This window comes from Aplidium turbinatum, chromosome 7 (assembly GCF_918807975.1).
Source record: "Aplidium turbinatum chromosome 7, kaAplTurb1.1, whole genome shotgun sequence".
NCBI classification, from domain to species: domain Eukaryota; kingdom Metazoa; phylum Chordata; class Ascidiacea; order Aplousobranchia; family Polyclinidae; genus Aplidium; species Aplidium turbinatum.
The window spans coordinates 16,856,349-16,963,904 of NC_137478.1; the positions used below are offsets into that span (position 1 = coordinate 16,856,349).

The window sequence follows — 107,556 nt, forward strand, 5'->3', positions numbered from 1 at the left end:
AAAAATTCAGTCTGCGTCAATTCGAGTAGTGATTTCTACCTTATATTTGGTTGTAGTGTCCGACCGAATTTCGTTTTAAAGCCGAAACTAGAACATTTTCTAGTTGCTTGTCTTTTCATTAACTATATTTCTGCGTTGTCGCTGAAGTCAAAGTTCGGTGGGACACTATTTGGTTGTGCACTTTTTATATGTGTATGTTTAATGAATACTAATTGGCTTTTTCTTGGCTTTTTCAGCTGTTTTTTGCTGGCTTTTTTTGTTGAAGACAGGTTGGCAACCCTGCAGGTCGCCAGCACGAAGCCAGCATCCCAGCAAGCAGCAGTTAGCGAAACTAACGTTTTTTTGTTGATATATTGTGATCAAATGCTGATTTAACGTTAGTTAACATTCAACGTTACTACAAAGTGTCTAACGCTGAGTGTTAGCTGGGTAGTTATCGCTATTGTTAATACGTCATCAGACAAGTGAAAAGTCAGTTAACTGGTCGGACTAGTGAAAAATCGTTTGGGCTAGTGAAAACGGGGAGCAACTAGTCCGGTGGGCTAGTTAAAAAAAAAGTTAAAATCGACCCCTGCTCTAGTATATTTTTCGCTTCTCGTTTTACATGTTTTGGTACAATTGTTTAATAATAAACGTTCACAGCAATTGCCGAGGCAATTTCAACTTTTGCCGTTTGGCCTCGGCAACGTTTCTGACATAGTAAAAATGTGCTAATGTTAAAGATTGTATGTTGATGCCTGTCGAAGTTCCCATGGCCACCATGTGCTTGTGATTGGCCGTCGAACAGCTTGCTTCAGTCGGACACGTTTGTTACAGACAATCGTTCCCCAAATGAAACGTCACATGACTTACGTCATGGAATATTATTAAAAAATGAGCAGAGATTGCAACATGCTCCGTAAGACCTGTAAAACATTGAACAATCTCTTTGAACACCTGGAAATTGCTTCACAGTGTTTATCACTGTTACGTCACAGAAGTTGGTTACGTGCATTTGAAATATCGGAATGGCTCGTTTCGGCGAGTCCGATTCGGAGAGTTCCCTATTTGGAGACAACCTTTTTTGAAAATTATCGGGTGCCGTAGCCTAATTATCATTGCCGTTTTTACATTGTTTTAACGTCGCTAAACGTTGAAATCGTGCAGAAAAAAATAGAAAATTATTGGGTATCGTAGCCTATTTATCGTTGCCGTTTTTACATCGCTTCAACGTCGCTAAACGTTGAAATCGTGCAGAGAAAATAGAAATAAAATGTTTAAACAATTAAATGAAAATTGGTCATGTCAGTTCAGTTGTTTTTATTTGTGATCATCATATCAAAAACAATACACGTCAACATGGCAAAGGTCGAGAAAAAGGTAGAAGCGACAAAACGCGAACGTTAAAACGTGCTTGTGACCAAAGTAAGTGATTGAGTTGAAAGAAATTTGGCACGGCCGCAACATCTTCAGAAAAATTTAAGATATGAAGGGAAAATAAAAAAAGAAGATTGAATTATAAAAAATAAAAATCATGTTTATGTCTATAAGTTAGTACTTTTAAATAGTTAAAATGATTACCGGTAGTTTGGATCAACAAATGTGTGGCCTACAGCTTGGATTGAAAGGAAATTATCGGGTACCGTAGCCCAGGGGTCCGCAAATACTGGGTCGCAACCCAAATTTGGGTCGCGAGACCATTCACAGTGGGTCGCAAAACGGTTTAAAATTACCATAAATATAACTTGTATGGCAAAAATAAATACAATTATTATAGTCTTTGATGTGCTGAGTTTCGTACAATTTGGTAGGCTACAAGAAAATTTATACTTTCGATTGTAGTACAGTAGTTAAGCCCACGGTTATATATATAGCTTGGAAGACAGCTTGAGCCAGGGCATGAAAACTCTCTCAGCTTAGGCTATCTCCAGAACTGGCGACTGAAACTTAGCGAAAACAAAACTTTGGCGGCAGCTTTCCACCTATAGCCTACAGTTGGGAAGTTGATCGTGAGCTACATGTTCAGAACAATGGAAAACCTTTGACCTTCAGCCCGAACCAGAATATCTTGGGGTGACACTAGACAGATCGTACACATACCGCCACCATTTGGTGTCACTGCGCAAGAAAATTACATCCCACGCTGCACTACTCAAGCGCCTGGCAGGCCACAGCTGGGGAGCGAGGGCTGACACTTTGCGTATAGCAGCCTTAGCCCTTGTCTACTCTTCAGCAGAGTACTGTGCACCTGTTTGGTGCTGCAGTGCACACTGCCATAACATCGGCACTGCCATAAACAGCACCCTGCGCACAGTTACCGGATGCATGCTCCCACATCATTGGATAATTTTGCCATTCTCGCTGGCATCCAACTTTCTGAGCTTCGTCACGAAGAAGCCACTCTGTTTCTTAGCCGACGGGCACTAAAGCCTAACCATGTTCTCCACCACAAGATCTCTGCTTCCCCAAACCAGCACCCCAGTCGACTGAAGTCAAGACAACCATTCGTGCCAGCCGCTCAACTTCTGATCAACGCAGCAGATGAACTTCATCTCTGCGGCTACTTGGGCGGACTATAAATGGAATTCTGAAAGGAAGTCAAGTACCACCGGACTTCATTCGTTCATCCCCAACGCCGACACATGCCCCATCCGCCTGACACTACAAAGACAAGCATGGGTGCGCCTCAACCGTCTTCGTACGTGCGTCGGGCTTTTCCGGTCAACCATGCGCCATTGGGGAATTAGCCTCTTCCTCCTCCTGTGAATGTGGTGCCGAGGAACAGACTGCAGACCACATCATCAATAACTGTACCATCTTCAAGCCATCTAACGGAGTGGAAGGTCTGCGTGTCATGGGTGATGAAACTAAATTCTGGCTGCTCTCTAATAGCCTTCCAGTGTAGTCCGGAAACATCTTGAGTCTAGGCTGGTAAAAGGATAGAGTAGACCCTCGACCCCAGAGGCTTGCACGACGGCGAAGCGCACGGTTAATAGGTCCACCCGCTTATTAAGCCCAATTTGGTCCATTCCGGAATTACTGAAGGTATAGGAGTGGTAGAAAATTGTCTCCCGCAGCCAAAATCGTCCGGTCCCGATGTGGCCTTAATAAGTGGGGACGACCGTATTGAAATTAATATTAATTTGCAAATTGTTTTGCGCAAAATTATATGCTTCCGAAACGTTTGGGTCGCAAAGACTTTGAACGATTGCTTTTTGGGTCGCACCAAAAAGTATTTGCGGACCCCTGCCGTAGCCTACCGTATTTATCCATGTATAAGTCGCACCTCAAAATTTGGCTCAAATTTTGGTACACATTTTTTTTAGCAAATTTTATTGAAAAACAAAATACCGTCCTTTCATGTCGCCACGTGTTTCATTGACGAGACATGCTTTTTTCTCATTGCAAGCAAGCGTGCCGCACACGCACAGATGCGAGATGTTCACGTTAAAATTCACATGCATGCTGTGAGCATGTTAATGCGATGCTCGCATTCCTCGCACGCAAAATACAAACGCTTAATAGCAGCGATCTGTAGCATTTGTTTGTCAGAAGTTCAAAACCTTGTGTATAAATCGCACTCCAACCTTTTCGGGCAAGATTTGGTGCAAAAGTTTGCGACTTATACACGCATAAATATGGTAGTAATCTCAACCAGTAAAAATTTGTTCCAAGAACCCAGTTAGCCTAACAGTTCATTTTTACATTGTAGTAACAGATAACCAAATGTGTGGCCTATCGTTTTAACGTCGCTAAACGTTGAAATACCGTAGTCTAGTTATCCCCACCAGCAGAAAATAGGTGCCCCAATGCGTTTTATAGACAAATTTCAAAGAAAAAAACTCTGAAATAGCACAAAATACTGTAATTTAGTGATCAAATTCAAACATGAAAACTTTTTACAATTTTTCATACAGTTTTTACAAGTTTTTTACAACGCATTGGGGCACCTATTTCAAATATTGGACATGATTCCTTGATTCCCAAAGGTCATTTTCCTATTTTTATTTTTTCGAAACATCATTCCCATTTCGGAGGGCACGCGCTTGAAATGGGTCACTTTTGAAAATAAAATTCCAGTTTTGACCCATTTGCAAGTCTTTTTTGCTTAATTTGACCTCATTTTTGAATTCTACACCTCCAAAAATGGTACATTACCAGTTTTCGCCACATTTCTTGCATTAGAACTGCAAATTTTATTAATATTTGTATTTTTACCTTATCGCGCACAGCACCTCTAGTGGTACAATCAAATCAGTGTAGCTCCGCCATTTCTTGATGGATTTCACTGAAATTTCTTAAATCAGATTTAGCTCATTCAAGTGCACCTTATATCAAAAATTCATGAGTTTTTGAGACACTGGGCTACACCCCTTGTTGAATTATAATGGTTTGACCCTGTCTCCGAATAGGGAACTTTCCGAATAGTAGCAGACCCTGAAATATCTCAAGTCAGTTTCGTCATTTTAGAATTGCTGTTGAAAAGTTGGTCGAATAAAACTGTTTTGCTTGTGCTTACCAACTAGATGAAATTTCTGTCTTTTATCCTAGTAATTTACATTGTGGTGACAAGTTTTAGTGGGTACGATGTTGCCCCCCATCCTTTTTCGACAGCCTGTTGGCTATTTTTTGCTGAAATACAATTCTTGAAAGATGCTTTTAGAAGAGTATTTTTTCGGTGTCATCGTATACAGACGAAAGGATCCGGGAATTTTATGTTACAACTTTCCCATGAAGACATTATGGTTTACTGTTGTGACCAACATTTGGCCGCCAGAAAAAAAAAACTTTACTAGGAATAGCACCTCAATGAACGGGCGCCACAGTGCTCCACACCTAAATATCCTGACGCCACAGTGTGCGCACCTATTTGACCGGCGCCTAACTGTCTGCGTCTAAAAGACGTGGACCCTCAAATACAGTATATACTCGAGTATAGGTCGAGATTTTCGTAACTGATTTTCACCTTTAAAAAAATAGGTTTGACTTATATTAACGCCATGCTTATATACGAGACAAGCTGATTGTCTCCAGCTCGGCAGCCTTCAAAATTAACGCATTTTTGCGAAGAAAAATCATTGCCGACGTAGATTGCGCATTGTGATATGGCGTCGGCCGAAGTAAAAGTTTTAAATACGTTTATTTGCAGTAATTCAAACTTAATTTTCAAATTTAATGATTTCTTGTCAATTCTAAACTTTATACACTTGTGAACCAATTATTTTTGTACTTTTGCGTGTAGGTCTGTAGGATATAATCGTCCTTATGACGTAACACTCCATGATCATTGAAGTCGATGTCAAACGTTAGCAGCCGCATAAAACAATGATGTCAGATTGGCTGGGTGATAATAACGTCGTTAATGCAGGCAATATCTGCGACCAAGACCATTAAACACCTTTTCTTTCATCAGTTTTCGATTTAATTCTCACACATAGCGAACTATCGTTGCTTCAAGAACATTGTGGGGAGTCATCATCATAGGCGCCTAACTATTTTTTTGGCTGTGGGGGCGAAACCGTGTTTCATAAGCAGCAACGTAAGTTCAGGGAAATGTCACGCAGATGGATGACGTAATTATGTCGTCACACTAGGATTGCTTTTATTGCCACACTCGGAGTTATCGCTACGTTCGACCTGCCGTTAATTGTAATAAACAAAACTCGACCAAAACACATGCTATGCGTCTGCGTTGGCTAGCAGTTGATGGGCTGTGACTCTTTAAGCTAAGCACAACATAAAGTTTAGCAACGAACTAGATTTATTAGCATGAAACAAGAGACGAAAAGATTTACTAAAAGGTATACTGTAAATGGAATGAAAATACTAACTTGATCATACGCTTGAAAATATACCTGTTGAAAGCAAAACCATTCATGTTTACATCAATTCAACATCACGTCAACTTGAATAAATTTAAAAGTTGCTGACACCTTAAACAGCCCTTGAAAAATAGTTACTGAGAGACGTTTGATTAAGTTTTCGACTTGACATTACTCCCTTTTCATCACAATATCACAACTTATCGCTGACCAGCTGACCTGCTTTCAAGTTTCAATTCACTGTGATACGCCCGTGTTGCAGATGAAACAAAAGACGCGCATATTCCCCCGCCTTTGATCCGGTTTCTATGGCAACGGTCGTGCGTGGCCATGCAGTTTGCGCGAGTCTGTTGTTGTGTTGATTATGCTGTCGTGTGTGCGCAATGCGGTTTGTACCAGCCCTTGTTACGTTGGTTAGTGGTTACCTCGGGCCGAGACTTCAAGTTCATTTTCACAGCAAGCGATTCACTGCCGCGACAATTTTCTGCAGAGGTTTCGACTTTCGAAAGCGACATCGAGTCTGTTTGCAAGCGCATTAAGCTAAACGCACGATGCGTCAACCTAGCAAATTATGTTGTTTTTGGGTGCATTCAACATCTGATGACATTGAATCGATGCAAAATAGTAGATTTTTGCTATGTCTCAAGCAGCAAAATCAGTCATTTTTACATTGATTCAACATCTGCAGACGTTAAATCAATGTAAAAATGACAGATTTTTTTGTCTGGGGTGGGATTGTAGCATCGCTACTCGTTCTAGTGATTATTTATCGCGAAGCTGTTGCGGTTTGCATTTAAAAATGTTTTCCTGCTGTCAATCGCTAGTTCATCTATTGTTTTATGTATCAATGCAGCATAAAAAGTTGCTCCCACGCAGAAATATGCGTGGGGGCCTGGCCCCCACGGGTTAGGCGCCTATGGTCATCATACTAGCACATTATGCTGGCCTAGTTTTGTTTAACCACTCAGGTCAGAAGTTAGTTTTTCCTTTGCACTACTGAATAAGCTTTTTTGCCTGAAATAAACAATTGCTGGCGCTGGCGGACATTAGCCCATTTTTTACATTGATTCAATGTCTGCCAGTGTTGAATGTTCATGTGTTAATGAGCGGATTTCGATTCTCGTGCATCTGATAACAAAACAATACATTCTGTTGAATCATGATTGATCTCACAGGGAAAAAATTATTGAAAATAGCGCGTTTAATTTAGCTGGTTTACTTATTATTGCCGTGAATACTGTTATGTGACTAGTACAGCAGCATAAGTTTTTCTACGCTCAACTTTGAAATTTCCTCACCGTATGTCAATACCGATAAGAGCAGGGGGTGTGCCGCACCCCTAGACCCCCTTACTCTACGCCTTGACTTGATATTCGCTGGGAATTTGCTGAAGCGTAGGCTATAAAAGCATAATTGCAAAAGTAGGCTATTACATTTTCAATATTTATTGTGGTGTTTGTTACGCTATTCTTTGTTTGGTACAACTTGTGAAATTGTTAGGATCTCGCCCTTCTGTTGGCCGCATTTGTCTGCCATGAAGTTCCAAGAAAAATTTTACACAAGCGGCCTTGTGAATAAAGTACTTAGCCATTTATAATCACAAAGGATTAGAAAGCAGTCAAAGCACCCGATAAATCACAATGCACACTGTCTATGCTTGAATTCGTTAACATTATTGATTGCCCCAACAGCTGATGTCTGACAATAAGCAGGATGCAGGTGACATCACAATACACTTATTGATGCAATAAATCATTAGGCTTATTGATGCGTGTCGAAGTTCCGATGGCCGCCATGTGCTTGTGATTGGCCGCCGAACAGCTTGCTTCAGTCAGACACGTTAGGTCGGCGGAAAAAAATTGTTCCGAGGCTTGCTACCACTTTTAAAAATCTCTGATTTCATTCGATTACATTTTAAAAATAAAAATTAATTTCTAGGCTAGTTCTTTTTTTTTCAGGTATTTGCTAAAAAAAGAAAAGGTGACAAAAATTTTGTTTCGACTTGAAAAAGTTTGTTTCGTTTTCGAACAACCCTAATTTTTACCTACATTTAAATAGACAAAAAAAAAATGAACATCTAGCAATACTTATTTTGAGGGACAACATCGGCATGGGACGACGTGTTCAGGGGACGACATCGGTGGCATCCCAATGGAATGACTCATAATACTGTTGCTGTCGCATATGTTTATGTAAATGGTGTAGTTGACTTTTAACCCAATGAACCATGACGCAAGTAACTACACGACCTTGTTCGGTAGAAGTTAATCAGTTATAATATGTGACGTATTGGGCAGCTACAGGGAGCTTTGACTACTGGTATTCAATGGTCTGATCTGATGAAAGTCTTTTAACCACTTCCCTTCGAATGCCGGCTATAGCCGACATTTTTTTCCGTGCCAATTCGACGGACGTCGGCTATAGTCGACAGATTTTTCTTGGTTTGACAGGGGAGTCGCCTTTTGCTGTCTATTGCTAGCAGTTGAGAGGGGAATCACCTAATGGTTCTGTTAACTTCAGGCAATGATTCAGCTGTAATAAATCAATGTTATAGCGGAATTTTGTTTGTGAGAAAGTTGCCTGTGACATAAGCTTTCTGAGCTACTGTTTTAGCGTGAGCGAATTGAAGGTATTCCAGTGGTTGCTTAGCTGTAAGAGGAGGCAACGCAAATTTTCTTTTGTTGTAAACCGAAGTGTTTTTCCACAGGAGTGGGTTCAGTCTGATAGAGGGCCCGGGGGAACTTTTAAATCTTGGCCCCCCTTGCAAAAAAATTACAGTAGCATTAATTCAGCACTACACAGCATTTTGCAGAAACTTCAAAAGCTGAAAGAAAAAAATAATAATAACACAAAATCACATTTTTTTCACGTCCAAATTAAATGTCAATCACTAACAATGTTTGCTTTTACTTTTTGTACAAGACAGTGCAAAATGCAGAAAAGCGAGAAAAAAATGCTGTTTACCACGTCACGATCGCGTCACGCGAATACCGATTGGAAGTGGTTAAAGTGACTTTGCTGAAATTTTAAAAAGCCTTCTAAACTGTAGGCTAGTTATAGTTCCCAAATGGCGAAGAATTATCACTGAGATAAAGTGATTAAGTATGACGATCAACGTTGTCGTTCAATCTGGTGTGTGAGACTTAATTCGTCCACCGAGATAGCTGCTCAGACTGGGTACGTTTGTCCGCCATCAACATAATCAAATTTCGACCTATTTCGTCTCTTGAAAATTTTGAGAGAAGTTTTGAAATATTTGCAGCAACTCTGATCAGCGACTTGCTTTTTCACAAAAGAAAATGCTGAGAAGAACTTAGCTGCCAACTGACGGTGTCACTGCTGTAGGCTAAACGCTTAATTGGTACCCTAGCCTACTAATACTATACTCTTAACCTCTTACTAGCTAATGCTACAGTACTACTCCTGCTCTAGCTGAAAGGATGCAGGACGGATGCAACCTAGTTCGTACCCTGAACAGTTCGGACCCTCAGTTCGTACCCTGAAAAGATCGAGAGAAAAAATTAAAAAAAGCGGAAGTCGCTGATCGCTGTTTCCGCAAATATTTTAAAAATTTTCTCCTGAAAAGATCGAGAGAAAGATAGCACAAAGGCGAAGTCGCTGAACGCAGTTTCCGCTAACTCTAACCATAGACTAATCTATGCTCTAACCCTAACCCTCGCTGATCGCAGTTTCTGCAAACATTTTTCCGTAGTTTCCGCTAACCTTTACCCTAACTCTAACCATAGAGTAATCTATGCCCTAACCGTAACCCTCGCTGATCGCAGTTTTCTCAAACATTTTTCCGCAGTTTCCGCTAACCTTTACCCTAACTATAGAACAATCTATGCTCTAACCCTCGCTGATCGCAGTTTCAGCAAACATTTTTCCGCAGTTTCCGCTAACCTTTTCCCTAGCTTAAGTTATTGAGCAATCTATGCTCTAACCCTAACCCTCGCTGATTGCAGTTTCCGCAAACATTTTTGTAATCTATGCTCTCTAACCCTAACCCTTGCTGATCGCAGTTTCCGCAAATATTTTTCCGCAGTTTCCGCTCACCGCGGTTTCCGCTAACCCTAACCCTCGAGTTCGGCTTTGTGCTATTAAACTGCAATCAGCGATTTCGACTTTTTAAATTTTTTTTCTCGATCTTTTCAGGGTACAAACTGAGGGTCCGAACTGTTCAGGGTACGAACTAAGTTGCACCCATGCAGGACTGCAGGCTGCACTCCGCTGCAGCCATCATGGCAGATAGAAAGTGTTGTCAAAGACTTTTGCATAGTATTGTACTGAAAGTGACATATTTTGGGAAATCGCAATACAAAATTAAGCCAAAACAGTTCTTACAAATAGCTAAAAAAATGAGCCAAATGGTCAAACCACAACTTCAAGAAGCTTCAAGACCAAGCGGTGCTGGTTCGACTCTTGGGGTGTGCGCTTGAGCAACGCGCGTTAAGGACTGCTCTCCATTCAGCAGCATCTAATGGATGGAATAGTTCCCCAGCAACCAGACTTCAACAATCGGAAACTGCACTCTGCCAATCTCGATAACCGGGCCTACGTCAGTGATTCATTGCGTCTACAAGTATGCGAAACTGGCAGGATTAAGCTCTGCAAGAAGCTTTCCCAGTCCTAGAAAAAATTCAATCAATCAATCAACTATGTAGCCAAACGCCTTTAAAAATCGCCAGATTTCTGGAATTTGGCGATAAAATTGCCAATATGGCAACCTTGTCGCTTGTCTACGTATACAAAATTATGAAACTAGTGTTGAGTAGTGTTTCCAACCCAGGTTTTTTTTACTGTATATGCTACCGAAACCCGGGTTTTGAAATCTGGAGACCCAAGTTTTCAGACAAAATGTAAAAAAGATTTTTGTCTAAAATATTCCAAGACGTTTTATATGTTACTTGAACGAAAAGGAGGGTCTACTTCAAAACTAAAGGTAATCTTAAACAACAGAAAACTTCAAAAAACAAACAACATCAAATATTTTGGCATAGGCTATTTCTTGATGAAAAACTAAGTTGGAATTATCACTTTTTGTTGACGCTGAGGCTAGCGCCGTCAATTTATTCTTGAGTTGACGGAAGTGATAGCGCCGTCAACTATTTTGCCGATTTTAAGCGTCATGCGCTATGCGTCATTTTTTGTTTTTATGGAAAATCGCGTTTCACAATGTATTCTGGCCAGCGCGACTCATCCGAATTACCGGCTTTCGCGTTGGTTGTAATGGCTAGCCTACCTGGAATACCAGCGGAAGAAGTTCGCCAAATGGTGACCAGTGATCACTCATATCGTGAGCAGTATCGAGAACGAGGGATCAGAGAGAGAAAGCGAAAAATCAATGAATGTCAGAGGTTGAAGATACTTTATTTCAAGAACTCTATGCCCTTGAAAAGAGCGATGTTGGTGCAGTGGACCTCAAAGATTTATATATGCTACACCATCACAGCACGCTTGGAACAGTGATACCTTTCCGAGTAAACGTTGTCAAGGCTTGTTTTTGAAATACAACACACCAGTAGCCTACCATCCAGCGCTGCTGTGGAACGCATGTTTTCACTTGGAAAGGACATTATGCGTCCCAAACGCAGCAGATTGTCAGACAAACATTTTGAAATTCTTGTGTTTCTACGAGGAAATAACTAATAAGCTAAACAGTCAATAACAATACAGTCTCAAAACATAATAGCCTACCTGCTCTTTATTTATAGCTATTGTTCGCCTAAACTTGGTTGAAATACTTCTGTTTTGTCGTCGTCGTCGTGTGAGCATCTGGGGCCGAGGGTCTATCCTTTTACCACTCCAGATTCACGATGTTCCCGGACTACACTGGAAAGCTACTAGAGAGCAGCCAGTCTTTGGTTTCATCATCCATGACACGCAGACCTTCCACTCCGTTAGGTGGCTTGAAGATGGAGCAGTCATTGATGATGTGGTCTGCGGTCTGTTCCTCGGCACCACATCCACAGGAGGAGGAAGAGGCCATTCCCCATTGGTGCATGGTTGAGCGGAAAAGCCCGACGCCCGTACGGAGACGGTTAAGGCGCATCCATGCCTGTCTTGGTAGTGTTAGACCGATGGAGCGTGTGTCGGCGTCGGAGATGAACGAATAAAGTCCGGTGGCGGTTGACTTCTATTCAGAACTCCATTTATGGTCCGCCCAAGTAGCCGCAGAGATGTCTTGTATATCAGCTTTCATCAACTTTCTGAGCGGCTGGCACGAATGGGTGTCTTGATTTCAGTCGACGGGGGTGCTCGTTTGGGAGAGCAGAGATCTTGTGGTGGAGAAGGTGGTTAGGCTCCAGTGCCCGTCGACCGAGGGACAGAGTGGCTTCTTCACGACGAAGCTCAGAATGTTGGATGCCAGCGAGAATGGGGAGATTGTCCAATGGTGCGGACGCAGGCGATCCGTTCACTGTGCGCAGGGCGCTGTTTATGGCAGTGTCGATGTTATGGCAGTGAGCACTGCGGCACCAAACAGGTGCACAGTAGGCTACTCTGCTGAAGAGTAGACAAGGGCTAAGGCTGCTATAGGCCTACGCAAAGTGTCAGCCCTCGCCCCCCAGCTGTGGCCTGCCAGGCGCTTCAGTAATGCAGCGCGGGATGTGAGTTTCTTGCGCAGTGACACCAAATGGTGGCGGTATGTGAGCGATCTGTCCAGTGTCACCCCAAGATATCTTGGTTCGGGGCAGAAGGACAGAGATTTTCCGTTGTTCTGGACGTGTAGCTCACGATCAGCTTCCCGATCATGGAGGTGGAAAGCTGCTGCTACAGTTTTGGTTTCGCTGAGCTTCAGTCGCCAGTTCTGGAGATAGGCTGAGAGAGTTTTCATGTCCTGGCTCAAGGTGTCTTCTAGATTTTCCCACGACTTTGTGGAGTGGAGAATTGCCAGGCCGTCCGCATAAGCATATTTTGCGGAGACCGTAGTTGGCAGGTCGTGGGTGTAGATGTTGAAAAGAAGTGGAGCCAGGACCGATCCTTGTGGGACGCCGTTTTTCAGGCGTCTCAGTCTGCTTCGCCGTGAGCTACCGGTGGTGAGGGTAAAGCTTCGATTCCTGGCAAGTTCCATAATCATATGAACCATATGTCGGTCAGGAAGCAGGCAAAGCAGCTTGCAAGTAAGGCCACGATGCCATACGGAGTCATAGGCAGCTGTAAGATTCCCTACTGTAAGATCTAGAAAAACAGCTCCGGCCTTCTTTTTTGCATCAAAGCAATCCTCGATGTCTTGGGTTAAGAGTGTGACCTGATCTACGATGGATTTTCCGCGCCGAAACCCAGCTTGCTCTTTTGGAAGGAGCGGGTTGATGATTGAGTTGACGCGTGCGTAGATCAGTCTTTCGAGGATCTTGAAAGGAACACAGAGGAGGGATATTGGACGATAACTCCTTGGATCCTTTGGTGGCTTGTAAGGCTTAGGGATCGCAACTACTAAAGCTCTTCTCCAGATTTTTGGGATTGTGAGGTGGTGCAGGCAGGAAGAGAGGAATCTACGTAACCAGGACTTCAGGGCATGGCCAGCATGGAGCACAAGCTCAGGGCAGATCTTATCGGGCCCTGGAGACTTGTGTGGTTTCACTAGGCGGAGGGCGGTGGCGAATTCCTCTGGGGTGAAGTCTCCAGAGATTGCTTCCTCTTGTGGTATTTCCACTCGCCAAAGGGCAGATACTTCCTTGGCAACAAGGCCTTGCGGTCCTTTGTCTTGTAGACCCCGTTCTGCACTAGCTGGGAAGCGATGGCATTAGCAGAAACGGGGCACAGACGAGGGGAGTTTGCTGAGGGCCCAGTGAGGTTGTTGACGATTCTCCATGCTTTGCAGCTTGAGTGTGAGAAGTCAATGGTTTGGACAGCTTCGTTCCATCGCTCAAGCTTCTTTGTGTCCAGCCGCTCAAGTAGTCTGGTGGCGGCGGTGTTAGAAGCAGCGTCACTTGTGGCGCTTAGGTAGGAGCGGTAGAGAGCTTCACACTCAGAGTCCCAGCATGGTGTATAGCTGGTTCGATGGCCTCGTGGTATTGTGGCCTTTGCAGCAGTTATTATGGCATTGCAGAAGTCCTGGTATGCCTCGTCTGCGTTGCATGTTTCAGGTGATGGTAACTTTGCAGCAGATTCATTGGTCAGGAGGCTGTATTGATTCCAATCGGCTTTTTTGAAGTTCCATCGCTTCACCGGTGAACTCGGTACAGGAGCCACAAGTTTTGGGCGACGATGAGGGACGGCCGGTGTTGGGACCGTGGGAACTTCTCAAGCACACGTCTGTCTGGAAGAGAGCTGTCAACACTCGCAAAGGCCAAGTCAGGGTTTGTCCCTGTTCCCCAGCGGCCGGAGTGGAAACTGCTGGTTCCTTTGGGTTGAATAGAAGGGCAAGATGGTTTGTAGAGGCCCAGTCAGCCAGCAATTCTCCGTCGCTGCTTGTGTTGTTGTAGCCCCAGTCGATGTTCTGGCAGTTGAAATCGCCAGCGTAGAGACTGGGGGAGGGGAACGTTGGAAGCGATGGTGGCAACATTCGCGAGGGTGGGGGCTTGTAGATGTTGACGATGTTGTAGTCTGAGATACAAATGCACACCCACTCAATCTCAGCATCAATTGGAGATTGGTCGACAAAGGTCCACTTCAGGCTCTCATGCACAAACGTGGCAATGCCGTGCTTCCTGCTTAAGGTAGACCCGGCTAGCTTGTAGCCTAGTTGGGAATAGCTAGCCTATCTGCAGAGGAGCAGTGGGTCTCTTGGAGGAGGATGACGAGTGCCCGGTTGGTATGGGCAAGCTGCTCCACAACTTTGATCTTGCTTGTTGTGTAGCCTTCTATGTTGAGCTGCAGAATGGTGGGGCGTCTGAACTTGTCCATTGTCCCTTGCAGCTGTGCCGTCCGGGTGGAGGCTCTTGTTGACAAGTTTCGTTTGGCATCTGCTTGGGTGCAGATGTTACTCACAGGATGGGGCACGAGAAGCCACTTGTCGTCCATCCCTGTTCTGTTTTGTGATACCCTGGTGGTCACAGCGGTAAACCATAATCTCTTCGTGGAAAAATTGTAACATAAAGTTCCCGGATCCGTTCGGCGCGTATATAATGACCGAAAAAGTAACACACACTTGAACTTCTTTTCAAAAAGTGTATTCCTGTAAAATTAGCCCGCGGCTATCGAAATCGGGATGCAACGCGTACACCTCTAAAAAACTGTCACTACAATACAGATTAATTGGATAAAAGACGGAACTTTTGTCCAGCTAGCAAGCACTAAGCCAACAGTTAAATGTGCGGCCAACTTTCAAGCAACCATTTCACGAATAAATCAGAAAAGATATCAATATCTCAAATTCACGTATGCAGTAGTGTGACGCAACAATGAAATCAATTGTCACGCAATTCAAAACAGGTGTCCAAAGCTAGTAATCCAATGTATTCATGTTTAAACAGGTTTCAAATTGAAACAGGTTTAAACAGGTTTAAACAGGTTTGACACAAGTCTTATGAACGATGGTGCAATTTCGGCACATTTTCTAGCAACTTCCATGACGTAATATTCAGTAGACTTGAACGATTTTTATATGACGTTTGATTAGGTGAACAATTGTCTGGAACATAGCGGCCCCTAGTTATGACAGTCTGTCATGGCATAACTAAAAAAGAATTGACGACAATTGTGAGCCAATGAATAAAAACACATGATACACAAATTGTTTGAATCACTCACGTTAAGTTAATACGCAAATACAAAGGGCATGCAAAGAATGAACAACAATAAGAATACGCGACGATACATGAAATTGGTACCATAGGTACACGCTAAAATGACGCTATATACAATAAATTATTGCGATAATAACCGACTGTGCTGGGCTCAGACAAGTATCAGCCACCGCAGACAAAACCAGGCTCAAACCCTAACACTTAGGTGTTCTTTACGGGGGCGAGGCACGAAATATCCCTCAACACGTAGTCTACTTTCACTTTCCCCGTACTCTCATCATAGTTGCAGACGGCAACTTTGGCTCTACGAACCACAGGCTTCCCTTTCCTAATTTGTGGAACTACCTCATGCACCCTCCCAAGTTGATACTTTCCACGTTTACCAATGTCTTGGAGAGAACCTACCACTACAAGTTGACCAGGCTCCAAATTCTCGGCCATTTTTAGCCATTTTTTCCGCCCTGAAGACCTGGCAAGTAAAATTCGATCCATTTACTCCAAAACTGCTGAGAAAGTGACAAATTGAACCGATAATCCCTTCTTAGTTGGTCACGATCATGTGGTTGCCCAACAGCACAGTATGGGTCTAAGTATAGGGTCAAAAGTGAGGCAGGGGTGATGACAGTAAAATCCCTAGGGTCATCACTCAAAGGTACCAAAGGGCGTTCGTTCACGATCCGAACGGCACTGCCTGTGTACGTAAGCAGTTCAATAAAATTGGGCTTACGTATTGAAGAGTCCAAAATGTGAAAAAATGCAATTTTAAATTGTTTTACCATTGCCTCCCAGGCGCCACCTTGCGCCGGAGCATACGGAGGTATAAATTCCCAGTTTATCTCTCTCTGTCTCAGAGCGTTGTGCAATTCAGCTGATTCTATCAACTCGGGTAACTTCTTAGATGCTGCCTGAAAGGTGTTTCCATTATCGGAATAGATAGCATTAACCTGCCCACGTAAATCTGTAAACCTCGTAAAGGCAAGTAAAAAAATCACTGAGCGACAATGATGTAACCAGCTCAACATGAATAGCTCGAGATGCCATACATGTGAACAAGAGTCCCCAAGCTTTTTTGTGACTTCTACCTTCAACAAAGGTTAAAGGTCCAAGATAGTCTAAGCCGCAATCAAAAAAGGGTTTCCTATGCGCAGTTGTGCGAGACAAAGGTAAATCAGACATCAGCTGCCTTATAGGCCGTGCTTTCTCAATCGTACATACACCACAATCATTAAGATACCTCTTCACGGAGGCATTACCATTAGCGATCCAAAACTTCTGTCGCGTAGACAACAAAGTGTGCTGTACTCCACAGTGCGCATTTCCATTATGATGCGACAGTACAACAAGCCTAGTGATGGGGTGTTTCGAAGGCAAAACAATCGGATGCTTTGCTTCAAGAGAGATCTCGGGAGAATTACTTAAGCGCCCTTCAATGCGGATTACACCAGCGTCATCTACACAAGGTCTGTACTTTTTAAGTGAACGTAATTCTTTCAAGCGTTCCTTCTCACGTTGCGAAGCGCCAACACTACCTCGCTTTATCACTTCCTCAAGGGCATCCGGCGATCGTTTGGTCATTAAATGTACCACATCGCCATACATGCTCTTCTGAACAAACTTCACAGCCAACTCTGAAGCACTGTTAAGATAAGATGCATCCAGTTATGGCTTCACAAAGCTACGCTTTCTCGTTTTACAGCACAAAAATTCAACAAAAGCAACCAAATAAGCGATTCTCTTTTTCATAACATACAAAGAAGGTGCGGCCTCGATCAATCTGTGAAGGCCATCCTGTCCAACGTCGAGCGACTACTCTTCGTCACGAAGATATAGGCTACCCGCACAGCAAACAATGTCGGCTGATCGTTGGCCAACGGTCGCGAACGTCGCGGTCGGCTTTTCGCCGCAAAACAACCATTTGCCAACTAACATTATTTGTTTAACTGGACAAAGAATCAGTAAAAAAGGGTACAACATGTTATAATTTGGTGATATAAACCACATAAAACATTTTTTTTACCAAATATATATTGTGTAAAACTTGGTTGTGGACACAATGCTAAGACAATGGTGGGCCAACGTCGCATTTGTCGTCGTGGACATTCAGTTGAAAACCAACCTCCAGCCACCGATTGTTTATTTTGATATTCCGGGTGAAATAATCTTACATAATGAAAAGTACCCATTACAATTCTGTGAATTGAAGCTTTTATAAATTTTTATTTCAACAAACGTCAATATCATAAATAGGTTGTTAACACAACGTTGAACCAACGAAGAACCAACGTCACGTACGTCACCGTGGGCATTCGGTTGTCAGCCAACCTTTTGAGAATAAATCTCAATTTTGGTGTTTCTGGCAAACGAATTAAGAGATATGGCAAGTATGTATTATAATTCTGTGAAATGAAGAATTTTTAAAGTTCATTTCAACAAAAATTTAATATGACTAATATAGTTGTTGACGCGACGTTGTGCCAATGGTGGACCCCACAGCGCGTTCGTCGCCGTGGGCATTCGGTTGTGAACCAACCTTTCTACAACAAATATCATTTTTCGTATTCACAACAAAATAATTCGAAGCATTGGCCAGTATATGCTACAATTTGACGAAATTAAAGTGAACAAAGGTTTATTCTAACAAAAACGCTATATAAAAAATATTTTGTTGAAGCGACGTTGAGCCAATGGTGGGCCCCACAGCGCGTTCGTCGCCGTGGGCATTCGGTTGTGAATCAACCTTTCTACAACAAATATCATTTTTCGTATTCACAACAAAATAATTCGAAGTATTGGCCAGTATATGCTACAATTTGACGAAATTAAAGTGAACAAAGGTTTATTCTAACAAAAACGCTATATAAAAAATAGTTTGTTGACGCGACGTTGAGCCAATGGTGGGCCCCACAGCGCGTTCGTCGCCGTGGGCATTCGGTTGTGAATCAACCTTTCTACAACAAATATCATTTTTCGTATTCACAACAAAATAATTCGAAGCATTGGCCAGTATATGCTACAATTTGACGAAATTAAAGTGAACAAAGGTTTATTCTAACAAAAACGCTATGTAAAAAATAGTTTGTTGACGCGACGTTGAGCCAATGGTGGGCCCCACGGCGCGTTCGTCGCCGTGGGCATTCGGTTGTGAATCAACCTTTCTACAACAAATATCATTTTTCGTATTCACAACAAAATAATTCGAAGTATTGGCCAGTATATGCTACAATTTGACGAAATTAAAGTGAACAAAGGTTTATTCTAACAAAAACGCTATATAAAAATATCTTGTTGACGCGGCGTTGAGCCAATGGTGGGCCCCACAGCGCGTTCGTCGCCGTGGGCATTCGGTTGTGAGCAAACCTTTTGCCAAAAAATCTTAATTTTATTTTATTTATTTATTTGCAATCAGACTCAAAGTCCATAGAATTCAAAATGCTTAGCCTACGCAATTGAATCAAATAGTTTTCAATTAGAGAAAACACAAGTCTCACGAAACAAAGTGTTACAATCACTCATACAAATAGCCTATATTAAAATGTTGCATGACCAAATGCTGCATAAATTTGATTAAAGAAATTCATCTTTTGATAAACGTTTTTACAGCTTTTCAATAGTTTATAAGTCAGTAAATCGGTTGGATATCGGAAATTTTTGAAAATGAAATATAAGCCGTCGCCAAAAATTCATATAAAAATAATAGTTTGTTGAAAATACAACCAAGAAAACTCAAAATGCAAAAATTTTGTCTTGTTTGAGGATAAGGATTTTCGTTAGCCTACATCTGCCGTATTTAACGTTTGACTAGAATTAACTACATCAAAATAAAATAATTTAATTTGGACCAAAAAAATGATTTCATCATGTTTTTACAGTAACCGCAAATATCCCCCATAAAGTAGCCTACAAATGATCATATGAATGTTTGTGGTGGGCAAAACTATTTCTCAATCATTCAGACTTTCGAGTGTTCAATACAAATTACTTCCTTTAGCCACAAAACTTGTTGTTCTCATCTCGTTTGCTTCGAATTTTCGAAGTATTTCGTTTCGACCTAAAAGTTTCTATTGAAAAGCAAAGTCCAATTTTTTCACATTCATCCAATGTTTGAAGGTGTTGAATCAATGTAAAATGCCTGATTTTGTTCGCCAGTGATTTAACCCAAATAGAATTGTGGTTTAATTAAATCCAAAGTTTGATTGAATTGAATTAAGTTTAACTACTAGATTCACCCGGACAACAGAGCAGAAATTGATTTTCATTGATTCAACGTTCACAGATGTTGATACAAAAGCATGCTTTGCTGGCTGGCAATAAACAGCTCTTTGTTAATTAGGTCATGCATTGGTGTTAATTAGGTCATCCTCTTCTTTTTTCATTTTTTTCCCATGCTGCCCTACTTTCAAATTTATTCACAGTGAGTTGTGACGGCTTGAGGGCTTGTACGAATTACAAAGATAATATTGCGGTGCTTTGGTATGTCAGCAAGGTCCAACCAATGAAATTGCGAAAGATTTTAAGCCTACAAGCTCCAGCCTCGAATACTATCATTAGTCGCCTGGAAAAGCATTGGTGAGTGTATACTAGGTACTGCATATCGCTGTTTTTATTGTTGTTAGCATTTTTGATAAAGCATGAGATGGTTCAATTAGTTCAATGTAGTAGCCTACTATAATTAATTATAATGCAATACCGATACATAATTATTCATAAATTTAGATTTTAGGACACACCTGGGTGTGTACTGTGCAGTGCATTGATTTTTGTGTTAGTTTCGATAATACTAAATAGCTTATCTCCTGTTTTTTCGATGAAGTCAACTTTTTGTAGCAAGCTTGCGCGGTGCGTTTTTTGTAAGGATTCTGAAAGTAACGAAAAGGTTCCAGATGCTTGTTTAATAGATCAATGAAAAGTCAATTCAATACCATTACTTATTTTAAGTCAGTTTGTTTTAAATGGACACTGGTAAGCAAAATGTTTCCTCCTACATTGATAAAAAAAGCTCACCCTCAATAATTTGTTTATTTTTATGTCGCCAGTTTTGTGGCTCAGACTACTGTCTTGTATCGCAATTTTGCAATTTTGGTACGATCTAATTGATTAAAAGCAATTAGTTTTAACATAAAATTTAAAAAAACACTAAATTATTGGGTCAAGTTTTTGTTAGGTCATTAAGGTCATTTTCACATTTTAAAGTAAATTGTTTTGAATATTCAGGTCGATGAAAACTTGCTCTATTTGTGAGGAATAGGCTGATGATGATGGATGATGGTGATGACGGATGATGATGAGGCTACATCAGATTTCGATAATCCTTTTTCACTACAAGCACAAGCATGGTCAGCTTAAGCATTTACCCCTTTACCTTATGTTTCTTTTTCAACAAACTCTCAGTTTTTAATGAATAATAACTACAGACAAAGCTTCTGTAGTTAATTTAATGCAAGGTTGCATGAAAAAGGTGTTTATTACAGTGACGAAAAATCATAATTTTGTATTTGTAATAGAAGTAATTCGCAAAATCTTTGAAGAAATGATTTCAAAGTTTATTTGTAGCAGGATAATTCTCATTTTCTTTTCCAGACTGTTGTAATCAATGTAATTCTGAGTTTATCCATGGGAGATACTTTCAGAACTTTTTCAGTGTGATTAGTTCATTGCTTTATGGGAAAAAGTTGCTTGTTAGAGTTAGTTACGTGGCTTCAGCAACCAACCTTTTCCACTAGACATATTGGTTTGGACCAGCTATTGGCAATTTATCCCAATGACATTATTATTTTTAGATGGAGTACGAAGAACCCATAACTTGTCCACAGCAACAAATTCAAATATCCATGCCGCTATTTCAGACTGGCTGAAATATGCAAGAGATGAGGACTGAGAAGTTTGAGAAGAGGAAGACAGGAAATTTGATTTAATTTGCCTCATGCCCTTTTCTAGACCGCTGTTATATTTAGCATGTTCTTTGTTTTTGCTGTGATGGTTAGAAATAAAAACAAACTTAACTGCCATCTGTCCTACTCTTTGCTTGTATGAGTGCCTTTTCTAGCAATGTTGTACCGAGTGGAATGCTAGTATGGTAAGTGATAAGGTTTACTGCGAATTGAGGCCTCGATCCCACGTCTTCGTGGTCATCATTTTCAGCACAGATTAACTCTAAAAAAGTGAGTTAACAACACGCCACCATGTGGTCAAAGTTAAGAAACGTTTTCGGTTTGGTGAGGTCGTAATGTCTAACCCTTGTCAGAGCAAAACGTGAGCGTTTGGTCGTAGATTAGCAAATGATGGCCAACGCTAGGCCCACGAGTAACCAAATCGTTTTCGCCAGAGGGGATGATAATAAATTGTGTCTTCCACGTCGACCCAACGAAAGCGTTTGGTCGTAGGTTGGCCAACAGTGCACTAACGTTGGTTCTACGATTAAACAACTCTTTTTTGCCACAGTGAGGATAGTTGTAGGCTAAATTGCGTCGTGGATCCCACGTCGAACCAACGAAAGCGTTTGGTCGTCAGGTTGGCCAACAGTGCACCAAAGTTGGGTCTACGATTAGCCAAGCATTTTTTTTTGCCACAGTGAGGATAGTTGTAAATTGCGTCGTGGATTCCACGTCGAACCGACGAAAGCGTTTGATCGTAGGTGGCAAATGGTCGGGAAAGGGTTGGCCAACAGTGCATCAACGTTGGGTCTACGATTAGCCAAGCCTTTTTTCGCCACAGTGAGGACAGTTGTAAATTGCGTCGTGGATCCCACGTCGAACCAACGAAAGCGTTTGGTCGCAGGTTGGTCGCAGGTGGCAAATGGTTGGGAAAGGGTTGGCCAACAGTGCATCAACGTTGGGTCTACGATTAGCCAAGCCTTTTTTCGCCACAGTGAGGACAGTTGTAAATTGCGTCGTGGATCCCACGTCGAACCAACGAAAGCGTTTGGTCGCAGGTTGGTCGCAGGTGGCAAATGGTTGGGAAAGGGTTGGCCAACAATGTGCCACCGGGGGATCGACGTTTAACCAACCGATTTTTGTGACTGACGATTCGCCCAAGGTGGCCCGCTGGCCAAATTTGTTACGCGCCAACGTCGGAAACCAACGGAGGGCCCACGGGACGTTTCCGATGGTCTAACGTTGGACCAACGACACGTTGTTGTGCGGGTATGGACAGGTACTGAAGTGGCATTTTCTACAGATGGAATTTCTTCGCACTGATAGAGAAGACTAGAACCGTTCAACCACAACTCTCGAAATTCTTTCTTAGTAATAAGATGTGACTGTGTGCCAACATCAGCTGGGTTCATATCGGTAGGGCAAAAACGCCAATCCTGGGGTCCAGACAACAATAAAATATGCTCAACTCGACGCGTGATAAACTTATTCAAACGTAAATCAGGGTTTTTAACCCACTGCAACACAGTCCGAGAATCACACCAAAAATATTTAATGCAGTCAGGCATCTTCAATGCCTCGTAGGCCTGCTTCACAAGTCTTGCTGTATTCAAAGCGGCAACAAGCTCTTTCCTAGCTATCGGCCAAGAAAACTGATTTTTTACAACAATGGTAGATTTACCCAGAACGAAAGACACACTCGGAACTCCGTTAACCAGTCTACGTAAGTAAACAACAGAAGAGAAAGCTTGATTTGAAGCATCACTAAACCCATGCAATTGATATGAAACAATATCATCCGGACTGCACACACCAGAGTTTGCAAAATACCATCTCGGTAACGAAAAATCCTTAAGCAGGTCCAAAGAGCGAAGCCACGACTCCCACTCTTTAACAAAGCTATCGGGGACCTCGGTGTCCTAATCAAACTTATCTATTGCCAATTGCTGAAGTATCAGGCGTGCTTTTAGAAAAAATGGCGCTCCTGTTCACGAAATTATGGCCAAGTTATCTGTCTTCGTATTGTGACATGGATTGTCGCGCAATCGTGACGTCATCATTGCGATGCACTGTCACGCTTGAGCGACAATCTCTCATCATTCTTTCTCTAATTTTCTAACTTGTGTTATCCAAACGTGCTTCGTCTTCCTTTTACGATGTGTGAATCTAACGAACGGACGTAATTAAGAGTGTGAAAATATACCATCAATCTTCACTCAACACATGTGGAACTTGAGTCGAAAGTTAGGAAGAAGACAGGTTGGATAGCAGCTCATATACATAGCGGTTATCAAAAAGAAAGAACATCTTCAATTGTGTTACGCTGGTCACTTCAATCGTGAAGCTACAAGAATTGTTTTTTGCTGGTGTTGTAAAACACATATTGCTGGCCAACCGAAGCGGCCAAAGAACAGCAATCGAAAAAGCGAAACCAGATCCCCAGCTAGAGAAGTCACTAATTCTACTGTGGGGCAGTATAAGCACGGTTACTTTATACTGCCTGAAGCGGCTGGGGAACGGTCACCAGACCAACAATCCGTCGACGATCGAACTGTCCGAGGAGAGCAAGAAACTGTGTTATTCCACCGACCACAAGACGAAGCGCGCGACGCCATTTTGAAACTGGATCACGTGGACAAAGAGTGCGACGCTTCTCGTAAGGGCAGTGGTGCGAGGACTATTTCCTGCCTCTGGTCAGTGTGTTACTTATTTGATTGTGTATGTTATCGAGCTTTTATAGCAAATTTGTGTAGCCTACTGCAATTTAGTAGTAAAAGTTAATTTGTTGATTACCGTAGGCTACATATTCCATTTAATATGTTACTGAAATAACTATGAGTGCCGCTTCCCTTGAGGACTGTCTGTGGGTCTCGGGCGGGCTGGGGAGTGTACAGGAGCCGGTCCGCCGCTCTTTGGTGGGGCGAGGTGGATCTGTCGCGGAGAGTGGGGCCACCGTAGCGCGGCTTCCGGTGAGTGGACCAGTAGTACAATCACAACTGCCCTCAGAGGTCGGTAGAGAGGAGGTTCACCAGGAAGTGTTAGGGCTACAGAATGACAGGGAAGCCCGTCAACGAAGGCGTCAGCTACTTAGTGACATCAGTGCGGCCACGAGACAGCTTGGGGAACTAAGAAGCAGAGACGAAGTGATAGAATTTGAATCACAGCATGTCAAGGCTCTAGATTGGAGGGTTAGAGACTTTTGTGCCATTACGCAGAAAGAGGACTCCGAACCTCGAGTCGCCCCCGAGTTTGAAATGTTGGTGAGGAGATGTAAAGAACGATGGGAGGAGCTAACAGACTCGCCCCCAGTAAATTCAGCTTCCCTGCCAAACATAACCATTGGGGTCCCTCCCTCATCTGCAGGGAAAAGCAGAAGGTCTGCGCATATTTTAGCTCAGATTGATCTGGAAACTCAATTAGAACAGATTCAAATTGAGAACCGCTTAGATGAGGCGCGAGAGACAAGGAAATTGAAGGAGGCCCGAGAACAGGAAGCCCGAGAAGAGCGTAAGCTGGCCAGAGAGCTTAAGGAGGCCCGGGAACAGGAAGCCCGAGAAGAGCGTAAGCTGGCCAGAGAGCTTAGGGAGTTACAAGTACGTGCAAGCTTGCAGAAGCAGATGGCCATGTCGGAATGCTATACAGAGAAGACACATAGCTTGAGGAGTTATCGCACGCGGGATTCCAAGACGAGCGCCCAGGTGAAAGATGGTCCCCATCTCAAGGAAAGCGAGAAACCAAAAAAAGCCCCTCACTCAGTGTTGTCTAAATTCTGTGCCCATATGGAGGCTGCTAACAAAGCAGACAAGTTAATGGCCCCTAGCTTAAATGTACCTGTTTATGAGAGACCTATTAGACCTCCGCCAGGATTTACTGATACTACTAGGTATATCCCTAAGGGTAGTGCAGTCCATGATGGGTATTATGGCTTACCCCTGCATGAAAGTGACGTGATGGCAAGGAGAGAACAGCAACCGCCCCTAGCCTACGACGGAGCGTGCGAAAAGGCGTCAAGGAAGGACTATCTTGACATGGCCTCGCTCATAAAATATGACGGGTTTTCTATGCCCTTTATTGTTTTTAAAAACGAGATAAATGCTTTGTTAGAAAAATGCCCATATGAGGATATGAGACTGAGCTTGATTAGAGCAGCATGTATTAAAACTGCTGCTCAAGACATAAGCTTGGTGATCAGTAGCACCCCAGGTTACAACGAAGCAATGCGTGCTAATATGGCATTGGAGCGTTTGTCTTTAAGATTTTCTGTTCGCGGCGGTTTTAATTCTGAGGCTTGTGTTAAAAGTATCCGATTTGGGCCGCGTGTGTCGGGGGCTGACATTACTGGTTGGCGCAAGTTTCGGGCAGAATTACTAGATTGCCAAATATATGCGGCAGCATACAAGCGGTTGGACTACCTTGAAGGGAAATTTGTCTGTGATCTAGCTAAACGTTTGCCCGTTTATGCGCGTCAACGCTTCATTGATTTCTTAGGTGATAAATTTGGTTGTACGGCGGACCCTTCCTTTGATAGTTTGTTGCAGTTTGTTATTGCGGAAGAAAATGCGAAATCAACCGACTTTGGCGTTTGGTTAATGAGTGAGGACCATAAGTCGAGCAATAACCATTCTTTTGGTAAGTCGGAGAGTAAAAGGGACGCGGGTGCATTTCAAGTGAAACATACGGCGGCCAAGGTTGACGGCTATGGTAATATAAATTCCGCAACGTCAAAAACGAGTGTCTCGTTGTGTGAGTGTTGCCTTTCGTTTGGTGTGAATGTGGATCATGGTTTGGAGGTATGTCATCGTTTGCAGGGTATGACTGTGGCAAAGCGTGAAGAGTTTTTCTACAAACATTGGCTCTGTTATAATTGTGGAGGAAAGCATCGGGCTAGAGATTGTCGCTGTGCCATGAACTGTGATCAATGTCAGGATGCTAACTATAAAACACCGAAGCATTTCGCTATGTTGCATGAATGGGTCGTTAATGATAGGCCAGCAAACAAACCAGTTCCAAAGAAGGTACGCGAGTCCGCTGTGGACAAAGTTGACAAGTCTGCGGTTAATAAAACTCGAGTTCAAGGTAGAGAAAAATCAGTCTCTTTGAGAAATGTGAAAGTGACACCATGTAAAGTTTTAAACCGAACAGTTGCTGTGAAGGTCATAAACCCGGCAACTGGCTTAGAAAAGTTGGTGTACTGTCAGCTTGATTATGGATCCCAGATAACGCTGGTATCAAAATCTTTGTGTGCAGAGTTGGGGTTACAGCCCTATGAAAACATTTCCTTTACCATGAAAACCTTGAACGGTGACGCGAAAGTTGATACTGGTTTGGTCAAATTTGTTGTAAAATCGTTGTCGACTGGTGAGAGTTTTAACATAGATAATGTTGTTTGTTCGACGCCATGGAGCGATGACATTGAAACCTTGCCCCATAAGCAAGAATTGAGTAGTTACAGACATTTTGATGACATTAGTGTGTTTGAATTAGAAAATCGTCAGACTGTGGACATTTTGATAGGCGATGATTGTCCATTCTTGTTAACTGTGCTTGAAGAGCGAGTTGGTAAAACGTTGTATGAGCCACACGCGATCAATACACCATTGGGATGGCTAGCCGGTGGAGGGCGGTCTCCTCTCTGTTCGGACAGTCGCGTCACAGTCAGGAAAGTGCAGGTTCGCGATGAATTTGAGAACGTGGACTGGTTAAAACGTGAAATTTTGACGCGCGACTGTATTGTGGACGAATTAAGACAGGAGTTAAAAGAAGCCACGCTGGCAGATTCGCAGCGGAGCATGTCACGCGCTGATAAGAAAGTGCTGAGATTGACTAACGAAAATCATGTGTTATCGGACAATCGTTATGAGATTCCTATCCCATTTAAAGGTGACCTTCAGTTACCGGAAAATGAAAGCCTGGCTCGAAAGCGGTTAGGGGCGTTAAAGCGAAAAGCCGTGTGTGACGCCGAGTTGTACAAATTTTTGCTAGAAACTTTTCAGGAGCTAAAGGAAAAAGGATATATAGAACCCGCTTTGAACGAGTCAACTGAATGTGGCTCTTGGTACTTTCCATACTTTGTTACATCACAAACTAAAAAAAGGATTGTATATGATGGGAAGGCAACATTTAATGGCACTTGTTTAAATGATTGGATTTTCACTGGCCCCGATTTGCTTAACAGCCTGGCGGGTGTTCTTGCGCGGTTTCGTATGGGTCGCTATGCCTTTATGTCGGATCTAGCTAAATGCTTTTTTCAGGTAAAAGTGCCTGAAGCGCAAAGAGATTTGCTGCGCATCTTGTGGTTTGACAACGATGATATTAATGGCGCTATGCGGCCGTATAGATTCACGCGCCATGCCTGGGGACTTAAGAGCTCACCCTTTGTAGCGAGTTTTGCGATTCGTAAGACTTTAGAGGATAATGCAACTGGTGCATCGGACCTGACTTTAAACACTATACGAGAAAATATCTATATGGATGACTTAATATTTGCGGTGGATAGCTTGTGTGATGCAGAGTCGGTTGTAAACGAGTCGATTTCTTTGTTTAAAAGTCGCGGGTTTCATTTGGTTAAGTGGAGTGCTAATGGTGAGGCACTCCCAGCGTTGTCACATTTGAATGTAGACTCATTAGCGTCTGGTTTCCGAGACCTAGACTTGGATGATGAATGTCAGGATGACATGCCTGGCATGAAGGCTCTTGGTTGCATCTGGGAGACAAGCTCTGATTGCTTAAAACTCAAGTCAGAACTGCAACCTTTGAACAAATACACGCGAAGAAGCATGTTAAGCCAATTAGGCAAGTCGTTTGACCCTCTTGGGATATTTGTTGCTTCTTCGTGAAGGCTAGATTGATCTTGCAGCAATTAGCAATTGATAACTTTGACTGGGACACCCCGGTTCCAGACAATGTTGTAAAAGATTGGGAAACATGGTTTCAATTGATAAAGTCACTGTTAGACATGTCATTGCCTCGGTATTACTTTGCGAATTCTATCCCAGTGGAGCCCAATGATAAAGTGGTTTTCCAACTGCATTGTTTTTCGGATGCATCAGAGCGTGTCTTTGGTAGTGTTGTGTATTTACGTCGGATAGTAAATGAATCTATATCAGTGTCGATTGTCTTCGGCAAGAGTAAAGTGGCTTTAAGGCATCAGCGCTCTTGGGGAATTCCGCGAAAGGAATTGGTTGCTGCTGTGATGGGTGTAGAGTTACTCCGACAGGCTAAGGAGTCGTTAAAACTAGATAACTGTAAGCCCTTTTTGTGGTCTGACTCGAAAACCGTTTTGCATTGGTTAAAAAATGACGAGTTGAGATTGGACAAATTTGTAGCACGTCGTGTTGACAAAATATTACTGTTTTCGGAGTCTTCAGATTGGAGGTATTGTCCCACAGATTTAAACCCGGCAGATGTCGCTTCAAGACCAGATGGAGTTAAGAAGGAGACATCGAGAAGTTTGTGGTTTCACGGACCTAGGTTTTTATCACAAAGCTGCGAAATCCCTCTTGTTGATGATGGTGTGGGTAGTGTATCCTGTCATAAGACTAATTGCACAAAGGTTGAGATGTGCCCTGGTGACGATGATGACAGTCTAGAACAACTCATTGCCTCTGCACCGTCGTTGTATGTTTTGCAGAAGCGTGTGGCCTATAGGGCAGCGTTTGTTCAGTTTCTGTTCTGCAAAATCAAAGGACGCGAGTTTCGTAAGCCGAAGTTAGATGTCGATTATCTTAACTGGTCATTGGAATTAGTTGTTAAATTTGTTCAAAATAAAGTGTATGGGTCTGCTGTGGAATTGATGACTGAAGAATCGCCAGAAGCCTTGGATGAGGCGATCAAAAAGCTAAGCAAAAGGAGTAGCGTACGTAATAAACAGTGGTTGGGTGATTTGAGATCATTACGTAGGTTTAGACCATGCGTAGATGAAAAGGGTCTGTTAAGAATTGAAGGAAGATTGAGTAATGCACCGGTTTTGTCTGAAGATAGAAAACATCCGATTATCTTGCCAACAAAGCATGCGCTCACGCGGCTGGTTGTGTTATGGTATCACAGCCGAAATGGTCATGTTGGTGTACAACATTCGCTGCTTTGTACAAGGCAGAGGTTTTGGATCATCAAAGGTGCATGTGCGGTCAAAAAATACTTAAAAGAATGTGCGAGGTGTGCGTTGGAGAAAGCGAAGCCCATAAGGCAGCTCATGTCAGATCTCCCAGTAGCTCGTACTGCTACATGTGATAAAGCCTTTGACATCTGTGGCATGGACTACTTGGGGCCAATTGAATTCGTTCAAGGGAGAAGTACACGTAAGGCGTGGGGATTGTTGTTTACTTGCATGGCTTCAAGGGCAATACATGTCGAACTTGTCACTTCGCTGTCATTGAATGAGTTTATATTGGCATTTAGCAGGTTCACTGACGTAAGAGGCTCCGTGACGAAATTGTTCTCTGATAACGGGTCTACGTTTCAAGGGGCAGCTAACCTTTTGCCAGAGTTGCTTGAGTCTTGCGAGTGGTCGAACTCTCTACGTGAAAGAGGTGTTAAGTTTGAAAGGATCCCGCCATATGCCCCATCGCAAGGTGGCGCTTGGGAATCCATGGTCAAGCAGTTTAAGCTAATTTTCACAAGAACTGTGCACGAGTTGGCACGTAAGCCAAGCTATGTTGAATTGCTGACGTTTTCCTCGAGCGCCGTTAGGATTGTCAACGAAAGACCATTAGTATCGTTAAGTGATGACCCTGACGATTTTGCGGTGATAACACCTGCGTCATTGCTTACACCCGCCTTCGGCCGTTATGTGCCTTTGGGGGATCCTCAACCCAGGGACCTTCTGAGGCGTGATTACCGGTTTTTACAAGGGCTCTCTGATAAGTTTTGGGGTCACTGGACAGATTTCTACCTACCTCAGCTGCAGGGTCGGGAAAAATGGAGAGACATCTGTCGCAATTTAGAACCCGGAGACTTGGTCCTGGTATGGGATATGAATGATCGGCCTAAACGAGGGGACTACCAAATCGGCAGAGTGGTTGAAATTTTACCGCAGCATCGAAAGGGAAAAGAGTTTGTGAGAAGGGTGAGGGTGGCTGTGGTAGCATGGGACACCAACACTAAGAAGTCGCACGTTGAAACCGTGCTTCGTGATATTTCTTGCGTTGCTCCGGTAGAGGGCGCGCGGGCACGCACTGCTGTGCTCGCTCCAGTTGGTTCGGGCCCCCCAGATGGACGTTAAGGGACGTCACTCATAGAAAATGTGTTCACTTTTTTCATTAATGTTTAATTGTTTATGACTTGTGAGATGTATGATGCTTATGTTGGCTGTTTACAAATTAAATAGATACAGTCTGGCTGGAACCGTATGTATTTATCAAGTACATATTGTCACTTTGAGTTACGCCAATATCGCATACAGCAAATTTGCTTGTGATACCTGTGACTAAGCTGAGCATCTTATTCATTCTTTCACATTTAATTTAGTATCTTCATATGACAACTTTGTTTTGTATAACTTTAGGTGTATGGTGTGTTAGTACTGTAATGTCGTGTGAGCATGGTCCGTTTTAAATACCTTCAGACAGCAGTGCGGGACTACAGGTTCATCTACATGACTATGTCGTATGTATGTTATTTATACGACAATTTTATGCGGTATTGCAATTATGTTTAATGTGTGTTAGGTATGGCCAATGTTGAGTAATTTCGTTTAGGTAAAAATAATCTTTTGGAAGATGGATATTGTAATATTCATCTTGGAGGCTGCTATGTTCACGAAATTATGGCCAAGTTATCTGTCTTCGTATTGTGACATGGATTGTCGCGCAATCGTGACGTCATCATTGCGATGCACTGTCACGCTTGAGCGACAATCTCTCATCATTCTTTCTCTAATTTTCTAACTTGTGTTATCCAAACGTGCTTCGTCTTCCTTTTACGATGTGTGAATCTAACGAACGGACGTAATTAAGAGTGTGAAGTGACTATTCCACATCACAATTGAACCCGTCTCTTGTTAACAATATACCATCAATCTTCACTCAACACATGTGGAACTTGAGTCGAAAGTTAGGAAGAAGACAGGTTGGATAGCAGCTCATATACATAGCGGTTATCAAAAAGAAAGAACAGCTCCAAAGCCTAGCGGATCAAAATTTTGTCCAAGCTGACTGAGCATACTTCGGCGCGTGTGTTTAGCTAAGGGCTTTAAGGAACATGCGATACGCATCTCGTCAGACTCGGTTTGCCACACACAACCCAATGTCTTCGCTGATGGCAAAGTCATATTTTCAGTCTGAAAGTCAATGTCACGAATCAAAGGTGAAAGCATCTCATTATCTAAATTTGACAAGACAATCATAGCCTCCTTGTTAGCACTCCACTTAACAAGTTTAAACCCACGGCTATCAAACAAAGCAATTGATTCATGAGTGATTTGCTGAGCTTCCTCTAAGCTATCAGCCGAAAATATAAAATCATCCATGTACATATTATTTGCAATATTGCAGAGTGTCAGGTCACCAGCACCGCTGGGATTCTGCTCGATCATTTTCTTTATAGCCAAGCAAGCGATATATGGGCTACTCTTTATTCCCCAAGGGTGTACACAAAAACGAAAGGGTACCATCCTACCATTTTCAAGGTCATCATCTTCAAACCACAATATACGAAACAAATCCCTTTGCGACTCAGGTAACTTTATTTGAAAGAAGCATTTAGTCACATCAGCCATGAGACCAAATCTACCAAGCCGAAATCTAGCCAAGACATCTACCAGAGGGTTTAACAAGTCAGGACCCGAAAACATTACATCATTAACACAAGTTCCTCGAAATTCAGACTTGCCATCGTAAACAATGCGCTTTTTTAATTGTGACGTCACAAAGTATGGTAAATACCATTCAAATCCCTTGACATTTCCTGCTTCACCAGTACGCTCAATATAGCCATTTGATTTAAGATCTTTCATGGTGTCAGTAAGGAAATCACGAAGTTCAGGTTGTTTTAAAGCCTTCTTCCTTAAAGCAGCAGCTCTATCTGACGCCAGCACAAAATTGTTAGGTAAATCAATATCTTCCTTCAACGGTACAGGTATCTCAAATCGACCATCTTTCAACTCAATATTCGGTTCGACAAGTTCTTTAGCCAAATTATCATTGCGAGACAATTCACAGGTTTCATTTTGCAACGTCAAATCCTGAATGACTTTATTCAGATCTGCTATTTCCATATCACGAGACTCAATTTTACGCTGAAAGCCAGAGATGACATCCGACTCTGAAGACGTCTGCACTCTGCACACTTTAGCAACGCTTTCAACTAAGGGTGACTTACCACCACAAGCCAACCAACCGAGAGGAGTGAGCAAAGCATGCGGTTTACTACGATTGTTACCAACACGCTCTTCTTTTGTCCACATCAAATAAGCGTTGTCATTGCCAATCAGTACATCTACAGTAGTACAATCATTCAAATGAAACATATTCACGTCATGAAAATGACGGAAACCACTTAAATCTTGTTTATGGGGTAAAGTTTTACTATCGTCATCCCAAGCTGGGTTAACCACCGAAGTTATATCACAAAACACTTCATCAGTCTCTAACGACTGGATGTTGAGTTTAACAAGGTCAGCACAAGTAGGTTTCTGACCAGCCAGAGTATCCATTTTAAACGACGCTTTATCGTACGGTTTAAGACCAAGTTCGCACACCAAATCACTCGAAACAAACGTCAACTGCGAACCAGGATCATGCTGACAATACACCAACTTCGATTTGCCAGTCATTGGATTCAAAACACAAGCAGCAGTAACGCGGTTAAAGGCTGCTTTAACATTTCCAATCTTAACATTACGGACAGGAACTCTGGCACCAGCATCATCTTTGCTGATCGAATCCAGAGAATCACGTGACGTCACATAAAAATCATGGAGAAGAAAATAGTGTTTCCTATCGTTGTTAGGCCCACACCGACGACAGTTGTTTGCATGATTACAGTCCCTAACCATATGCTGGCGCAAACAATTCAGGCATTTGCCAGCTTTCACAATGACATCTCTCCGATCTTTAGGTGTCAAGCGCAAAAATTCTTTACAATTAGACAAAAAATGATATTCAACTTGACCACGTGACGAACAATAAATACATGCCGGCAGGTCTTTACGTCTAGCCTCACCACCGCGTGGTGCGCCAACAGCAGTCGAGTACTGCGAACTTCCTGACATGACATTATCATGGGGTTTTACAGACGTCTGCCTAACCGGACATGAAGGCAATTTTCCTTTGCCAAACTTTTTAAAATGCTGCGACTCACCAGAATCGCCCATTAGCATAATGCTAAAATCAGTCGACTTGCGCGTTTCCTCCCGTACCACAAAATCAAACAAACTCTGAAAAGTAGGTTTCTCAGTGCTACCATACTGATCACCTAAAAAGTCAAGATAACGCTGCTTAGCGTCAAACGGGAGTCGCTTAGCCAAATCCAAAACAAAACGTCCTTCCAATTTGTCGCGCTGACCATAAGCTTGCGCGTAAAGCAGACACTGCGACAATTCATCTTTAAACTCTTTCAAATCACTGGAAGAGATTGAATTCAATTTGCTACCATAGCGATACTTTCTAATTTCTGGTTCGGCGAAAAGACCCCCACGAACTCCAAAACGTTGGGACAAGCGAGCTAACGACATTTCTATCCTGTCTTCCTCTGACAAGCCAGGAGTGTCAGAAACCAAATTAGCAATCGTTTGCGCAGCTGTTGTAACACAAGCTGCTTGCAACAAAGTCAAACGAGTTCCCTTAAAGGGTGAAGCTGCCATTAAGGCCGTAACACGATTTTTAAAGAAGATAAATGGCATACTATTACCATCGTAACCAATCAAGGCCGCCTTATCGAAAAACGTCCTACTATTTTGGTATTCAAAGAAGCAATCCTGCTGTTGAGAACTCGATTTAGCGGGAGAAGACAAGCTATATCCCTTAAGGGGCTGAGTGGGCTCAGTCACACGCACAGCCCGATCACGATCCTCACACACGTTAAAATCAGGAGACACGATACGCCTCTCACAACCACCCAAATTACGTGTAGCTGGGCGATCAAAAACTAGCGGCGCAGAAAACTGTGAAGGGGGCAAAGCATTACTGCTAATGGCGGCCCCGTGACCTGTACGCTCTGGGGGAGGAGTTCGGTTGTAATTTGCAGACCTTGGCTCTACAGCCTTCGGAAGACCCTTAGCCGCGGCCCCGAGACCTCCTGAAACAGCTGGAAAACATGTGGATTGTACAGGTCCACTTATGGATTAAACAGGCGTCTGGAAAAGGTTATGTAAATTAAACTGTGATTGATGTTCACTTCTGGAATGCCTAGAAGAGCCCTTCCTAGAGCTACGCCGGGAGCCCAACTCAGAACTATATTCAGCTAAAACTACCTCTTTACGTTGTTCGGCCTTCAACTGAGCGTCTTTGAGTGCGAACTCAGCAGCTCTCGCTTCGGCTTTCGCGGCAGCCTCAGCTCGTATGGTCTCAGCTCTCGCAGCGGCCTCAGCAGCTCTCGCTTCGGCCTCAACTCGTATGGTCTCAGCTCTCGTGGCGGCCTCAGCAGCTCTCGCTTCGGCCTCAGCTTGTATCTGGAGCTCCTCTCGTCTTAACTGCAGGTTAATTTGTGCAACTATCCGTGACGAGCTCTCAGACATCCTAGTGCTTACATTTGAGGCGCTATCCTCAGGATGTATGTCAGCATCCAACATATCTGAGAACTCACTTTCTTTTTGTTCGAAGTTATTTTTTAACGAGTTAAATTCGGGATTTACCCTATCACGAAGTTCTACCAAGATTGCAGAGTTAACAATTTTACTCAAAAGAGCATGGAAATGCCTTAATTCCTCTTCTAAAGTAGATAAGTTAGATCGAAAAATTAACAGTTCCTGCTTATCACTCAAAAAACCTAGGGCTACAGAAAGTTTCCCAATTTGAGTCAAAATATCCCGTCTAAGATGCCGGGCCTCACGAACTGACTTAGCCTCATCGTTATTGGGTCCCTCCCCAGAATGGCCTGCCCGACCGCAAAGAACATCATCAGGCTTAAACTCAGTCGAGTCTACGGCGGTCGAGTCCCTGTCGCCACCGAGTGTAGACATATTAAATGTTGGTTGTTGGGGCTAAATTTTACAATTAGAAAATTAAGTTACACAAACACACAAAATTAAGTTATAAAAAACTTAATTGCAAAGACCGTAAAAAATACAAAAAAGAATTTAAATGCACGATACCGTAGCTGTACGAGTATATGAAGTCCAAAAGTCCACAAAACTTGCTTGGATTCGTCAACTTGAATCTTCAAGCACAGATGGATTGTCTTTAATCTTCTTTCTTGCCAATGATTGTCAGAGTTATTTTTCTTCAGTACCAAACTGAGAAGAAATGTCTTTACTTTTCTTTGTTTCTGTAAGAGTGTAGACTACCAACCAACAAAATCTTCCTTATTATTCTTTGTGCTTCTAACTTCCAACTGACAACAGCGTCTTTTATTTTTTATGGTCACAGCGGTAAACCATAATCTCTTCGTGGGAAAATTGTAACATAAAGTTCCCGGATCCGTTCGGCGGATATAATGACCGAAAAAGTAACACACACTTGAACTTCTTTTCAAAAAGTGTATTCCTGTAAAATTAGCCCGCGGCTATCGAAATCGGGATGCAACGCGTACACCTCTAAAAAACTGTCACTACAATACAGATTAATTGGATAAAAGACGGAACTTTTGTCCAGCTAGCAAGCACTAAGCCAACAGTTAAATGTGCGGCCAACTTTCAAGCAACCATTTCACGAATAAATCAGAAAAGATATCAATATCTCAAATTCACGTATGCAGTAGTGTGACGCAACAATGAAATCAATTGTCACGCAATTCAAAACAGGTGTCCAAAGCTAGTAATCCAATGTATTCATGTTTAAACAGGTTTCAAACTGAAACAGGTTTAAACAGGTTTGACACAAGTCTTATGAACGATGGTGCAATTTCGGCACATTTTCTAGCAACTTCCATGACGTAATATTCAGTAGACTTGAACGATTTTTATATGACGTTTGATTAGGTGAACAATTGTCTGGAACACCTGGTTAAAATAGCGCTAGAAATTAGCGCTGACGCTGAACATTTTTTTAAGAGCTGACGCAGTACTATACGCCGTCAAATTGTTAGGTAATTCGCGCTGACGCTGACGCCGTCAATTTATTTCATTGACGCGTACACAGGCCTGGAGCCAGACATTTTCAAGGGGGGGTTCCCAAATCAAAAAATATGGAACTTTTGATAACACTTTCTTCTTTGCGTGTCTACAAGCAATTAAAACATAGGAAGTGGCAGTTGTTCCCGACAATGGTTCACCAAATCAAACGTCATATAAAAACCGTTATGGTCTACTTAACCTAGCTGGCATCTTACGTCATGGAAATTGCTAGAAAATGTCCAAATGTTGCACCATCGTTTGTAAGACCCAGGGATTGGTAAGACCTGATGAAACATTGCATCATCACCTTTGAACACCTGTTTGAATTGCTTCACAATTCCTTTTATTATAACGTCACATAGCTGCGTACGTGAGTTTGAGATATTGCAAATTATTCTGATCATTCGTAAAATTGTTGCTTGAAAGTTAGTCGCAAATTTAACTGTTTCGCTTAGTGCTGCTAGCTGGATAAAAATTTCCGTCTTTTATGTAAGTAGTTTGTTGTAGTGACAAGTTTTTAGTGGTGTATCACGTTGCACCCCATTTTCGATAGCCGCGGGCTAATTTTACAGAAATACAATTCTCGAATAAACGTTTCAGAAGAGTGTTTCTCTTTCGGTCATTACATACAGACGAACGGATTCGGGAATCTTATGTTACAATTTTCCCACGAAGAGATAATGGTTTACCGCTGTGACCATAAATAATAAAAGACGTTACTCTGTCTAGTGTTTGGTACTGAAGCAAAATAATAAAAGACGTTGTTGTCAGTTGGAACTTAGAAGCATAAATAATAAAAGACGAAGTTGTTGGTTGGTAGGCTACAGAAGCAAAGAAATAATAAAAGAAGATCTTGTTGGTTGGTAGTCTACAGAAGCAAAAGAAAATTAAAGACATTTCTTCTCAGTTGGTAGGGGGAGACTCAGGTAAGTTGGCCCAATAGGCAAGTTGGCCCACTCTAAATAATTTTTTAACTACAATAGTTATTGTTACGTATCGTACGCATACTAAGAAAGTGCTGTTGAAACTATCTTATCACCAGGTTGGGAAGCTCTAGCAAGCAGTATAAACATGTGAGCACGATTTTTGTATGAAAAATTATGATTTTTAAAATTTTTGGATTTTAGAATTTTTTAGATGTCGAGTGAGTTTTTTCTTACTATATAAGAAAGGTTATTATTTAGTGAGTGCAGCGCTAGAGTGGTTATTAAGGCTCACTTTGACGGTGAAACCGTTGTTAGAAGCTCGATAGTTTGACATAAATTTTAGTTTTTACAATATGGTTGCCATGCAGGGAAGTTGGCCCATTTCGTGGGTGGGTACGTTGGCCACCATCGCCAACTTGCCTTCATGAGATATTACATAGAATGATAATAATTGACTAATTAATACGATGACTTATTTTTGCAAGATTAAAGTAGCCTATCATCAAGTATCCAAAGTAAGTAAATCGCGGCTTTACATCAGCATTAACCCTTAACATACCAAGCGGGGTCTCGTAGGGACCCCAGAGGTGAATTTTTTTATCTCTCGCCTTACCTATAGCAACAATTTTTCTCCTAATCTTTGTATGTGTCATAAATTTAATCAAGTTCAGTATAGTGCAACAAAAATTAAAAAAATTATTTGAAACATATGCAAAAAACAGCATAACGTTACCTGGGGTCCTGATGGGACCCCCCTTGGTATATTAGGTTACAAAGGCTGAATGTTATTCAGTTAACTTCACGCGAAAATGTCCTTACATTTTGACAGAGTTTGAGAATTTGATGACAAATCAACACGTGGTCAAAGAAAAGAAAATGCTAAACTTGCAGCTTTTCGCAAAATTTTGGATGGATTTGTAGAAAACTGCAAAAAAACTCTATGATTTGAAGAAGTAACGGTAGATGAACAATTAATCTCTTTCCGAGGGAAATGTCCAATGAGACAGTACATGAAATTAAAACCAGCAAGGTATGGAATTAAAGTGTGGGCAGCTGAAGACGTGAAAACCACTTTACCTCTATAATCTCTAAGTCTATACTGGAAAACTTCCTGGGAGTGCACTAAAGAAAAATCAAGGAAGTCTAGTTGTGTGTACTGTGTGACATGATGAAATCACTGTTTGCAACTGGAAGAAGTGTCACCACAGATAAATTTTTTACATCAGTGCCAACTGCAGAATTTTTGCTTCAGATAAATATCACCAAGACAGGAACACTGAGAAAAAAGTCAGATATTCCTTCAGTTATGGAAGTTGGGAAGGGACGGTATATTTTATCATCAAACTTTATCTTTTCAGATAAACTGTCAGTTGTAAGCTATGTGCCTAAGAAAACAAGATGGTTCGTTTACTATCTTCTCAGTATCTTGATGATTCACTGTCTAATGAGGATCACAAGAAACCCAACATGATAATTGAATATAACCGCACAAAAGGCGGAGTGGATGATGCAGACAAGTTGGTGAGTGAATATTCTTGTGCCAAACGAATGTCAAGATGGCCTTTTCGACTTTTTATAAACGTGCTTGACATTGGAGCCCTGAATTCCTATAGCACTTGGGTGTTCAAAAACAGAGACTGGAAACAGTAGAAAATCTAATCGAGGATATCATTTCTTGGTGGATAGGCCTATAGGCAAAGAATTGACGAAACCTGATGTCTTGCGCAGAGCATGTAATCCATCTGGTTTTCAGCTTCACATCGTTAGAGCTATTGAAGGTATGGGAGTTTCTGTAGCTCGAAACACTGAAGCTTCAAATATATTCTTAGCGTCAAGGCAGCTAGGCAGCTAGTGAGACGGAAGAGAGGAAGATGTTTTCAATGTCCTTGAAACAACGATAGAAAAGTTAACATTATATGCTCCAAATGCAAACGTTTCGTTTGCGAACAGCACCGAGTCACCAACACAACTGTGACAAGTGCAAAAGAATGTGAAGTGAATGAACTGTGTGTTTATGAATATGATCCTTTGTCTAAGTAATTTGTAGAAACACATATATTATTACAGGCTGTTAAGGATTCAGATAGTACTGCAATAACTATATTTGATATATTATACTTTATATGATGCTAGGACTAAAATTTTAGTTTTTATAACACTTGGGATAAAAACAGGGATTTGTTACAGTGTCATAAAAATGGCATCTGCTTTACTTACAATTTCAGCAATCTTCCTTTGTTACATTAGCTGTATAAACTGTAATCTAAGTAAGGATGAAGAAAGTATACTACAAGTTGGCTTGTGCTTAGGTGTGCCGGTATACTGATTGTATGTAGGCTATTGGGAGAGAACGCAAAACTGGCTCAGCCAATTTGCCGTTTTTCATTTCCAAGGAAAAATGGCCTCCTTCATCCCCAAACCTGAACCCCCTAGACTTTGGCATCTGGTCTTACCTGGAGAGCAGGGTTTCGACTAAGCACCACCAACGTTTGGAAGCGCTGAAGGCTAATCTGAAAAAAGAATGAGCCAAAATACCTCAAAGAGTTATTCGTGACTATTGCAGGTCCTTTATGAAGCGTCTCCGATTTGTTATCGACGCAAATGGCCGACACATTGAGAAACCTTGTTTTTCTTAAATATTTATTTATTTGACAATAATATTATATGTTCATTACTCAATTATTATCTACCGTTTGTTAAATATCTTTGTTTGAAGTTGTAACGTTAATTATTGATGACCCTGTATATACTGTATACTTTAAGCAATAGAAACGATGGAGTCCTTGGAGGACGCCACCTTGGTAAACGACGTTGGTGAGCTAGGCTTGGTATGTTAAAGGTTAAGCGATCAATAACAATAATACACTTCCTAACATCGTTTTTATGCCACAAATTGCGACAACTTTTTCCTAACCCATATGGTAATAATAGTAAGTAATCAAGAAAACCAATCGCAAAAATGTGTATCAACCACTTCTCAAGCGACGGTCTAAAACATACCTCGTTTCGGAGATACATTAAAAAATGTTCCGATATTGGTACCCATGCAAAAATGGGGTTTGTAGCCTATTGCAAACAAGGTCCTATACCTATCAGTATCGTTAAGGTGACCAGATCGTTGGGAATAAAGGCATGCCGTTCCATCTACATGATGTTTGATACAACCTTTGTTATTTTCGAAAGCTTATTTGGTGTAGGCTACTTATGTAAAAAAAGTTTACTGAGGTAAAATACAGCATTATAGCCTAATAGTAGATTATATTATAAACCATACATGAATGCATACATAGAATAAATTATGTAGGCCTACGGTATGTAGGCTATGCCTTTATAAAACCAAGAAATAACTAGAAAGAAAATAAAATTGTGGAGAAAGATAACTTTTCCACTGTTTAATATACCGTAGATGGACATGTTTCCCACGTGGCCAACTTACCTTCCATGGTGGGCCAAATTACCCGCACAGGAAGGCAAGATGGTCCATTTTATTTTTTTCAAAAAACTTGAAAAATTATATACCTAAGAATGTTTGTTTGATGCAAGAATATGTCCACTTCTAGAGTGATGAATTCTCTACTCTTCAGTAGCATTCGCTTTAACATATGTTTTGTTATTAGCTCACAAATTTAATTTTTCATTTTGCTGGGCCAACTTACCCGAGTCTCCCCCTGAAGAACTTCAAGCTAAAAATTAAAGGCGTTTTTTTGTTGGTTCTGAAGAAAAAACAACATTGACATTCATTGGCAAGATAAAAGATTAAAGACAATCCATCTGTGCTTGAAGATTCAAGTGGACGAATCCAAGCAAGTTTTGTGAAACTTTAGGACTTCATATACCCCTACAACTACGGTATTATGCATTTAAATTCTTTTTGTATTTTTTACGGTCTTTGCAGTAAAGTTTTTTATAACTTAATTGTGTGTGTTTGTGTAACTTAATTTTTCTAATTGTTAAATTTAGCCCCAACATTTAATATGTCTACACTCGGTGGCGACAGGGACTCGACTGCCGTCGACTCGACTGCCGTCGACTCGACTGAGTTTAAGCCTGATGATGTTCTTTGCGGTCGGGCAGGCCATTCTGGAGAGGGACCCAGTAACGTTGAGGCTAAGTCAGTTCGAGAGACCCGTCATCTTAGAAGGGATATTTTGACTCAAATTGGAGAACTTTCTGTAGCCCTAGGTTCTTTGGGTGATAAGCAAGAATTGTTAATTTTTAGATCTAAGTTATCTACTTTAGAAGAGGAATTACGACATTTCCATGCTCTTTTGACTAAAATTTTCAACTCTGCAATTTTGGCAGAACTTTGTGGTAGGGTAGATCCCGAGTTTAACTCGTTAAAAAATAACTTCGAACAAAAAGTAAGTGAGTTCTCAGATATGTTGGGTGCTGACATACATCCTGAGGATAGCGCCTCAAATGTAAGCACTAGGATGTCTAGGAGTTCGTTTTGGATAGTTGCACAAATTAACCTACAGCTAAGACGAGAGGAGCTCCAGATACAAGCTGAGGCCGAAGCAAGAGCTGCTGAGGCCATGGCGAGAGCTGAGGCCATACGAGCAGAGGCTGCTGCGAGAGCTGAGGCCGACGCGAGAGCTGCTGAGGCCGCACGAGCAGAGGCTGCCGCGAGAGCTGAGGCCGAAGCGAGAGCTGCTGAAGCCGCCGCGAGAGGCGAGAGCTGCTGAGTTCGCACTCACAGACGCTCAGTTGAGGGCTGAACAACGTAAAGAAGTAGTTTTAGCTGAATATTGTTCAGAGTTGGGCTCCTGGCGTAGTTCTAAGAAGGGCTCTTCTAGCCATTCCAGACGTGAACATCAATAGCAGTTTAATTTACATAACCTTTTCCAGGCGCCTGTTCAGTCCGTGAGTGGACCAGTGCAATCCACACGTTTTCCAACTGTTTCAAGAGGTCTCGGGGCCGCGGCTAAGTGTGTTACGAAGGCTGTAGAGACAAGGTCTGCAAATTACAACCGAACTCCTCCCCCAGAGCGTACAGGTCACGGGGCCGCCATTAGCAGTAATGTTTTGCCCTCTTCACAGTTTTCTGCGCCGCTAGTTTTTGATCGCCCAGCTACACGTAATTTGCGTGATTGTGAGAGGCGTATCGCGTCTCCTGATTTTAACGTTTGTGAGGATCGTGATCGGGCTGTGCATGTGACTGAGCCCACTCAGCCCCTTAAGGTAAATAGCTTGTCTTCTACCGCTAAATCGAGTTCTCAACAACAGGATTGCTTTTTTGAATACCAAAATAGTAAGACGTTTTTTGATAAGGCGGCCTTGATTGGTTACGATGGTAATAATATGCCATTTGTCTTCTTTAAAAATCGTGTTACGGCCTTAATGGCAGCTTCGCCCTTTAAAGGAACTCGTTTGACTTTGTTACAAGCAGCTTGTGTTACAACAGCTGCGCAAACGATTGCTAATTTGGTTTCTGACACTCCTGGCTTGTCAAAAAAAGACAGGATAGAAATGTCGTTAGCTCGCTTGTCCCAGCGTTTTGGAGTTCGTGGAGGTCTTTTCGTCGAACCGGAAATTAGAAAGTAACGCTATGGTAGCAAACTATTTTCAATCTCTTCCAGTGATTTGAAAGAGTTTAAAGATGAATTGTCGCAGTGTCTGCTTTACGCGCAAGCTTATGGTCAGCGTGATAAATTAGAAGGACGTTTTGTTTTGGATTTGGCTAAGCGACTCCCGTTTGACGCTAAGCAGCGTTATCTTGACTTTTTAGGTGATCAATATGGTGGCATTGATGAGCCTACTTTTCAGAGTTTGTTTGAATTTGTAGTACGGGAGGAAACGCGCAAGTCGACTGATTTTAGCATTATGCTAATGGGCGATTCTAGCGAGTCGCAGCATTTTAAAAAGTTTGGCAAAGGAAAATTGCCTTCATGTCCGGTTAGGCAGACGTCGGTAAAACCCCATGATAATGTGATTTCAAGGAGTTCGCAGTACTCGACTGCGGTGGTGAGGCCAGACGTAAAAACCTACCGGCATGCATTTATTGTTCGTCACGTGGTCAAGTTGAATATCATTTTTTGTCTAATTGTAAAGATTTTTTGCGCTTGACACCTAAAGATCGGAGAGATGTTATTGTGAAAGCTGGAAAATGCTTGAATTGTTTGCGCCAGCATATGTGGTTACAAGAGTAGGTGCTTACTGCCTACCTACAATCCCTCCTCGGTCTGCCTCAATCATAATTGCAATTGTTTCTTGATGTATTTATTGAGTTAGTGAGTTGGGATAAAAACCTGATTTTATATAAACTTATAATGGCTTTAACAACGATAACTTAAATCCGAAATCCGTGGTACACATTGGCATTTCTCTAGCTTGCTATTTCGATAATAATAATAATGTTATGGTTTTATTTATTGTCGCTCTACAACAGCTAAGGTCTTTTAGCGACAGGGCTCATTTTTAATTTGTATCAGGTTTACGATGTTATCACATTATTACCCGATTCATTCTCACTGCGCTATGCAGGATAGAACACAATCGGTACCGTTTTTCAAGTCTTCGGTTTGACCCGACCTGGAATCGATCTCAGATCTACCAGCACCAGAGCCGAAGGCGAAACCACTCGGCCACTAAGCTGGTGCTATTTCGATAATGAAAAGAAACTCAACACAAAAGCAAAATTGTGACCAGAAACAACGGCTCCCGGCACGCAGCAAAAAGCGACAATCAGTTGTGAAATCTCTTTGCAGCCAGGCAAGCCACATCACGCAGAACACAAAAAACAACGCAAATTCAATGTCAACAAATTTTCATCACAATTTCAATTCTAAACAAATTTTCATCACAATTTCAATTCTAAACAAGAGGGCAATTGACCCGCCGGAACATTGCGGCCCCTAATTATTGCACATAATTACAAACAAAAGTTGAAGTAGCCTAGAAGGGTCGATTCCCGAAATGCAATACACAGAAAGTATGTACATCAAAGCTACACAGAAACGGTGACTATCCTTTTATAGCAGTGCAAGGCACCGGGATCCCCTGGCCACAATGGCCTGGCGAATACTTACACGATTAACGATTAATATCTACGTTAGTTTCATGAGACACACACAGTAGCAAACAAATCAAAGGCACTACACAGTAACTAACTAGCTACTTTTGATGACGCAAATCACTGAGATCGCTGGCGAATATTTACACGATTAGTATTTACATCATTTTCATGAAACACACAATAGCAAACAAATCAAATGCATTACACAGTAACTAACTAGCTACTTATAATGAAGCCGATCACTGAGAGCGCTGTAGAGCATACGTTACTAGAACATGTTGTTGAGTTACGCATATTGGGGCCCTGCGGATGACACATAGAGATACGCAGGTTAAAACAGATTTGCGCGGTACATATCTACAATACACTACAAATTTAAATGAAAGGCAAGGGTGGTACAGATGCATCCACGACACCCGCTAACAACAGACCAGGGCGGGGCCGGGTCCAGAACGCAGTCAAGCATTCCCCACAGGAGCAACGCACGATATATTCCTTAGGACCAGATCCACTTTGACCTCACCCGATGCCTCATCCACCACTGAGACTGCCACACTGACGCGCCTGACAATCGGTTTTCCTTTCCTAATTTGGGAGATGATCTCATGGACTCTCCCCAGACGGTACCTCCGTCTCTTAGGTATATCTTCTGGGGAACCAACCTCCATTAATTGGCCAGGCTGTAGGTTTTCCACCAAACTGGCCCACTTTTTTTTACCCTGCAGGGAAGGTAAATAGAAAGAGATCCATTTCTCCCAGAAACTGTGAGATAGAGCCAGGTTATACCTATAGTCTCTCCGTAACTCATCTCGGTCATGAGGATTTCCTACTGATGAAAATGGGCTCAAGAAGGGGTTAAGGAGTGCGGCTGGGGTGATAACAGTAGAATCCTTAGGGTCATCACAGACAGGGACTAAAGGTCTTTCGTTGATTATTCTTGTGGCACTACCCGTAAATGTAAGAAGTTCAACAAAGTTGGGTTTCCGTGATGAGTTCCCAATAACGTAGGAAAAGGCAATTTTGAATTGCTTGACCATTGCTTCCCAGGCCCCTCCCTGGGCCGGGGCATACGGAGGAATGAACTCCCAGTTAATTCCTTTTTTCGCAAAGAAGTTTGAATTTCAGAAGACTCCAGAATTTCTGGTAGTCTTTTAGATGCCGCTTGAAATGTGGCCCCGTTATCTGAGTACATGTTACGTATAGATCCACGCAAGTCTACAAATCTGGTAAATGCTAAAACAAATTCACTGTAAAATAGTGACGTCACAAGTTCCACATGGATCGCTCTACTCGCAAGGCAGGTAAATAACAATCCCCATGCTTTCTTTTGGCTTCTTCCCTCCACAAACGTTATTGGACCAAAATAATCTACGCCACTGTTGATGAAGGGTTTATTATAGGCCGTGGTTCGTGGTAATGGTAGATCCGACATAAGCTGCCTGATAGGCTTTGCTTTCTCTAAGGCACATGGAGCGCAGTGTTCCCGACAATTATTCACCAAATCAAACGTCATATAAAAACCGATATGGTCTATCGAATCTTATCGTATCACGTCATGGAACTTTTCCTAAAAAATGATGCAATCTTGGCTCATTGTTCCTAGACTGATAAAATATTGCATCAGCCGCTTTGAACACCTGTTTGAATGACTTCATAATTGTCTTTCATTATTGCGTCACAGTACTGCGTACGTGAGTTTGAGATATTGCAAATCATTCTGGTTATTCGTAAAATTGTTTGTTGGAAGTCAGTCGCATATTTAACTGTTTGCTTGGTGCTTGCTAGCTGGACAAATTTTCCGTCTTTTATCTAAGTAATCTGTTCTGTAGTGACAAGTTTTAGTGGTGTACGGCGTTGCATCCAATTTCGACAGCCAGGTGGTTAATTTTACAGAAATACAAATTTGAATAGACGTTTCGAAGGAGTGTTTCTTTTTCGGTCATTACATGCAGACGAACGGATTCGGGAACCTTATGTTACAATTTTCCCACGAAGAGATTATGGTTTACCGCTGTGACCATAAAAAAATAAAAGACGTCGCTTGTTAGCTGGTAGGCCAAGAAGAACTTGAAGCAAGAAATAATAAAAGACTTTACTCTGTCTAGTGTTTGGTACTGCAGCAAAAAATAAAATAAAAGACGAGTTCTTGTCAGTTGGTAGGTCAAGAAGAAATTAAAGCAAAATAATAAAAGAAGATCTTGTTGGTTGGTAGTCTGCAGAAGCAAAAGAAAATTAAAGACTTTTCTTCTCAGTTGGTACTGAAGAACTTCAAGTTAAAAATTAAAGGCGTTTCTTTGTTGGTTCTGAAGAAAAAACAACATTGACATTCATTTGAAGAAAAAAGATTAAAGACAATCGATCTTTGCTTGAAGATTCAAGTGAACGAATCCAAGCAAGTTTTGTGGAACTCTAGGACTTCATATACCCGTACAACTACGGTATTGTGCATTGAAATTCTTTTTGTATTTTTTACGGTCTTTGGAGTTAAGTTTTTTATAACTTAATTTTGTGTGTTTGTGTAACTTAATTTTTTTAATTGCTAAATGTAGCCCCAACATTTAATATGTCTACACTCGGTGGCGACAGGGACTCGACCGTCGTCGACTCGACTGAGTTTAAGCCTGATGATGTTCTTTGCGGTCAGGCAGGCCATTCTGGCGAGGGACCCAGTAACGATGAGGCTAAGTCAGTTCGAGAGGCCCGGCATCTTAGAAGGGATATTTTGACTCAAATTGGGGAACTTTCTGTAGCCCTAGGTTTTTTGAGTGATAAGCAGGAACTGTTAATTTTTCGATCTAAGTTCTCCACTTTGGAAGAGGATTTACGACATTTACATGCTGTTTTGACTAAAATTTTTAACTCTGCAATCTTGGCAGAACTTCGTGATAGGGTAGACCCCGAATTTAACTCGTTAAAAAATAACTTTGAACAAAAAGTAAGTGAGTTTTCAGATATGTTGGATGCTGACATACATCCTGAGGATAGCGCCTCAAATGTAAGCACTAGGATGTCTACGAGTTCGTCTCGGATAGTGGCACAAATTAACCTACAGCTAAGACGAGAGGAGCTCCAGATACAAGCCGAGGCCGAAGCGAGAGCAACTGAAGCCATACGAGCTGAAGCTGTACGAGCAGAGGCCGTCGCGAGAGCTGAGGCTGAAGCGAGAGCTGCTGCCACCGCGAGAGCTGAAGCCATACGAGCTGAGACCGTACGAGCAGAGGCCGTCGCGAGAGCTGAGACCGAAGCAAAAGCTACTGAGGCCGCCGCGAGAGCTGATGAGTTTGCACTCAAAGACGCACAGTTGAGGGCTGAACAACGTAAAGAGGTAGCTTTGGCTGAATATCAATCAGATGTGGGCTCCCGGCGTAGCTCCAAGAAGGGCTCTTCTAAGCATTCCAGAAGTGAACATCAATCGCGGTTAAATTTACATAACCTTTTCCAGACGCCTGTTCAATCCGTAAGTGGACCAGTACAATCCACATCTTTTCAAGCTGTTTCAGGAGGTCTCGGGGCCGCGGCTAAGTGTCTTCCGAAGGATGTAGGGCCAAGGCCTGTGACTTATAACCTAACTCCTCCCCCGGAGCGTACCGGTCACGGGGCCGCTATCAGAAGTAATGTTTTGCCCCCTTTACAGTTTTCTGCGCCGCTAGTTTTTGATCGCGCAGCTACACGTAAGTTGGGTGGCTGTGAGAGGCGTATCGCGTGTCCTGATTTTAACGTGTGTGAAGATCGTGATCGGGCTGTGCATGTGACTGAGCCCACTCAGCCCCTTAAGGGATATAGTTTGTCTTCTCCCGCTAAATCGAGTTCTCAACAACAGGATTGCTTTTTTAAATACCAAAATAGTAAGACGTTTTTCGATATGGCGGCCTTGATTGGTTACGATGGTAATAATATGCCATTTATCTTCTTTAAAAATCGTGTTACGGCCTTAATGGCAGCTTCACCCTTTAAAGGAACTCGTTTGACTTTGTTACAAGCAGCTTGTGTTAGAACAGCTGCGCAAACGATTGCTAATTTGGTTTCCGACACTCCTGGCTTGTCAGAAGAAGACAGGATAGAAATGTCGTTAGCTCGCTTGTCCCAGCGTTTTGGGGTTCGTGGAGGTCTTTTCGCCGAACCAGAAATTAGAAAGTATCGCTATGGTAGCAAATTGACTTCGACCTCTTCCAGTGATCTGAAAGAGTTTAAAGATAAATTGTCGCAGTGTCTGCTTTACGCGCAAGCTTATGGTCAGCGTGATAAATTAGAAGGACGTTTTGTTTTGGATTTGGCTAAGCGACTCCCGTTTGACGCTAAGCAGCGTTATCTTGACTTTTTAGGTGATCAGTATGGTGGCATTGATGAGCCTACTTTTCAGAGTTTGTTTGAATTTGTAGTACGGGAGGAAACGCGCAAGTCGACTGATTTTAGCATTATGCTAATGGGCGATTCTGATGAGTCGCAGCATTTTAAAAAGTTTGGCAAAGGAAAATTGCCTTCATGTCCGGTTAGGCAGACGTCGGTAATACCCCATGATAATGTGATTTCAAGGAGTTCGCAGTACTCGACTGCTGTTGGCGCACCGCGCGGTGGTGTGGCCAGACGTAGAGACATACCGGCATGTTTTTATTGTTCGTCACGTGGTCAAGTTGAATATCATTTTTTGTCTAATTGTAAAGAATTTTTGCGCTTGACACCTAAAGATCGGAGAGATGTCATTGTGAAAGCTGGCAAATGCTTGAATTGTTTGCGCCAGCATATGGTTAGGGATTACGTTCATGCAAACAACTGTCGTCAATGTGACCCTAACAACGATAGGAAACACTATTTTCTTCTGCATGATTTTTATGTGACGTCACGTGATTCTCTGGAGTCGGTCGGTAAAGATGATGCTCGTGCCAGAGTTCCTGTGCGTAATGTTAAGATTGGAAATGTTAAAGCAGCCTTTAACCGCATTACTGCTGCTCGTGTTTTGAATCCAATGATTGGCAAATCGAAGTTGGTGTATTGTCAGCATGATCCTGGTTCGCAGTTGACTTTTGTTTCGAGTGATTTGGTCTGCGAACTTAACGTTAAACCGTATGACAAAGCGTCGTTTAAAATGGATACTCTGGCTGGTCAGAAACCTACTTGTGCTAACCTTGTTAAACTCAACATCCAGTCGTTAGAGACGAATGAACTGTTTTGTGATATAACTTCGGTGGTTAACCCAGCTTGGGCTGACGATGTTAAAACTTTACCACATAAGCAGGATTTAAGTGGTTTCCGTCATTTTCATGACGTGAATATGTTTCATTTGAATGATTGTACTACTGTAGATGTATTGATTGGAAACGACAACGCTTATTTGATGTGGGCTAAAGAAGAGCGTGTTGGTGAGAATCGTAGTGAACCACATGCTTTGTTCACTCCTCTCGGTTGGTTGGCTTGTGGTGGTAAGTCACCCTTAGTTGAAAGCGTTGCTAAAGTGTGCAGAGTGCAGACGTCTTCAGAGTTGGATGTCTTCTCTAGATTTCAGCGTAAAGTTGAGTCTCGTGATATGGAAATAGCAGACCTGAATAAAGTCATTCAGGATTTGACCTTGCAAAATGAAACCTGTGAATTGTCTCGCAATGATAATTTGGCTAGAGAACTTGTTGAACCGAATATTGAGTTGAAAGATGGTCGATTTGAGATACCTGTACCGTTGAAGGAAGATATTGATTTACCTAACAATTTTGTGCTGGCGTCAGATAGAGCTGCTGCTTTAAGGAAGAAGGCTTTAAAACAACCTGAACTTCGTGATTTTCTTACCGACACCATGAAAGATCTTAAATCTAATGGCTATATTGAGCGTGCTGGTGAAGCAGAAAATGTAAAAGGATTTCAGTGGTATTTACCATACTTTGTGACGTCACAATTAAAAAAGCATATTGTTTACGATGGCAAGTCTGAATTTCGAGGAACTTGTGTTAATGATGTAATGTTTTCGGGTCCTGACTTGTTAAACCCTCTTGTAAATGTCTTGGCTAGATTTCGGCTTGGTAGATTTGGTCTCATGGCTGATGTGACTAAATGCTTCTTTCAAATAAAGTTACCTGAGTCGCAGAGGGATTTGTTTCGTATATTGTGGTTTGAAGATGATGACCGTGAAAATGGTAGAATGGTACCCTTTCGTTTTTGTGTACACCCTTGGGGAATAAAGAGTAGCCCATATATCGCTTGCTTGGCTATAAAGAAAATGATCGAGCAAAATCCCAGCGGTGCTGGTGACCTGACACTCTGCAATATGCAATATTGCAAATAATATGTACATGGATGATTTTATATTTTCGGCTGATAGCTTAGAGGAAGCTCAGCAAATCACTCATGAATCAATTGCTTTCAGTTCAGTTCAGTTGTTTTTTTATTTCTGACCATCATATCAAAACAATACACGTCAACATAGCAAAGGTCAAGAAAAAGGTAGAAGCGACAAAACGCGAGCGTTAAAACGTGCTTGTGATCGAAGTAAGTTATTGAGTTGAAAAAAATTTGGCACGGTCGCAACACCTTCAGAAAAATTTAAGATATAAAGGGAAAATAAAAAAATAAAAAATGTTACAAAACAAATAAACATATATAGGCTATAACTTTATTAGTCTACATAACTTTAGCTGATATATTGAAGATTTGTATGGACAGTTGCAATGAAGATCGGCCATGGTGCGTTATCAAGAGTGCTGATGGTCGTATGGGGAACACGTCTTGATGCGTTTAGCTCATAGCAAAGAGCAAGGCAGGCAAAGAAAACCCCACAAAGAAATCTTACCACGGGAAAAGCCATTTCAAGCGCAACGCACCAGGCCTTGCACGACTCACAAAATAGATAGGCTATAACTTGACGACATGAAACAATGACAAAAAACAAATAAATTAAACTAGCAAAAAACAACATCATCATCTTGCGAAATTCAATTATACCCAGGGAAGTTATGTCTTAAAGATATCAAGCGTGCTTTGATAAAAGTTGCATTGATAAAGCGATAATTTTAGACCCCAGTCAGCTAAACTTGCCACTTCCACACCGATCCAACGTTGGCTAACGTTGTATTAATGCAAAAATGACAGGCATCGCCAGCTGGGATGTAGTAGTGGTATGTCCCAGTAATATGATAAATTTGGGTTACCATATGTTTTACACGTGAAACCATATTAAAGTGACAAAAAATATCCAATTTGGCATATTACGTTAAAAAAATAGATAAACAATCAGACAATAGCATGACGATCCAGTCCAAGATATTGAAATAAAACAACTGGTTGGAGCACATGGCCACCGCTTCACCGAAAGATGGAGATTGGTCAAAAAGGATGGAAAAACTTCTGCAGACTCTGTAGAACTTCTGTGGACAAAAAACACAAGAACCAGAAGGCCAGTAGGAGTACTTACAATCTTACTATTTTGCTAATAAATCTACACACATTGGCTTATCATTGCTGGGCAATAAAAAAAAAATAAAAATATTAGTATGTTTGGTGCATGATGTAATACTTAGATGGGATTATTTCAAGGAAGATTTAGCTTGTTTATTTTTGATTTAAAGCCTTTTACAGTTTTACATTCATTTCTTATAGTAGTTGGAAGCTTGTTCCAAACTGTTGGCCCCATGTACCGTGTTGATTGTTTGCAGGTGTTAATACTGCAATATATCGGAATATAAGGAGAATTACTTCTTGTTGTTAGGCTACTTGATTGTTTACACATAAGTATATCATTGAATGCTGTGGGAAGCAGCTTTTTTGAATATTTAAACATGAAAGTTGCAATCTCTGTAGTTTTCATGTGGTTAATTGATTTTAAATTATTGAGTTCCATTACACCTTTTATGCTTTCTCTGCGGTCAATGTCAAATACAGTACGAAGAAAGTTATTGCATGTACGTTGTAGCTTTTGCAATGTAGTTTTGTTTTCATGACACCACGTTGAGATACAATATAATATCTGACTCTCAACTAGAGAATGGTAAATGGAGAGAAGTGCTTGTTTGTTTAGGAAAGGCTTAATTTTTTTTGTCACGCAGAGTGTTGATCTTATTTTTTGAAGCAAGATTTCCATATGAGATTTCCATGACAAATGCTCGTTTACAATTAATCCCAGAAACTTTATTGAGGCAACTTGTTCTATGTTGCTTTTTCGAATATTCAAGGGTGGGTGGTATGATAGTGTCTTGCTTCCTTGACTTGAAAATAATATATGTTTGGTTTTGGTGACATTTAGAGACAATCGATTTGTTGATAACCATTGATCTATGCATAGGCCTACAAGCTCTTGATTTGCCGTATCATATACAGTAGAAACGGTTTTATTTTTATATATAACGGTGGTGTCATCTGCAAACATAATTGCAGTTCCGTGTTGAAGGCAGTTAGGAAAGTCATTTACATAAATCAGGAATAGAAGAGGGCCTAAGATAGACCCTTGTGGGACACTCAAAGAAATGTTGTTAACATTAGAAGATAGTGTGCCATTGAAAACCACTCTTTGTTTTCTATTACTCAGGTAACTCATGAACCAATCATAGGCCACGCCTCTTATTCCGAAATGATATAATTTAGCTAGCAATATTTTATGGTCAATGGTGTCAAATGCTTTAGATAAATCAAGAAAGATTCCTAATGCAAGGTGGTTGTCATTGAGTATACTAGTGATACTATCTATTAGCATTGAAGCAGCATGGCTTGTGGAATGATTTTTTCTGAAACCAAATTGATTGTCATAGAAAATTTTTTGTCTAATTAAAAACGAGTATAATCTGTTGTACATGAGTCTTTCTAATATCTTTGAAAAAACAGGTAGTAGGCTGACTGGTCTGTAGTTGTTTGAATCTTTGCAGCTACCCTTTTTAAAGATAGGTATCACCTTCCCCAACTTAAATGAATTTATGAATTTTCCACTCGTTAAAGATAAGTTAAATATATGAGTAAACTTGTTAAGTGGAGTGCTAACAAGGAGGCTATGATTGTCTTGTCAAATTTGGATAATGAGATGCTCTCACCTTTGATTCGTGATGTGGACTTTCAGACTGAAAATATGACTTTGCCATCAGCGAAGACATTGGGTTGTGTGTGGCAAACCGAGTCTGACGAGATGCGTATCGCATGTTCCTTAAAGCCCTTAGCTAAACACACGCGCCGAAGTATGCTCAGTCAGCTTGGACAAAATTTTGATCCGTTAGGCTTTGGAGCGCCATTTTTTCTAAAAGCACGCCTGATACTTCAGCAATTGACAATGGATAAATTTGATTGGGACACCGAGGTCCCTGATAGCTTTGTTAAAGAGTGGGAGTCGTGGCTTCGCTCTTTAGACCTGCTTAAGGATTTTTCGTTACCGAGATGGTATTTTGCAAACTCTGGTGTGTGCAGTCCGGATGATGTTGTTTCATATCAATTGCATGGGTTTAGTGATGCTTCGAATCAAGCTTTCTCATCTGTTGTTTACTTGCGTAGACTGGTTAATGGAGTTCCTAGTGTGTCTTTCGTTCTGGGTCAATCTACCATTGTTGTAAAAAATCAGTTTTCTTGGCCGATAGCTAGGAAAGAGCTTGTTGCCGCTTTGAAAACAGCAAGACTCGTGATGCAGGCCTACGAGGCATTGAAGATGCCTGACTGCATTAAATATTTTTGGTGTGATTCTCGGACTGTGTTGCAGTGGGTTAAAAACCCTGATTTACGTTTGAATAAGTTTATCACGCGTCGAGTTGAGCATATTTTATTGTTGTCTGGAGTCCAGGATTGGCGTTTTTGCCCTACCGATATGAACCCAGCTGATGTTGGCACACGGCCAAATCTTATTACTAAGAAAGAATTTCGAGAGAGGTGGTTTAACGGTTCTAGTCTTCTCTATCAATGTGAAGAAATTCTGTTGTCTGGAGTCCAGGATTGGCGTTTTTGCCCTACCGATATAAACCCAGCTGATGTTGGCACACGGCCAAATCTTATTACTAAGAAAGAATTTCGAGAGTTGTGGTTGAACGGTTCTAGTCTTCTCTATCAGTGTGAAGAAATTCCATCTGTAGAAAATGCCACTTCAGTACCTGTCCATAGCCTATATCTTCGTGACGAAGAGGAGTCGCTCGACGTTGGACAGGATGGCCTTCACAGATTGATCGAAGCCGCACCTTCTTTGTATGTTATGAAAAAGAAAATCGCTTATTTGGTTGCTTTTGTTGAATTTTTGTGCTGTAAAACGAGAAAGCGTAGCTTTGTGAAGCCAAAACTAGATGCATTTATCTTAACAGTGCTTTAGAGTTGGCTGTGAAGTTTGTTCAAAAGAGCGTGTATGGAGATGTGGTACATTTAATGACCAAGCGATCGCCGGATGCCCTTGAGGAAGTGATAAAGCGGGGGAGTGTTGGTGCTTCGCAACGTGAGAAGGAACGCTTGAAAGAATTGCGTTCACTTAAAAAGTACAGACCTTGTGTAGATGATGCTGGTGTAATCCGCATTGAAGGGCGCTTAAGTAATTCTCTCCAGATCTCTCTTGAAGCAAAGCATCCGATTGTTTTGCCTTCGAAACACCCCTTCACTAGGCTTGTTGTACTGTCGCATCATAATCGAAATGCGCACTGTGGAGTACAGCACACTTTGTTGTCTACGCGACAGAAGTTTTGGATCGCTAATAGTAATGCCTCCGTGAAGAGGTATCTTAATGATTGTGGTGTAAGTGCGATTGAGAAAGCGCGGCCTATAAGGCAGCTGATATCTGATTTACCTTTGTCTCGCACAACTGCGCACAGGAAACCCTTTTTTGATTGCGGCTTAGACTATCTTGGACCTTTAACCTTTGTTGAAGGTAGGAGTCACAAAAAAGCTTGGGGACTCTTGTTCACATATATGGCGTCTCGCGCTATCCATGCTGAGCTGGTTACATCATTGTCGCTCAGTGAATTTTTACTTGCCTTTACTAGGTTTACAGATTTACGTGGGCAGGTTAATGCTATCTATTCCGATAATGGAAGCACCTTTCAGGCGGCATCTAAGAAGTTACCCGAGTTGATAAAATCAACTGAATTTCACAACGCCCTGAGACATAAGCAGATAAACTGGGAGTTTATACCTCCGTATGCTCCAGCGCAAGGTGGCGCTTGGGAAGCAATGGTAAAACAATTTAAAATTGCCCTTTTTCACATTTTAGACTCTTCAATACGTAAGCCCAATTTTATTGAACTGCTTACGTACACCAGCAGTGCTGTTCGGATCGTGAACGAACGCCCTTTGGTACCTTTGAGTGACGACCCTAGGGACTTTACTGTCATCACCCCTGCCTCACTTTTGACCCCATACTTAGACCCATACTGTGCTGTTGGGCAACCACATGATCGTGACCAACTAAGAAGGGATTATTGGTTCAATTTGTCACTTTCTCAGCAGTTTTGGAGCAAATGGATAGATTTTTACTTGCCAGGGCTTCAGGGCCGAAAAAATGGTTAAAAATGGCCGAGAATTTGGAGCCTGGTCAACTTGTAGTGGTAGGTTCTCTCCAAGACATTGGTAAACGTGGGAAGTATCAACTTGGGAGGGTGCATGAGGTAGTTCCACAAATTAGGAAAGGGAAGCCTGTGGTTCGTAGAGCTAAAGTTGCCGTCTGCAACTATGATGAGAGTACATGGGAAGTGAAAGTAGACTACGTGTTGAAGGATATTTCGTGCCTCGCCCCCGTAAAAAAACACCTAAGTGTTAGGGTTTGAGCCTGGTTTTGTCTGCGGTGGCCGACACTTGTCTGAGCCCAGAACAGTCGGTTATTATCGCAACCATTGTATATAGCGTCATTTTAGCGTGTACCTATGGTACCAATTTCATGTATCGTCGTGTATTATTCTTATTGTTGTTCATTCTTTGCGTGAGGTCCTGGTTAAAAGACTTCCTTTCCTGCTGCTTGCGTCACCTGCGCATCCCAAGAATCTGGAGAAGAGCCCTAGTGGTTGCAGTCCCAAAGCCGAAGAAGTCCCCAGAGGATCCGAAGAGCTACCGCCCCATCTCTCTGCTCTGTATCCCCTTCAAGATACTCGAGAGACTTATCTACGCCCGTGTCGAACCGATAATAGACCCTCAGCTCCCTCGGGAACAAGCCGGCTTTCGCCACGGAAGATCAACCGTAGACCAGGTCACTCTGATGACCCAAGATATCGAGGACAGCTTCTCGGCAAAAAAGAAGGCTGGCGCCGTGTTTGTCGATCTCACGGCTGCCTACGACACTGTATGGCACAGCGGCCTTACCTGCAAACTACTCCGTCTCCTTCCTGACAGGCACATGGTCCATATGATTATGGAACTTGTGCAAAACCGCAGCTTTACCCTTTCCACCGGTAGCGGCCGACGAAGTAGACTACGTCGACTCAGGAACGGCGTCCCACAGGGCTCTTTCCTGGCTCCCCTCCTCTTTAACACTTACATCTATGACCTGCCTGACACCATCTCCAGGAAGTATGCTTACGCAGACGATCTGGCTCTCCTGCATCCAGCCGGAGATTGGCAGTCAATGGAGAGGAACCTAAGCCAGGACATGTCAACTATATCAACATATCTCCAGAAATGGAAGCTACAGCTCAGCAAGGCAAAGACAGTGTCGGCGGCCTTCCATCTAAACAACAAGGAAGCAAAACGTGAGATCAACATTACCACCGATGACGAACACCTCCCCTACTGCGCCGAACCCACCTACCTCGGCGTAACCCTGGACACTGGACAGGTCACTCACGTTCGACGGCACCTGGAGTCACTGCGCAAAAAACTATCTGCGCGCGTTGCACTTTTGAGGCGGCTAGCGGGTTCCGGCTGGGGAGCCGATGCGAAAACCCTTCCTACCTTGGCCCTCGTCCATTCTACCGCTGAGTACTGCGCACCAGTGTGGTGCCGCAGCTCTCACACCCGCCACATTGACACCGCCATCAATGACGCACTACGCACTGTGACTGGATGCCTGCGTCCCACTCCAACGGACTGCCTTCCCATCCTTGCAGGCATCTAACCTGCTGAGCTTCGCCGTAAAGGAGCCATGATTTCCCTTGCTCGTCGCGCACTGGACCCCGACCACCTCCTCCACAGTACACTCCAGCGCCTACCTGGAGGACAGCAGCGACTGAAATCAAGACGCCCATTTGTGCCCGCCGCACGACAGCTTCTGAACAACATTGAAGATCTTGGAATAAGTGCGGCACACTGGACGAACTACACATGGAACATGGAGTGGCAAAACAACAGCTCCCGACTCCGTGATTTCCTACCCGACGTCGATCCCCACCCTCCGGGAATGTCCCTCGCAAGACTTGCGTGGGTCCGGCTTAACCGCCTACGAACCGGCGTCGGTCGCTTTCGTTCAGACATGTGCAGATGAGGCCTGGCTCCCTCACCGGGATGCGAGTGTGGCGCCACAGACCAGACAGTAGATCATGTCGTTCATGACTGCCCAATCCATCAACCACCACATGGAACGCTTGGACTGAAGGCCCTGGATGACGAGACTGTCGAGTGGCTGATGACATCATGCCCAAACATATAGTTCGAAAGAACAGCTCATACGACGAAGAAGAAGGGCCGGAAAAAATGGTTAAAAATGGCCGAGAATTTGGAGCCTGGTCAACTTGTAGTGGTAGGTTCTCTCCAAGACATTGGTAAACGTGGGAAGTATCAACTTGGGAGGGTGCATGAGGTAGTTCCACAAATTAGGAAAGGGAAGCCTGTGGTTCGTAGAGCTAAAGTTGCCGTCTGCAACTATGATGAGAGTACATGGGAAGTGAAAGTAGACTACGTGTTGAGGGATATTTCGTGCCTCGCCCCCGTAAAGAACACCTAAATGTTAAGGTTTGAGCCTGGTTTTGTCTGCGGTGGCCGACACTTGTCTGAGCCCAGAACAGTCGGTTATTATCGCAACCATTGTATATAGCGTCATTTTAGCGTGTACCTATGGTACCAATTTCATGTATCGTCGTGTATTATTCTTATTGTTGTTCATTCTTTGCATGCCCTTTGTATTTACATATTAACTTAAACGTGAGTGATTCAAACAATTTGTGTATCGTGTGTTTTTATTCATTGGCTCACAATTGTCGTCAATTCTTTTTTAGCTATGCCATGTCAGACTGTCATAACTAGGGGCCGCTATGTTCCCGACAATTATTCACCAAATCAAACGTCATATAATAACTGATATGGTATATTGAATCTTATCGTATCACGTCATGGAACTTTTCCTAAAAAATGAAGCAATCTTGGCTCATTGTTCCTAGACTGATAAAATATTGCATCAGCCGCTTTGCACACCTGTTTGAATGGCTTCATAATTGTCTTTCATTATTGCGTCACAGTACTGCGTACGTGAGTTTGAGACATTGCAAATCATTCTGGTTATTCGTAAAAGTGTTTGTTGGAAGTCAGTCGCATATTTAACTGTTTGCTTGGTGCTTGCGCTTGCTAGCTGGACAAATTTTCCGTCTTTTATCTAAGTAATCTGTTCTGTAGTGACAAGTTTTAGTGGTGTACGGCGTTGCATCCAATTTCGACAGCCAGGTGGCTAATTTTACAGAAATACAAATTTGAATGGACGTTTCGAAGGAGTGTTTCTTTTTCGGTCATTACATGCAGACGAACGGATTCGGGAATCTTATGTTACAATTTTCCCACGAAGAGATTATGGTCTACCGCTGTGACCACGCAGTCATGCAAATAATGTTTCACCGAGGAATTACCATTTGCAATCCAAAAACGTTGGCGAGTAGATAGCAGTGTCTGTTGCACACCACAGTGATAGCTATCATAATGAGCGTCAAGGACAACTAGCCGTGTCAATGCGTGCCTCGAAGGCAAAATAAGAGGATGCTTCGCATCGACAGTTATTTCGGGAGACTTACTCAAACGACCTTCAATACGAAGTCTCCCCCGTGTGTCCACACAAGGACGATACTTTTTTAGAGAGCGCAACTCCCTCAGGCACTGTTTATCAGCGCCAGCTTCGCTCGAAGCAAGACGTTTTGTTACCACATCGATCGACTCTGGCAGACCGTCACAACTTAACAAATCTCTATACACTACTTTCTGTACGCAGGAAACAACTCTATTTAAAGCGTCCTCTAGATAAGATGCATTTAACTTTGGTTTTACATACCCATGTTTCTTGCATTTGGATACAATGAACTCCGTGAAAGCTACAAGATAGGCGGCTCTCTTTTTCAACACGTACAAAGTAGGTGCGGTTTCGATCATCTTGCTAATGGAGCCAGTTGCATTTTCTTTTACCGTCATCTCCGGCGACAGTTCCATTTTACGAATAGCAGCATCTGCTCCATTCACCGTTGGGACCTCGCCTTTCTGGATGAGAAAAGATGGACCGCTCAACCACATCTCTCTGGAACCTGTTTTGGTGATGGCGTTCGGTCTGGTTCCAACGTCTGCAGAGTTGAGATGTGTCGGACAGTAATGCCATTCGCTCACCTCTGACAAGAGTAAAATACGATTTAACCTACGAGTAACAAACTTGCATAATCGTAAATCAGGGTTTCTGATCCACTGAAGGACAGTATTCGAGTCACAGCAGAAATGTTTTCTAAGATCAGGCAGGTGGAGTGCATTAGCTGCCTGGTTTAACAGCTCCGTAGTATTAAGCGCGGCTACAAGCTCCTTTCTGGCAATCGGCCATGCACTTTGATGCTTGAGGACAACCCTACTTTTGCCAAAAACGAAGGATACACAAGGGACTCCGTTACACAGCCCACGTATATACACAACGGAGGAAAAGGAGTGATTGGAGGCATCACTGAATCCATGTAACTGATATACGATATCAACGTCTGCACAACACGGCTCGATGTTTACAAAATACCATCTAGGTATAGAAAATTCTTTCAGCAAATCTACAGAATGAAGCCACGACTTCCATTCTTTTATGTAGTCGGGTGGCACTTCGGTGTCCCAATCAAGACCTTCAATAGTTAAACGCTGCAGAATTAACCTAGCTTTTAGGAAGAAAGGCGCGCCGAACCCTAGTGGATCGAAATTTTGGCCAAGTTGGCTTAACATTGAGCGACGTGTGTACTTCTCCAAAGGTCGAAGAGAGCACTTAATGAATAATGAATCTGACTCAGTTTGCCACACGCAACCTAGAGTTTTTGCTACTGGTAAGTCTGTATCGTCTTTTTCCAGGTCGACATCGCGAAAGGAAGACGCTAACATCTCCTTTTTGAAGTTGGACAAAACATCCAACGCCCTTTTGTTGGCACTCCATTTCACCAAACTAAAGCCTCGGCTATCGAACAAGTCAATGGCTTCTTTTGCAATCTCACTGACCTCATCAAGGCTATTTCCAGAGAATATCAGATCGTCCATATACATATTTTTTCGAATGGTACTCAGGGTCAGGTCACTGGCTCCAGTGGGGTTTTGTTCAATCATTTTTTGAATAGCTAAGCAGGCGATGTATGGACTGCTTTTAATTCCTCAAGGGTGTACACAAAATCTAAACGGAATTACTTTGCCCTTTTCGATATCATTATTCTCAAACCATAGCAAACGGAACAAGTCGCGTTGTTCCATTAGTAATTGAATCTGGAAGAAACACTTGGTTAGGTCTGCCATTAGGCCAAACTTTCCCAATCTAAAGCGAGCCAGAACTTGTGTTAAAGGGTTTAATATGTCTGGGCCCGACAAAATCACATCATTAACACACCTACCCTTAAATTCAGGTTTGCTGTCATATACCACTCGCTTTTTTGCTTGGGATGTCACAAAATATGGTAAGTACCACACACATGCCGATGAGTCGTCGTCTTTTACCGGCTCAATGTACTCACTGGACTGCATTTCAGTCATCGTGTCTACTAAGAATATTCGAACATCAGATTGCTTTAAAGCCTTTCGTCGTAAGCTCAGAACACGGTCAAGAGCCAAAGAGTGGTTATCCGGTAATTCAAAGTCGGTTTTTAACGGTACGGGCATTTCAAATCTCCCATCTTCAACTTTCATTTGCGTTTCAACAAATTTTTGTGCTATGACATCATTGCGGGACAGTTCTATCGTTTCATCTGTTAAACGACTGATTTCAATCTCCTGCGCATCAAAACTGTCAAGACTAAGTGACTCCTCAGCGACGTTACCATTAATGGCAACACGACGTACTTTAGAATCACCAGAAATCATAGAACCTCGACCTCCACCAGCCAGCCAGCCCAGTGGGGTTAAAATAGCATGGGACTCTTCCCGAGTCATGCCAACACGTTCTTCTATTACTCGCATCAAGTAAGCATGGTCATTCCCGATTAGAATATCGACCGACATTTTATTAGGTAACGAAATCAATTCAACATTATCGAAATGTGAAAACCTATTTAAGTCTTGATGCTGCGGCAATGTTTCGACATGGTCACTCCAAGGTGCATTTACCACTGCTTCCACATCACCATACAGTTCGTCAGTAACTAAGAATTGGATATTAAATTTAACCAGATCAGAGTGTATTTCTTGTTTGCCTGTTAGAGTGTCCATGCGGAAGGATACATTATCCGCGGCTTTTAGATACAATTCTTTAGCCAATTGGCTTGAAACAAATGTGAGCTGAGAGCCTGGGTCGTGTTGACAGTAAACCAGAGTGGTCTCTCCATTAGATGGGTTTATGACCCGCGCAGCCGTGACACGATTAAACACTGCCCTCTTATGAGCGATGCTTACGCTACGATTAGTGACGGCAGGTGCCGTTCTAAGACCATTGCCATTGCCCGATGTTGCTTGAGGATTCACATAGGCGTCGTGCAGTAGATAATAGTGCTTAAATCGGAAATGTTCGCCGCAGCGCCTACAATTGCATGATTGGGTGCAGTTTTTCGCTTCGTGTCCTAAACGTAGGCAGTTTAGACAACGACAAGTCGTGGCGATGACATCTCGGCGTCGCGACGGCGTCAAGTTTAGGAAATCAGGACAATTGGGTAGTCTGCGCTTGAGCAACGCACGTTAAGGACTGCTCTCCATTCAGCGGCATCTAATGGATGGAATAGTTCCCCGGCAACAAGACTTCAACAATCGGAAACTTCACTCTGTCAATCTCGGTGACCGGGCCTGCGTCAGTGATTCAAAGCCTCTACAAGTATGCGAAACTGCCAGGATTAAGCTCTGCAAGAAGCTTTCCCAGTCCGAGGATAAAAATTCAATAAATCAATCAATCAATCCTACTCTCACAATAGATACAGAGTATGTCCTTCCTCGTACCCTCAAAAGAGCGGCTACCAAACGTTTCTTCTCGGCTCCCAGAACTAAAGCCAGACCCGCGACTGCTACCTTGGGTGACATTTCTGACAGGCTGTGCTGAGGTTTGACGAATACTTATAATGTGATTATCACTTGCCGACCGTTTTGTATCTTTTCTAGCAACGACTTCCTCCATTAAGCGTATGGCGAAGTCCGTAGAGCGACACGTCTCTTCGCAATTTACGAAATCCATTAGGCCTTGGAAGCTTGGTTCCTCGGTGCTAACATATTTCTCTTTCAGATAGTACAAAAAGTCTTTCTTCGCATATCCAGGTAATCGACCTGCCAAGTCTAGTACAAAACGTCCTTCTAGCTGATGACGCTGGTTATACGCTCTAGCGAAGAGGGTACACTGAGCCAGCTCGTCTTTGAATTCCTTTATTGAGGATGATGACATCCCAGATAATTTATTGCCATGCCGTATCCGCCGAATCTCCGGCTCCGCGAGAAATCCGCCTCTAACGCCAAAGCGCTGCGACAAGCGATCCAGCGACATATTGATCCTTTCCTTTTCGCTCCAACCAGAAGTATCCGATGTTAAGTTTGAAATGGTTTGCGCGGCGCTACGTACGAAGGCTGCCTGTAGCAAAGTCAGCCGATTTCCCTCAAATGGGCAACTCTCCATTAGTGATTCGATACGGTTTTAAAAAAATATAAATGGCATGTTGTTGCCGTCATAATTGATCAATGCGGCCTTGTCATAGAAAGTGCGACAATTATGATATTTATAGAACCAGTTTTGTTGATCCTCAGCGCCTCTGTTTGCATTAAGCCCTGGCGGGGATGTCATAACATGTCTAGTTTCACGGCCATCATCTTTAACTAGTGGTAAATTACATCTCTCATTTTTAAGATCTTTCCTTGCAGTTAAGGGGCATGTTTGTGACGGTTTCACAACCTTCTCTCTATAAAAATCATGTTGATCATAATGAGGTTCTCGTTCAGCGGCCCCATGAGTCCCCCCGGGCGGTTTTGCCAAAAAGTTATCTTTAGTCCACGTTCTATACTTGTTTGTTAGGGCGTTCCCTGGAAAAAGCTTTCTTAGGGGAGTTCTCTATGTGGCCGTTCCATTAAATTCTCCTGTTTAGCCTTGCTCTGTTTAGGTTGGGCATCTATGCTAGCGGCCCCATGAGTGTCATGCGATCTCCCAAGCGGATTGAAAATGTCAGCGTCCCACCTCGGGACCTTTTCTATCGCTGTAGGGATGTAGTCGGTGACTCCGAGACTACTGGCCGTAGGCCATCGTTGCCTGCGCTCCGACCCTTGGTCCGATCCACGTTGTGAAAACAACTCAAACTTACTTTGCCTTGCTCTCGGTTCAGCTGCCTTGATCTGCATTTCAATTTCGGCTCTGGCTTCGGCTTCCTCTGCTTCGGCTTTGGCTCTGGCTTCCTCTGCTTCGGCTTTGGCTCTGGCTTTCTCTGCTTTGGCTTTGGCTCTGGCTTCCTCTGCTTTGGCTTTGGCTCTGGCTTCCTCTGCTTTGGCTTTGTTCACCCGCATCTGTTTTTCCCACCGCAACTTCTCCATTTCGAGCCGGATTTCAATCTCTTCTTCTTTTGAACGGCGCGAGCGACTACTCGAGGCACTGGTGGTTGATTTTCCTTTTATTGTTGATTTTATTATTACTTTTATTGATTTTCCTCAAGGTCGGGACCTATGAGCATATAGGGTCCTATGAGCCACCCCTTTATTTTTTTTAATAAAAAGTTTTGACACTTCATTTCAGTCGAGATCTTTTCTTCGTGCTTGAATGCATTTCCCACAATTCCCAGGACAATCTTGTGTGAGAATTCAAAGCGTAAGGAGAGTTTCTTTGTTTTCATGTTGAAAAAGTAAATTTTGAGGAGTTCGGAAATTTTACTACAACCTCCTAGTTTTTCCGCATAAATTCAAATGGTTTAATTTGGTGACAAATAGGGTCCTTTTTAAAGGAATAATGAAAGAAGTGCAGTATTAACCCATACAAGACATGAAAAATAAAGATGCTTAAAAATTCGTGAAATTCACATATCATCTTTAATAGTGTGTAAAGGGATGATAATTGCCAAAAAAAATTTTAAATTTTTTTTATTTATTGAAATATTTGCAAAAATCGAACGTTGCGAAAACGCATCGTTTGTCACCCGCCAGCAGAGGATGTTGCGAAAACGCAACGTTTGTCACCACGCATGCTATTGCTGTTGTCGCGATTGATTCGTACAGACTTAAAACTTATGTCTAGGCTATGTCTGTCTAATCTCTTGATCTTCCTAGCTATTATCTTCATCCGTTTAGTTGTATGCATATCAGTTTATGATCTGTCTGCAGTGTTTTTTCTGAAATATTGTAATATTTAGTACACTAAGTCTGCTTGGCAGTTTGCAAGATTTATTGCTGGAAAAAACGGTTACATTATCATGTACTCACTCGTAAAAACGTATTCACTGTTAGTGGTAATGTTGAGAGCATTTCAAATGTAAAGGAACATCGCATTTCTTGCAGACGTATACTGTTTGGCTCTGGCATTGTCTGCATCTTCGGAAGCTTTTGGGTTCACTTGGAACGATATCATGAGCAATTTGATCAAACCGCATATCTGCATTGATCGCATTTGTTATCGACTGTTGTCTTCCTGTTTTTTTGCAGAGGGACTCCATATTTTTTAAGCCAGATTTGTACCAGTGATCTGGTAAAGGTCAGCATGTCTTGGCTGTAACCACCTTCACTCGCAAACAGCCAAGTGTTGTTCACACATACATTCAACATGTAGGAGAAGATTGAAAAGTACCATTTCTTGCTTCAAATATTTATCCTGTATTGTGAGACTGAAGGGGCGGGGCCTTGCCACTATAGCTTCAGCCGTAAGCTGTTCACCCGGTAAATTGTCCAGCTGCACATTTCCTTCGTCACCTGAATCTTCATCAGTGATATTTCCATTATCCGGTGGAGCGATAAACACTCTAATTTCTTCAGACGTTTGAACGACAGTGATGTTATCATCATTTTCTTCTTCAGAACTTTCTTTGTCAGAGAATCTTTCAAGTTCTTCCAACTCTTCATCCAATCTCTTTTTCCTAACAATGGAGACAAAAATAATTAACAACACGTGTGGGAAAACTATAGTTAGAAAAGTAGAACAACAATGCAATTTGCTTTCGACAACAATCACTAAATAAGGCCAACAGTTAGCACAAATTATGATATGGATGATAAGTCGGGCTTGTGGGGTATTACTTGAAAACCTTTAACAGATCTTTGAAGCACATTGTAGAATTTTAATAATTAATATATAATTCTTAATTGACAAATGAATTCTAACTTAGATAGCGGTTAAATATTTTTTCATGAGGTTTTCGTTATACTGTAATTATGTACGAAACTAATGTAGGCTAATATGTTATAAAACATTCAAAGACAGATAGCAGATGGATTGAGTTGGGTCAGATTATAGTTTGTAAAGAAAACTTTATTTACAGATTAGCATATTTCATTATCAACAGCAATCAATCCATAATAAAATGCAGAGCGGTCGCACATCGAAAGCTCACGGTATGACAAACGTTGCGAAAACGCATCGTTCAGCGCATCTGTGATGACAAACGTTGCGAAAACGCAACAAAAATAGCCACGCATTTTGAACACGAAAACACTTCTACTTAGAATCCAGCTAGATTTTATATAAGTGAACCAAGCAATACCTAATACATTAAATTAGGATACACACTAAAAATTGTAAATTCGTAATATAAAAATGCAACTTACCTCATATTTCTTGCAGTCATCGTATTCAAAAAAATTGTCGAAATTCAGAACTATGTTAAAACTTCAGTAAGGCTAATAAACAGATAAGCTAACTTGTTTCTGACTCTTACAGCACTAAACTAACCAATGAAACTGGACTGACCTCAAAATCTCAAGCAGTTCGACCTAGAAAGCTAAAACCTCAATTGCTAAGGTAACAGGGATCAGTTGTCAGTAGATGTTACAGAAAATATATTTCGCACTTATTCAGTGCATCGTCAGTTCTGATCTACCTATTTGTTCTGATCGTCAATTCTGATCGTCAGTTCATCGTCAGTTCTGATCAGTTCGACCTAGAGATAGAAAAAAGCGCGACCTATTTGTCTGTTGCGAAAACGCAACGTTTGTCTTATATGGGTTAAAGTTAATAATTTGGAGTCAAAACATGTGAACTTTTCAATACGGAGAGTTGGAACCTATGAGCTACCTTGTTTATTGATCTTATGAGGCCGGCTCGTAGGATCCTACCTTGTGGGAATTCAGATCACAATTAGCTTATTGTTAGAAATTTTTTTATTTCTTTATATTTAAGCTAGGTAAGATTATAGTAAATTGTTTATGTGTACTTTTCAAATTGTTTAACAGTTTAAAATACATTTGTAGGCTATATCACTTGTAAAAAATGCAGGCCTAATGTGATTATTGGATATTATTATCGTTTTATTTAAAAATTGTGGAAATCTTCCAGTTTCATGATCACTTTAAGCTTATTTTCAACTTATCACACCCATTATCTCTTAAATGTGTTGTTGTGTGTGAATGTATTCATGTAAATATGTTTACTCTTTTGGATGCACTGGTGGCTCATAGGACCCGACGCGTTGGATCCTATGAGCCACTTCAACAAATTTACATTTTTGCTTCACATTAAAAATCTGACAAGATACGAATTTGATCTTTAGTGATTCAACAGGTTATATCACAAGTTATGCTAGCATGAAATATGAGCTAAAAATATTAGGAAATAAAAAAGTTATGGGGCTAAATCAAAAAGGTGGATCATAGGCCTCGACCTTCCCCTACCTAATTTTGTATCTACCCTGGAGATTTGCTTTTGTTTTATAGTCAGTCCCAAATTCCTCAATCTCTGACCTGACCTGTTCTGTAGCTTCAGATATCATAGTGCTATCCTTTAGTTTATTCGCAAGTTCTAACAGTTCTCCAAAGTTGCCCTCTAACTCCGCCATATCAACTAAGGCCGCTCTAACGACGCTTCATCCTGTACCATGGGGAGACCTCTCCCAAATTCTCCAACCCTTTGCAGCACTTCTCTTTTTTTTATGTCTGACGTCCCTGAGCACAGCTTCTGCACTGGAATCAGCATAGGTAAGGCTGCCATGAACCCCCTGAGGATACACCTGCCCAACGCCCGGGTGTTCCGCCACACCACCCCCAGACGCAGCGCCCCCTGTCCCACTGCCAACGGGAAGCGTACGAGACACCGGATGGCCACCGTCACCTTCCATTTATCAAATTTAAGAAATTACATTACTGTATACTATAGCCTACTGAAGTAAACTTAATTCACTTGTACAACAACCTTGCAAAGGCTTTAATAAAATAGAAAGCAACTACATCTGCAAATAAAAGGATACATAAATAACTGCTTCCGAACGTACATAATGCTACAACAACAGAACTGAATGAATGAACGAATGAAGAAAACGTAGAACCAAGGCGTGTAGACAACAAGGCAATAATTAACTGAGTAATAAGCTTGAGGGACAGAGCGCCGTGCTCAGAAACACACGACATTCTCCCCCTCTCAAAATTGCATTATATATAGCACAACCACGCAAAATATAGTTCATAACCGTAACTTGGACAGCAAGCGTGATTTTACATGAATCAAAGCAGACTGCTAAAAATATGGCACTGCACCATAACGATCAACCGAACGACGAATACGAGTAGATCTGCGTAAGTGTGTTGTATCAGTGGTGGGCGAAGACGATGACATAGAGTGATCAGTAGTTCCACGTTGTACAATGTCGCCATCGTCACTACGCACACTTAAATTTACATCCGGTGATGTTGAAGTCACGTCATTATTTACAAATCCATTGGGTAGAGCAATAGCTTCACCATTCGCTACTGGAGGAGGCAAACGTATTAAGTTTGCTTCGACTGGAACATCCTGGTCAACCGGTAAAACAGGTTCATCCGATTGTCCTAATGGTGCAATATCTTTGAGAGAGACCGTTGTTTCTCTGCCAGAAGGAAAACGAACACGAGCATAGTTAGGGGTGGCATGCATGAGCTCTACTTCGTCAACAACAGGATCATACTTTGATAAACGAACATGACGCCGTAGAAACACTTTATTTGGTGTTGATAACCATGTCAGCATAGAAACTCCAAATGACGATCAACTTTTATACACAAATAACCTTTCGTGAGGCGTTTCATTTGTAGCGGTGCAAAGCAAAGAGCGGATAGAATGCAAAGCGTCGGATAGCACGCTTTCCCAGTGCGACATGTCAAGTTTACGAGACTTTAATGCTGATTTCACTGCAGACCAAATTATTCCATTATACCTTTCACATTGTCCGTTTCCAGGAGCATTATAGACAGACGTCCTACTGCATGCAACACCATGACTATTAAGATACGATGATAGTTCTTTGGACATGAAAGCCGAGCCCCTATCGGAGTGTACATACGCAGGCATACCAAACAACGCAAACAATTGGTTTAAACAAGAAATAACAGTTCGCGCATCAGTACTTGCACAAGGAAACGCGAAAGGAAAACGAGAAAATTCGTCCACAACTGTTAACATGTATTTGTTCTTGGACACAGACGGCATAGGGCCTTTGAAATCTAAACTCAGTCGCTCAAACGGTTGGGTAGCTTTAACAAGATGCGCATTAGGTGGTTTATAAAAGTTAGGTTTGATTTCTGCACATACGCTGCAGTTTTGCACCGTTTTCCGAACGTCGTCGACAGAATAAGGTAGATTTTTAGTTCGAACAAAATGAAGCAAACGAGTTATACCAGGATGGCATAAAGATACATGAATATCGTGCAGCACATTATTATGCATCGTAGCAATGTATGCTCTGGACAGTGCATCGGGAGCGAAGTTATATTTCCCAGAGCGGTAAACAATGTCAAAATTGAACTCATTTAGTTCCATGCGCCATCGTTGCACTTTATTGTTTTTAATTTTGTTATGATTTGTGCTTGAGCACATAAATGAAACTGACCTTTGATCCGTCACAACCGTGAAATGACGACCACTTAGGAAATGCTTCCATTTTCGTACTGCTTCGACGATCGCTAAAGCTTCCTTTTCTACGCTGGAATATCGAATTTCACTCTTGTTTAGCATCCTCGAAAATAAAGCTACAGGGCGTCCTTGCTGATTCAGCGTTGCTGATACTGCGTTGTCGGATGCGTCGGTTTCAAGCACAAACGGGAGTTGTTTATTTACTGTCCCAAGAGTAGAAATGCTCAAATCCTTTTTCAACGTGGAGAGAGCTTGTATTGCTTGCTTGTCAAGCGGGAAAGTTTTTGACAAAACCAGAGGTTTAATTTTTTCCGAGTAATGAGGGATCCACTGCGCATAGTAAGCAAACATGCCTACCACGCGCTGAAGTTCTTTAGCAGTGTTAGGAACAGGCATTTCAATAACTGGTTTTACTCTTTCAGGATCTGGTTCAACCACACCTTTCGAGATGCGATATCCTAACAATGTTATTGTTTCTACGCAAAAACTACATCTGTCTTCATTAAACGTTAGATTACAGTCTTTTGCAGCACCCAGGAAAACTTGAAGATTTTTATCGTGCTCCTCGCGCGTCTCACCACACACCGTAACGTCATCAAGATAGGCAAATGTTCCTTTGCAAGCATATTTCGAAATGATTCCATTGATAACTCGTTGAAAACAAGGCACTGCATTCTTAAGGCCAAACGGAATCCTTTTAAAGTGATACAACTGTCCGTTGGCTTCAAAGGCGGTGTACTCTTGTTCTTCAGGCAGCAAGGGAACTTGGTGATAAGTGCTGCGTAGATCCAGAGTAGAAAACCATTTGTACTGAGAAACATTATCTATAATGCTTTGCATGTTCGGAATCGGGTAGGCATCGAGCAAAGTAAATTTGTTTACTGTTTGACTGTAGTCCACGCACATGCGTTTTTTATGGTTTTCATTTTTTACAATTACCAGTTGAGCACGCCATGGTGACGTGCTTGGTTCAATAACATCATCACGCAAGAGTTGAGCGACTTGATTCTTAATAAAACTTTGATCAGCTTTAGAGTATCGACGTGATTTGGAAGCAATTGGGCAACAGTCTCCTGTCATATGCTCAAATAAACGTACTGGCATTGGGCTCCTCAAAGGTTTTAAGGCCCCAAGGTTCAAAGGTTGTTCAGATCCTCCAAAGTTAAAATTTACGCATTTATGCTGTTGTAAAAACTCACGTCCAAGAATTACGTCCCAGAGTAGTCCGTCCGTGACACTGAATTTCACATCAGCATAATCGCGATCCAGGAGTTGTAGAGTTGCAAAGCAGGAGCCTCGAGTTTTCACTGATGAGCCTTTTACAGCTAAATCCACATGCTGCTCGTCACTATAGCTTACTTTCAAGTTAGCGCGATGACTGAATTCATGGCTTATGTGGTTGTTTTGGGCGCCCGTGTCAATAAGGCATTTAGCTAGTTTTCCATTGATCTCAATGGATACGTTTACGTTTTGATCTGATTTAGACATCGATGTGAGAGCTGCCAAGCTTGTTGATTGACATGCAGCGGTTGCGTTACTGCTCGTCGAACGGCACACGTTAGCGAAGTGGCCTTTTTTGTTACATTTGTAGCAAATCTGTTCTTTGGCAGGACATTTGTCTCTGGGATGAAGTCTTCTGCCACAAAAGAAGCATTTTTTCTGCTCTATTGCAAGGCAGTCGCTTTTGCGAGGTGGCGTGTTGTTGCTGGATTGGGAATCCCAAGAACGTGACTCGCACACAGCTAGAGAATCATTCAAAGCTTCTCCGCCAGGGGGCATAACGTACGCTTCGGCATTACGTTGGGCATCATAAACCGACCGAGCTTTTTCAAAGACTCTTTGTAGTTCCAAGACATTGTCTTCAAGAAGTCTTTGTCGGATGTAACTTGACGTAATTCCCGCAATAAAGGCGTCCCGAATGGCTGCTTCTTTGTTTTGAGCTGCAGAAACTGCACTAAAGTTGCAGTCAGCACTGAGCTGTTTTAGTCTTTGAAGAAAACTTTCCAGAGGTTCGTCCACTTTTTGCCTGCATGTGTTAAGCCGGTGTCGCGCAAAAATTTCGTTGATTGGTTTATTGTAGAGGGTGTCCAACTAAGCAATGGCGTTATCGTAAGTGTCACATTCACTGATGTGCGCATACACATGTGACTCTAGTAAATTTACTAGGATGTCGAGCTTCGCTTGCGCATCAGCACCCTCAATCCTTGCGATGTAGTTTCGAAACGTCCGCTTCCAATGTTGCCACTTTCTTGAGGCTTCCGGGGAGTTTGAGTCGACCCCAAACACTTGGGGTTGCATGAACTTATGCATAGCTACTATTTTATTAAATTGAAGTAAACTTAATTCACTTGTACAACAACCTTGCAAAGGCTTTAATAAAATAGAAAGCAACTACAGCTGCAAATAAATGGATACATAAATAACTGCTTCCGAACGTACATAATGCTACAACAACAGAACTGAATGAATGAACGAATGAAGAAAACGTAGAACCAAGGCGTGTAGAAAACAAGGCAATAATTAACTGAGTAATAAGCTTGAGGGACAGAGCGCCGTGCTCAGAAACACACGACACCTACACACAGTAATAGCGACACACGTAACGTAATGGACAGCGTAACCAACATTAACTAGGGACTTACCGCTCGCTGAGTTACGGTGACGCAAGCCTCTTGACAAACAATACAGTATTTTAAAAAGTTATTATACACAATTAGGCTACAGTAGAGTTCCAGTTTACAACACAATTAAAGTATATTAAAGTCCTTTCGTTGCAGGGATGTGCTGACCATCCCTTCTGAAGTCGTCCTTGGTTGAAACTTAAATTTGTTATTCTTAAGTTAGTCCTTTAGTTCTTGTTCTTTCAATTCTGCCAATTTTGTTAGTTCTTTTAGTTCTTTTATTGCGTTATTTAGATACTTTATAAGCTTAGTTCTTTACTTCAGTTGTCCAATTATCAGGTTTTTATTTTTGGTTACAAGAGTAAGGTGCTCACTGCCTACCTACAATCCCTCCTCGGTCTGCCTCAATCATAATTGCAATTGTTTCTTGATGTATTTATTGAGTTAGTGAGTTGGGATAAAAACCTGATTTTGTATAAACTTATAATGGCTTTAACAACGATATCTTAAATCCGAAATCCGTGGTACACATTGGCATTTCTCTAGCTTGCTATTTCGATAATAATAATAATAATGTTATGATTTTATTTATTGTCGCTCTACAACAGCTAAGGTCTTTTAGCGACAGGACTCATTTTTAATTTTTATATCAGGTTTACGATGTTACCACATTATTACCCGACTCATTCTCACTGCGCTATGCAGGATAGAACACAATCGGTACCGTTTTTAAAGTCTTCGGTTTGACCCGACCTGGAATCGATCTCAGATCTACCAGCACCAGAGCCGAAGGCGAGACCACTCGGCCACTGAGCTGGTTCCTATTTCGATAATGAAAAGAAACTCAACACAAAAGCAAAATTGTGACCAGAAACAACGGCTCCCGGCACGCAGCAAAAAGCAACAATCAGTTGTGAAATCTCTTTGCAGCCAGGCAAGCCACATCACGCAGAACACAAAAAACAACGCAAATTCAATGTCAACAAGTTTTCATCACAATTTCAATTCTAAACAAATTTTTATCACAATTTTATTTCTAAACAAGAGGGCAATTGACCCGCCGGAACAATATGGTTAGGGACTGTAATCATGCAAATAACTGTCGTCAATGTGGCCCTAACAACGACAGGAAACACTTTTTTCTTCTGCATGATTTTTATGTGACGTCACGTGATTCTCTGGATTCGGTCGGTAAAGATGATGCTGGTGCCAGAGTTCCTGTGCGTAATGTTAAGATTGGAAATGTTAAAGCAGCCTTTAACCGCGTTACTGCTGCTCGTGTTTTGAATCCAATGACTGGCAAATCGAAGTTGGTGTATTGTCAGCATGATCCTGGTTCGCAGTTGACTTTTGTTTTGAGTGATTTGGTGTGCTAACTGGTTAACCGTATGACAAAGCGTCGTTTAAAATGGATACTCTGGCTGGTCAGAAACCTACTTGTGCTAACCTTGTTAAACTCAACATCCAGTCGTTAGAGACGGATGAACTGTTTTGTGATATAACTTCGGTGGTTAACCCAGCTTGGGCTGACGATGTTAAAACTTTACCGCATAAGCAGGATTTAAGTGGTTTCCGTCATTTTCATGACGTGAATATGTTTCATTTGAATGATTGTACTACTGTAGATGTGCTGATTGGCAACGACAACGCTTATTTGATGTGGGCTAAAGAAGAGCGTGTTGGTGAAAATCGTAGTGAACCGCATGCTTTGCTCACTCCTCTCGGTTGGTTGGCTTGTGGTGGTAAGTCACCCTTAGTTGAAAGCGTCGCTAACCTGTGCAGAGTGCAGACGTCTTTAGAGTCGGATGTCATCTCTGGCTTTCAGCGTAAAATTGAGTCTCGTGATATGGAAATAGCAGACCTGAATAAAGTCATTCAGGATTTGACCTTGCAAAATGAAACCTGTGAATTGTCTCGCAATGATAATTTGGCTAGAGAACTTATTGAACCGAATATTGAGTTGAAAGATGGTCGATTTGAGATACCTGTACCGTTGAAGGAAGATATTGATTTACCTAACAATTTTGTGTTTGGCGTCAGATAGAGCTGCTGCTTTAAGGAAGAAGGCTTTAAAACAACCTGAACTTCGTGATTTACTTACTGACACCATGAAGGATCAAATCTAATGGTTATATTGAGCGTGCTGGTGAAGCAGAAAATGTAAAAGGATTTCAGTGGTATTTACCATACTTTGTGACGTCACAATTAAAAAGCGTGTTGTTTACGATGGCAAGTCTGAATTTCGAGGAACTTGTGTTAATGATGTAATGTTTTCGGGTCCTGACTTGTTAAACCCTCTGGGGTAGATGTCTTGGCTAGATTTCGGCTTGGTAGATTTGGTCTCATGGCTGATGTGACTAAATGCTTCTTTCAAATAAAGTTACCTGAGTCGCAGAGGGATTTGTTTCGTATATTGTGGTTTGAAGATGATGACCTTGAAAATGGTAGAATGGTACCCTTTCGTTTTTGTGTACACCCTTGGGGAATAAAGAGTAGCCCATATATCGCTTGCTTGGCTATAAAGAAAATGATCGAGCAGAATCCCAGCGGTGCTGGTGAACTAACTCTCTGCAATATTGCAAATAATGTACATGGATGATTTTATATTTTCGGCTGATAGCTTAGAGGAAGCTCAACAAATCACTCATGAATCAATTGCTTTGTTTGATAGCCGTGGGTTTAAGCTTGTTAAGTGGAGTGCTAACAAGGAGGCTATGATTGTCTTGTCAAATTTGGATAATGAGATGCTTTCACCTTTGATTCGTGACATTGACTTTCAGACTGAAAATATGACTTTGCCATCAGCGAAGACATTGGGTTGTGTGTGGCAAACCGAGTCTGACGAGATGCGTATCGCATGTTCCTTAAAGTCCTTAGCTAAACACACTCGCCGAAGTATGCTCAGTTAACTTGGACAAAATTTTGATCCGTTAGGCTTTGGAGCGCCATTTTTTCTAAAAGCACGCCTTATACTTCAGCAATTGGCGATAGACAAGTTTGATTGGGACACCGAGGTCCCTGATAGCTTTGTTAAAGAGTGGGAGTCGTGGCTTCGCTCTTTGGACCTGCTTAAGGATTTTACGTTACCGAGATGGTATTTTGCAAACTCTGGTGTGTGTAGTCCGGATGATGTTGTTTCATATCAATTACATGGGTTTAGTGATGCTTCGAATCAAGCTTTTTCATCTGTTGTTTACTTACGTAGACTGGTTAATGGAGTTCCTAGTGTGTCTTTCGTTTTGGGTAAATCTACCATTGTTGAAAAAAATCAGCTTTCTTGGCTGATACCCAGCCAGCAAGCCCATATGGGCCCCATATACTATTTTAATGGGCTTGTGGGCATGTGGGTTTTATGTGGGTTTTTTTGTTTTTGCCATATGCGCCCAATATGGGCTTTCTTGCAGAATGTGTTGCTAAATGACAAGGTGGAATATAAAACTTCCAATTTTCAAATGCGTGATCATATAAATGCACTTTAAGAAATTTAGCCACATAAAATTATTGATCATGGGCTAAGCATGAAATATTGATGGGCTTCCCACTTTGTTTATGGGCAGACCATGGGCTGCCCACATTTTTTATGGGCAGAACATGGGCAGCCCACGTTTTTTATGGGCAGATCATGGGCTACCCACATTTTTCATGGGCAGGCCATGGGCTGCCCACATTTTTTATGGGCAGACCATGGGCTGCCCACATTTTTTATGGGCAGACCATGGGCTACCCACATTTTTCATGGGCAGGCCATGGGCTGCCCACATTTTTTATGCGCAGACCATGGACTGCCCACATTTTTTATGGGCAGACCATGGGCTACCCACACAGTGATTCAAAGGTTTGTGGGCAACCCATACTAATATGATATACACCTCGATCAGCATTTGTCTAGACTTTGAGATTTTTTAGTTGTCTCAAACGACTTTTGTTGATCTTTTAAACAAACACAAAATGAAATTGAACAAGCAAAATTACTAGAGGCACCTTGCTATGCATTGCCCAAAGCTCACTGCTTGCAGTTGGAGCACTTTGGCAAGGTTAGCAGTAGTACTATTTTTTGTGCTTACGTACCACAAATAGGAAAATGTCACATGGAGTTATATACCTACTCGTGCGTTGTTGATCAAAATAAAACAGTTTATCATCGTGTGCACTGTCTGCAGTTCACGCAGCGTTGCCAGATGGGGAAACAGGATCAGTGCTTCCACTTTGAAGGATTTTATCCCGAAATCGGGATTTTTCAACGCTTCGAAGGATAAAAAAGGGATTTGAAGAAAAGAAGGATTTTTTAGGGATTTTTAACAATTTTACAAGGAAATTTTGTCTTAAAAAGGGATTTGTTCTTTTTAGCAATTTTAAAAGTTCTAAAAACGACTGGAATAACGATGATCAGCTGGTTTCCGTCGCCACTCGCCATCCGGAAACCCTCTCATTCTCTCTTCTTTCACCCATTCTCACCTTTCCGTCGCTTCTCGCTTGGTTGATTTCTATTCTCGGCATTTTGGGAATTGGAGTTTAGACGTAAGTTCAGTGAGTGAGTTAGTTTTAATTCTTTTAGTTAAAATTTGGTAGTCCGTTGATTTACGGTTGAATTTGAATAGCAATGACAAAGTTTAGTGAGCTTCGACGTACAGTGGCATGATAAGCTTAGGCTAGTGGTATCCTTCCGGTTTAGAAAAGTTAGTTATAGCCTATGCTAATCTATTATGGCGTGATAATACTAGAGCTAGCTAGGCTGTGTGCAGGGGCGTTGACAGGGGGGTCTAGGTGGTACTTTTGGACCCGGGCCCGGAATATTTAAGGGGCCCGGATTTTAAAAATTTCCCGCGACTTCAAACATAATCAAGATCTTAATATAATCAGATCTGAAGGAATTGCCATCAGAGGTTAAAACTGCTATTTCAGCCGTCAGATGGTAAAGTACCGGGCCCCCTTCTGGGTACTGGGCCCACCATCTCAGGGGGCCTACTAGTAATAGACTTTTGCGTGTCAGTGACAACATGTTTTTTAGCTGCTAAAGTTTACTGTGTGTACTTCCATTGAGAAGATAATTTAGGTCCGGTACCAATGAGATGCTGGGCCTGGGCCCTTATATCAAAATATCTCTAAAATCACCACATTATCTTGGTCGTTATTTTGTGATAGAATTTCAGGGGGCCCACAGGTAATTGACTTTTGCGTTTCAGTAACAATCTGTTTTTTAGTTGTTAAAGTTTACTGCGTGTAGCCTACTTGTTCATTGACAAGATAATTTAGGCCCGGCACCAATGAGATGCTGGGCCCTTATACCAAAACATCTCTAAAAACCACATTATCTTGAAAAGTTAAAATGTGACAACATTAGTAAAATTACCTGTATTTGAAATAAAACAGGTTGGTTGCAATTGAATACTTGAAATCAAGACAGGCCCAATTCCTACAAAGGTGTGTTTAAGATAAATGTGTTTTAACTATTTTGGTTGTTTATTTTTTTGTATTTTGTGGTAAAACTTTGGAATTGGCAACTGTTGAACTGAAACCGCTTTATACACTGGTAGTGGTAGGGTCACCATACTTTGTGTGCTACTGTTATAGGTTAAACCACGAAGTAGACAGCTCATTTTAAAATGATTGTCATAAATGGGCAAATTATACTGTACATATAAGACATTTGCATAACTTAATTGCAATGCCTTGTCTAAATTTTGCAAAAGCATAGATTGAAACCTTTCTTTAGCATAAGGTGAAAGCGTTCATGTTTTGTACGTAGGTTAGCTTCTCGTTAGCATAAACTTTAAGAGTCAGGTACGATTGATTTTGAAGTCTGCCAATAAGTAAACAAGACACATGAAATACTTTTTGTAATACTGGACTAGCTTAAAGTATGGTTGGTCTTTTGATATCCCATTTAACAATAAAATATTTTTTCTACATCTACCGGTATAACTTGCAAGGTAAAAGTATTTTTTGAAGTGTCAGAAGCTGCATTAAGGCTGTTGCACTTTTAGCTTAACGTTTTGGTTTTACAGGGTGTTTTGTTTTTTTAAGCTTTACTTCAAAGTGAATGTTACTGGTTTACAACCGGTAATCTAGTTCTAGAATGGTGTAACCTTGCTATGTACCAAGATTTCATTCAGCATTTCATAAAGAAGATGTCTTGTTTGAACTACCGACATTCTTGCTTTGAACATTTCAGATAAACAAAACTCTCAAAGAGGAATTCTTTGAAATGGCTGAACATGGAGGTTTGTCAGAACCTAGCAAACTTTGCTTTGCCGTTATTGCAATTGGAATACTATATTCGTTTACTATGATTAGCAATGGTGCAGACGTGCTGCAAAAGTTTTGCAGATGTTCCAAACAAGGGAATGTTTTTCTCCAAGCTCTTTGCATAGTTTTTTTTTTTTTCAAAAGTTATGTTGAGCCAAATGTTAAACCTTGAATGTACCAGAAACCATGAAGCATTTAATGCCATCTTTACCCATGTCTTTAATTGCTGTGGTAAGAACCAGATAAAGTGATCAGCAGGCCACAAGCTTAAGAACGACCACCAAAAGTAAGACAAACAATTCAAAAACTGACCTCAAAGTCAAAGGTCAGCAAGTAATAAGCGAACATTGAGTAGTGTAATAGGTATATAATCAATTAACCTGCCTTTAACTGTAGGCCATAAAAATGTTTGTCTTATTTGTAGCCTATTCCATTTGTGCAGTCATATTTTGTTTATTGCTAAAAAATTGTGAACAGTAAACAAAATAGCATTTCTCATAGATTAATTAGCATTTCATTTTTAGCATTTACAATCCCGCAATTATAAATATCCCTGACTTTACAGAGGTAGCTATCAGCAAGTGTAACCAGCATATTACATTTAGATACCAGTATAATAAGTATTTTATGACAGTTGCCAGTATTTTGTTTGTGATTTCAAATCGTTGCTGCTTTATGTTTCATTTCTTTCCTTCCAAGCAAAGATGAAGCTATAACTTGATAGACCTGTGTTTACTATTAGTTATATTTCTGCTGTGTTCTGTACACTGCTGGGTTGATGATTGTTTATGAAGTTATAAAAGTTTAACTAGGTAGTAGTTAGCCGGTATTGTGCAGTAAGCATTATAACATTTCATTAAGCACCAGTAACCTATGAAGGCTTTCTGAGTACTGCAAAGTTGTCAGTGAGTGATGAAGCTGTTAGACCTTACCTAGAAACCTATTAACTAGTGTTACACTGTAAATATTGCTCCGTTTTGTTAAAGATCATAGTAATTTTCTTATGTATGCTGGGATTCCTGTGAAGTAGTTGCAACATGTGATGAAGTTATTAAACTTCATCTACATCAGTCAGCACTCATGCACCATTTCAATAACAACTGTTTTTAGCATGACCAATGGTGTTTGCATATGAAAAAATAATTACATGTAGAAAAGTTAATTCAACAGTTAGATTACAGCAACTGCTGCTCATAATAATTGTGCTTCTTAAATTCAGCAACCACGATGTTCCAAAAATAAGGCAATTAATAAAAAAAATGTTTTAGTGAAATATAGCATGATTAACAACACGTTTCTAATAATAGTGTATCTTGTGTGAGTAGTTAATATACCATGTACGCCATTCTGTGCTGTTATGGATTAACACTGTTCTGTTGTGAATTGAAAGTATATCACTAGATTGGTAAACTATTGTTTTTATCGTACTTAAGTTCCTGATTATGCACATTTGAGTACACTTGAGTTTTCATGTTAGCATTTTGATTGGGTACTTGTTAGCTTTTTGAAAGTATTGTATAGGTGAGTGGTTTAATCAATCAATCACTGGTTTATTTTTTTCACAAAATATCACATCAAATGCACTGGTACATTACATAAAAGTGAGATAGGAAAGAAGCGAAAGACCTTATGAGGTCACCAAGTCAGCCTCCACCTCGGCGATTCTATAAGGCAAAACATAATTACCACTTGGTGAAAGTGTTAAAATGTTGTTTGTTAAAGCATTTGTGAATTCACTATTTTTTGCACTTCTGAACTGTTTTGCTATGTTGTGGCTATACATTTAAAAATAATAGGTTAGTGAAATTTCAAATGCCAATTGTAATTTTTGGAAAAAATTGCTTCCAAATGTAGGTAACCAATTTAAAATTCTCATAATTTTGTCAATTCTTGTCCGATGTAAAAAATTGTATGAACTCAATGTGATAAGCATGTCAAATTTTGATACCAGCTTCTACTGTGTGATATAAGATCTGGGTTGAATGACCCATACGCTTCATGACCGTTGCCAGTATGTTTAGAAATCGTTAACACTTTTGGCTTTCATTGCAAGCAAAGGTGTAGCTATGACTTGATAGACCTGTGTTTGCTCTTATTTACATTTGTATTGTTTTCTCAACTGGTGAGAAAGTCTAGTGAAGTGAACCACCTTTCCATATCAGTGCAGTTAACATACACACTATATTATCATAAGTCTGCTTGCCAATAAAGGGCTCAAAATTATTTTGGCCCAGGGGGCCCACAAAAGGCTTAACACAGCACTGCACTTCAGCTTTCTGGTGGTCAAATAGCCACTTCAGCCACCAAACAGTAAAATAAGAATTTAGTTTAGTCTAGTATAGTGATTTCCCTAACCATGAATATATATTACCCAAAACACGAATTTCAACATAAACAGGTTAATATTTGTTTAAACACAAACTGAAATGGCACAGGTAAAAAGATTGCTATCCCTGTTTCTGCACTAAAAATTGCATTGCACTGCACTAAAAACTGCACAAAACCGCTTTTCAGATTGCAGCAATCAGCAAATGTTTGATCAAGGCCCAAACACCTTTCCGAAATCAAATTGAAAACTTTCTGACTGTCTGCACTACCTTTGCTGTAAATTCTCTTCTGGTGAGCCTAGAATACTCTAGCGCCATGTGACAAATAAAAGTTCAAAAAAGCAATCGCTAGATAGAGATAGTAAGTTTTGCGGTTCAAGAAATTTTAAGATTGCGCAAGATTTGTTAAATGACCATGCTTAAACGACATCAATAAAAGTTTGTACACAACCTTTATTTTCATAACATAGTCGATGAAGGCCGAAGGGGGCCCGAAAATAAATTGGTACCGGGCCCGAGAAATCCTGTCAACGGCCCTGGCTGTGTGTAGGATATGTATAGTGTACAAAGTCAGACCGAGTCAGTATCATGAATAGGCCTAGTATCTTAAAGTTTTTCATCAGTCTCAGATGATTGTGAAGATGTTACTGACAAGGAGAAAAAAGAGATAGCCTAGCCTATAGAGTTGAACAATAGGGTGGCTCGTTTTTGAACTTTTTTTTTTAATTCTCTCGGGGTAGTGGGGAAATGGTGCCAATGAGTGAGAAAACGCTCATGACAAAATTTGAGATTCGTAAAAAATTGTCTTCAGCCTCCTCATGGGGCCCAAAAATCGAAAAATGGGGTCAAAAACGGAATTTTTTTCAAAAATATTTTTAGTTTGGGTAGATACAATATTGTTTAGATATATCTAATTAGCCTAAGAAAAAAATTTGAAGTCATTTGAACTATTCCTTTAGCTTTCTCACAGCTTCTGAAAATTTCCATTTTGCTGAAAATTTTGCATTTTTGTGGGTGGTTACATGATACATAATTGCGTTAGACATTTTACCAGCTATAAAACGTCATTGTATTTCTCTTTATAGACCTGCCCTGCGCTATTGCGTCATTTTTTAATGAAATTGGGTTAATTTGGTAGGAAAAAGTGACGTCTTTTATTTGAATTTACGTCACTGACGAAGTTTGTAGTTATGTAACCACAAATAAAAATGCGAAAACTCATTGGCACCATTTCCCCACTACCCCGAGAGAATTAAAAAAAAAAGTTCAAAAACGAGCCACCCTATTGAACAAGTTACGGTAGCACATCAAGGAAAACCAAACTAGACACAAAAAATAAGTTTATTAATGGATGGATATTGGATACGGTAATTCGTTACTGGACATTTACCACCTGTACATTTTCAGTGTTAGGGAAAAGTTAGGAGTCTGGGTGGGAAAGATTAGAGTGGTACCGGCACCGTAATTGGTAAATGATGTCCAGGACTCCGGGTGGTAAATGTCCCAGAACCGACTAACTGACAAGCAGTTTTTTGGCTGGACAGTGAACAAAGGAAGTAAACCATGTTATTGTAAAATATGTGTAGCCTACTATTCTAGTAAAACAACGTTGCTTCGACATATTGAGCTATAAACAATAGGCATGAATAGGCCTAGGCCTGAATTTTCATCAGCTTCAAATGATTGTGAATATGTTACTGATGAAGACAGAGAAAAAAGATGTAGAGTTGATAAAGTTAGTGCATCAAATAAAACCAAAACTGCATACAAAAATAAATTTGTTAAAGGATGGCAAACTGACAAGCGGTTTTCAGGCTGGATATTGAATAAAGACAGCAAACCATATTGCAAAGTATGTGGCACTTTTGTGTACTGTACCAAAACAGGGTTAATTCGGTACGCTGCTACAGAAAAGCATCAAGCTAACTTTAATTCGGCAAGAAACACTGTAGGGGTCTCGGCAATGTTCGAAAGAAATAATGACACTAAATCTAATGACATTGAAATAAAATGATGCTCAGATTCCATCCTATAGCAGGCCTACTCAACAGTATGTTCTGATTCATAAAGTTATGAAATATGTGTAATTTCTTGTAATAACTAAAATGACAACCTTTATTCAGGTCATACTTTTGAAGTACCAGTCGGTAATAAATTTCATGAACAGCAAGGGCAACACTGATGCAGAGTCAGTCTTAGAAATTTAATTTTGTATCAAGATTATCACCTATTCAGTCTGTTCCAATGACTATTGTTCCTCTGTAGCCTGAATGAGTGTAATTTGGTTCATTTTGCCTTTTTTTTTCACCTCTTAGGCTACATATGCAGTGCCAGTGTTCACTGTTCACAATTAGTAGGCTAATGTTTTTAATAACTGAGTTTGAGTGTTAAGAGTATTAACTGAGTGTTACTGTGCTCCTATGATGTAATCATGTGGTGTTTATACTACAGCAGGTGTGAATGTGTTGAGATACTTCAAGAAGTATCTCAACACATTCACACATAAATAATACACCACACAAGATAGTGTGGTGTATTATTTATATTTCCTGCCATAATGCCACTGGACATTAATATGTCAAATTTATGGTATTAGATTGGGTTTGTCAACTAAATCAGCCATGCTACTGCCTGCAAGGTGTTGTTTTTTGTAGCAATTTGAATAGCCTACCGTACCACTTCTTCAATTCACTGATTTTCTGTTCTTTCAGGTTAAAACGTAACTTAGGTGAGATTAAAAACTTTAAAGTTGTATTATTGGCACCTTTTTTAACTTAAATAACGTCAAAAATAACATCGCCTATCAAGGAAATTTTGAAGGATTTCCGACTGAGAAAAAAGGGATTTTTCAGGACAAAAAAGGAAATTGAAGAGGATTTATCAATTGTCAGAAGTGGAAGCACTGAACAGGATACCAAATAAAAAAATTCTGGTGGAATTTAGAGGTCTTTGGTGCCAAGCTTTTTGACCTTGGAACCAGACAACTTTTTGGTGAAATCTGGTGAAATTTTCCCCACTCCAGTTTTACAAAATTTTTTAAACATTTCAGCCAAAACTCTCCTCGTACAGAACAGAGTTGCCAGATTGGGCTACTTATCGCGAATTGGGCTACTTTTAATTCGCTTCGCGACTTGAATTTGAAGGTTTGCGATTTTTTGACATTTGCGACTTTTTGGGCTACTTTTTACTTCCCAATGCCTAACAAAGATGAAAGTGGAATGAATCACAGAATAATCGACTTGCATCACGTCTCTCACTTTCGAGCGTTTTTACGTTTTTCTCTTCTCTCTTTTTTTGGTAAAAATGGCGTGATGACCACATCCACGTATACTGTTCCTAGCCAATGGGCGACTTGCTGAGTTACCCAGTTGGCCAAGTATTGTAGCCTCTATCCGCTTCTATACGTTTGTTAAAATCAAATCAATCAATCAGAAGTTTCCCAGGGGTTTTTGTAAGTAGTTGCTATTGTTAGACTTAGAGAGTAAATTTTGTGATAGACTTATTTTTTGTAGTTAAGAGTTGAGTTTAGGTTTGAATTAGTAAACTTTAGACAAGATAAGTATAGTTTAATTAGACAAAGACTAGAGGTGTAGTGGGTAGTACCGTAATGTGGCAAATCTTATTAGCCTAATGTAGGCTAGCTGTGACAGTCTTATAATATTTTAAGTCAGCAACAATGGTAGCACAATAAAAGGAGCTGGTATAAAAGTCCCCTCTCCCCCCCTGGTAACTCATGACAAAGAGGAATTGACCAAAACATGTGGATTGAAGTGTGTGAACAGCAAAGGTAAAGTAGTTTCACCCTATATGTTTGGTCAAGTCCTGTCTTTGTCATGAGTTACCAAGGGGGGGACTTGTATACCAATAAAGCTAATAGAGTGACTCTTCTCGTTAATCTTTATTGTTGGTGTAAGCATTATTTTGCATATATTTCTGCTCTTGTAGCCTATATATTTGATAGTTCATGTGATCTTTCCGATTACTGACTGTAAATATAATCTTTTTTCTGTTTAGGTAATTTAACATCTCATATATTATTATTATTATTAAGGTTGTAAAGTTTAATTGTACAGTAGGAGCTGATACACTATGCAATATCTTACAATTGGGACATGTTCAAAATTTATGCAACATACAAAATGCAATTTTCCTTGAAAGAAAAACATCGTGCAGAAATTGGGCTACTTTCAAATCCATTTCGCTACTTTTTTGCTACTTTTTGTGAAAAAAATCTGGCAACTCTGGTACAGAAAACGTATTGCAAGAGATTTGCGCATGTGTGATGGCAGTGTATTGCAAGTTCAGAGTGACCAATTTGCACTCTTCAATCAATCTTTTGAATTTGACAGCAGCACTGTACCAGCAATCGTGTAGCTTTTGCCACTGGCAAGGTTGCAGGCAGTGGCGAGACACTGCTTTTTGGAGAGTTCTTTTTACCAAAAAACTGGCCCAAATCAATGACAAGTTTGAAGGAGGTTGTTTTTTGCCCAAAAACTAAAAGTTTATCAACATCAGTGACCTTATATAGGCTACAGGCCACTTATTTCATTTTCTTGGACATCCTGAGCAGGATATGCAAAAGTCTTTCAATTTTTTTCATCGGGATGTTATTGCATCTTTGAGTGCATTTTAACCCTGGCAGTAAATGTTGCCGGTTTTGAAGTAAAAATAGCAACTTTTTTGGTTAAGAACTTTTGATGTTTACTGGTAAATATGACTGCTACAATCAATCATCAATCAATCATTTTATTTTTCGTCATTAACGCGTTCGGGACGAAAAAGATACTATAACTACAAAAATCTATATAAACCTACCAGCACGTTAACGAACGGGAAAAGGTGGCAAAACCTTGAAAGTTTTAAAACATGCCTGAATGAAAAATTATGTAGTAGGCTATATATCAGTGTCACGATTTCTTTCTATCTCTTACCAGGAAAAAGACTTGGAAAGATTCAATGACGTAGTTTAAATGGTCAAACCGAAAAGCAGTCAATTAAATGTCGAATAATTCTACTAGTGAAATGATAATCTGACTTCTTGAAGAACTTTAACGAACGGCTTTTCAAATAACTCTAAATTCGAACACAATTTATATCAGCACCAATTCTCATCTACTTGTATTCAATTACTTCAAGTCTCAATCACCAATAATTTCTGCATAAACTACCAATCCACAACTCATAACACAACTCTCATAACCAACTCAATAATAATCATCATAATAATCCATTACGCAAATTACACCACTATTTATAAAAGGTTTGTTCGGTCTAGTAACTTCGAGAAGGTTACGTAGTGTTGCATCACACGAACTCATCGTCGGTCACGTAGCATTGAGCGGCATAAACAAGCAAGTTTAAAGAAGACTCGAGATTGTTACGTAGGGCCGAAGGTTGTAGAAAACACGTTACATAATTCAGATTTTGTCATCAGAGGTTACTTTAGGTCAATACCCGATAATAACACATCGCTCAAAATTCCATAATGAAAACAGCACATTCTGTCAAGACGCAAAGCAGCCCGACGCGAGGCCTTACACATTGATTGTGACAATCAGTAGCTGACACGGCCACAAAACCCAAAAATAACAAATAGCAAAAAATAAAATAAAAACAGAAAGAAGCACACATGTAGTAATGAATGACAGCCTAATGAAAAGTGTTGTGAATTGAATTTGCCATTGAACAGTTATAATCCGTGTATGCAATGTGTGACAAAACATGTGTTTTCCATTTTCGGTTCATTTTAGTCTTATGTCTCAAAAATAATTTGTATTTTTAGGTGAAATTGCTTTATTTAGAGTGTTTTAAATATCTGGTGAAATTGTATGCAATCTGGTGAAATTTTAGTTACTTTTTGGTGCCAAGCAGCTTCCAGCATCTGGCAACGCTGAGTTCACGCTCTTGGCTTACGCCGATTGAGCACTTTACTGGGGGCACCTTGCTATGCATTGCGCAAAGGTCACTGCTTGCAGCACTTTGGCATCTGTCTGCAGTTATATACCTGATATACATATGGGCAGCCTGTATTAGATTTATGGGTTACATATGGGCAGCCCATATTAGATTTGTGGGTTGAGTGTGAGCAACCCATAAATGAATATGGGCAGCCTATATGGGGGCAATATGATGCCCGCGGACACAATGTGTATGGGCCCCATATGGGCATCTCACATGGGGCCCGTACATCAGCCCATATGGGTCCCCATGTGGGGCCCATATAGGTTTGCTGGCTGGGTAGCTAGGAAAGAGCTTGTTGCCGCTTTGAATACAGCAGGACTCGTGAAGCAGGCCTACGAGGCATTGAAGATGCCCGACTGCCTTAAATATTTTTGGTGTGATTCTCGGACTGTGTTGCAGTGGGTTAAAAACCCAGATTTACGTTTGAATAAGTTTATTACGCGTCGAGTTGAGCATATTTTATTGTTGTCTGGAGTCCAGGATTGGCGTTTTTGCCCTACCGATATGAACTCAGCTGATGTTGGCAAACGGCCAAATCTTATTACAAAGAAAGAATTTCGAGAGTTGTGGTTGAATGGTTCTAGTCTTCTCTATCAGTGTGAAGAAATTCCATCTGTAGAAAATGCCACTTTAGTACCTGTCCATAGCCTATATCTTCGTGACGAAGAAGAGTCGCTTGACGTTGGACAGGGTGGCCTTCACAGATTGATCGAGGCCGCACCTTCTTTGTATGTTATGAAAAAGAAAATCGCTTATTTGGTTGCTTTTGTTGAATTTTTGTGCTGTAAAACGAGAAAACGTAGCTTTGTGAAGCCAAAACTGGACGCCTCTTATCTTAATAGAGCCTTAGACTTGACCGTGAAGTTTGTTCAGAAGAGCGTGTATGGCGATGTGGTACACTTAATGACCAAACGATCGCCGGATGCCCTTGAGGAAGTGATAAAGCGGGGTAGTGTTGGCGCTTCGCAACGTGAGAAGGAACGCTTGAAAGAATTGCGTTCACTTAAAAAGTACAGACCTTGTGTAGATGACGCTGGTGTAATCCGCATTGAAGGGCGCTTAAGTAATTCTCCCGAGATTTCTCTAGAAGCAAAGCATCCGATTGTTTTGCCTTCGAAACACCCCTTCACTAGGCTTGTTGTACTGTCGCATCATAATCGAAATGCGCACTGTGGAGTACAGCACACTTTGTTGTCTATGCGACAGAAGTTTTGGATCGCTAATGGTAATGCCTCCGTGAAGAAGTATCTTAATGATTGTGGTGTATGTGCGATTGAGAAAGCGTGGTCTATAAGGCAGCTGATGTTTGATTTACCTTTGTCTCGCACAACTGCGCACAGGAAACCCTTTTTTGATTGCGGCTTAGACTATCTTTGACCTTTAACCTTTGTTGAAGGTAGGAGCCACAAAAAAGCTTGGGGACTCTTGTTCACATGTATGGCATCTCGAGCTATTCATGTTGAGCTGGTTACGTCATTGTCGCTGAGTGATTTTTTACTTGCCTTTACTAAGTTTACAGCAGGGGTGTGCAACCTTTATTACAGGAGGGCCATATATAAATATCTGGGTGAAACTGCGGCCGCACATTTATTTAACATTTTAACATATTATGCTTTATAGTAGTTGCAGGCACAAAAGAGTAGTTTGTTTGTTATTCATGTTATTTTTATGGCATTATTAGAGGTTATTCCTTGCAGAAATAATAAGATAAGACGCATAAATTTCTGAAGAAAACTGCTAACTTATTCAAATTTATTGTCACACCAAATACGAGTTCAGTGAGAAATTTGCAGCTGGTTTCTTTTCCCGACAACTTTTTTCAAATTTACTTTAATGGAAGTGCTCGCAATTCGCAGTCCATTTTCCAGGTGTTCGCCTGTCAGAACCGATCGATAGGGATATTTTATGACGCCAATTTTAGAAAAAAATTGTTCGCACATATAGACTACGTTGAGCCAAAAAGAGCCATTTTGAAGTATGAATTTTTTCAAATGTGGAAAGTCATCTTGGTTGAGATGTTTTCGGTAAAAATCAAAAAATGCACGACTTCTTTCAGCAGTTCATAAAATCATTGCAACATGCAGCCCTTGCTTAACCAACGCACCTCGGAAAAGTACAGTAGATCTTTATGTGCCGTGTTGAGATCATCCAGAAACTTTTGAAACTGACGATGGTTGAGCCCTCGTGCTCGAATGAAATTACTGCCGTAATAATCGGACTCAAGACGTGTTTGAACTTCAAGGATTTTGCGCACAGGTTTTTCTAGTGAATGATAACTTGCAATAAAAAATTGCTATGTCATCATTGATTTTTCTCTCCCTCAAGGCAGACTTCAAGAGACCTATGAATCCAATGCTAGTTCCGGACATGGATCAAGCACCATCAGTTGCGATTCCGCATAAGCTGGACAAGTCCAGTTCGAACTTGTCAAAAGCATCAATTACTTCAGTAAAAATGTCAGCACCAGTAACTTGTCGTGCCTTTCATTGACTGTAGTGACAGAAGCTCTTCCGTTTCGTTCAAGTCTTTGTCCACTTCTTTTACAAATATGGCCAACTGTGCTATCCTTCTGGTCCGTATTTTCATCGATCGCAAAACTCCATGAAACAAAGTTCTTCACCTTATCTCTGAGAGTGTCACTAATATCACAAGTAAAATCATCTATAGTCTACGCCTCGCTATCGTCCACCATGACAAACTTATTTTCTCGAACTCACTCTTCATTTTAGGGCACATTTCTTCTGCGACATCGATAAGACACTGCTTCACAAAATTACAGTCGGAATACGGTCTCATAGTTCAGCTATTCTCTGTGCAAGCTGTGCCTCTGATCTACTGACGTTCCAAATAATTAAATACAATCGGATGAGCGGTGGCCGGTGGGAGATTTCTAAAATAGTTAAGAGAAGGTGCGAAATGTACAATAATCCACTCTATAATGAATTGTTCGCACGTGCCAGACTAAACTAAATTATAAACACGTTTTGCGGGCCGAACACAATTCAAAATTAGCACATCTTCGCGGGCCACATAATTTTTCTTCGCGGGCCGCATTTGGCCCGCGGGCCGCAGGTTGCACACCCCTGGTTTACAGATTTACGTGAGCAGGTTAATGCTATCTATTCCGATAATAGAAGCACCTTTCAGGCAGCATCTAAGAAGTTACCCGAGTTGATAGAATCAGCTGAATTTCACAACGCCCTGAGACAGAAGGAGATAAACTGGGAATTTATACCTCCGTATGCTCCGGCGCAAGGTGGCGCCTGGGAGGCAATGGTAAAACAATTTAAAATTGCATTTTTTCACATTTTGGTCTCTTCAATACGTAAGCCCAATTTTATTGAACTGCTTACGTACACAGGCAGTGCTGTTCGGATCGTGAACGAACGCCCTTTGGTACCTTTGAGTGACGACCCTAGGGACTTAGTGTAATCACCCCTGCCTCACTTTTGACCCCATACTTAGACCCATATTGTGCTGTTGGGAAACCACATGATCGTGATCAACTAAGAAGGGATTATCGGTTCAATTTGTCACTTTCTCAGCAGTTTTGGAGTAAATAGATAGATTTTTACTTGCCAGGTCTTCAGGGCGGGAAAAAATGGCTAAAAATGGCCGAGAATTTGGAGCCTGGTCAACTTGTAGTGGTAGGTTCTCTCCAAGACATTGGTAAACGTGGGAAGTATCAACTTGGGAGGATGCATGAGGTAGTTCAGGAAAGGGAAGCCTGTGGTTCGTAGAGCTAAAGTTGCCGTCTGCAACTATGATGAGAGTACGGGGAAAGTGAAAGTAGACTACGTGTTGAGGGATATTTCGTGCCTCGCCCCCGTAAAGAACACCTAAGTGTTAGGGTTTGAGCCTGGTTTTGTCTGCGGTGGCCGACACTTGTCTGAGCCCTGAACAGTCGGTTATTATCGCAACCATTGTATATAGCGTCATTTTAGCCTGTACCTATGGTACCAATTTCATGTATCGTCGTGTATTATTCTTATTGTTGTTCATTCTTTGCATGCGCTTTGTATTTGCGTATTAACTTACACGTGAGGGATTCAAACAGTTTGTGTATAGTGTGTTTTTATTCATTGGCTCACAATTGTCGTCAATTCTTTTTTAGTTATGCCATGTCAGACTGTCATAACTAGGGGCCGCTATGTTCCCGACAATGGTTCACTAAATCAAACGTCATATAAAAACCGTTATGGTCTACTTAACCTAGCTGGCATCTTACGTCATGGAAATTGCTAGAAAATGTCCAAATATTGCATCATCGTTCGTAAGACCCAGGGATTGGTAAGACCTGATGAAACATTGCATCATCACCTTTGAACACCTGTTTGAATTGCTTCACAATTCCTTTCATTATTACGTCACATAGCTGCTTACGTGAGTTTGAGATATTGCAAATTATTCTGATCATTTGTAAAATTGTTGCTTGAAAGTTAGTCGCAAATTTAACTGTTTCGCTTAGTGCTGCTAGCTGGACAAAAATTTCCGTCTTTTATCTAACTAGTTTGTTGTAGTGACAAGTTTTTAGTGGTGTATCGCGTCGCACCTCATTTTCGATAGCCACGGGCTAATTTTACAGAAATACAATTCTCGAATAGACGTTTCAGAAGAGTGTTTCTCTTTCGGTCATTACATACAGACGAACGGATCCGGAAATCTTATGTTACAATTTTCCCACGAAGAGATAATGGTTTACCGCTGTGACCAGCAGTAGCCTACATAGTAGCAGTAACCAACAAACAAAACAAACTTCAAATTGTCAACATTACAAAAACGAAATAAAGAAATAGGCTACAAACAATTTTCACATCCACAGTGGAACATTAACAATATCACATCCACAGTGGAACCGACAGGGGCACTGGAAGAGGGGGGAAGAGGGGCGGATGCCTTTTAAGGTCATGTAAATTGTAAGCTAGGCTACTGCACATTTTGCATAACAGTATAACAATTTCTGCTAGTCGCTTTTAGCCTAAAGTGTCTACGATATGCGAGGCTCTAAACCAGGGATCCACAAATAGTGGGTCTCGACCCAAATTTGGATCGCGAGACCATCCACAGTGGTTCGCAAAATTGTTTAAACTTACTATAAATATAACTTGTACGTCAAAAATAAATACAATCATATAACTTAGCCTACTCTTTGACATACTGAGTTTCGTCTTTCCACCTAAAAAATCGAATAGCTGATTGTGAGCTACATGTTCAGAACAATGGAAAATATCTGTCCTTCTTCCCCCACTTAAAATATCTTAAGGTGATACTGGACAGATCGCTCACATACCACCACCATCTGGTCCCAGCCAGCAAGCCCATATACTATTTTAATGGGTTTGTGGGCATGTGGGTTCTATGAGGGTTTTTGTGTTTTTGCCATATGTGCCCAATATGGGCTTTCTTGCAGAATGTGTTGCTAAATGACAAGGTGGAAAATAAAACTTTCAATCTTCAAATGCGTGATCATATAAATGCATTTTAATAAATTTAGCCACATAAAATTATTGATCATGGGCTAAGCATGAAATATTGATGGGCTTCCCACTTTGTTTATGGGCAGACCATGGGCTGTCCATTTTGTTTATGGGCAGACCATGTGCTGCTCACATTTTTTATGGGCAGAACATGGGCTGCCCACATTTTTTATGGGCAGAACATGGGCTGCCCACATTTTTTATGCGCAGACCATGGGCTACCCACATTTTTCATGGGCAGGCTATGGGCTGCCCACATTTTTTATGGGCAGACCATGGGCTGCCCACATTTTTTATGGGCAGACCATGGTCTGCCCACATTTTTTATGGGCAGACCATCGGCTTCCCACATTTTTTATGGGCAGACCATGGGCTGCCCACATTTTTTATGGGCAGACCATGGGCTACCCACACAGTGATTCAAAGGTTTGTGGGCAACCCATATTAATATGATAGGCTATACACCTCGATCAGCATTTGTCTAGACTTTGAGATTTTTTAGTTGTCTCAAACAACCTACCCATATGATCTTTTAAACAAACACAAAATGAAATTGAACAAGCAAAATTACTGGGGGCACCTTGCTATGCATTGCTCAAAATTCACTGCTTGCAGTTTGAGCACTTTGGCATTTGTCTGCTGTTATATATATACCTGATATACATATGGGCAGCCTGTATTAGATTTATGGGTTACATATGGGCAGCCCATATTAGATTTGTGGGTTGAGTGTGAGCAACCCACATAAAACCCATAAATGAATATGGGCAGCCTATATGGGGGCAATGTGATGCCCGCAGACACAATGTGTATGGGCCCCATATGGCAGCTCACATGGGGCCCGTACATCAACCATATGGGTAGTCCATATTAGATTTGTGGGTTGAATGTGAGCAACCCACATAAAACCCATAAATGAATATGGGCAGCCTATATGGGGGCAATGTGATGCCCGCAGACACAATGTGTATGGGCCCCATATGGGCAGCTCACATGGGGCCCGTACATCAGCCATATGGGTCCCCATGTGGGCTGCCCTTATGGGCTTGCTGGCTGGGGTGTCACTGCGCAAGAAACTGACATCCCGCGTTGGGCTACTCAAGCGCCTGGCAGGCTCCAGCTTGGGGGGCGAGAGCTGACACTTCGTTTATAGAAGCCTTAGCCCTTGTCTACTCTTCATCCAAGGCAGCAGTGGCCGAGTTGTTAGCGCGTTGGGCTTGCAGTCGAGAGCCTGCATGTTCGACTCCAGCCACCCGCACTTGCTGTTGTTTCTCTGGGCAAGAAACTTTACGATAATCGCCTCTACCTAGTGATCGATTTCGAGTAATGGGTAGTACCAAATTTAAGTCATAAATAGAGCAGACAACCAGAAACAGACATTGCCGTCGGCTGCAGCGTGGGTCAGGTGTAGCCTACGTCGGAAGGCGTACACCGATGCATAGCGCTCAAGTCCGCTTTCCGCAATGCAGGATAAAGATATGAAAAACAAAACAAAAAAACAAAGTAGCCTACTGTGCACCTGTTTGGTGCTGCAGTGCTTACTGCCACAACATCGACACAGCCATAACCAGCGCCTTGCGCACAGTGACCGGATCGCCTGCGTCCCGTACCATTAGACAATCTCCCCAGTCTCGCTGGCATCCAACCCGCTGAGCTTCGTCGTGAAGAAGCCACTCTGTCTCTCGGTCGACTGGCATTGGAGCCTAACCATCTTCTCCACGACAAGGTCTCTGCTCTCCCAAACCAGCACCCCCGTCGACTGAAATCCAAACACACATTCGTGCCAGCCGCTCAACTTCTGGTCAACGAAGCTGATGAACAAAACATCTCTGCGGCTTCTTGGGCGGACCATCAATGGAATTCTGAACGGAAGTCCGGTACCACCAGACTCCATTCGTTCATTTCCTGCGCCGACACATGCTCCATAAGCCTGACACTACAAAGACAGGCATGGGTGCGCCTCAACAGTCTTCGTACGGTCTTCGGGATTTTCCGCTCAACCATGCACCAATGATGAATGGCCTCTTCCTCCTCCTGTGAATGTGGTGCCGAGGAACAGACCGCAGACCACATCATCAATGACTGAGTAGAACGGAGTGGAAGGTCTGCGCGTCTTGGATGATGAAACCAAAGACTGGCTGCATTCTAGTAGCCTTCCAGTGTAGTCCAGGAACATCGTGAACCTGGAGTGGTAAAAAGATAGACCCTCGGCCCCAGAGGCTTACACGACGACGACGAAGCCCACAGTTAGTAGGTCCATTCCTGAAGGTAGCCTATAGGAGTGGTAGAAAATTCCCCCATCAATAAGCCCAAAATTGTCCGGTCAAAATGTGGGCTTAATAACAGTGATGTACGCGCATACAAAAAATATTGACGCCGTCAGCGCAAACGTTCGAAAAACCATACGCCGTATGCGTCAACGTAACTTGTAAAAAAAGTTGGCGGCGTCAGCGCATACACTAGCGTAAACTCATTTTGTTTGCTAGGTGCCAAACATTCACACGGTATAAACCACTCGAAACAAACAAGTTTTATTTTGAATTTCCACGAAGAAACACAAGCACCTAAAAGTGTTCATCTGACATTTTGCTGTGTTTTGGTTCCAATATGTCTTTGCCCATTGCAAACATTCTTTCAACTGCAGCGCTGAAAGGTATTGGCGTGTTGTAGCGAAAAAAATACAGTAAAAAGTAAGCTATGCGTTGACGCTATGCGCTAAAAAACCGCGAAAACTTTACGGCGTAGCCTCAAGCACAAACTATCCAAAAAATGTGGCCGCAAGTCTGCGGCGCAGAATTTGCGGCGTATATACGTACATCTCTGCTTAATAAGCGGGGACGACCGTATTGAAATTGATATTAGATTGCAAAGTATTTTGCGCAAAATTATATGCTTCTGAAACGTTTGGGCCGCGAAGATTTTGAACGATTTTTTTTTGGGTCGCGCCAACAAGTATTTGCGGACTCCTGTTCTAAACAAGCAACAAAGACTATCTTTCGGAAATACACAAACTTTTGTGCATTTATCGAACAATCGCGCTCGTCTCGGTCAATGCTGGACGTAGTTTTAGCGCCATGAGGAGAGTAAAAATGTTGCTTCGTACCACACTGACAGACAACAGTTTAAACAACCTAATGTTTGCGACTATTCACAAACAGGTGATGGATACCATTGAAATTGCAACACAAGGCATTATGGCGCAGCAATGATCAAAGTTTAATACTTTACTGTTGTAGCCTACATTTGTACAATCTTCCAGAAACCTCTTATTCAGGACTATCTGGAAGGTTTCAGCTGATCATAGGTAGCTGATCCTGTGATCGTATGTACACTACACCTTCTCCAAAATGTGGATCTTTTCGGCTCAAGGGGGGTTCCCGAACCCCCCCCCCCTGGCTACGGGCCTGCGTACAACACTGAGATCTATTAGGTAGATTGGCGAAAATATTTGGAATATTCTTGTCAGGGATATCTAAAGAAGACGATACGAATGCTATTAGCACGCCTGACAGTAGAAGGGCATCTGTTATTATCTTAAATATAATCTCTGTTTATGACATCGGTGCCAGTTAAAATGACAACTGGCACCGATAGTAGTTTAATAAATCTTGTCATGATAACCTGCATTGCGCTATTAGCATGAGGCTTGGATAAAAAAAAATATTTTTTAAATATGCTCCATGTAACATTTAGGTTCTGTAGCTGACTGTACCAGCTGCACCACAAAACATTCTGCAATTTTGAAAAAAACCGTAGGCTATGTTTTACGCACTGGGCCTACTAACTACCGCTTTGGCGGTGTCCGACAAATTGTTCGTAAGCAATTGTTCCTAATGCAATTGTTCGTAAAACAGTTGTTCGTAAAATTAATTCTTTGTAAAACAATTCCTCCTAAAGCATTTTTTCGTGCATGCAGTTAAAATTTGATGTATACGAAGAAATGCTTTACGAAGAATTTTTTACGGATTTCATTTTTACGAAAAACAGTTTTCGAACAATTGTTTTACGGTACGAACAATTGCTTACGAACAATTGCTTTACGAACAATTGCTTAAGAACAATTTGCCTATAACCTGCTTTGGCAGTGTCCTAAGAATAAGGCAATTGCTGTGAGCCTTCGTATCCCCTTGTTTAGATATCCCTGGCTCCTGCACGCTTAATAATACAATATGGCCACTTGCGTACGCAGGATTTTCTCAAGGGGGGGCATTGACAGTAGCGTAGCCAGGAATTTTGAAAGGGGGGGTTTGACGACCGACGGGCGAAGCCCGACGGCGTTTTCTCCCTAGACGACACCCAGCGGCGGGGGTCTGGGGGGCCTCCCCCAGAAAATTTTGAAAAATTACTTTGAATTTGATGCATTCTGAGAGCATTTTCAACAAAAATGTGGGTATGAATATTCCTGTAAAATGGTGGTGTCTGGTGGCACAACAAAAGGATAAGATCATGTTTTCTTCGGCATTTTTCGGAAATAAAGCTAAGTCTCTATGTTTTCTTGTTGCTAATTCCTAGCTGAGAAGTTTGAATGTTTGATATTGGCAAAACTCGCTCTTTTAATGCAGTTTTATTTAAAATTAGGCAAGTTTTTTTTTTTAGACTGAAAGCATCATTTCCAAGCATAAAAGAGACTGGAAGCACCATTATCAATATCGTGACGTCACACGCGTGCCAAAGGGGGGGGGGGTTGTAACCTCCAACCCCCCCTGGCTACGTCACTGGCCTTTGATATCCAGACGTCTTCATGATATCCCAGTATGGTTTTAGTTTAGACTTTATCCACTTCTTTCTCACTATAATAGGCTTACAGAACACTATGCTACATTGGCATACCTGGGGTGGGGTAGGTGGATTGGGCCATGTATTTCGTATTGGCTTAGTCTATAGAATAACATTGTTAATTGCTTTGACAGTGCAATCCAAAACATATTAAATGCCTTAATCTACGTCTTTAACTATTAAAACATTTTTAAGGGGGGGGAGGGGTATGGCCGAATGGCCCCCCTGCGTACGCTAGTGAGTATGGCATTTAGTGTTGGGGTTCAGTCACACAAAAACTGCTTAAGAAACTTTCAACAATGCAAAATTGAATCATTCGCACAACGATCTTTAGCAACGGAAGAGCAAAACCTCCACTACTGTAGCTACCAAGATATCGACATACAGTGGTGGGCACTAGTTACTTTCAAAGTAACTGAGTTACAGTTACAGTTACTTCGCTCAAAAAGTAACTAGTTTCAGTTACAGTTACCGTTTTTTTAAAAGTAACTAGTTACAGTTACAGTTACTAGTTACAGTTACTTTTCAAAGAAAATGGTTGCATATGAGTACTGATCTACAACTACTCTTCTTTGCATGAAGTACAAGTTGAAAAATACATGATAAAGGGCAAAATGATACTTTGTTCGTAGCTGTTGCCTAACTACAAAACAGCGACCACTCTTCTAGCTGTCCACATACTATAATGCTTGTAAGATTCCATAATCTAACCCCAAAACATCCGCCTACCAAATATGAAACAATAATCGAAAAAATGACATGCACAGGACCAGTGCCGGTCTTACGGTATTTCGAGCCCTGTGCGGAATATGCTTCGCGGGCCCCAATGACAATTATCCAAATCATTCAATTTAGTAGCGTAGCTAGGTGTTTTGAAAGGAGAGGGGAGTTTGACGGCCGGCGTGCGAAGGCTGACGGCGTGTGCACCGAAGGCGACCCCCAGCGGCAGAGAGTCTGGGTGGCCTCCAACAGAAAATTTTGAAAAATTACTTTGAATTTGGTGCATTTGGAGAGCATGTTCAACAAAAATCTGGGTATGAATATTACTGTAAAATGGTGCTGTCCGGTGGCATAGCAAAAGGATAAGATCATGTTTTCTTTGGCATTTTTTGGAAATAAAGCTGAGTCTCTATGTTTTCTGTATTTTCTGAATTGCGGGCTCCCTAATTTGCTGGCCCTGTGCGATCGCACGGTTTGCACACTTCAAAGACCGGCACTGCACAGGACATTCCTTGATAAGCAGTAAGGGGTGTCAATATTTTTATACGGCTATCTAAAATGAACGAAGAGTCACAACATCAATTTCATTTCACAAACATCAGTATTTCAAAATGTTGACTGCTAAGTCCAGCTGGGTTTGGCTTCAAAATGTCCTTTCCAAGGAAAAGCAGTCTTTCAACAGCAGCACTGGAGGGGATAGGGATATTGTATCGCAAGAACAAACGCCTCATGGCGTCATTGGGGAATGCATCAGACGTAACCGCCTTTGTTGGGTTACGTTCGAGAAATTCATTTAAAAATTTTGCGCACTCGCTTTCTTTTTTGTGTTTTCAAATAACGGAGCAAAAAAGTCATCTGCTTCATGCCTGTCAACATCAGTGTCACGGTTGCTTGCTGCATCGTCGATGTTGAAATTGCTATGGTTCTGTAATAGGTTAACAATTTTGAGATGTAGAGCCGTCTTAATTTCTTCACCCTTGTAAAGCCAAGAAAGTCGGAATTGTGGGTGAAACGCAGCAGCTAATCATCAAAGACATGGCCAAATCTGTTTTCCAAAGTTTCCAACAATCTGGTAAGTAGCCTAATGGCAGGCAGACAGCCACCTTGATGCTGTTTCGAAGTTCTTATAGTCTTTTCCTCGTCATGCCCATATATGCATTCTCTTCTGATTGCAGAATGTCCAGAGATTGGCATATTGGTCGCATAACCAGTGGGGTTTGTTTCAGTCTCGGATACTTTAGACAGAAACTTATCCATTTCGACTACTGAGTACTGACTACCTTGTCTACCTGTGCTCAAAGCTATATAACCACAATCTACAAAAAAAGAATCGCTTTACAAAAAAGGAGAACCTGAAACTTCTCAAAATAGACAGCTTAGTGGGAGGAACAAACAAAGGATTGTGGCGTCACAGACATCAATCCTTATAGAACACTGCGAAATCCTACCTCGCAGTTTACGCGGCCTCCTTTTTGTCGATGGTACACCGCAAAATCCTATGTTGCAGTTTACACACTACACAGCTCCTTTCTGTACACAACCTCGCTTCTTGTCTCGAATGCCTATAATCTCTTCTAAACAAATAATTTGACCTCTACAAATAAACTGCAATAAATTGAAAAACAAACGACTAATTTTTGTTCGGGAAATCAAGTAACTGTAACTAGTAACTGTGAAGAAGGGCGTTCTTCCCGGCTATCAGCACAAGGCTGATTCCTCACTAGCACAGCGAGCAGCAGTAACGCTTCGCTAACCAGAACGGTGTAGCTTCCACGCTAGCCATTGAGACCTCCAATTAAACGTTTAAGTTATTTTGGCAGCCGATTGTAGCATCGAATAGACAGTAACTGTTGAAAAACGCTAAAATAGTAGCTAGTTACTGCTTATCGTTACTTTTTCAAAAAAGTAACGAAGTTACAGTTACAGTTACTCAAAAAGTAACTAGTTATGTAACTAGTTACTTTTTTAACTAGTTACTGCCCACCTCTGCTTGAAACTATACAAAAAGATCTTCAGCAAGGTGTAATTGAGCCAAGCACTGCACCATGGCGAGCTCAAGTCCTTGTGGTATCTGGAGAAAATCACAGGAAAAGAATGTGCATTGATTACAGTCAAACTATCAATAAGTTTACGTTGTTAGACGGATATCCATTGCCTAACATGCAAAATTTGGTCAACAAGATTGCTCACTATTCTTTTTTTAGCACATTGGATCTAAAAAGTGCATACCATCAAGTTGAAATTCCTGTGGAAGATCGGCCTTATACAGCTTTTGAAGCCAATGGTAGATTGTATCAAAGCAAAAGACTATCGTTTGGATTAACAAATGCTGTACCTTGGTTTCAAAGAATTGTTGACAATATCATCGAGAGCAATGATTGTAAAGGCACATTTGCTTATTTGGACAATATTACCGTGTGCGGTAAGACAAAGGAAGAACATGATGAAAACCTTCAGCATTACCTAACAGTTGCAAACAAGTGCAATCTCACTTTCAATAATGACAAGTGCACCTACTCCACAGACAAGATCAACTTACTGGGGTATGAAATAAGTAATGGCAGTTTAAGTCCTCATCGCGAAAGAGTGAAGTCGTTATTAGAAATGCCGGTTCCAACCTCAGCCAAAGAGCTACCACGAATTATTGGTCTTATGGCATATTATGCTCGATGGATACCGCAATATTCGGACAAAATAAAACCACGTGTTGATAGTAATAGGTTTCCCCTGAGTAAGTGATCAAGCTATCTCGTGTTTTAACGAACTTCGGCAAGTCTTGGCAGAAGCCACTTTGAAGGTAATAGGCTAGATGAAAACTTGCCCTTTTCAGTCGAAACTGATGCCTCGGATATTAGTTAAGCAGACAACTTTAGATTTCTCGTCAAATACTTCATTTGGTGACACAAGCATGAAAATAGGCACATATGTACCTTAGACCATGTAGATTTCAAAAGTTTAATTAACCAAACAAAAATTCAAAGCGGCGACCCGTGACGTCAAAATTCAAAATGGCCGCCATATCGGTCCTGGACTGACGTAGGAAAGTTGTTTTATGAGAACAATTTAGGTGTTTTTCATCTCTTACTATTTTGAAAATGCTTTTTGTGACATTTTTAGCCAGTATTTATGATTTCAGATTGTACCTCTTATTAAAACTCTTCACAAAAACGGGGGAAAAAACGTTTTTAGTGTTTTTAGCGAAAAAAGGGTGGTAATATGTTACTTAAAAAATGATAGCCTCAGCAAAATCCCTCGTTACTGTTCACCCTCAAATTCAGTGTATTTAAAAAGAGACAGAAGTAGGGGTCCAACTCGAAAGTCACCAAAGTAAATTTTTCGAGCAAACAGAGGTGGTATTTGTAGTAAAATCTGATTGTTGGTTTGTCAATTATTACAAATAATTATGTTTCGTGGTCGTCAGAAATGAAGTTTTGTGCGTAACTATTGGTTAGCTGCCAAGAGTAACGCACAAAATTTCCTTTCCGACGCTGCCGAAACAACAATATTAACCTTGACCAATTGCAACGCACAATCACGTATATATATATTGACATATTTTATTTACTTAATAAGATTATCATAACAAAGGCTTTATAAAACATAGCTAAATATAAGTTAAGCACTTAAACTCTTTACAACCCTCACAACACAGCTGAACTGAAAAGTAGACATTGAGAAACGTGAACAAGAGCTTCACGAATCAAGGTTGTCAAACCTGCATTTTTCGCTAAACAACCACTTCCACCTGCGTATGACATACAGAAAATACTTAGCCTATCTTTATTCCTGATTGACAGACAGTTCAACTGGCTAGACCACGTACTTCTCACCGAAGAATATGATGACAAGGTGCAAGCAACGTGGTCCGCATTCAATGCCTCACAGATACAAAATCACAAATTCGACGTCAGCTTTTCCTGCATTTCGCCACTTTTGAGAGATAAAGCAGACAGTGTGTCTACAATAAAGCATGTTATGGATCAAGTCTAGCAAACTATGTCGTATCTTAATCCGTCTCAAACACCAGTCATTAGAGCTGAACAACCTCTTTTTGCACTATCTGAACAAGTGCAATGGTATTGGCCTGATGAATACGGCAACTTGGTCGTCATCATGGGTGGTCTTCACATTGAAATGGCTGCAAAACTATTAGGTACATTTCTGCAAAGTAGTGACTGGACAACTGCTCTTGAAGAAGCTAAGGTAGCATCATCAGGTACAGCAGAATCTTTCATTTCTGCATCCAATGTAGCAAAGACTAGACGTATCCACCAGGTCACAGCGTGTAGTGTGTATGCATTGATGCCTTCTGCAAAAGAAGTGGAGACTACAGGCTGGATTTACAATGAGATGGAATTCAAAGAATGGTGCGCCAGGAAAGCGGATGATTTTCCAATGTTCAACTACTGGTACACTGCATTCAATCTGGAACTCGCATTGCTGGGTTTTGTGGGCACTCTCCGGGAAAGCAATTTTCCAGGATACAAGGAGGCTCTGGCAATACTCCATCCAAAATTCTTTAGTGATGACAGAACTGACTACCGTACTCAAGGTGGCTGACCATACACCTACTTGACATGTTGTCATTGAAAGATAAATTTCCTGATGTTTATGAGCAGTTGAGCAGTTCATGAAAGGGAAGTTTGTGATTCAGAAGACCAACAAAGAATATTCTGCGATTGCTATTGACCAAGCCCATGAACAGAATAATACTATTATGAAAGGAGATGGAGGGATAACTGGAATCACAGAACACGAATCAGCCTTGCTACGATGGACGGTAGCAGGCCCTGAAGTCTGTAAAATTATACAGGAATATGAATGTGTTTCTAAAAAGTCGAGAGAAAGTATCCCTAAATCATCATGAAGCAACACCATCAGCACAGAAAGCATTTCTCAAAGACGTCATTTCTCTCACCCGAACCATTGAAGAGATGGGCAATCCCTATCTTGAGGAGTCAACTTCAGATCTGCTTACTCTTAATACGAAAAATGTCATGGAGCAAAAGGTAACAGACATGCTAAAAGGCTATGCTACAAAAGGTAAAAATCAGTTGGAAAACTTCACATCAGAATTAGACAAATTCTACTCACTAATTGCTCGGAACAAATTCATACTGTTTAACTCAAAAAAGACAACACGAAAAGGGAATCACAGCACACTGAAGGGGGACTGCAGCCTTTTTTCAAAGCTCTTTATTTCATGCCAGATCCGACAAGTTGATCTGCTTGAATTTTTTAGCCATGAAAACCAACGATTCCCAGCAGCTTTAAGTTCAGGAGGTGATCTTTACCAAACACAGAAAGCAGATTTAATGGGTTGCCTAGAGAATGCGGTACCTGCACAACCTGCTTTACTGGACGATGTAGAGATGATGGTGATAGATGGAGCATTTTTAGTACATTCTACTATACCAAAACATCATACGTTTGGTGAATATGCTCAGAAGGACTTCGTGGAGAAAATTAAGCCATATGCCAGAAAGCACAAACGAACGAATGTTGTGTTTGACACTTACAAGGACGGAAGCATCAAATCTCATGCTCATATAAAGAGGGGTAATGGTAGCAGGCGGAGAGTTACTCGAGATGGGAGAGTCCCAAAGAACTGGCCAAACTTTTTGCAAAATACAGACAATAAAAAGAACTTTATCCATTCTTAGCTGAATCCATCCAAGAATTCATGCCACCGGATGATATCGTTTACGCTTCCAAGAATGAAAAAGCTGTTACTAATAATGACAATCCCGCTTTAGTGAATTTGAGCTCAAACCAAGAAGAAGCCGATACCAAAATGTTTGTTCATCTTTATCATGGTCTCAAGTATGAAACTATACAAAAAGCAGCCATCCTGGCTAATGACATTGATGTGGTCGTTATTGGAATTGGCTTGTTTGAAAACTTGAGCAAGGATGGACTTCACGAACTCTGGATATCTTTCGGGAGAGGAAACAAAAGAAGATGGATTCCCATTCATCAGATATTTTCTGTCCTGGGTCCACAGAAATGCAAAGGGCTGTTGTTTTTTCATGCCTTTAGTGGCTGTGACTCTTGTTCAGGCATGAAAGAAAAGGAGAAGAAGTCGTTCTTAGCAACGTGGTCAGTAGGGTGGCTCGTTTTTGAACTTTTTTTTTAAGTTCTTTCGGGGTAGTGGGGAAATGGTGCCAATGAGTGAGAAAACGCTCATGACAAAATTTGAGATTCGTAAAAACTTGTCTTCAGCCTCCTCATGGGGCTCAAAAATCGAAAAATGGGGTCAAAAACGCAATTTTTTTCAAAAATATTTTTAGTTTGGGTAGAAACAATATTGTTTAGATATACCTAATTAGCCTGAGAAAAAAAATTGGAGTCATTTGAACTATTCCTTCAGCTTCCTCATAGCTTATGAAAATTTCAATTTTGCTGAAAATTTTGCATTTTTGCGGGTGGTTACATGATACATAATTGCGTTAGACATTTTGCCAGCTATGAAACGTCATTGTATTCCTCTTTATAGACCTGCCTTGAGCTGTTGCATCATTTTTTAATGAAATTGGGTTAATTTGGTAGGGAAAAGTGACATCTTTTATATCAATTTACGTCACGGACGAAGTTTGTAGTTATGTAACCACAAACAAAAATGCGAAATTTTCAGCAAAATGAAAACTTTCAGAAGCTGTGAGGAAATATTTTAGACTATCACACACTACCTTCTCCCGATACGCTGCTCTTTCCCGCTCGGATCAACCTCGCGTTGCTTTTAACTCATCGATAAACATGATTTCCTGATCAACTCGATGCAACCTCCAAAGTTTCATCCCACTATTCTATATTTTTCCTGGTAACGTAGCCTAGTCATATCTACGCTTCGATCGCTAGTCCCCCCGACCTATCTGGGCGAACCTGCCTCAACGTCTGGCCAGTGCACATCCGTGCTCGTTGGTTCAACGTAACCACTTTTTCGGTAGGTAAAGCATACAATATATTCCCACTTACCATCTTTTTTTTTTTACACCAATTAATTGAGCCTTTGCTCCAGATTTTATATAATTTTCGTCTCCCACGAGTGTTCAAATCGTCCTTGTAGCTAAGCATCTCTTCCTCGTGGGAGACCCCAAAGTTTATCCGGTCTGCCTACGGGCAGACCGGGTATAGGAGTTAAACGTACCTGTGTTACGGTCACGTGATGGAGACGTGGGCGCTGCCTGGCTTTATAAAACTTCTGTCGCCCGGCCCGTCGTGAGCTGACCTTTTTGCGTTTGCAGAAAGCAAAGCCCGTCTCCCTGGCCCGTTCCGCCATTCTAACTTTTGCGGACGAGTCGCACAAAATTCTCGATCCACACTTTCCTTCCACAGGTACCTAGACTCCCCAGCCTGGCCCCCGCGACCTAAGCTGGTGGACTTCCCTTCCGGGTGCATCGCCACCCCATAATCACGCCGCTCCCCGCCTCCACGGGGCGTGGCAGGCCGGTTCTTTAAAGTCTCTGACCTGGCTATGTTTATTGTGTTCTTCTCGCCGTGTCAATTATTTTGTACTCGTGCGTCGTTGATCGAAATAAAACAGTTCATCACCAATAGTTCAAATGACTTCAATTTTTTTGTTTAGGTTATTTAGATATATCTAAACACTATTGTATCTACCCAAACTAAAAATATTTTGAAAAAAATTGCGTTTTTGACCCCATTTTTCGATTTTTGGGCCCCATGAGGAGGCTGAAGGCAATTTGTTACGAATCTCAAATTTTGTCATGAGCGTTTTCTCACTCATTGGCACCATTTCCCCACTACCCCGAGAAAATTTTAAAAAAAGTTCAAAAACGAGCCACCCTAGTGGTCAGTGTATCCAGATGTGATGCCAACATTTCAGAAGCTCAGTCAGTGTCCAGAGGAAATAAATGCAGAAGATTTTGCGATCCTTCAAAAATTCACGGTATTTCTTTATGATAAAAGTAGCGCTGATGATAAGGTAGGCACTGCAAGAATGACTTTGTTTACACTTAAAAATAAACAATATAATAATATTCCACCAACAGAAGATGCGCTGAAATTGCATGCACTTCGGGCAGCATATCAGGTCGGACACATTTGGGGACGAGCTCTTGAAAGGAGTCCAGAATTGCCATCTCCAAGTAACTAGGGGTGGAAATCTGGAGATGGGGGACATGAGACATTATGTGGACAAGAAAAGACCCCGTAGCCGAAGCATGTAAAGAACTAAGACGATGCAATTGTAAAAAAGAATGTAAAAAAGCTGTAAATGTAAAAATACAAATTTACCATGCACTTCACTATGATCCTGTCCTTGTGACCATAAATAGATATTATTTACATGTGAATCATTGTCATGAACATGATTTACGTACTCAGTAGTAATAACTGATAACAGAAATGTTGACTGTACATGAATTGTCTTTTTAAGAAAGTATTTTAAGTCTGTTTGGGTGGAAGTATCAAAGTTTAGACTATTCTGCACACGTGACTGTCAAATTTGTGAAACCCTTTCTCTGTCCATACTACGTTACACACTTGTTTTTGTTGAATACCATCTTAAATCATTCATACTGTCTTAAAAGTAACATTTTCAAGGTAGTGAGAAATGAGACACATCTAAATTGCTTTCATAAAGCAACTTTCCTACGTCAGTCCAGGACCTGTATGGCGACTATTTTAAATTTTGACGTCACGGGCCGCCATTTTGAATTTTCGTTTGGTTAATTAAACTTTTGAAATCTACATGGTCCAAAGTACATGTGTGCCAATTTTCATGCTTGTGTCACCAAATGAAGTATTTTCAGGGTTATCTACCTCACTATATTGCGTTGTCCGCAATATTACATCAGGCGGGAAGGCCTGTGGCGTTTTTTTCTCGGACCCTGAATTCGAACGAAAAGCGATATTCCAGTATCGAAAAAGAAGCTACTGCCATAATAGAAGCGGTTCGAAAGTGGTCACATTTCCTTTTAGGCAGACATTTTACTTTGATCACTGATCAAAATTCAGTTGCTTTTATGTTCGACCACAGAAGAGGAAAAGTAAAAAACGACAAGATAATGCGTTGGCGAGTCGAATTGACACAGTATTCGTATGATATCGTGTATCGCGAAGGCAAACTTAACGTGGCATCTGATGCTTTATCTCGTGCGTATTGTTGTGCCAGTACAACTGGGAACACACTGAAAGAAATTCATGAAAATTTGTGTCATCCGGGAGTTGTGAGAATGCAACATTTTGTAAGAACAATGAATTTGCCATACTCGATAGATGATGTGAAAAGATTGGTCACAAATTGCAAAGTTTGTTGTGAAGTGAAGCCAAGGTTTTACAAACCTCCAAAAGCTACATTGATTAAAGCAACGCAACCATTTGAACGATTGAGTATTGACTTTAAAAGACCATTGCCGTCAAATACTAAAAATCATTTCTTTTTAACTGTTGTTGATGAATTTTCGCGTTTCCCCTTTGTTTTTCCTTGTAGTAGGCTAACACTACTTCTCATACCGTAATTATTTGTTTGAAATCTTTGTTCAACATGTTTGGTATGCCAGCCGTAGTGCATAGTGATAATGCAAAATGCTTTATATCCAAAGATATAAAACAGTTCTTAAGTGAGAGAGGCATATCCACAACACATTCGTCAGTGTATAATCCGCATGGCAATTCACAGTGTGAACGTTATAATGGTGTTGTTTGGAATGCA

At 41.4% G+C, this 107,556-nt stretch overlaps 2 protein-coding genes and 1 long non-coding RNA gene across 3 annotated transcripts; 2 read left to right on the forward strand and 1 right to left on the reverse strand.

Moving 5' to 3' along the window:
* The first annotated feature begins 17,731 nt into the window (after window positions 1-17,731).
* LOC145774803 (uncharacterized) lies at window positions 17,732-21,489 on the forward strand. Its single transcript, XR_014290057.1, has 4 exons — window positions 17,732-17,871; window positions 19,903-20,056; window positions 20,702-20,823; window positions 21,268-21,489. It is a non-coding gene; the product is annotated as an uncharacterized LOC145774803 (long non-coding RNA).
* Window positions 21,490-28,315: 6,826 nt separating this feature from the next.
* LOC145773792 (uncharacterized) lies at window positions 28,316-30,580 on the forward strand. Its single transcript, XM_082584921.1, has one exon. It carries the CDS (start codon window positions 28,316-28,318, stop codon window positions 30,578-30,580), a length of 2,265 nt encoding a protein of 754 aa, XP_082441047.1.
* Window positions 30,581-44,967: 14,387 nt separating this feature from the next.
* On the reverse strand, window positions 44,968-63,365 carry LOC145773793 (uncharacterized). The gene is made up of 5 exons (XM_082584922.1): window positions 62,702-63,365; window positions 61,174-62,223; window positions 60,327-60,939; window positions 59,197-59,966; window positions 44,968-45,605 (listed from the first exon to the last, which is right to left on the reverse strand). The coding sequence occupies exons 1-5, from the start codon at window positions 63,363-63,365 to the stop codon at window positions 44,968-44,970; spliced, it is 3,735 nt and encodes a 1,244-aa protein (XP_082441048.1).
* Window positions 63,366-107,556: the final 44,191 nt, after the last annotated feature.

Coding starts and splice junctions, on each gene's coding strand:
- LOC145773792 (XM_082584921.1), top strand. CDS start 28,316: ATGTCATTGCCTCGGTATTACTTTGCGAATTCTATCCCAGTGGAGCCC.
- LOC145773793 (XM_082584922.1), bottom strand. CDS start 63,365: ATGGAGAGTTGCCCATTTGAGGGAAATCGGCTGACTTTGCTACAGGCA. Junction 60,940..61,173: donor CAGCAAACCTGAATTTAAGG/GTAGGTGTGTTA, acceptor TACACCCTTGAG/GAATTAAAAGCAGTCCATAC. Junction 59,967..60,326: donor GAATTTTCTATACCTAGATG/GTATTTTGTAAA, acceptor TGTTACTCGTAG/GTTAAATCGTATTTTACTCT.